This window comes from Martes martes (assembly GCF_963455335.1).
Source record: "Martes martes genome assembly, chromosome: 11".
Lineage (NCBI taxonomy): Eukaryota > Metazoa > Chordata > Mammalia > Carnivora > Mustelidae > Martes > Martes martes.
Genome location: NC_137899.1, coordinates 81,173,126 through 81,317,304, shown reverse-complemented (window position 1 = coordinate 81,317,304; position 144,179 = coordinate 81,173,126). Strand labels below are relative to the sequence as shown.

General features: G+C 37.7%; 2 protein-coding genes across 3 annotated transcripts in view; one reads left to right on the top strand and one right to left on the bottom strand.

Annotated features, from left to right (window-relative positions):
• Positions 1-55,266: 55,266 nt before the first annotated feature.
• WASL (WASP like actin nucleation promoting factor) lies at positions 55,267-120,928 on the top strand. Of its 2 annotated transcripts, XM_080817993.1 has the most exons (12): positions 55,273-55,844; positions 75,899-75,952; positions 91,835-91,969; positions 94,116-94,202; positions 95,833-95,929; positions 99,229-99,252; positions 105,954-106,122; positions 107,184-107,226; positions 108,903-109,056; positions 113,445-113,965; positions 117,846-117,954; positions 120,725-120,928. In XM_080817993.1, the coding sequence occupies exons 3-12, from the start codon at positions 91,838-91,840 to the stop codon at positions 120,784-120,786; spliced, it is 1,398 nt and encodes a 465-aa protein (XP_080674119.1). In that variant the 5' UTR covers positions 55,273-55,844; positions 75,899-75,952; positions 91,835-91,837; the 3' UTR covers positions 120,787-120,928. The 2 variants fall into 2 exon arrangements, with proteins under 2 accessions (XP_080674118.1, XP_080674119.1); XM_080817992.1 differs by lacking the exon at positions 75,899-75,952 and having other exon boundaries at positions 55,267-55,844.
• A 17,346-nt stretch (positions 120,929-138,274) lies between these two features.
• The window catches only part of LMOD2 (leiomodin 2), an 8,288-nt gene continuing 2,383 nt past the window's right edge, over positions 138,275-144,179 (bottom strand). The window contains exons 2-3 of the mRNA XM_080818906.1: positions 139,744-141,072; positions 138,275-139,218 (exon numbers count right to left, since the gene is read on the bottom strand). Of these exons, the coding sequence (XP_080675032.1) occupies positions 139,192-139,218; positions 139,744-141,072 (1,356 nt within the window). The 3' untranslated portion in view covers positions 138,275-139,191. The remainder of the gene's footprint in view (positions 139,219-139,743; positions 141,073-144,179) is intronic.

The window sequence follows — 144,179 nt, the reverse complement described above, 5'->3', positions numbered from 1 at the left end:
TCTAAGCGAAAGAAAGGAAGGAAGAAAGGAAGAAAGAAAAGTTATTATAAAACTTTCTACTTAGCCTACTAAATGGAGGATTATGAAATTGCAAAAAAAAAATTATAAAATCAAACATACAATAAAACTGATGAAATTGGGATGCCTGGGTGGCTCAGTCAGTTGAGTGTCTGCCTTCAGCTGGCTCGGGTCATGACCCCAGGGTCCTTGGATAGAGTCTCACATGGGGCTCCTTGCTTAGCAGGGAACCTGCTTCTCCCTCTGGCTGCTGCTCCCCCTGCTTGTGCTCAATCTCTCTCTCCCTCATAAATAAATAAATAAAATCTTAAAAAAAGAAAAGAAAAAATAATTTAAACTGATAATATCAATTAGATATACTTTGATTAACTTTATATATGAGTTAGTTTAAACTGCTTAGAAATAAGCAGTTTTTACATATTTTTAAATTTAACTGTAGAATTGTTAGCCATCTTCAATAAACTGATTTGTACCTTTTTTTTTGAAGATTTAATTTATTTATTCGAGAGAGATAGAGAGAGAGCACAAGTAGGCGGAGCAGCAGGGAAAGGGAGAAGCAGGCGCCCCACCGAGCAGGGAGCCCGATGCGGGGCTCCATTCCAGGACGTTGGAATCATGACCTGAGCCGAAGGCAGAAGCATAATGACGGAGGCACCCAGGCACCCCTGATTTGTACTTTTTTACTCTTTCTTCCCATGAGGGAAAAGGTCTCATATAATCATTAGATCAGGCTAATGAGTGCACTAAAATATTTCATCTATTTTTGAGAAACTATTAAGGTCCACAGACAGAAAATAGACCAAAACTCCTTTTCTGGATTAATAACTCCCAGTACTACTCTCACCTCCACTCAATTCCACTTAAATTTGAAAAGGAGTTTTAAAAATTAAGTTTTAGAACATTTTAATAGGTTTTATAATTTTTTTTTAAGTGCAGCGTTACCTGGCTGGGTCAGTCAGTGGAGAATGCAACTCTTGATCTTGGGGTTGTGAGTTAAAACCCCACACTGAGCCTAGACATTACTTAAAAAATTTTTTTTCAAGTGCCTCAGTATGGAAACCAAAATGAATCAGAAATAATATGAGTAAATGCCATAATTGATGATATTCTTATAAGACAACAAGGGATAAAGAAATAGGTGGTGGGTGAAGGAAGATTACTGAAGCCTATTTTTCAAGGAGTTTACAATCTAGTGGGTGAAATAAGCATAGAAAACAATGTGGCATAATAAAATATATTTCAAAATAACATTGACATTTAAGATGGATAAGTATTACACTAGAAAGAATTTTTTAAATACAGAGAAATTGAGTGACTACATTCTAATTAAATCCTAGCAGATGATAGACTTACTTGATTTTTTAAGTACCAAAAGAGAAGAAACTTCTATTTTTATTTTATAATGAATTCACGTACCAAAAAGTGTATTGGAGGAAAAAAATCATATTAGAATTGACGTCAAAGACAGACCTAGTTTAAAATGCAAGAGACTCATTAGTAGAAAAATATGTCTGATAAAAAGAACAAAATGAACAAAAAACATGGAGCCAAATGAATAAGTGAAAAATGATTAACAAAAATGTTAACAAAAGGACTCATAATTGCCTTTCAGTGTATTGTAATTTTTAAAAGAGCTAGAAAAATGAGCCTGCTGATAAAAGAGTAGGGAATTGAAAATATTGGCTAAAAAGGAGCTATAAAAATAAATAATTTTTTCTGTATTGCCTTTTAACAAGAAAATTAAAGGAAATGTATAATTAGGGAATAACAATGTCTTTACATAAGGCTATGAGGGAAAGGAAGAGAAAAGTACATTGAATGCGAATCAGTCAAAGGGAAAGAGTATTACTTCAACAATGCTAAAGCAGCTTGGGATGAGTCTACTGATGCATTTAGAGCCGACTGATAAATGAGGGTACCCACACTGAATTACTGTAGTAGCCTCTTACAAGTCCCTCACCTTGTTCTCTGGCTTTGTCCAGTCTAGTTGCAACACCGCAACCACAATGTCCTGTTAAAAGCTTGTCAGATCATGCCATTCTACTGCTCAAAGTTCTTAAGTGATCCCCATGTCCCTCAGAGTACGAATTAAGGCTTTACAGTATCCTAGAACATCCTATATGATTTGGTCACAGTTTCCTCTCTGACTTCCTCTCCTGTCTTTTTCCCGTAGATCTCTCTCGGTTACACCAGCATTCTTGAAGTCCCTACAACAGACCAGGCCTCCCTCAGCCTTTGCTCCAGCATCCATCAAAGGATGACCCAGGGATCTCTGTAAGTCCTCAGGATCCTTTCATGGGATCTAAATGGTCAAGAAGCTCTTTGGGCTCCTTACCATAGTTTAAGAGTACAAAAGAGTCCTGACACCAAGATATTAAGAACCATTGCTCTAGCTAATTCACTCCAGTGTGGAGTGCCTTGGCCTTAGATATCTGCCTGCTCAGCCCTACACGTTCTTCAAGTCTTTGCTTATACATCACTTCCCTGGCGAGGCCTACCCCGACCATCTCCTCCCAATCCCAGACTTCTCAGTCTCCCTTACATTTTCTCTTTTCCATGGCATTTATTGCCTTACAACACATTATATAATTTACTTAAATGTGATATTTATTGTCTATCTCTACAACTCTATAATGCAAGCTTCAAAAGAGTGAACATCATAGTCAGTTTTGTTCAATGATCTATCCTGAGCATACAAGAGTACCTGATACATAGTAGAAGTTTCCTGCATAAGTGAATGATGAAGAATTGATAAAAAAAAAGTATAGTTCTAATATACTTATTGTGATGAGCATTGTATAATGTATGGAATTGCCAAATCACTATGTTGTCTACCTGAAACTAATATATGTCAATTATATTTCAATAATAAAAATTTTAAAAATATATATTCCAAGACATTTCCAAGTAATGGCTTTACAAAATGCAGCAAAAATACATACATTCATCAAAATTTAATAAATTATTGGGGAAAAGATATCTAAAGAAAAAATAATAATAAAAGTAGCATAAAGATGGTAACTTTATCTAGTGAACCCATGGTAGAAGAAAAGAAATCTTTGAAACATCTTGTATTGGTAATTATGTGCTCCAGTCTGAGACTGACACACAGCACTGCCATCACCACTCATCACTCATTAACTAGAACTAGTCACATGGCCCCGCCCAACCTAAAAGGGACCAAAAGTACACTCCAACTATTTATGTGAAGGCAGGAACCTGAAAATATTTGACAAATAGCACTACTACATGATGAATTGTGTTTCAAATTTGGTAAATCAATTCAATAACCAAGACTAATAAAATTTCATGTGAAATTAATCCAGAATATATAATGATTTAAAAAAGCAAATAAATTCCAGTTCCATTATAAATAATAGATGGCTTAATCTTGACTTATACAACGGAAAATAGGTTATGATATATTACATTAATCATAATGAACTTTATTGATGGTTTGGACTTGGGAGCATTTCATTCATTCCTCACATCTTTTCTTCCTTCCTTGCTTCCTTGCTTCTTTGCTTTCTTTTTTCCTTCCCTCTTTCTTCTTTCAGCAAATATTTGTTGAACCCTTCTCTGTACAGCTAATGGTTATAGGTGATGGGGATACAACAGTGGATGGACAAGACCCTTGCCCTCCACAGAGTTTATGGGGGGGATACTGGCAATAAACAGATAAGCAGAATTTCAAAATCAAAATAATTATAGATGGTGATAAATATTGTAATGGAAGTAAACATTTATAAAGAATAACTGAGATAATCAGAAAAATCTTCCTAAATTGATATTTGAGAAGAGATGTATATAGACCGTGAAGGAGCTAGTTTTGCAAAGATCCAGAGAAAGAGAATTCCAGACACACGGGACATGTGCAAAAGTTCTGGCATGACTGAGAAATCGCAAGGAGTCCTGTATAGTTTGCACTGGGGAGGAAGGAGGAGAGAGGTGGGAGACAAAGTTGGAGAGCCAAGCAGAGACCGAACCATGCAGGGCTTTGTTGACGAAGACAGTAGATTTAGATTTTATTCTGAAAGTAATAAAAAGTCTGAAAGGGTTTTAAGCAGGAGATTGACAGGATTTCTTCTGTGTTTTTAAAAAATTACATTGGCTTCTGGGAGGAAAAAAAGAATGGATAGCGGAACAGTTAGGAAGTAAAATGCAGAAATCTGATTAAATTTAGATAACAGAGACAGAGAGAAAGAAATAGAGTCAACGTATTTAATAGGAAAGCCAACAAGATTTCCTGCTGGGTTGGATGTGGAGATAAAAGAAAAGGGAAAACCTAAATACTGAGGAAATCAGCTAAAAGGTGAGGCCATGTATTGACAGGGATAATACAGAGGCAGAGTAAATCAGAATGGTAGGAATCAACAATTCTTCATTTAACACATTAAATTTTATATGCTGCTTAAATATCCAAGAGATGCTGCGCTTTCTGGAAGTTTTAAGTTGACATTAATTCAACATATATTAAGCACTTATTATGAACGCTGTGCTCATTGTTTAACATACAGAGCAGGGTCATAAATTTAAATCATACTATGTTGTGTATTTTCTCCTACTCACATGTAGCAGCTTCAAACTGAAGACCAAAGTAGTTGTAGACAAAACATAGCAATTACATTTTAAGTATATATGCATTTTATGTATATGTGTGTGTATACACACACATATATGCATATATATGCATATATGTAAAAATGTATGTATACATTCATTGTGCATGTGTGTGTATAGTGTGTTTATATATACACACACTTTATTTTGTCTACAACTATTTTGGTCTTCAGTTTGAACCCCCTACTTCTGAATCAAAAAGCAAATTAACTGTTTAATTCCATTTAAATTTAACCAAATCCAACATCTTTAGAAGTATAATGTATAGAATGTATAATGTATAGAAGTATATTCTATAGAATAAAAGTGCTGTCTTTCATATGGCCTCCTTCATTCTTCTACATCTGTCATGAAGAATGGTGTCCTTTCAGGTGAGGGTACAAAAGGGGGGTTGCTCAGACAACCTCAGGGTAGCAGGGAAGAATCCAGGGTCTGGAGTACAATGTCTTTTGCTTCTTCTGGTTTGTAGTGTAACAGTCTTTATCCACCAGGATATTGCTTACCTTTGGAGGTATTTAAGGCTGAGGTTTAAGTTGGGCACAGCTGGGATGTGGCTGCTCTAGTCTCATGGCAGTGACCCCTGGGTGGCTCCGTCTCAGCTCCTGCTGTTCCAGGTCACTACTTAGGTCTGTTTGTGTTTCCTACTTGATCCGAGTCTCTTCTAAAATCCTGGCCATTAGGCCTCGTGTTCTGCTAAGGTGACTCTTTCTGGCAAGCTCTCTAGTCAGGTGCTCAATAACTTGGGGTCAGTGCATCCCACAAAGGATCAGAGACAGCCCAGACAAGCCACCTGACCACAGTTCATTTTCAGGTGACTGTGCTTGAAATGGGTGTCTGGCAGCCAGCATGCCTGCTTCCTCCCAGAATCTCACATGGTGGAAGGAGGAAAGAGTACCTCTCTATTCTCAGTGTTCTCCTCACTTAAGGAATGCTCTGCTCTAGGCCAGAGCCAAAACCCACAGAGGGAAAAGTACAGAGACATCTGCTCCCTTCGCTCTCACTCTCTTACTTTCTTCTTCTTCTCATTATTGCCCACAGTTCAAAAAGGAATGTTTTACTCCAGAGAAGGGCCGCTGGTCATCAGTCGGAGTGACACGTCTCCATAACTGGAGAACTGCTTAGCCGAGTCCATCAAGCTAACATGGCTCTTACCTGACTGCATAATTCAAATGTGTATATCGAAAGCAGAATTTTAATTTATTCTGTTTGTACTCCTCCTAGAACAAATTTTAGATTCATCTTACACAAAGGGAAGCCTCCTAAAAACCAAGATGAAAGTCATGAGCTCAGAAAAGCAAAAAAGAAAAACATACCATTAGTTTTTAAAAAAGTACTCATGATTATTATCCGATTCAATCAATCTTCACATCACATTTACAAGTTCAGTGATCTTGTTACTCCCATTTTAGAGAAGAAACTGATACTTAGGAAGATCTTTTTGCTTTTTAACGTAAAACAGAAATTATTAAATTAAATTATTGGGACTCCAACCTTTCTATCTGCAAAACTCATGTGAAAATGTCTTCTCTTGAAATTTTTGTAGTTATTACTTGTGAAGAGAGGAAAATAAAAGCCAAGGATTCCAGCACGGTATGTGATACAGATGAAGGCAAATCAACTTAAAATCTACATTCTAACAAAAGCCCCAAAAAACAAATAATCAGAAGCAGAATCAAGTAATATATTGCTTAGGAATGATGTAAGAAAGCCACAGAGCAGAAAGCAATCGGCATTGTTCTGGGCATATGCTCGAGCATTATGATCAACCCAAAATCTCGGTAGCTTAATACAACAAAAGTTTATTTTTTGTTCCCGTTGCATCTCCCATAGGAGTCGGCCAACTTTCTGCTCCACACAGAGATTCACACAGAGATGGGGCTGCGGCCATCTTGTTCACTCCACCATCCTGGGCATGCCCCTTCCTCAGTATTTTGTTAGGGGAAGAGAAAAACTTGAGAAACTCACATGGGCTCTTGACAACCTCAGCCTGCAAATAATACATTTAGGTCCACTAAGATTTCACTGGTCAGAACTAATCCTTTTTACTCATCCCATGCAAGGGGGCCAGGAAATGCAGGAGAGCAAATGGAATGTTTGTCCTGTCTCTGTCACAGCCCTAAGAACCCAATCCGCACATCCAGCACTTATCCCTTCTAATTTCAGATCTTTCATTTCCAAGGTTGCTTTTAGGCTCAGAATGACTATTATCCTTATTTTGGAGACTGCTTTACGTTTTGTGATTGGGGAAGAATATTGCAAGATCTTTGGAACTCTTTGTTAAAGACGAAGTTACAGTTCTAAGATAATCACAGGTAATCTATTTTCTTTTTAATGAAGCAGTGTTTCGGGGATGAGAGCACATGTACTCTTACCTACATTAGGAATAAGATACCGTGGAGGTAGCACGGTGGGGTCTCTGGTGATGGTGTTGGCCTTTCTTCTGGTTTAAATACACGAGAGTGACAAAAAGTCAAGCACCTTGCTTTTCAGTTACAATTGACAGGTTTCCATTTACAAAATTCCTTATTACATTACAGCATGTTGAATAAGAGAAATTTGCAAATTTAAATATGAACACGGAGTATCTAAAACCTATTGTAAGGAGTTAATGGATGTCTTTAGAAAATGTAAGGAAGTAGCACCATCTGGTGGGTAAGAAGGAAAGGAGGTGGAAAAATGACCAAATGTGTAACTGTGGCACTTTTTAAAAATTATTATTGCCATAGACATAATCAGATTTTCAGATGAAAGCTTTTGGGGAGCTTTAGAATGGAGACCTGAGGAATGAAATCCTCCTCTGAGAAAACAGGGACAAATACAAGGTGTGTGCCTTTTCATATTACCATTTCTGACTGATGGTTAGTCACGTGAAACCCAGGTCAATGAAAGCGGCCCTGGTCATGATGAGAGGGTTATTTACAACCTGAGACTATTATCATCAAAGAGCCAGGTATCTTCGTAATTTTAGACAGTTTACACATGCCAGACCGAGGCACGGAGTATAGGCCTCCAATTCATCAGTATTTATTAGTAAAGGACCAGCAGGGGGCCCTTCACACCTATTTTGTTGGCAAGTACCAGAAATTAATGTTGAGTTTTAGTAGTTTGTTGTTGTTGTTGTTGTTGTTTTGACAAAGGCAAGAGAAATCAAAGTTTTCAGCTTTTCAGTTTTGAAGTATCAAAACTGAAGTGTGGCTGACACTTTCTCACAACTTGAGGATGTTTCCTTGAGAGATTAAGTTTGGAATTCAATTTGGCCCTTTTTGAAAGGTGCACTTGATTAAATAGAGCAAGAATGTAACAAATCTGTTCTGGAGTCCTACCATGATACTTCTATCCCACATTTTCTGTGATGTTCAGGAACAAAAAGAGAATGGTAGGTTTTCTCCACAGGGAGGGAAGGGTACAAGGATAGTCACAGCAGATAGATGTTAAAACCTAGTGTAAGATGCGACCCATCCATTTATGACTGAGCCTCGTGAAGTCAGCCTCCTTTAAGGTCTCTTTTAGTTGACTTTTCCCCCATGCATATCAAACCCATATGTATTTTTTAAGATTTTATTTATTAATTTGAGAGAGAGTGAGAGCGAGTGAGCGAGAGAGAGAGCACAGAGAGAGAGAGGGAGAAGCAGGCTCTCCACTGAACAGGGAGCCAGATGTGGGGCTCCATCACAGGACCCCGGGATATAATGTGAGCCCACTCAGATGCCCCCAAACTATATGTATTTTAAAGTATCTGAGCACGTTCATCAAAAAGTTCTGGTTGGCAGGCTTCTGTGGTCAAGGGAGAAGCCATAGCCCAGGGGTTGAAAGCCCAGTCTCTTGAACCAGATTCCCTGATTATTTTTTCCCTAAGATTCTATTATCCCTTATCTATCACTTCCAATTCCCATGCCCCTTACCCTAAGTAACTACTAATTTACTTCCTATCTCTACAAAGTTGCGTATTTTGGAAATTTCATACAAATGGAATAATATAATTAGTGATCTCTATAACTGGCTTCTTTGACTTAGCATTGGGTTTTCAAAGTGCATCCATGTTATAGTATATATCAGCACTTCATACCTTTTTATGCTGAATAATTTCACGCCACATTTTGTTTATCCATTCACACCCGTCAATGGACTTCTGAATTATTTCCACCTTTTAGCTATTATGAATAATGCTCCTATAAACATGACTGCACACATTTCTATGTGGGCATGTGTTTTCATTTCTCCTGGAACAGATTTAGTAGGCCCTAGGAGTGAAATTACTACATCCTATGATAATTTTTTTTCTTTTAATTTTTTTTAAAAAATTTATTTATTTATTTGACAGAGAGTGCGAGAGAACAAAAGCAAGGGGAGTGGCAGAGGGAGACAGAGAAGCAGACTTCCTTCTGAGCAGGGAGCCTGACCCCAGGCTCCACCAGGCTTGACCCCAGGACCCTGGGATCATAACCTGAACTGAAGGCAGACATTTAACCCTCTGAGCCACCTATGTGCCCCAGATAACTCTGTCTTTAATCAAGACTACCTGATTTTTAATTCTGGCTCTGTTTCTTGCCATGTGTTTTGGGGCAAGTTATGCCTCAGTTTGTTTATCTATAAAATGGGACCAATAGTACCTCATGTGGTTTAAAGATTAAGTAAATTACAATGTGAAAGGCTCATAATATATCCATAGACATCATGGAAGTGTATTTTTAAAATCATTTTCCAGATTTTCTTTCTTAAAGATTTTGTGAGACTCCTTAAGCCATAGGAGTGAGTAACTCAGGTTTGGCCAGATCTGGACACTTCTTCCTCAACTGCCCCAGCTCTGCCAACCATTTTTTGTTTTCTCATGTCTATACCCACACCATTTCCCTGTTTGAATTGTTACCTCTTTTCTTCAGTGCCTTATAAGGATTTTAAGTAGTATTTATTCTTTGCATTGGCAAAGGTTCAAAGTTCACCTAAATACAAGCTTTATAGAGGCTTCATTCCCCTGCAATATAGTTTGCAAGCTGTTGACTTCCCGCTTTACTTATAAACTGTGGGGAAGGTTTTTATTTATTTGCTTGGCTCTTTACTCTCAACCTGAGCATCCTACCCTACGTGTCTCTGTCACCTGGTACTGGAGGAACTCATTTATTCTTCTCCATTTGCTTGATGGGGTCCAAACTGAAACAGCCCCCACCATGGTACAGTGCCTTGACTCTTCCCTGCTGGCTCTTCTATGTTCTACTAATGCTTTCTCTGATTAAGCCAGTCATGCTTAGAACCGTGTAGGCTACATGGATAGTAAGCTCCCAAGTCCTGAAATGCTCTATTTAACAGCATGACCCAGAGGACTTTGGGTCACAGATTTTTTCACTAAAGAAACAATTAGGTTGGCATAAAGATAAAATATGTTTTATAATCAACTATCCACCAAATACATCAAATCATTCTTAGCCGGAGAAGACAAAGGGGGAATTATGTTTACTAGGAGCTTACTGTGTAGCAGAAACTAGTTACTTTAAGGAATATTTTGGAGTAGGTCAAGGTTGGAGCACGACATAAGGTCCTCTGTATGCCCCTGATAGAACAGCTTCGGGTGACAGAATGTTCCAGGGGGGTTGTCACCATCACTGAATGCTCCTAAGGACGGAAACAGATGCCCAAACATACATCTCGTTTTGCATGCTCCCGGGATATCTATAGGAGAGCTCAAATCTGGTCCACATGTTATGTTCAGGCATCCAGAAATCAGTCTAGGGGAGTGGGATCCCCCAAAGGAGGCTGATCTGGAGACAGGGAACTCAGAACCTATGAGAAGATACGGAAGAACAGGCCTGAGGTGGTAGTTTGCCTGAATGTCAGAGGGAGCAGTGGCAGCTGGAGGCTTGATCTCCCCTGATATTTGCCCTCTCCCCCTAAGCTAGAATATGCTGTGAAATGAGAAGGCAGGGACCTGTGGGGCATAACTGTTGAAATATCTCTAATCATGGGACCCTAAAGGATTTTCCCTACTGTCCAGAGGGAAAGAGAAGTGTAAGATCAGCAGTCTAGGGGTAAGAGCAGAGCACATGAAAATGGAGTGACTGCAGGCACACCTCACTCATGGGGCTTCCCAGACAGAATGAACTAATGGGAAGGGCTGCCATCAAAAGACTGAATTTTCTGCTGGTCAGGCAGCTGTGGACTCATAGCCTTGAGATTCAGGATATTATTTTAAGTATCAAGTATATGTCCTGGCAGGAAACGTAAGGCTATATGGTTTATGTGCAATTAGCCTGTACAATTAATTTTAGAGAAGAAAAATGGAAGTTGGATGAGGTCATTTACCTAAGTTCACAGAGATAATGGACGACGGAGCCATGAATCAACACCAGAGCTATTTGGCCCCAAAAGCCAGGATCTCTCCCCTGTACCTTAAAGCTTCTCAATATATGAAAGATTCAGTGGAGCACAGTCAATATGCATTTAGAATATTCCAAACAATAATGATAAAAAGTAACATATATTGAGCAATTAACATATGCTAATATACACTGTTATTTGCCTATACAACTGTGTGATTTACTGAGAAATTGATCAGTATTTTTATTTCTTTCTATTGTTTCCGCTAAAGAATGATGAGAAAGATGAGACTCCACGCCCTTGAACTCTCGATTTCCCTGATCCTCAGAGTGAGAGTTTTAATAGGATTCATTTCAAAGCCCTCAGCCAATAAAGGGATTAAACTGGATGGTCCCAAAGGAGGTGAAAATAGAGGCTTTGGGAGGCTGGTCCAACCCTGGAGTTCTGAAACATGGGCAGGATTATGGATTTCTCAATTGCCTGGACTTGGTGTTCTGGAGGTAACAGTCCTTGTATGAGAACAGATGTTTGAGTCAATGTGAGAATTGGCCTCAAACGCTGTATCTTGAGCACCTTGAATAAGGTGCTTGTGGCTAGGGAACCAGCAGAGAGGAATATTGTGAATAGATGTGAGTTAGCCCAACCAAAAAAGCCATCTCTTGTGTATGGCACAGAAGCAGTGCCCAGCTACTGCTGAGCCGTTGGGGGACTGAGCTGCTACCCCCATGTGTGAAGGCTGGATACACAATGGCCCTGTATATGGCAACCACACAGAGCCAAGGGAGAAAATAGCCATCCAATGACCGAGAACCAGGCCCCCCCATTTTTCTAGGAAGATGTAAGCCCCAGGGATTTTGTAAGCTCCAATAAGGATAAGCCCAGTTGATAACTGGTATTGGACTTATTGACATTGGTAAGTGGTGACTTGGAGATGGCTTAATTTAGAAAATAAAAAACCATGGCACTTCTTGTCCCTTGACTATCACAGAACTATTCACACCTGTTATACATAGAGTAACTCACTTCCTATTCCCACAACACATTCCTGACGTTCTCTTACCATCCTCCTTTTACAGATAAAGAGATCAGACCACAGAAGCTGAGCAAGTTGCCCATGTTCACACAGCTCAACACATTACTTAACCTGAACTTAGACCTTTCAGACTTGCCAGCTTTATAAAAAGCACTGTGCCAATTTCATCTGCATGACTTGAAAACTAATTCAAGGAGTCTCTTCCGCACTGTAGAAACAGATCGTCAGGTACCTGGGTGGCTCAGTTAGTTAAGTATCTGCCTTTGGCTCAGTTTATGATCCTGGAGTCCTGGGATCGAGTCCCACTCCCTCTACCACCCCCTGCCACCTCACTCGTGCTTTCTCTTTCACTCTCTCTCTCTCAAATAAATAATGGCTTTGAAAAAATAAAATAAACAGATTGTTACCCAGCATAAAAAGAATGTGTGCGAGCATTCACTCTTACTTAAAAAAAAAAAAACAAAACTTTTTGATATTTAATTATATATAGGATATAACAAGGTTTTTTGTAAACAGCATGTCTTAGAATTTAGTTAGAGAGGGGCGCCTGGGTGGCTCAGTGGGTTAAAGCCTCTGCCTTCGGCTCAGGTCATGATTCTGGGATCGAGCCCCGAGTCGGGCTCTCTGATCAGCTGGGAGCCTGCTTCCTCCTCTCTCTCTGCCTGCCTCTCTGCCTACTTGTGATCTCTATCTGTCAAATAAATAAATAAATAAATCTTTAAAAAAAAAAAAAGAATTTAGTTAGAGAAAGAGACTATTTTGAAGGTATCTTTAAGTTTTGAGAGAGTGTTACAGATAATAAATGCTATAGGAATTTGGATTGGGACACTAGTAGATGGTGTAATAGAAAAATCATTAGACCAAAAAAATCGTTAGATAATGAGTCAAAAGACATCAGTTCTGACACCAACTGAACCACTTCTAGCTCTCTAACCCTTAAGGTTCTTAATTTCTCTGTGCTTCAGATTTGTCATTTAGAAACTGTTGATAGTAATGCTCCCTTCTTTCCTCACAGGGTTTTTAAAATTATATGTGCAAAAATGTTTATAAAACTATAATGAACTATGTAAACAAATGAGAGATACTATTCTCCCTCTTTTCTTTTCTTATTTTTTTTAAAGATTTTATTTTTTTATTTGACAGAGAAAGAAAGATCACAAGTAGGCAGAGAGGCAGGCAGAGGGCGGGGGGTGGGGGGAGCAGGCTCCCCGCTGAGCAGAGAGCCTGATGTGGGGCTCGATCCCAGGCCCCTGAGATCATGACCTGAGCTGGAGGCAGAGGCTTAACCCACTGAGCCACCCAGGTGCCCCTGTTTTCCATCTTTTCATTAGCACCATAGCTTCATGATTCCTGAGAACTGTGATAATTTATGTGTCAGTTTGACTAGGCTATTGTGCTCAACCGTTTCATCAAACATTAATCTAGATGTTGCTGTGAAGGTGGTTTTAATTTTTTTATTAAAATTTTTAGAAGATTTTTTTGTTTATTTGAGAGAGAGAGAGAGTGCAGAGAGGGAGAGGGAGAAGCAGACTCCCCTCTGAGCAGGGAGCCCAACAAGGGGCTCAATCCCAGGACCCTGAGATCATGACCTGAGCCAAAGGCAGATGCTTAACTGACTGAGCCACCCAGGCACGCCTGAGGGCAGTTTTTAGATGTGATTGTCATTTAAATCTATAGACTTTGAATAAAGCAGATTACCCTTCATAACGTGGGTAGGCCTTCCAATCAGTTGAAGACTTAGGAAAAAAACTGGAGTCCCTACCCCCCCAAAAAAGGGAATTCTGCCTCCTGACTCAAGACAGCAACATCAACTCCTGCGAGACTTGGCAGCCTACCCGACAGCCCTTCAGGTCTCATATTGCTAGCTCTTACATTTGTATGAGCCCATTTTTTGAAATACATCTCTCTCTCTGTGCAACCAATGTGAGGTATATGTGTGTGTGTGTATATATATGTGTGTGCACAGATACACATTCACACACATACACATCCTGTTGGTTCTGTTTCTCTGAAGAATGCTGACTAATGCAATAGCTGCTCTGAATAAAGGACTTACTTTGATAAGAAAAATGTGGAAAGCAATGAAAGCAACTTCAGAAGGTACTATTTTACCCTTGACATGTTTTTTATTGGTCAATTTTCGAATATAGAGGAAATATAGAGTATGTGTCATAATAATATCTTCCCTTATTCCTATGAAATATGCGCCCTTAATATACCCAAGTAGGATATAGGATGAAACAAGAATGTTTGCTATTGTCTGAGCTGTTGATCTGCCTTTGGGGACTGAGTATGTGTCTTTGCTCAAGGAATTGCCTGTATTAGAAATACCTGCCTTGGGGTGCCTGGGTGTCTCAGTTGGTTAAGCATCTGCCTTTGGCTCAGATCATGATCCTGGAGTCCTGGGATCAAGTCCCACATTGGGCTCCCTGCTCAGTGGGGAGTCTCCTTCTCCCTCTTCCTCTGGCCCTCCACCTGCTTGTGCTCACTGTCTCTCTCTCAAATAAAAGAAAGAAAGAAAGAAAGAAAGAAAGAAAGAAAGAAAGAAAGAAAGAAAGACCTGCCTTCCCACTCATTCTTTGTGCATTCTTTGTGCAAATGGGATGCAACCCATTCTTTCAAGCCCAGTTCAATGACCCTTCTGTGCCGAAATGCACAATTCCTCTAGCTGAAAGTGGTTACTACTTCCTTTGAACTCTGTTCCTCTTTTAATATTCATCACTGTAGGTCCTGAATTATAGTGACGTGTGTGTTTCTGTTGTGCCGACCTCTAGAAATGACAGTCTTCTTGAAGGTAACCGTTACTAATAAATCATAGTTTTCATCAGAGCCTGCTCTGAGGTATACCTTGCCTGAGGTATCCTGATAAATACATGCTGAATAAATAAAATTTTGTGGGTCATTTTGGTCTCTGGCCTTCAAGTCATTCTCTCCCATTTGTGCAATAAGAAGAAACTTGTTAGTATAAGAAACTTCTTCAGAGTGATTATAATGTTTTATGTATGGTGGTGGTCCAGTGGTGAGTATTTATTACGTAATATAGAAATGAACAGTAGCTGCATGGGGCTTTAGCTATGAGCTTGAAAGTTGGCCTAAAATGACATTTTAAATGAGGACATTTTATGAGCAGAGGTAATAAAATCACACAGGCTTTGAAGTATACTCTGGTGACTGTACAGTAACCAAGGTACTTCCTTGTTCTCCCATGACATATTCCTGATATTCATCAGTGATATAAATTCACTGCTAAAATTATAATGGAAGCAAAGTACAAGTGTCTGTGTACCCATCAAATATTTCACTTTCAAAGATATTTCTGTGCCCTCCATGAACAGCGTGTACTTTCCATCCAAATTGGGAACACTTTACTAACTTCACATTGTGTGAGTAGACACGGTGGCACAGAGATACAATGACTTCTTAGGGGAAAAAAGCGGAGCTGAAATCTATTTTAGATCGAAGAATTTTAAAATTCTAACTCAGTGTGTTTGGCATCCAATATTCCTTGTGCCTCTGGGGGAAAATTCATCAAAATGGTTTACAGACGGGGCGCCTGGGTGGCTCAGTAGGTTAAAGCCTCTTCCTTCAGCTCAGGTCATGATCCCAGGGTTCTGGGATGGAGCCTTGCATCGGCCTCTCTGCTCAGCAGGGTGCCTGCATCCCCCTCCTCTCTCTCTGCCTGCCTCTCTGCCTACTTATGATCTTTGTCTGTCAAATAAATAAACAAAACCGTTTTTAAAAAACGTGGTTTACAGAGACTTGTTCTTGAGTTCTGTTCAACTAGTTTTACATTTTAATGCATCTAAAATTCCTAAAACCAGAATTACTCTAGAAGATAAGAATAATAATCCAAACTTGATCCAGTATTGATTGACAACATATGGTGGCACTATGGGGAATGCTAAAGACCCATCCATGAAGAAAACATAGCCCCTACCCTCAAAAAGACCACTGTTTATGGGAGGGGGTGGACATATACACCAAATTCACTGGTAAATCTTAATCGTTGTTTATATCATTTTTAGTTTTCCCTCCTATCAATTCACCATGGTAAAATAAATGGTCTCCTTTCCTAACTTGTACCTGAAAAGGTAAGGTCTAGTCTCTCTTTATATGGCAGCTACCCCTCCCCCACCCAATAAACACAAACAGAACTGTTCAGTAAATTAAACTATTTGGGATTCAGGCCTATTGAGGAAGATTATACTGGATTATCTCAGAAGGAGAGTGGATAGAGGAATTGAATTATTGTTTGGAATTGAATTCCTGAGGTGGGTAGGGACAAGGGTCCTACTCCCAGTCAGAATCCCAGTAGGTGGCATGACCAGTGGTGAGGAATGCATGTAGGTGGCTGGTGGTTCTGTCTCTGTAGCTGTAGCCTTGCAAGCCTTGGGTCTGAGTTGAGTACGGAGGAAGGGTACTACACAAGTAACGGAGTAGCCTATCTTCCAGTAGGCCACATGCTTGAGTAATGGACATGACAACTGGACTACTAGAATGAACGAACTCAAGTAAGAATCCTTTTCTCCATGATGATGTAGAATCATGAACAACCTCAAAGAAGGGCTCTCTAGCAATTAATATTAGAGGTGTTGATGAGGGAGTTCAGGTGAGATTTATTTTGATTTTTCTTTATTTTTTTAAGGTTTTATTTATTTATCAGACAGAGAGAGAGTACAAGCAGAGGAGGGGCAGAGGGAGAAGCAAGCTCCCCACTAAGCAAGAAGCCCAACTCAGGACTCCATCCCAAGACCCTGGGATCATGACCTGAGCCAAAGGCAGACGCTCAACCGACTATGTCACCCAGGCATCCCTTGTGATGTTTTTTTTTTTTTTTAAATGTGGGACTTGAGCTCACAACCCTGAGATGAAGCCCTGAGCTGATACCAAGAGTCAGACACTTAATCAGCTGAGCCACCCAGGCACCCCTTAGTTTGATATTTTTTTTAAAATAAGGTAATACAACTTTTGTTTCTGTTTTTAAAGATTTTATTTATTTATTTGACAGAGAGAGAGACACACAGAGAGAGGGAACACAAGCAGGGCGAGGGGGAGAGAAGCAGGCTTCCCACTGAGCTGGAAGCCCGATGCAGGGCTCCATCCCAGGTCCCTGTGATCATGACCTGAGCCTAAGACAAGATGCTTAACAACTGAGCCACCCAGGCGCCCCATACAACTTTTGTTTTACCCAAGGCTCATGTAGCAAATTTATATCCCTTATGATATATATGGTTTGATAAGTACTAAAACAGAAAGTGTACTGTGTGCTTATAGGAGTAAGCAGCTGCAGCATTTTTTAAAAATTTTATCTATTTATTTGACAGTGTGAGAGAGAGAGCATAAGCAGTGGGAGCTGCAGAGGGAGAGGGAGAAGCAGGCTCCCCACTGAGCAGGGAGCCTGACATGGGGCTCAATCCCAGGACAAAGGCATATGCTTAGCCAACTGAGCCATCCAGGTGCCCCAACTACAATATTTTCTAGATTTTAAAATTTGTTTGATCACTTTAGCATTTTTCTATTGGAACATGTCATAAACTGATGCGTAACTTTAATATTCTATTTGTTTTGCTTTGATTTACTAAAAAACCCTGATATCTTAGAATCAAAAAAATATCAAAATTCTCTGTAGGGAACTGAGGGGGATAGGAAGGTATCATACAGGAATTGATTTTATTAATTGATTCAAAAGATGAGTAGTAACCAAAGTGGAGGAAAGACAACGTGTGTAGATGGAAATACGTAGAAAAGCATAGCAAGTGCAAGAAAACCTGAGTATTGGCAGCTGGATGATTTGGCACCCCTTTTAATATATAAAAACTATTTGTTGAGCATTTATTTAGAGGATAAGAAAATTATATCAATAAAAATTTAAGGGACACCTGGGTGCCTCGGATCATTAAGCATCTGCCTTTGGCTCAGGTCATGATCTCAGGGTCTTGGGATCAAGCCCTGAGTCAGGCTCTCGGTTCAGTAGGGAGTCTGCTTCTCCCTCTGTTCTGCCTCTGTGCTCACGCTCTCTCTCTCTCTCAAGTGAATAAATAAAATCTTTTAAAAAAATTGACATCGAAGCAAATTCCTTTGCTGATTGACATGTACTGGTCAGAGCATAGTCAGTGTTCTGAAAAAATGTGACCACTTAGTTGGATACATATTCATAGATTAAAATTGTAAATAAAAAGTTAATTATGTCCCCCATTAAGCAGCATCGTGACCTGCATTGTGGACTTTGGTATTGTGGCTGTTCATAACTGCTTATTTGCAAGAAAGTTCAGCAAAGATAGCTAATTCTAGCAAGGGGAGTTTTGTTTTATATTTTTATTTCCGCTCAAGGGCTTGCCTCTTTGAGCAGAAAGGAAACCAAAAATTTACATTTTGCCCAGGATGACAGGTCAAATCCTACATTATTTGGCAACAGACTTCCAGAAGTGTAATCCAGGGCTGTGCAGCACTTTCATACGCCGGCACCAGGCTGAATGTGCCCTTGCCCACGCCTTCATCTAACTCTGAGTTCAAGGAACTTTGAGGAGTTAAAATGTGTTTATGGGAGGGAGGGCAATTGAGGCAATCTAGCAAACCGCTGCTTTAGCGAGCTACTTTGGCAGCATACACGCTCTCTTTTGTTTCCCCACATCATTATAAGTTATCATCGCCTCCACTGTAAAGATTATGAAGCTGATACTGAGGAAATTAACCTATCTTAGACAAGAGTAATCTGCAACAAAGAAGATGGAGTGTGAGTCCCCAGAAGCTCAACTGATGCACTGCCCACTACCCTACGCAACAGGCACGTGGCTCTCCAATCCAAGGGAGTGATTCTTTTGTTTGTTCAAAGAAATCACTGTATTAAATTTTTCAGTAATTGTTTATTCCACAAGTATTAAAGCAAATGAAAGTAAACTATCCAGCTGGTTTAGGTTGGGAAAACACCATCTTTCCCTTTGTTACACTCAACCTAAGGGGCCTCTACACAGTTAACAGGCTCCTTGTTGCTAATGGTGGTCGCTGTGGCTCACCATCTGCCTTCTTCTAAGATGCAAAGGGTAACAAAAGGGACAACCACATAACTGGACCCAGGGACTGCTGGGGCCCCTCCCACATCCTGGAAGTCTTCTGGTTTTCAATGGAGTCGGTAGCTGTTGTGAAAACGGGAAAAATCAGATCCAAGCAGTGGTGGTTTATAAAGCTCTTTATAGAGTTAAGGTAAGCAAATTTATTTGTAGCAAAATATGCAAGGAGAGTCCTTTGGGATAAACATTCCAACACAAAGTTGCTGAAACCCTGTGGATTTTTAACCACAAAGTAATTCCCTCGTAATCAGTTTTGAATGCTGACAGGCTTGTTTTCTTCCTGGTTTCTTATTTCTGACCTCTTTAAGTCCCTTCTTTAGCAACAGTAAGAATATTCCAAAATAATTCTTTCCAAGGACTCTGTCAGCAGCTGTGAAACCTCTACACTTCTGCTTTTATTTGGCTAGTCATTAAGTGAGGTCAGTGTAGGGCTTATGTCACACTTTCTAATCGAATTAAGCAGCTTCTCAACTGGTGGAAAATGTAAGATTCTCAGTTACCAACATGTCAAGAGTTTCTAAAACCTGCTATGACATTGCTATTATGCAGTACACAGCAAGCCTGCTCAATTTCTGACTAATATGTTGACATCATTCATTTGGCAACGTTTTTAATTTTATTTTTTCATTGTGTGTGTGTGTGCTCTCTTTTAGTTTTTCTTTGCTGTTTTAATAAATAGACTGAAATTAAAGAATTTGAAAAAAAAATAAAATAAAAGCTGGACGTACTTTAAAATACCGGGACAATTACTTATGATACAGATGGGAGATTTAAAATAAATAACATTCAAACCACAGAATTAAACTCTGTTTTACAAAGAGACGCTGCAGCTGCTACATGGACACACACACGTACACACAGCAGCCAGGTACCTGGAACAGAAGTTCTTGCTAAAATAACAAGATTAGCTTATAAACGTATTATTTTGTTGAAAGAGGGTGGTCAAATGCTATTGTGCACAGTAGTGACTCAGCATACTTTATCTACCTCTTTGGTAGAACTTTAACATACCCGTGAAAGTTCCTTTTTAGGATCTTAAAGAATTGGCCCTCTAACACTCAAGTGTATACTCGCCCATGCCATAAAGTCATAGTGATGAGAATCTTAGGTGATTTCCTCAAAATCTTTAATGAGTCTTTAGCCTTCGTATTTTGTTCCCAATTATGTTTTCAAATTTCTATTTGTCCCCCCGGCATCCTTACCTACTGCCAGCAGTGTGAATCATGGATTTTTCTGGTATTGCTTGTTTGTACAAATAATCATCTTAGCCTGGAAATACTTCTATGTCTTGTGTCTGTCAGCATTTTAATTTTCTCTGCTCACATTAGCACCTCCTCAGTAAAATGCTTTTTAGTGGCGTTGGGTAGAGTTGAACAGTCACTGTGTTTTAATGGCAAATGTTGTGTCAGCCAGACTAACACCATCTTGGACAAATCCTCCATGATGACTGCTCCATGACCTGAAGCCCTCCTGAGCAGAGCGCCCCCCCCCCATTCTTTTCTTTTGTTTAACCACACCCTTAAGTACACACTTAAGACATAATGTCCTTGATCTCCTCTGGAGATATGACGGTGACACACACCTGTTCTCAAGCATTCCCCTCTAGGGTGGTCCCCCCAGCATGTACTCACTAACCTCTAGGGCTATTAAGGCAGGTCTTAGGGAGGTAGGGTTGTGGGGATCTCATCTTGTGGCCACACAGACATGCTTCTGTTCATGAGTCCCTTTAAAAAAACCATTTCTTGTCAAGCTGGACTTCTCAGCCTTTTTCTTTGATCCTATAGCTCCTTCAGGCTTTGGAAATCATTTTGCATATACCCCCCTTTCAAGGAACACCTGTGTTACAGCACCTAATGCAATCATCTGTGCTCTACTGCTAGATTAACCCCAGTAACATTTATAGAACTTTGGAAATGTGGCAAGAACTAACTAGAAATACAATTTTAAAAAAACAATCAATCAACCAAAAACAGAGAAAAGGCCCTGCATAGAGGAGTCAGATCAATCCATTTATTTATGTGCAATTTGGGGATAATGGTCATGTCTGATTCACCTTTCGATTATCATCATTAGGCCAGCACTTGATGGATAAAAGACATGATAAATATTTATTGAAGGAAATCAGAATTTCAGTGCCGAAATTCAGATTTTCTGATCATGAATAAAAGAAAAATATTTCTTTAAGCAGGTATCTGTTCATGTCACTACTATACTCTAGAAAAAGACAAAGGATTTCATTATATAAAAATTTTATATTTATGGGTATCTGGATGGCTCAGTGGGTTAAGCATCTGAGTTTCCGCTCAGGTCATGATCTCAGGGTCCTGGGATAGTCCTGCTTTCTTTGGGGTGCCTGCTTAATGGGGAGTCTGCTTGTCTCCCTCTCCTTCTGCCCCCCCAACCCCCGCTCCCCACTTGCCCACACGTGCTCTCTCTCTCTGTCTCTCTGGAATAAATCTAAAAAAAAATTTGTACTTATTTACATATGATAAAAAATAATTGCAACTATTAGTCAAAGATCTGGCTTTGAAAAACTGTAAATATGGTTAAATTATTTCAGGTGTGTTCTGTGGGATGTTAATATGTTTTACAGGAAAAAAGTCCACAATGAAGTGAATTTAGCAAACATTGATTTAAACAAAGTTAAACAACTTTCTTTCTTTATGACTTCTCAAATGCTAGTGTGTGTTATAAATTTCTTAGTGGAGGATAGATTCATTTCCCAGACATATTTGACCAAGGAATTGTTTCATTAGTGAAGATCTTACACAAGCGGTGACCATGTAATTTATTGCCTGAGCTGGGATAATTTGGAGAGCAAAAGAGAGAGCCATTAATTATGCCAGAATAATAGTTGTGAACTGGGATGATGCCAGGCAATCCAGGATATATGGTCACCCTAGTCTTATGGGATTGGTTTTGTTTTGGAATACACTTCGAAAAAAAGAAAAACTGAACTGGGGTGCTTGGGTGGCTCAGTCAGTTAAGTGTGTGACTCCTGGTTTGAGCTCAGGTCATGATCTCAGGGCCATGAGTTCAAGCCCCATTTTGGGTAGAGAGATCACTAAAAAAAAGATACGTAAACTTAAAAAAAAAGTAACTTACAGTATTGTTTTAAGTATTCAATGAATAAACTAATGCAAGGATTTAGCACAAAACCTGTCTCATATTAAGCTCATTAAATGTTGACTTTGTTAGCATACTTTTTCTATTATTGTTAATGTTATTGTATTATAAAGTTGCAGAACCAGGAATCAAATTCAAATCTATCTGATTTTAGGGTCTACACTTTTCAAGAGAGCAACACAGTCTGCATGCAAGCAACATTTAGTTTAGTGCAGCTAATTCCAAAAATACAATACTACTTAGTGAATGACAGTTGTTGAAACTTACTTTGCAAACTTCCTTGAGATGTTCAAAATGTTAAAGAAATTGATAATGAGTATTCATGTTTAAAAAACCAGCCAGGGTTAGTCGGTTCAAACCCTTCAGAAGAAAGGTATTATATAAATCCATGAAACCATGGATTATCATGAATCCATGATAATTCACATAATTTAAATAATTATGACATTTCAGGGAACTAAGCTTGATTCTCTCCTAAATCCTTACCATTGAAAAGCTTATCCAGAGATGAAACCTTTAAAAAAGACTTTTGTTTTGAAAATCTTCAAACCTACTCAAAATAGGATTTTATAATGAACCTCCATGTAGCAACCACACAACTTCAAAGGTAACAGCTCAATTTCTTTTCATCTGTACCCTCCTCACCAGCACAACCACCATTAGCGCAACCGCGGCCCACATTATCATCATTTGTATTATTTTAAAGCCAATTTCAGCCATCATGTTATTTTACCTCTCAATATTACATTACATAGCTCTAAAAGGTAAGAATTTTCTGTGGAAAACCTCAGTCCTATACTGAAGATACTGTTGTCCAAAAGATAAACTTACTCCTGGAATTTTAGTTTCAGTTCCCCCTCGTTGACACTTTCCTAAGAAGTTTCTGGAACGTAGCACCGATACCAGCATGTCATTTGGTTTTGAACAGTGGTTCTCAAGCTTTTTGTTCTCCAGGCACCTTTACACACTCAAACTTGTAGAGGATCTCATAGAGCTTTGGCTTATATGAGTTGTATTTATTGATGTTTACTATGTCAGAAATTAATAGTGAGAAACTTCAAAATATATTCATTAATTCATTTCAAAATAACAATGAAGGTTAGTTGAAATGTGGAATCGTAAGCCCGTAACTCATTAACATGAATAACATATTTGTATGGAAATAGCTTAATTCTCCAAACCATCAATGAACCAGTGAGAAGAGAGGCTTTATTCCATATTCTCACGAATCTCCTTACTGTCTGCTTGATAGAATTCATCTGGATTCTCATACCTTTTTCTGCATTTACTCTGTTGAGATATATTGTTTTGGTTGACTATGAAGTAGAGTTAATTCAGATAAGAATCATCAATATCAGGGGTGCCTGGGTGGCTCAGTGGGTTAAGCCTCTGCCTTTGGCTCAGCTCATGGTCTCAGGGTCCTGGGATCGAGCCCCACATCGGGCTCTCTGCTCAGCAGGGAGCCTGCTTCCCCCCACCCCTCTCTGTCTGCTGCTATGCATACTTGTGATCTCTCTCTCTCTCTGTCAAATAAATAAATAAGATCTTTAAAAAAAATAAAGAATCATCAATATCGGCTAAAATATGGGTGGACATTTGAAGAGGAGTAGGATATTTAGTTAAAGTATCTCCGTCCCATCGATGATGACCGCTGGTGGCGTATGAGTCGAACGCGATGAATACGTGTCTGGAACTCTGAGGTCCAACAAAAAAAATAAATAAATAAATAAATAATAAAGTATCTCCGTCCTAATTATTTATGAATTAAAATTAATTTTAGAAGTTGTAATTTTTTTGTGATTGCATGTGTAATTTTACAGTGGAGAAGCCTAGTGGACACCACATTTACCAAGCTAATATCACCCAAATGGGAAACTGACATGATCTCATGGGGTGCCTGAGATGAGAAAGTCACGGCATCACTTCTGTTGTACTCCTGTCAAAAAGGTTCACAACCTGCTTCTAATCACTTGGAAATTCACATCAAAGGGTGCAAAGGAGGCAGTACAAAACAATTGGCTCAGGCTCTTAAAAATATCGTTGTCATGAAATTTAAAAAAAAAAAAAAAGGCCAGGGAATTGTTCCAGATGAAAGGCAGCTAAAAAAGACATGGCAGGGACGCCTGGGTGGCTCAGTTGTTAAGCAGCTGCCTTCGGCTCAGGTCATGATCCCAGCGTCCTGGGATCGAGTCCCACATCGGGCTCCTTGCTTGTCGGGGAGCCTGCTTCTCCCTCTGCCTCTACCTGTGCTCGCTCGCTCTCTCCCTCCCTCTCTCTGACAAATAAAATAAAAAAAAAAAAATCTAAAAAAAAAAAAAAGATGAAAAAAAAAGACATGGCAATTAAATGCAATGCATGTTCCTGAATCAGATCCTAGATGTGGGAAGAGGGGGCAGTGAATTACATAGAGAAAATTGGTAAAATATAAATATGTATTATATAATAGATAATTGCATTGAATTATATCAAATTTCATGGATTTGATCATTGTGCTATGATTTTTCTAGAAGAATATCCTTGTTCTTAGGAAATACTAACTGAAGTATTGTGGGGGTAAAGAAGTATAATGTCTGCAACCACCTCATATGATTCATGAAAAAATTTTAAAAAATGGAGAGATTGATGATAGATATAGAGTAATAAAGCAAATGTGGCAAAATAAAAATGATGAATCTGATTGAAGGGTGTGCTATTCTTATAAGTCTTTTGAAGGAAAATTATTTCCAAATGAATAGTTAAAAATAAAAACCATAATTGGCAATTTTAGAAATTCAGCTAACATTCCTCCCACGTATACTATATTATCAAAGGCTTATAGAAATAAACACATTAACGAAGAAAAGTGCCCTAATTTCTTTCTTACAATTCCCATTTTAGAAATAATAAAGCAAGAGATGGAAAAATGAGCTCATGATGGAATTAAAATAATTCTGTTATTCATTAGCACATTTTCTGAACTGAATACTTTTTATAACAATACAAAGTTCTGTTTATAATCAAAATACACTTATCTAGGACACAATCTAAAAGTAGCACACAGATTTATGGAAATAAACAGTCTTTTTAAATCAATTTAAATCAATAAGTAGACAGGAAAAACTATCACATGCTATCAGTGCTTTAAGTACCTAGGAAAATGAAAAATAGAGACTTAGAACCTATCCTCTGAGACCTTATAATTTTATCAAGCTAAAAATTTTTGCATAAATGATTTAAAAAGCAAAATAATGAAAAAGAAAAAAGAGGGAGGCAAACCACAGAGACTATTAACTACAGAGAACAAAGTGAGGGTGGAGGGAAGGAAAGTGGGTGGGGGCTGGGGGTAAATGGGTGATGGGCATTAAGGAAGGCACTTGTATTGAGCACTGGGTATTGTATGTAAGTGATGAATCACTAAATTCTACCCCTGAAACCAATATTATACTATATGTTAATTAACTAGAATTTAAGTAAAACTTGAAACAAAAAAAAGTAATATAAATGGCATATGATATAGTGTCCAAATGTTCATTATTGGGCAGTCTTATCCAATGGAAATATAATGTAAGCCATATATGCAATTTTTAATTTTCCTGTAGCTACATTTTAAAAACTAAAAAGAAACATACGAACTCTCAGAAATCAGTGTGCATTTTACATTTATAACACATTTCAATTCAGATCAGCCACATTTCAAGTACTCAACAGACTGTTATGGCCTGTGGCTACAATTTTGCACAGAGCATGCACAGGTGATGGGAGAATTATGGGAGAATTTCTTCATAAAAATAGCATGATGGCAGTGTATGGCTTAGAAACTGCATCCATGTGACCCTTGTGTAAATTTAATCCAAATTTTCCCCAATCTCATCATCCTGGGAATACAAAGGAGTTTTTACTAATAACAGTTAATCAAATTTAATGACCTTGTTGTTTTCCTTTGCACTTCATGGGACGATGGTCTGTTACAAAATTCTACACCGCCATATTTTTTCAAAGTTTCCAGGGATGTCTTGCCAATCCCCTTACCAACCTTCCTTGAGAAACCTGTTGAAGGGACATATCATCCCTGTCAAAAGCTGTGTCTCCCAGTGCATCTCAAATCTTCAGTTGAAGGATCAGAAACGGTACCACATTCCAGTAACAACTCATTGTGCCTGTGTGGCAATGTGTCCTGCTCCAAAATGTGGAAAACGTTCCTCTCCCAAACCTTGTCTTCTCTCATGAAAATGTTCCTTCAACCTCTACCCAAAGCACCTCTCCCCAGGAGGCTCCAATTAATAAGAGGCCAGGAAGGAGACATGGTGCCCCCCGCCTGCCCCCCACCACCACCATAACATTTGTTTCTAGCTCCCAGGTGCCAGGCATAAAACTTCCTCAGACTTCCTATAGTGCGAAACAAAAATCCTCATGCCAGTCCACCCATAAAAATCAGGCTCTTCTTAGGCCTGTCCTACTAGTTTTCAAAAGATGCCCCGTTATGCCCAAGTTCTGAGAGTGGACCCAGTCCAGTGTAAAGCTGAGATTCCTGTCATAGAGGGATTAATACTCAAGTTACGGTCATTCAAATGCAGACACATATAGAAATATACCTTACTTTATGAAGCAGATGTTTTCCTGAAAGTTTTCTGTCAGTTGAAAATTTATAAATTAATTCCTACTTAAAATATATTATAGAATAGTGAGTATTAGGTGATTCAACTTCTCTAATTTTCTAGATGAATAAAATGGCCTGACCAGTATGCACCTGCGCTTGAGGTAAATGTGGTCCCCTCTATTTTTCTGTATTGCCGTGGGTTTTCCACTCCTGGTTGAGTGGCTTTCCATTATATCAGTTGCCTAGGGAAGTTTGCTATTTTAAAAATTTGTATGGAGCATGATTTTATTTTAATTTTTTTTAAGATTTTATTTATCTGAGAGAGAGAGAGAGAGAGAGCTCTTGAGAGAGCGAGCATGAGCAGGGGGAAGGGCAGAGGGAGGGGGAGAAGCAGGTTTCCTGGTGAGGCTCCCGGGTGGCTCAGTCAGTTAAATGTCTGCCTTTGACTGAGGTCACAATCCTGGGGTCCTGGGATAGAGTCCTGTGTTGGGCTCCCTGCTCAGTGGGGGATCCCTCTTCTCCCTCTCCTCCCGGCGCCCCCTCCTCCCTGCTCCTGTTCTCTCACTGCCGCTGTCTCTGTCTCTCGCAAATAAATAAATAAAATCTTCTTTAAAAATTAGTATTCTTTACACTTTTTTAAAGTAAATCTTTACACCCAACACGGACTCAAACTCACAACCCTGAGATCAAGAGTGGTGCGCTCCACTGACTGAGCCGGCCAAGCGTCCCTGTAAGTATTTTCTTAAAACGCTTGAAGGATTTGTCGGGGTGTTCTCTTATTCAATCTTTCATTCATTCAACAACTATTTATTTAGCATCTACAATGTAACAAGCACTAAGCTAGTTTCCAGGTATATGAGTAACATAGACATTTCCCTGTCTCTTACAAAAGACAAGAAGAGACATAAAAAGAAGAAGACCAGGGCGCCTGGGTGGCTCAGTGGGTTAAAGCCTCTGCCTTCGGTTGGGGTCATGGTCCCAGGATCCTGGGATTGAGCCCCGCACCGGGCCCTCTGCTTGGCGGGGAGCCTGTTTCCTTCTCTCTCTCTTCCTGCCTCTCTGCCTACTTGTGATCTCTGCCTGTCAAATAAATAAATGAAATCTTTAAAACACACACACACACACACACACACACACACACACACACACACACACACACGAAGACCGGGATACAAAGGACAACAGGAACAGATGAGAAGCAATTTCAATACTGTCTATGGTATATGGTAAAGGTACACATAGAAGAAATACCTAACCTAGAGAAAGCTACCTGGAAGTAGAGATACCAAAGCTGAGACATTAAGTATGAGTTGGAATTCGCTATGAAAGGGTAGTGAAGAAGTTGGGGAGATAAAGAACATCAAGGTGAAGAGTCAGAAGGAAAGCTCATCAGAAGACCCAAAGGTGGGGCGCCTGGGTGGCTCAGTGGGTTAAGCCTCTGCCTTCAGCTCGGGTCATGATCTCAGGGTCCTGGGATCAAGTCCTGAGTCGGGCTCTCTGCTTGGCGGGGAGCTTGCTTCCCCCTCTCTCTCTGCCTGCCTCTCTGCCTACTTGTGATCTCTCTCTGTCAAATAAATAAATTCTTAAAAAAAAAAAAAAAAAAAAAGAAGACCCAAAGGTGAAATAGCACATATTCAGGTTACTGCAGAGTTTGGGGGAGGGAAGTGTCAAAGGACTGGGAAGGTAAGATATCCATGAGCCAGATCAGGAAAAGAATGTTAAAGACTGGGACGTCATTGTAAGAGGACTGGAAGACATTGAAGGGGTTTTGAGTAGCTTGTGACAAGATCTGACTTGCACTTCAGGAAGATGCTATGACTGCAGAGTTGAATATGAATCAGAGGAAGAGCATTTCAGTAATTAGCAGTTGCAGATATCCCAATGGCAAAAGATAGACATCTGATCCACGGTGGTGGTGATGGAGACTGGTTGGAGCAGCAAGGGACAGATTTGGCAGGGAAAAGTGGCAGAATTGATGGCATTTGCTCACTTGTTGAAGGGCAATCCACTGAGTGAGCAAAGCGTAGAGGCAAGAATCTGGCTCGTGAGGCCATGTCTCATTCCCCTTGATTCTCCTCTGCCTAGCCAACTACCATGCATGTCGTCGTGCGAAATAAGTGTTTGATGAAGGGATGGATGGATTTAGATTTATTGATTGACTAAGTGAATTCATTAATAAAAAGCAGAGAACTTGAGAGGAGAGGTTAAAGCAAAGAATGAACATTGCTAAAGAAGAAAGCTCAACTTGAATAATTAAAAATTTTTATCTTGATTGAGATTTCTGTGAGCTCTGAATCACAAGCTTGAGGGATTAAGTAAAGCAAACAATAAAGATCCAACTCAAATGATGAGTGGGTTGATAGATACAAAGAACACATATACACTGGTAAAGCTGGGTTGTTGGAAGCTAATACCATCAGAGAAATGCATGCTAAGTAAAAACATTCTGTGTGATGAAATTTACCCCAAGAGCACAAAAATCCACTGTAGTTATCCTCTTTTTTTGAACTAGTATAAAAATTGAACTAGCACAAATTAATGTGAAATTTATAAACCAATAATGTAATCTCATGTAGTGATCAAGTTATATTTATTTTAATTTTCCATTAAAAAGAGGGAAAGAATTAAAAAGAATAACAAAGCAAACTTCTTATTCCTCAATACAGTTACTAAATAACTGAAATAGCAAATATCTAATATTTTTAAATGTAAAACTAGACTCAAATCTGTTAAATCACAGTTTGCATAGTTCTTTCCTATGCAAGTTACCAAACAGAAGCTCATCCAAGAAGAGCACATGGACAATTTGTTCTATTAACAGAAAAAAATTTCCTAACTGATTGTTAAATCTAAAGCAGCAAAGAATAAGTCTGAGCAAGAATCAGGAAAAAGACTAAAGACATTCAGTAGTTTCCATAGTCAAGAATAGACTTAGACCATCATAAAAATATTCTAATCTTTCTAATGACATAGAAAAGAGAAAGGCAAATCAAGAGAACCAGTGAATATTAGGAGACATCATGGTGTGTTATCAATAGTTGGCATTAATTCTTTTTCTTGGGTGTTGGATAGCCTGCCATCAAATCTAGTTTTTTTTTTAAAGATTTTATTTATTTATTTGACAGACAGAGATCACAAGTAGGCAGACAGGCAGGCAGAGAGAGAGGAGGAAGCAGGCTCCCCACTGAGCAGAGAGCCCAATGCGAGGCTCGATCCCAGGACCCCGGGATCATGACCGGAGCCGAAGGCAGAGGCCTTAACCCACTGAGCCACCCAGGCGCCCCAAATCTAGTTTTTAAACTGTAATATCAGCTATTGGCTTCTGTGGGCAATCAGCAGACAAATAGTCCTTGGGCCCTTGGATTCGCCCACCCCATGGCATTTCCTTCTGACTTCAGGCAGAAAGTAACCAAGCAATTTTCATCACGCAAAGCTTGGTTTTAAGCCACTTTTCTATAATTTTGTTCCAAAGATACTGTACTTCTGGTTTCATTTACTATTCTTTAAGTCACAATTTTTACCATGTAGTTCAAATCACTGGACTCCTGTGTTGTCCTGAATTCTTAGCTTCAGTCCTAGTGTTTTGCCTAGTTGCTCAGTCCCACTACTTCAGCCTCTGGGTTTGAAATTTTGTACCAGAAACATCATTGCATTGGTTGGAAGGCCCATTATTTGCACACCAGCCTCTCAGATGGCAACTGAGAAAGGTTCAGATGTCAGAGTATCACACGTCTGATTATGTTCTTGCCACCCACTGAGATGCCCTTGCCAACCATCGAGATGCCCCATTTTTAGATGTCAGTGCCCACTCTTGTCTGAACTCTAACTGGATGTTGCTGTTTCCATGGATTCTACCCACTAACCGCTCTGCTTCTGGTCTTAGTGACTTCTCTCCAAATCCAGGTAATTGGCATCATGTACAAGATACCCATAACAAAAATGCCAAAGTAGTATAACCACCAAAGGTTTTTAGACTGCAACTACTATACTGGCAGAAAGGTGAGACTTTATAATCTAACTCTATTACTTGAATTTATATGGAGGAAAAATACAGGATTACAAACATCGTGAATGATGAGGTAAAGAGAGTAACTTGGGTAGCCTGAAATCAAACACAATTACATGTAAGTAATGGCTGTAGAAGTATGTGTGAGAGCAGCAGCTGACAGATTCCCCTGATGTCCAGCAACATTGGTTTCTCTCCTTTTTAGAGCAAAGTAACCATGACGCATGAGGTAAAGACACAGAAGTACAAGCAATAAAGTCAATACATTCCATCAGTGACTGCTCAACAAAGTTGAGTCTCTGTGTAGATGTAATGAGGACAGACATCTTGGTCATGGAGTGGTGATAATACCATCAACTGGGCACTTTACTATCAGTCACAAGATGGATCAAAAATAAGGAGGTTCATCTCTCACTATAAAGGTCAATTTATATTTGTAAATCTGTATCTACATGTACATATATCACAGTGGTTCTCCACTAGGGCTGTTTCCCCCCAACAGGGGGATATTTGGTGATGTTTAGGCTTATCTTTGGCTGTCACAATGGAGTATGCTAGTGGCATTGAGTGGGTAGAGGACACAGATGCTGCTAAACATCGTACACAGGACATGCATAGGACAGCCCTCCAAAAAAAGAATTATCCAGTTCAGGGGCGCCTGGGTGGCTCAGTGGGTTAAGGCCTCTGCCTTCGGCTCGGGTCATGATCCCAGGGTCCTAGGATCGAGCCCCACATCGGGCTCCCTGCTCAGCAGAGAGCCTGCTTCCCCCTCTCTCTCTGCCTGTCTCTCTGCCTACTTGTGATCTCTGTCAAATAAATAAAATAAAATAAAATAAAATAAAATAAAATAAAATAAAATAAAATAAAATAAAATAATTATCCAGTTCAAAACACCAGATGCTGAGGTACAGCAACACTGATAGACAGTTCTTGAAATCTACATACAGGCAGCTCTCCTTTTGCATGGTATGGTGTTGACTGAGGTTTGATCTCAGTGAGGAGTGAGGAAACAGTTCTGACATGAACAAGAACCAGTGAACATGCAGAGCAAAGGCTGCTTTCATCTAGTTGTTGGGTGAAGTGGAACAATTCACAATATAATAGCAAGCAAGGAAAAGCATTTTTAGAAATAGACTTCTCTCCAGCCTACTCTTCTTAAGGCACACTATTTAAATTTATAATGCCTGCAGCTGAACATCTTATCTTTTTTCAAAGTCTATCTCTTGCTCACTCTCTTTTTCTATTAATGGTACTACCACTGTCTTTCTCTTCCTTCTCATTAAGCTCTTATATTCAATACATGGCCAAATCCTGTTGATTCCATTCCTATTCTGTTTCCCGCATCCATTTCCTCCTTAATATTCTCAATGCCACATTCCTAATCTGTGTCTTCCTTTTACCTTTCACAGACTACAACAATAGCTTTATGACAAGACACAGAAACCCCACCATATAATCCATTTGAAGCACATTTCACGAATAAAACCTATTTACTAATAATTTATTTTTCCTAAAACACAAACCTAATCATGTAAATTCCTAGCTCGGAAACCTCTAATATTTCTCTATTGCTTCCTGAATAGTCAAGTCCCAACGTACTTTGCGTTCATTGCTCAACACTCTTCTAAATGACTAATGGCCCTCCTGAGCAGGATTACTTCATTTCATTCTGTGATTACACCTACCCTATTCAATCTCCGAGTCTTTGCCCACATTCTTCACATAACCGGAAACCTTTTCCCTGACTCATCCTGCTACCCAGCTTTTCAAGAACTGTCCAGATTGAATATCACCTTCCTTACAAAATTGTCCCTGGTATCCTAAGGGGAACTTCTGCAGTAGGTTGTTTGGGGTGTGTGTGTGTGTGTGTGTGTGTGTGTGTGTGTGTGTGTGCGTGTTTGTGTTTTAATCTCAAACAATGATTGCTAAATACCAGTAATGATTCCTAATGGTAATGGTAATGATTCCTAAATACCAGTTCACCCGTCACACTCTTGGTGACATACTTTTTTCCTGTCTGCGATGAAGTAAGATAAATAACAAGGCAGTACATTTTTTTTTAAGATTTTATTTGTTTATTTGACAGACAGAGATCACAAGTAGGCAGAGAGGCAGGCAGAGAGAGAGGAGGAAGCAGGCTCCCCGCTGAGCAGAGAACCCGATGCGGGGCTCGATACCAGGACCCTGAGATCATGACCTGAGCCGAAGGCAGAGGCTTTAGCCCACTGAGCCACCCAGGCGCCCCAAGGCAGTACATTTTTATGAAGGTAGATTTATTTAAACATAAGTTGTCCTTTATTCTGGTATCGTGTCCATCCTAACTTTTGGCTTAAAATAACCTGTTTCTTTAATGACAATATAAAAAAAAGATTTCCTACTTGATAAATATAAAAGCCGGTAATCTTATGTTTGTCATCTCAATTTTTAAGGGCAATTTCATTGGTCTATGAAACCTAAAAATCTGCCTATCACATTTTACCTTATATTAATTAGTGTTCACATTTTTTCCTTCGAATCTCTTTCCCTTACGGTTTTGAGGTAGCTTTAATACTACGAATACTGCAATTCTTTGCAAAAGGACTGCATAAATTATGAAGTAGACAAATGTTTCCGTCTCGTAATCTTTTGCATGGAATGGTAATGGGGCGTTCATTGTGAGGAGTCACTCAGATCCTCCTCCCAGAGGACTTGTTACCCCAGTTCCTGGAAGGGCCACTGGCAGGCAGCTTTCTGCTTTCAGCCTCTACAGGGATTGCTCCAACTCTAGAGAGCTCCCTCACCCAAGATAATGCCCCTTTTGTGGTGGTTTCCTTCCAGTGACTAATTGACACCATCACGGGAATACTTTAAAGGGCCCTTTAAGCTCCAGAGGTTTTCCTGGGATGAGCCAACACAAACACTGCGTCTGTACCAGCTCTTCGACCACACCCCTCTATTACTTTAGAAACTCTCTACCTTTTTACAAGCATGTGTGCTGTGGGTAGAACTGGCCCATTTCCCCTAGGTGCCTGATCCAAACTTCACCAGTCAGAACACTGTACCCTGTTTGCCAGGTGGTAATGAGCACCTGACCCCGGGGGCAAGGAGAGCCAGACTGAAGACTCCTGCTCGGATTGTGGGGTAAGAGCACTGTAGCTTGTCTTCAAAGTGCTAAGCTGGCAGGTGATAAGTCCCGGAGCTGCAGGGAGCCAGCACATGGATAGAAGCTGCCTTGGAACTGTGGCTACATAGGATAAAGTCGAAATGTGGAGAATGAAATGCTGGGACCTACTGACATCAGTGAGCCCTAGATATCCAGCTAAGCCTTGAGAAGTCTATCTTAGTCTTTTCAGTTATGACAACCAATAAACCCAATCTTTTTTTTCTTTCCTTTTTCTTTCTTTTTTTTTTTTTTTTGCATGAACTTATTATACTCAGAATTCTACCACCTGTAGTTGAGTCCCCTTTTAGCAAGTTATCTTGAGGCATCCAAAGATTTATACAGTAAAGTTATTAAGTTGAAAATCAGAACCAAAATAAATCATTCCTAAAAGTCAACACAGTTCACTGTTTTTCCAACGGATGATAATTATATTATGGATTGTACGTGAGATGATTTTAGCATGATGTGTATAATAACTTTTTATTTTAATAGCTTAATATTTATTTTAATATGAATTAAAAATATAGCTAGCACATCAAATCCAAGCATTCTTTTAAAATACTTTTGTTAAAGCCAAAAAAAAAATTTGATTGGAGTGGAAATATAAATTCTTGTGGGAGGGTGAGGAGATGGCAAACATCAGAACGTATGTATATGTTGGAAATTTTGAAGACACTGATAGTTCATGTGACTGAGTATCAAATTTTCCTCTGCGTGTCATACTAGGCTGAGGTGGGGCAGGTGGGGCTTTTGGGGGATGGGGTAGAAATGCATTATTTTACAGCTGTTATCAGAAAAGAGCAGTCTGTCAGCACTTCTGGAGAGCCTATTCCCTGCAACGAAATTCCAAAAGAAATTTCTCAGTAAGCACTTTTATAGAGAGTCTATTAGCTCATATTACTTAAGAAAAATATCCCAAGCAATAATTTTATACTCAGTATAAAAGTGAATTTTTTTCTTACAATAATCTTCTATTGAAGTCAAGAGTTTTTAAGCTATAACTCAGTGCATTTGAAAGTATAACTCAGTGCGTTCTGATCCCACAAGAGGTTTAAGTTAATGTGGTACAACTGTGTGGCCTTCCAGGGATCTAATTTAGTACAAAAATAAAAGTTAGGTCACCTAGGGGTTTCCATGGGGAGCATTTCCATAGAAAACTTTTCTAAATCTCACATTTCTTACTGGGCTTGAGAGTAGCTGAATAGTGAAAAATTATGGTTTATGCTGCCTGAGGTGGTTTTGGAGTACTGATGTTCTGTATTTCTAATTAAGGACAGACTCATATGCTTTGGAAATCAAGAGAACAGAAGGCAACTATTATTGATGACAAAAAGAGAAGTCTTTTTGTAATACAAAGAGTTCTGTAGCAACTACAATTAGGAACCTTTTCATAATGGGAAAGATATCAACATAATGTCCTTCAGAACAGAATATAAGTTATTAGTAATCCAAATTTAGTAGACGCTGTGAATCAGGAACTATAGAACAGAAGCTAGAGAGTGGGAACCTTAAGAAATTATTTATTGAAAAAAGAGTAAGTAACGTCCTAGAACAATAGCAACGGGCACAGGAGAGATATATCGGGAGTTGGCCTTGGAAAGCATATCTTCGGAAGGAAATTGAAAAAGCTAAAGGAAGAGTGGAATGATAAAAAGTGAAACCTGACCTAGCAGGAGAGAGTGAGAGAACATATCCAGAGACGAAACCTCCTTGGGACAATGTTTTGTTACACTAAGGAAGCAGGAAGGGCATATTGTTGGCTTCACTCATAGCCTTGGTTTAAATAAATATGAAAACTGAGATAAAGACCTGCACTGTTTTGGTAGCGCAGTAGCTGAAGAAATGCTGACTACAGAAAGAGGAACTGCAAAAGCAGTTGTTTCTTTAAGTCTTAGTTTTTGTTCATTTCAATAGTGAAAAGTTACGTTTTCTTCTACATACATAAGTATTTGCCATCTAATGGACTAAGTGTGAAAAAGACAAACCTTTTCATTAGCAGAGGCTGCTTTTGAGAAATGTATGAAAACTAAGAAGGGAATTAAGAGCAAAATATTAGAGAAAGAGACTGTAAATCCCTTTTTACCGTGTTTCCCATAGAAATAACAGATACCCAATACTGTCATAGGTGAAGAGCAGTGATTTCTCCAACTAATGCTTTAAACCCTTTATGTTTTAAACCCTTGACTTGCAAAAGTGCCCAAGATACTGCATCCCTGATTGTAATTGTAATTGTAAACTGTCAATTTCTGTCTTTACCCATACCGACCTGGTCTCTGTTCCCTAGCCCTGCCCCGACTTGCTTAGAAAACAAGAAGATTGTTCTGTATAGGCAACATCAGTACTTGCCCATCATCTTTATTCACCTTCAGAATGACAATTCATTTTCTTTATTTATCACTTGTAGCTTTGTTAATTCAAAAGAAGATGAAAAAAATTTCCTTGAGAAATTGACAAGTTTTTTGATTAATAAACATCTTGAATGATGAATAAGGTGTTCAGAATTATTAGCTTCTAAGTCTTTGATGCTGTATTTTTTTTTGCAGTAGAAATATATTCAGACAAATTATTTAAATATAATATATGATTTCTGGTCAATCCAGTACTATTATTGAATGTGTTTTTGTCATTAAGAGTCATTGCCCCTTTCAAAAGATTTGTTTATGCATTTGTTATGCATCAGGAATGTCAATGGAAAGGAAGTAAGATTGGAGGGCGCCTGAGTGGCTCAGTGGGTTAAGCCTCTGCCTTTGGCTCAGGTCATGATCCCAGGGTCCTGGGATCGAGTCCCACATCGTGCTCTCTGCTCAGTGGGGAGCCTGCTTCCCCCTCTCTCTCTCTCCCTGACTGTCTCTCTGTCTACTTGTGATCTCTAACTGTCAAATAAATAAATAAAATCTTTTAAAAAAAAGAAAAAAGAAAAGAAAGTAAGATTGGAGATGCCGGTACCTGGGCAAAGATCTTCCAGTAAGTATAGGAACATTTTGAAGGAACCTACCTGACTGCAGAGAGTGGCATTAGTATTTGTATTCAGATGGGTGAGAACAGAAATCTTAGTCATGATTCAGACATTTAACACTGGGAGGGCCAAGATTATTTAAAAGAAAAGGAGATAGAGAACTACAAGGAATCTGGAGTCTTAGAACTCTGAAAGGTCCTCCTTTTGTTTCTCTCTTCCTTGCTTTCTTTCCTCTCCTCCCTTTTATGTTTCTTTAAATGTTAATCAACAAATACTTATGGAGAATCCTTGCCAGGCAGTAGGGGGATCATGTGTAAGAAAAATCTACGTACGCATGTAAAGTTACAGGATCCGTGTCTTTAGAATCACATGAGGAATCAGGTAAGTATGAACACGTTTAACTCATTCTAAGCTGTAGTGGAATTATATGCAAGTTGCAATGTGGGCACAGAGGAGAAAGGGGCACCTCCCCTGGGAAATTTGGTAAAGGCTTCGCCGAAGTGGTAAATACTTGACCTGGCTGTTGAAGGAAAGCTTGCGACACAGACAAACAAGGGAACGGGAGAGAGGACATTCCAAGCGGAGGGAATAAGATGTAAGAAATGTGGCCCGTTTAGGCAACTGTAAGTCCTGGTGGGGCGTTAAGTATGAGGGGTGAGGAAGGGGAAGCCACCAGAGCACAAGGCTGAACCGGTCAGAAGGGACAGGTAGTGAAGGGCTTATACATCCAAGAAGGAACTAAATCTTACCCTGTAAGCAATGAGGAACCTCTGAAGAATTTCTAGTAGGGAGGGTTACATGATGAGCGTCTCATCTGCTTGCTGGCAATATGTGCAGGATGAAATTGGGGGCAGGGCAGTAAGAGTAAAAACAGGGAGACTATGAAGGCAGTCAAGGATGGCCTGATTTGGGGCATGGGCAGAAGAGATGTAAGAGGTGATGGATAGAGATCTTAAAGGAGGTAAAACTGACATGATATGGTGACTGGAGCTTAATTTATTTATTTATTTTTAAAGATTTTATTTATTTGACAGACAGAGACAGTAAGAGAGGGAATACAAGCAGGGGGCGCGCGAGAGAGAAAAGCAGGCTTACCGCTGAGCAGGGAGCCTGATGTAGGGCCCAATCCCAGGACTCTGGGATCATGGCCTGAGCCAAAGGCAGACACTTAAGGACTGAGCCACTCAGGCACCTTTGGTGACTGGAGTTTAGAGGACAGGGGCAGTGTGAGGGATGGGAGAACCCAATGGTTTTGAAGTTTCTGATTGGGAGAGAGTATATGGCAGTGCTCTTCACTAAGGTAGGTAACACCTGAAGAAGAAAGATTGGAAACAAAGATTTTAAGTTCAGATTTGTGCGTGATGACTTGGAGGAGCTTATCAGTTGAAGATAAAGATCTGGGGCTCAGCAGAGAAGTCTGGAGGGATATGTGGGGATCACAAAGATGACAGTAAAAAGCCATGGACATTAATAGTGTCCCTGTTAAGGGTGTAGGCTATTGTCAAAATAAGCAGCTTTCAATCAGATTTTTCTCTCACTGATTTGTGCAAGTGGTCTAAATCTGAAAAGAGATGTTAAAGATATTTCCTATAAGCCAAAAAAGAATTGCATGAGAATATATCTAATACGGTTTATCCAATAAGGTGTATGACATGTAGTAAGTACTCAATGAATGCTTGCTTATGTTATTCTGACAAATAGGATTAACAAATTAGAATTAATCTAGTCACGAGGTCTTGTTAGGACTCCTGCTATATTCAAGGCCAAAGAAAAGAAGCCAAATGATAGCACTCTGGGTGGATCAATATTTTTAAGATGCAGAGCCCACAGAGAAAACAGAGTGAGTGATCAGACCAGTGGGAGAGATAGATAATGTATCGACTGGCGGTACAACGCCTGCAAAGAAAAAAAAATGTCAAATTCTACCAATATGTCACATAACTAATGAATTTGGGGGGAATTTAGTAGTTAATAAGTCACTCGTGAACTTAAGACACCGGAATGTGAGGGGTGGAAACAAGCTCACATTGCTTGATGAGTGAAAGAGAAAGGGAAAAAATGGGGACAGTGAATGGACATGACTCTTTTTAGAAGCTTGACCGTGAAAAGGAGAAATACAAGATAGTAACTAAATCAGAGTATTTTTAATTTTAGTTTGAGAGATATTTGAGCATATTTATATATAGATTAGAGAAAGCCAATGAAGAAGAAAATACTTAAAATATAGGAAAGAAGGTGAATCATCCATGGAGCAAGTTTACAGAGAAGCGTAGAATACAGCAGGTAGAAGGCTTTAGGAAGGGCAAAATGCTCTGCTTCCGTAAACATGGAGATAGATGCCAGACACGATGCGTACTGAGTTACCTTTGCTGTCATTTGAAGGATAGAATCTGAGCTGTCTATATTATAAAAAAAGACCTAAAAATGTATAACATCCTTAGGTCAATGATTCTTAAAGGTTTTTTTTTTGTTTGTTTTTGTTTTTACTTATTTATTTGACAGTGAGAGATCACAAGTAGGTGGAGAGACAGGCAGAGAGAGAGGGGAAAGCAGGCTCCCCAGCTAGCAAAGAGCCGATGTTGGGCTCGATCCCAGGCCCCTGGGATCATGACCCGAGCCGAAGGCAGAGGCTTTAACCCACTGAGCCACTCAGGCACCCCAGGTCAATGATTCTTAAAAGAAATTTACAGTAAAATAGCCAGGGAGTTTCTTTTTTCTTTTCTTTTTTTTTTTTTTTTTGAGTAATTTTAATCGTTATCCCTATCTCATTGCAAAGTATTTAAGATACTCTGATCCACAAGTCATTAGTTCAGCAACCGTGGATAAAATTATGAACTTCACTTCTGGCGATCTCAGTTCTATAGTCCTATCAGTCCAAGAGAGATGTGGTTTTTGTTTTTTTTTTTTTTTTCCCCAGAATTATCACAGAATGTCTCTGAGTATCAGGCTGTGCTCTGAGGCAAGAAATTATAGACAAGAGCTTATCATTCTCACTGGTTCATTTATTCAGTGCTGTTTCACAGTTACTGAATTCTTCATACCTTTATCATTTGATGGCAAAAAAAAAAAAAAACCTTAATTACCTATTAAGGGTTAACAAACTTTCTGTGCATGGCCAGATAGTAAATATTTGAGACTTTGTGGGTTATACATGTTTCTGTTGCAACTACTCACTTTTGCTATTGTAACATGAAAGTAGTCATAGCCAATATTTAAAGAATGAGCAAGGCTATGTTCCAATAAAGCTTTATTTATAAAAACAGGCAGCAGGCTAGATTGAGCCCTGGCTAGTTTGCTGACCCCTGCCCTAGAGCTTTCTGGAATCCCAATAAATTTTAGGTTGTAATAACCATAGGCAATAATGTAATAATGTTTCATTGCTACTTTCTCAACTTAGAATGTGAATGACAGTTTCACTGCCTCTTGCCCCTCGCAGCCAGATAACCAATTCCAAATAACCCACCTTCCCTAATGATATATTACCTGCAACCAGCTTTATGGTAGAAATGTTAGAATCACCTAGGGTTTCCAGTTCCAGCAACAGAAACCGACCCTGAATGACTAAAGCAAAGGGGAATTTATTGGAAGGATATTGTGAGGCTCGCAGATCAGCTCATTTCTCAAGCACAGGTCAGACCTCCTGGACCATGTTCCCATTCCACTTGATATTGTGTTAGTTCACTGCATAAAACAACATCACACTGAAACTGACCTGTAGATCAGGAGGTTACGAGTATCCTAGGTGCCTCGGCCAGATAAATGATTGTGATGGGGAAATGAATACCACCAAATACAGAAGTCTGATACCATAGGGACGTTTCAGGAGGGCATGTAAAAATATCTTCTTCAAAATGAAGGGCACATTGCCATTCCTAACATGTCTTTCCAGTAAAAAAAGGAGGGTTGGTGGACATCTTTGGATGGTTATGTCAGCAGATACAATTGAGTGCCTTATTTCAATTTATGTATCCAGTGTTTGCAAACTGCTATTTTGAAGTGGAGCCAAGAGTAAAAGAGGGCTTTCCAGTAAGTTCAGCCTGAGGTAAGATGGTCTGCCAATCATCTCTTATGGCCCAGTAAATCCAGTGATGCTTGGAGAGCCTGGGGAAGATTGGGATGTTGTGTGAAACTTCATTAAAACAGGAAGTTGTGACAGGGTCACACATTCTCCTTTTGTGTATCAGAACATTATAATGTGCATGCGTGTAGATACCATCATTATGTATGAACTGAATCAACACACCAAGTCAGTTTTGATGCTTATTAGAGCTTTCCTCTTTCAGTGGTCCGAAGTCTCAGTCTAACTGAATATAACATAAACAGAACAGTAGCTTCAGTATGAAGAGTATCCAGATGAACAAAAAAAGTATCAGTATTCCACTGTGCATATCTTCCTATCTTAAAGAAGAAAAGGAAATATGAGAAAAGAAATATGTACCTTAATTTTTAAACTACTTATTTAAATTAGTTAAAATGTTAGCTTAGGCAAGGATCTTTTAGTCCCAGGCAATAAAACCTCCGCCATCCCTGGAATAAGGCAAAAAAGAGGAATTTATATAGGATTTTTGAATTTATGGAGTATTCCTTAGTATCTAAGAGCAGGAAGTCATACTGGGTCTCAACTAGGAACTGGGCCACTAGCAGGGATGCAGGCTGCTCTTCCTTGGATCTCCCTCTTGGGGGGTAGGGGGTTCACACGAACTCCCATCTTTGCTTCACTCTTATTTCTCCCCGCAAAATGCTTTCTCTTCTTTCATGCACACAGAAAATGGCCACCGCACATTCCTTGCATTTATACGTCCTTAGTTGATGTAATTAGCATGCACTAACATCTAGCACATAGGATTCCCAGATCTCAGGAAATACATGTGATTGGCCCAGCCGAGATTAGGTGCTCAGCCCTGATCCAATTTTCTATGGGAGGGTCTTAGACCTTAGATTTGACTTTCTAAGCTGCAAGGTCACAAAATAAAACATGGCTACCACTACTTGGCAGTGTGGACATGAGCTTTTGTTAAAGAACAGGTATCTATTATAGGAAAATAGGGAAGAGTAAAGGTACTATGTGGAATCTGATTATTGTTTCCACTGGTGCTAGGAATGCTGAAAAACCAAATAGGGGACAGTAGAAACAGAGATTAGCAGAAAGAGAAAGTCACTAGAATTTTGAGTCTGGAAGGACAAAGGGAGAAGGAAGAACCAGAGGTACTTAGCAGTAGCTGGATCTTCAGCTGGCCCAGTCCGTGGAAGCTCTCTACTCTCAAAGAGGCCATCTCAGAAAAACAAAATACAAAACAAAACAATACAAAACAGAACAAAGTTTCCTGACTTCTCTCTTTCTCCTGTCCTCCAGTCCTTAAAGTGCCTCTCGTTAACTGAACCTAGTTGGAAATCAGCTGATATGGAAGCTGGGAATTGTACCCTTGTAGGAGTTACCCCTTTACAATACAGAACAGAACAGAGGAAGAGTAAGAAATTGGTTTGATAGCAAATTCTCAAGGACAGGTATGATACTATTTGCAAAAATAAACTTAGAAGGTTGTATGTAGCCTTCTAAGTTCCCAGTTCCGGCATCTCCTTCAGAGATAGCAGGATATAAATATAAATATAAATATATATATATATATATATATATATATATAAAATTTTTTTTTCCCAAATTCATTTTGTCTTGACTGGACTTCTTTCACTCAGAGTTTCTGCTCTTTACTAGCTTTTAAATCACTTACCAATCATCAGACTCCACATGTTATCTTTACTCCGGGTTAGATTCATTCTGTCTTAAATACTTCATTTATGATAGCTTAGGTGGACCTTGACTGATATGAGCATCTCTATGGGTATTTTTTTAATTGTTCTTATTTGAGAGAGAGAGAGAGCACGAGTGGGGTGTGGGGAGGAGCAGAGGGAGAGGGAGAAGCAGGCTCCCCACTGAGCAGAGAGCCAAACGTAGGCTCAATACCGGGACCCAAAGATCATGACCTGACCCCAAAGTAGATGCTTAACCACTGAGCCACCCAGGCTCCCCTCTGCGGGTTTTTGATTTCTCCGATGTTTCTCTGAAGTCTCATAGGACTCCAGAGTCAGAGCCAAAGGCAAGAGTCTAAACCCAAACAAAATATAAGCCCCCAGATGCTTTAGAGACTAAGAAATTATTGTTTTTCACTGGTAACAATTGAAATCAAGATTAAGTGATAACCAAACAGAGAAAAACAATTATTGGGCTTTGATGAAAGGAAAATTTGTATCCAGCTTCATTTTTTCCTTAAACTTTTGTCAGTATTACTTTCCTGGCCCTGCTGAGCAGTAGGTACTGAAGCCTTCACTTGTAGCTTGTGCTTCAAGGGCTGTCACTAGTCTACTCAGTGCTTTTGTAGGAATTGGCGAAAAGTGTCTCCTCTGGGTGCCAGGGCTATAGAGCATAAACTAGGCTACAGAGCGTAAACTTGGCTATACAGCGTAAACTAGGTTTCAGCTCATAGAAATCTAGAAATTATTATTCAGGATGCTGTGAATGCAAAGGAAAAATCCTGGATTCAGAAACCTTCCTGGAAGAGCTATTCTGTTGGTGTACCTCCCCCATCCCCTTGACCAGTCCAGGCACCCAGCTCCTAGTGTTGAAAGTGTTGTCAGCTAAGGATGCACAGCTGCTCCCCTTCTCCAGAGACTTGCCATTGCCTTTGGCTAATGGGGGTCACCATCCAAACTGCTCCCTCCTCCCAAAGCCAGCGGCTGAGAGTGTAATATGTGACACACAAAAGGGTGATTCTCAAGGATTCAAGGTGACATTTCTGTGTAGTCATTTCTGCTTCAGAGCCTCATCTTCTGGATCAGATTAAGGCCAGACCTCATCTGAGATGTCACTCTCGTGGCTCTCTCTCCTCCCCACTTGCGGCGTCCTTCATTCTGTTTTGAGTGCTTCCTGAACAACAGTCCCTCCAGAAATCACGTGTGCCTGAATCCCTATCTCAGGCTCTGTTTCTAGGGAACCCAGTCTAATACAAATACTAATTATTATTTTTTTTTTAACCTCTAGAGAAGGACAAATAGATTCTGGAGAAAAGAGTACTGACTTAAACAGTAAGAAGTAATTAGTAATCTAATATTAAGGTTTAAGGATTCAATCTTAAAACAAGTGGCAAATTTGTACTTATAGATGAAATGACAAAATATTTTTCTTGGATAAGAATCTTAAGAATGAAGAAAACAGAGCAAGGAAGTGTTTTAAAACTTGATCTGTGCACTATAGGGTTTTCAGGTTACACATGTTTTTATGTATAAAGTACATATAAATATGGCTGAGTAGTTTGATTAACATTCTTGAAAATCTTTTTTGTGGGAGGTGCCTACACCTTACTTCTATTTAGTAGTAATAGCTACCATTTACTGAGCAACAATTAAAGGTCAGGTTTGTAGCAGGTGCTGTTATATACGTAATTTCAATTTTACTCCTTACAACAATCCCATAGGATAGTATTATCTCCATTTTACAGATGAGAAAAATGAGGTACAGTGAAGTTAATTTGACCACTGCAGAGCTGGTTTTCAATAGAGGTCTAACTGACTGCTATAATATCTACCTTATTTTCATTATATTATGCTGCCTCTCAATGGAATTTTTAGATACATTTAATCAACAGCTGTTGCTGTGTAGCAAACCAAATATATTCACCTACTCTCTTATACTTTTTTGCTTTTTTCATTTTTAGGCACTGATGAACGAGGAGTTTGAACTACATAATTGTTAAGGTCCCTTCCACCTCTAACACAAGGATTTGAGCTTAATGATTTCCAAACAAGGAATAAGGAATTTATTTTAATATAACCATTAACTCTGGATAAAGTCTTGAGTGTTCAATGTTTTTCTCATCTATTAAAAAAAAACTAATAATATTAACTCCCAGCCATGGGAAATTGAGAAGCATGACTGATTTAGCAATTACCAAGTTTTGTATAATCTAGTTTTGAATATAAATGATACATATTAGAGTGACATTTCCATGAAACCATAGTCACCAATTACCCATTCCTTTCTGCTGCGGCAATTAGAAGTAGGATTTTTATGCTCAGGGGATAGAAATTCTTACCAGCCCCTCTTGCAATAGAGGTAGGCTTATCATTAGACATATATTCATTTTTATACCAGCAAAGGGCATTTGTAATAATGCAAAAAATAGCATTGCTTATATTCTCTTATGCACTGCCTTTTTATCCATTACTTTTAAAAATGCTAGATGTCTTTCCAATTCAAAAATATAGGATTGATTATTTTTAAGCTGTAAAAAAACTTAGCAATCATTAATTCATTCCTTTCATTTCAGAAATCAGAAATGGAAGCATAAAGAAGTTGAGTGACTTTACTACGATATATCAGAACTGAGATTAGAATAGCTAATCCATTTGCCCTAGCAGCTATTTTGCCAGATGTGAACAGTGAAGATGTTGTGCGTACAGATACTATACTATCTAGGCCTTACACTGACAAGAATACACCCTAACGTTTTTTTTTTAATTAAAAAATTAAGTTTTTATTTGAATTCCAGTTAACATGCAACGTAGTGTTAGTTTCAGGTGTACAATGTAGTGATTCAGCCCTTCCACGCATCACCAGGCACTTATCACCACTAGTGCCCTTCTTAATCCCCATCCCTTTTTTTTATATAATTTTTAAAAATTTTTTATAAACATATAATGTATTATTAGCCCCAGGGGTACAGGTCTGTGAATCGCCAAGTTTACACACTTCATAGCATTCACCATAGCACATACCCTCCCCAATGTCCATAACCCAACACCCTCTCCCTACCCCCCTCCCCCTGGCAACCCTCAGTTTGTTTTCTGAGATTAAGAGTCTCTTACAGTTTGTCTCCCTCCCCATCCCATCCAGTTTCATTTATTCTTTTCCTACCCCCCAGACCCCCCCCCCCCACGTTACATCTCCACTTCCTCATATGAGGGAGATCATATGATAGTTGTCTTTCTTAGATTGACTTATTTTGCTAAGCATAATACCCTCTAGTTCCATCCACATCGTCGCAAATGGCAAGATTTCATTTCTTTTGATGGCTGCATAGTATTCCATTGTTATATATATATATATATATATATATATATATATATATCACATCTTCTTTATCCATTCATCTGTTGATGGACATCTAGGTTCTTTCCATAGTTTGGCTATTTGGCTATTGTGGACATTGCTGCTATAAACAATCGTACACCCTAATGGTCTTTATAGTTCCCTCCCAAAAAAGGAATGGGATTCAGATATGGTGGCCTAGTTCAGAAGAAATGTGGGATCTGTTGTTAAGAGATTTTGATAATAGCTTTTAGCATGAATCATTTGCCAGAATAGTAAATCAAGGCCCGACCTCATCTGGGGAAGCTACTCTGAAAGCAAGTCCAGTACCCAGGCATATTAAAAACTGGAGTAAGAGCAAGGATCAGGACAAGAAGTCAGTAGACTAGCAATCCCTAGGGGCTGGGTGAGACAGACTAGTTCTCAAAATGTGGTTCCCCCAACCAAGGGCAATGGAATTACCTGGAAACTTTTAAGAAATTCCCATTTTTAAAAAAATTTTTAAAAATATTTTATTTATTTATTTGACAGAGGGAGAGGGACAGGGAGAGAGGGAACACAAGCAGGGAGTGAGAGAGGAAGAAGTAGGTATCCTGCTAAGCAGGGAGCCCAATGCAGGGCTCGATCCCAGGACCCTGGGATCATGACCTGAGCCAAAGGTAAACACTTAACAACTGAGCCACCCAGGTGCCCCAAGAAATTCCCATTCTTGAATTAGAAACTGAATCAGAAACAGTGGGGACAGAACTCATGAGTGTATATTTTAAAAAGCCTTCCTGATGATTATGCTGAGCTGATTTTCAAGAGGACATCTAGGGGCTTAAATTTACTACTACCAACAACTACCTTCACCCTGTTGCATATAAGATATATAGCATTCTACACACCATATCTGAAGTGATTTCATGCTCTGGACTTGAATTCATTTGCTGGGTCACCTGTAGTGAGAGCCATCCATGTCTGTTGCTCTAAGTTATAACCCTTCTCCCTGCTGCCACTAGGCTTTTTACAGATTTCTGTGCATTGTATTTTCTTTCCAGATACTCTTTGAATATTATGTGATTAGTACTGTGTGGAAGAGTTTGGACAAACCAGTAAGTTTTCTTGTCTTGATTTTAGAGCATGTATAACCATCTTTGTACCTTATGAGAAATATTCATGTACTGTTCCTGGAATCAGAGGTGATCATTTGATCTAGGAATATACATTTAATTCGGTATAGGTTCAAATTAAGAATAAGGAAATATAAGGGGCGCCTGGGTGGCTCAGTGGGTTAAAGCCTCTGCCTTCGGCTCAGGTCATGATCTCAGAGTCCTGGGATCGAGCCCCGCATTGGGCTCTCTGCTCTGGTGGGGAGCCTGCTTCCCCCTCTCTCTCTGCCTGCCTATGTGCCTACTTGTGATCTCTCTCTCTCTGTCAAATAAATAAATAAAATGTTTAGGAAAAAAAAAAGAATAAGGAAATATTAAAAAAAAGAATAAAGAAATATCAAGATGAATAAGACAGAGCTTTCAGGCTAATAATGGAAGAAACAGACATTTACAAACTAATTATATTTACCAAATAGAAAATTTGTATGTCACTGGCTTTGACAGCATATTATGATATATTAAAATGACACACAACAGTTTTCTTTAATGGACTGGCAAAGCAGCTATTTGTAGACAAATGACATCAAAGTGTATAATCTTATAGTTCCAATCCATTCAGCCATTACTAACTTTCCAAGAACAAACCTAGTTGACCTGGGTCAGGGGGGAGGGGTAACATTGTTAATTCTTATTTTTTTTTTTTAAAGATTTTATTTATTTATTTGAGAGAGAGACAGTGAGAGAGAGCATGAGAAAGGAGAAGGTCAGAGGGAGAAGCAGACTCCCCGTTGAGCTGGGAGCCGGATGTGGGACTCAAGCCCGGTACTCCAGGATCATGACCGGAGCCGAAGGCAGTTGCTCAACCAACTGAGCCACCCAGGTGCCGCTGCTTATTCTTATTAAAGGCAAAGGAAAAAAAAAGGGGGGGGATGAAAAGGACTGCTTACTTCCTAGAGACAATTTTACAATTTTTTATGTGTGTGATATGCATGTACTATATACAAATGCTGTCACCTTCATAAAACTGGAAAGCAAATACTAGTTAAATTTAATACTTAATATTATTGTTTTGTCTTTAAAAAGATCCCCTCTCTAGTCATCCAGTGTTCTAAAGTTCTGTCGATTGCCATCTTCTCTCCAACTGAATCAACTTGCTGCTGAGTGCCTACAAATATTCTTCCTAGGTTCAGGGAATTTCTGACCTTACGAATCTGCAGATCCCTAAAGTTGAACCTGAAATCTCAGGCCCTCTTGCAGCAAGGGCACAGGTACGTGACTTTTCTCTAAACAGACAAATCCATGGGCAACTGTGATTTCAAAGCTCAAAGAAGTGGGTGGCAAAGGAATCCATTCTGGCAAAGGTGCAGCTTTCTTTAAAGAAAGAAAGAAAAGAAATATACGGCTTTTAGAAACCTAGAAGAGATTCTGGCTTCTTGTTCCCAATATCAGCAGTGGATTTATGGTGTCTGTCTCCAGAGATGATGATAGGTGAGAGTTCACTGGAACAATTCCAGAGTGAAACTTACATGTAGTTTCTAGTTGTGTAAAGAATACATCAGGATGTTTAACGTTTGACCAACAGACATTCTGGAAAGAGGAGAAAAACTGAGTGGAGAAAATGATGAGAAAGTAACCTAACAAAAATTTCAAGTACCAAAGAACATGAGTTTTTAGGTGGAAAAAGCCTTTGGAATACCCAGTACAATGACTGAATATATATAAAAAATGCCACTATGATACATTATCAAATTGCAGAATTCCAGGAGCAAAGAGAAGATCCTAAGCACTTCTAGAAATAATAAAAAGTCACACAAAGGATCAGAATCAGAATCGTAGCACCACATTTCAACAGCAATGTTGAAAATTAGAAATCAATGGAGTAACACCCTCAGATTCTGAAGAAAACTGATTTTCATTCTGAAATCTATCTACCCTGTTAAACTATCAGCCAGGGATTAGAATAAGACAGAATCTGATATGCAAGGTGTCAAAAATTTAACTTTCTACAGTTTTTTTTTTTTTCCTTAGGGAAGTCACTAATGGATATATACTACCAAAATGAGGGAATAAACCAACTTAGATAACACAGGATCCAGAAACAGAGGGCCCAAGAATAAGAGGGTTGAAGGGAAATCCCAGATAACAACCATGTAGTCAAGAGAGCTATAGACTAGGTTAACAAAGGATGGGGGAGTACTCAGGGAGAGAGGTCTCTGATTTAAAAATAAACAAACAACAATGTAAGTATATCAAATAGATTTCTGATTCATGTGATTACCTGGAAAATAGTATGGGGAGGGATTTTATAGTTATTAAAGAATATGGAAGAAATGCAAAAATTAAACAAAAGAAAATTTGAGGAAATCATTGAGGGGAAAAAAAAACCAACAAAGTTAAAGTAGTATAAGGATGTAAATATAATCATAGTGCAACACTTGACTCATTAGAGACTAACACACATCTTTCTGTGTGATAATGCCTTAAACACAATTGTGCTGTAACTATGTGGGAAGGGAGAGAAAAGTGGGAATGGTAGTTTAAGAGAGAAATCCTTGCCATTTGTAATAGGAAGTTAATAAATAATACTTTAAATTGATCAGTTAGTATATAGCAGTTTAGCCTATTATTTATAAATACATATGTAAAAACCAGAAGAAACAATGAGGATGTCTCTGGGGAGAGTAAGTGAGAACAAAGAAGGAAGCATGAAGATTCTGTTTTTGTTGTTATAAACTTTGTAGTATTTTTTAAATTATGTGCATATATCACTTTTATAAAACTAAATATTGATTTTATAAAGTTATATGCATCTTGAAATATATTCAAATACCAAATCATTATGTCGTTTACCTGAAACTAATATAATGTTACCTGTCAATTATATCTCAATTTTAAAAAAGCCTAGATTTCAACTCTGAAATGGAAAAATAACTACGAATTACTAAGCCTGAAGTAGAAAAGAGCAATAAAAACACAAAAATTATTGAAATAGAAAATCAAATAAACCTGATCAATATAACAACAACAACATATTAGATGATAGGGATGACCATATCCTTCACCCTGATACTTTTAGTGAGGTAATGGGGATCTGTGGCGTCTTCAAATGATCACAAGTATCCAAGATGCCTACCAATTCAATCAAGGTAGACTGACATGGAGCACATTATAACAAAGGAAGCGATGTTTTTCCCCCCTCTCACCTGAAATAATTAAACTGAGAGCCATTGAATATTCATTAACATGAAAGAGCAACAGCAGAGAAAACCAGTAAGCAGCACCCTGGGAACTATTACACACTTAGCTGTTTAAATAATTTCTTCAAAAAGGTACTGAGGTGGGAAACAAAGGCAGAAGAAAAATTGTTAAATTTCCTTACTACCTACAGCCCATTGACACGTCCTTGAAACAGGCGGACTGACATTCCTCTAGGGACTCAACTGCCCCCTCAATGTTAATAATCCTTTGCTAAGGGCAAAAGGCAATCCTAGCCTGACCGCCCACCCGCACCCCACCCCCAACCGAAATCCTGTAAGTTTACTTTAATGTATAAAAATTCCTTTGGGAACTTCCTTTATCTGTAAACCCACCAAGATATGTGTTGGCAATCATCTCCCAAGCATATGGCCCACCGGTATCCATCTGAAGGATCTCATGACTAAGGTTTTATTAGATAGTAATAAATGACCTTTTGCCAACAATAGCCAGCTAGCCCCCTCAAGATCCTGAAAACTTTGCTTCCAAATTCCTTTGAGACTTATGCTATCCCTAACCCCCTCCCAACTTGAAAGTATATAATGGGCCACCCCTCATGACCCCAGTGCAGCTCTTTCTGCCCACGGGTCTTGTCCCCATGCTTTAATAAAATCACCTTTTTGCACCAAAGATGTCTCAAGAATTCTTTCTTGGCTGTCGGCTTCAATCCCTAATGTCATCTTTCTTACATCAGGTATATTTTAGGCATCTGGAGATTATGCCATATAGTGGTAGTGACTCTCACTATAATTCACTAGTATGAGTAAGAGTTCAGTTTTCTACTAACATCAATAAGAAATTAGAACAAATTATAAATAAGCTATCTATTTCTTTAAAAGTAAGCCCCAAAGAGGCCTATACTCAAAAGAAATTTAAAAGGAAGAGGAAAGGGCACCTGGGTGGCTCAGTTGGTTAGCATCTGACTCTTGATTTTGGCTCAGGTCATGATCTCAGGGTTGTGAGATTGAGCCCCCTATTGTGCTATGTGCTGGGTGTGAAGCCTGCTTAAGATTCTCTCTCTCCCTCTGCCCCTCCCCCTCTCTCCTCTCTAAAAAAAATAAAAATAAAAGGAAGAGGGAAGGGAAAATAGTTTGCTAGCTTTTTAAGATTTTAGTTGATGAAAAACAAAACATTCAGCATTTAATGAGAGAAAGTACTAGGACAAATTCTCTTGCACACTGCTGTGTGCAACATTTACATAAACATGCATAGAGTCATTTTACAATGTGAACATTTTAAACCCAAGGCACTTGGAGGTTGGTTGGTAGAAGTCACATTCATCACCCCTGCAGTATCCTGGTTCACTGTTGTTCTGTCTCTGTAACTCAGTTCTGCCAAGTAAAGCAGCTACTCAGTACCGGTAATTATGGCTACAATGGCTGCTGAATGCAATTGATCCTGTGTGCGGCTACCTCCACATTCCTCTACAATGATGGGTGTCACTACATTTTAAATTATTAACATTAGCAATGGGAACAGGGTGTTTCAAAGGACTTGTAATAGTATACAAACAATGATATCTGTGAGAAGAAAAGTGGATTAACAAAGGAGAAATTTGCAAAATATAATAATGGCAGGGAATCCATCTGAAATTATGCCCTCATTTCCATAAATAAGCTACCCTAATGTCTTCTGTTAAAATAAGGACTTTACCTTAAAGGATCATAGCAAAGAAAGAAGAAAATAGAAGTAGTTAGAATACATTCTGAGTCATGGAAAGTCAAATGGAAGAAATTCAATTTAAGAATTTCCTTATTCTTAATTATTTTCAGACATTTTAATACAGCATATGCATTTTATACCCACATGAAGATAAAATCCTTACGGTCTTCTTAACCTAGCTTATAAATTTCAAGATACTTAGTGGAAGGGAAACAGAATCCTTCTTATTTCCTGGGCCAAATCCAATCTCTCAAACTGGGTAAAAAGAATTTGAGATAAGAAAATAACTTGCCAAAGAAAACAGAGAGAAAGATGTCTCGTGTTCTGCCAAATAGAGGATATGCTATCAAGAATAAAAGAAGAGACTTGCTAGAACTTTGAAACAAACCAAGCTGCTACTGCTTGGTCTCAGGATGAACATGGAAAAATAAAATCCTTGGATGCAGGCTAAGAAGGGAAAACCCCAAATATTGCTTGTTCACATGCTCATAAGAGTAAGGAAGTCATATTTCCAATGTAATGTTCACGGTAACATTTTCCACATTTTAAGAATAGGGAGTTGGACAAAGGCCAAAGAAGAGCAAAAATAAGAATGAAGGGGTAGAAAATAAAAACGAAGATTGCAATTTTGTGGACAAAATAACCATATTTCAAATTTTGAGTCAAAGGTAAAGAAATGATTTGGGCCATCATCATTTCTAAACAAAGAACAGGGGCAAACAGTCAGAAAATTGCACCTAGAAGTAGATGACATTTAATATTTCCTGAGAGGAAAAAAAAAAGCAATTAAAACAGTACATAGTCCAGGCTAACAGGAGGTTGTGAAATGATTGGAACCTAGTAGTTAACTCATAGCTGATGTCCCTTCAACTAGCTTTCCATGCTGCTTGCCTTTTCCCATAGCCCTCTTTCATGGCTCTCTCTCTGATCTTCAGAATAATTGGGTGGTCTATAAGCTTTTAAAAGCTGACCTTCTGCATAAAAATTGCTGTCTTTCAGTTTTTATTAATGAGTAAAATTAACATTAGGAAATACAATATTATAAAATATTACTTAATATTTAAAGATAATATTAGAAACAAATATGAGTCTGTCTCTAGATTTATAGTTTTTAAAAAGTTTGTAATTTTGGCATAGTGGGACATATATAGTCCATGTGACATACTATATAGCCTTAGTCGAAATTCTGCTAACAAAGAAATAATTCACCACTATATATTTGGAGAAGTACAGAGTTCTAAATGCAAAAAACAGTTTTTGAAGCATCACATTTAGATAGCATGAAGGTAAGAATACACATTTCAACTCAACTTTTGATCCTTAGCTAAGGGAAGGGAAGCTGACCACAGGCAAAGGGAAGACAGGAAGACCATAGGCAAGGATGGTCAATAATGAACAAATAATATTTGAGTAACCACTATGTGTCAGATATTTTACATATATTTTCTTGGTAAATTTTACAACTTTGAAGTAGGTTTAATTATCTCTATAGTACACCTTTGTTAAGTAAAAATTATTTTCATTTTATAGATCAAGACTCAGGCAACTTGTCCAAGGTCCATAAGGTTGTATATATATACATGGCAGAACAAGAACTCCACGTAGGCCTATCTAAAGTGTGTATTTGTTACTACCCTGGTTCACAGGCTTGACACTATTAGGACTCTGATTTCTATGATTTCTCAAAAATTTGTACTGCTTTCTGCTGTCACTGTGGTTTTAATTTAAAGGAACCGCACTTTTAAGAGGCAAACTGATGTAATGTCTGTTAGCTTTGTAATTCAGAGGCAACTGCAAGTTTACATTTCTGCCTTTCTAAACCTAATTATTTTATAAAAAGTCAGCTTGCTTTTCTTGAATCACTTTCCCCCCTAACACTACTAATCAAGTTTAATTTTGAGATGTCCATATTTTATAAGAGAACTCCCAGGACTACATGATCTCATTTTCCTTTCTAGGTATCTTAGCTAGTTTCGTAAGGGCAGCTTTAATTTTGAATTTTTATATTTTCAAAGTTCATTTATCATGGCTTATCAGTTTCTTTAGTACATAGGAGACTTGCATTGGAAGCTAAAGTGATGTTAAAATCAAATGGTTTTACCAAATTTTATCTGCTGTAACATGGGGGTCAGGTTTAATATATGGCAATTCCTTTGTTTATTGAAATTGAATAATTACCAAACATAATGGTAAAGATTATACAACAAATGATGTTTAAAGTGGAGATGTCAGGGGCACCTGGGTGGCTCAGATGGTTAAATGCCCTCAGCTCAGGTCATGATCCTGGGGTCTTGGGATTGAGCCCCCCATCCAGCTCCTGGCACAGTGGGGAGCCTGCTTCTCCCTCTCCCCCTAATCATTTTCTCTCTCTCCCCGGTATCTCTTTCTCAAATGAATAAATAAAATCGTAAAAAAAAAAAGAAAAAAAAAGAAGTGGTTAAATCAGATAGTTATTGCTGCAGGGGTATTCTTTACGTTTCGATAAGTGCAAAACCTCGTTTAACATTTGTTTAGTATTTAATTTACTGAACAAAGAACGTTATCCTAAGTAACTATCAATATTCTGAGGCATACAAATTTAACAAAAATTCTTGAGATTTTCTTCTAAGGATTAAATCAGACTACCTATTTTCCTGTGTGACATCCCCGAATGGGCGCATTCCTTTTGGATAAGAAGACAAGAGTGTTTGGGGTTTGAGAGAAAGAAAAAGATGGGAAGGGGGGGGGGGGGACATATTTTCCAATTCACAAGACAGGGAAAAATGTGTTCAGGGCACGTCAGAGAAGAGAAATTGAATTTAAATGTTCCAAATACATTTATCCCACGCAACACTCCAGGCAAGCGGTAGAATTTTTTATTTTTTTTAAAGCGCGTTTGGTTTTTGTTAACATCCATCAGCAAGATCTCTCTTTCACAATACTGGGAGAGGCCTGTTTGTTCCTCTCCCACTGTTGAAGTTTGGACAAAGTTTGAGAAACCCCAGGCACCTGCGGCTCTGACCGAAACCGACGAGGAGCAGAGGGAGCGCGTCCCCTCTTTCCAGTCTTCCGTCTCCAGATTCCAGATCTTTTTGACCTGCGATGTGAACGTCCGGCTGCCGCGCCCCCAAAATAAGAACTATCCTGGGGAGGGGGACCTGGGTCTTCCCCGACGCTTCGCCAAGGTGTGCGTCCGCGGCCCAGGGGCGGGCGGCCCCTCTTCCCTGCGGGCGGCTGTCGCCGGGCCCGAGCACCACAGAAGCGAGGCCAGAGGCCGGGACCGGTACGCGTGATCACAGCTCCGCGTCCCACCTCGCAGCCCGCGCCCCGCCGGAAGGGGGCGGGGCCTCGGGCCGGCGCGGCGAGGCCGGCCGCGGCGTGGGGTGGGGTGGGCTCCTCAGGGGCCCGGCCCGCAGCCGCGCGTTTCCGGCGCGCTCCCCCGCGTCCTGCGCCCTGTGGTCTCGTCCGCCCCCGCTGCCATGTTGGATTGTGCGGCCGCCACCGCCGCCGCTGCTGCAGCCGAAGAAGGTTTGGAGGAGGAGTTGGGAGTTTAGCGCAGTCGCCCGAGAACGAAGACAACGGCCATCCGGCCGGAGCCTAGCCGGGCGGGAGCCGGGAGCTTCCCTTTCTCTGCGCGGCCCGTCGTTGGCTCCTCCTTCCCGTGGCCTCCTCCTCCCCGCGCCGGAGGAGCTGCGAGATGCTGCGCCTCTGATTCCCCTCCTCCTACCCCTGTCACCCAGAGGGGAAAGAGCGTTCGCCTACTCGCCGGAGACGGCCCTGGACTCGCAACCCCGCCAGCGAAACCATGAGCTCCGGCCAGCAGCAGCCGCCGCCACCGCGGAGGGTCACCAATGTGGGGTCCTTGCTGCTCACCCCGCAGGAGAATGAGTCTCTCTTCACCTTCCTCGGCAAGAAATGTGTGGTCAGTGGCCGAGACCCGCGTCGCCATCCCCTCCCCGACGTTACCTCACGGGCCCGGGCTTGAGGGCCGGGAAGTGGGAGTGGGGAAGGAGGCGGGAGCGGCGCGGGGAGGGTCCGGCTGCCGGCCAGGCCTCCAGCCAGCCGGCTCCCTGGGTACGGGCAGTGCGGGCCGGGGCCGCCGGACACCTCCTCCCGAAGCTGCCCGTGAGCAGGGAAGTGTCACCTCCGCAGGCCTGTCCTGGAACCCTGCCTGGCCGGGCCCAGGTCTGCGTCCTTGCTGCCGGTTCAAACTTTGCTTTCAGGCCACAAGGGGATTTTATTCTTGCACGAGCTGCTCGATCTTAAAAACCGGGCCTCTGTACTGGCCCTCACTTCACCTCCTACTGCTTGATTTGGGGGTACCTTCTTTCACAATGGCTGAGGTTCAGGAGTGGGTAGGTCAAGGAATGAAGCCCGGATATGAATGAAGAGGACCAGATTGGGGTATTTGATCCCCCTTTAGGGTCCCAGGAGGGAATGAAGTCGAGTGCATCGGTTCAGAATGAGGGCAGGAAATGCTACTGATCCCCGTTTGCAGAGAACCAGCGTTTATTTCTCCAGCAGTCTCGCCCAGGCCTGGTTTCTGCTCTCCTCCCCACTGATTTTTTTCTTTTTTTTTCCCCATTGGTGGGAGGAGGTGCTGCTCTCCCCACAACCATGCGCAGGGGAACCGCAGTCTCTAGTAGTTCTTGGCCTTTGGGGGCCTGAGAGTGATTCTTAGGTTGGTGCTGTGCGGCCTGTTCCAACCCCAGATGGCCGGTTGGGAGCAAGCAGTTCTGCTGTGGGAAGGGGAATGTGTGTTGTTGACGGAAGCATTCATTACATTGGCTGCTGGCACTTCTGGGGGTGGGGAGGTTCTGCTCTGTGGTGTAGGCCTTGTCAGGCTGCATCTTACTGCGGTGGCTGGGTTGAACTGTGGTTGAGTTTGTTCAAACGCTATTTGGGTCCCTTTCTCCCTTCTTTGCGTGTTAGCACCTGCACAGTATGTGCCGCGGCGATCCAAGAAACCCCTACTGAAATGTCCACAGAGCAATACCATTTTACAACTTTTCTTAGTAGTGTTAAATATGTCAAGCTAGGCTACGTCTGCTTGTTTAAGAAGTTAAGATTAGACAATTTCTGGAAAGTTACCTTATGGGTTAATTGTTAACTTCATAGGAGTCAACCTTTTGTATCCTCTTGGAGATTGAATCATTACATTTAATTCAGATGTGTTTCATATTTTGCTGATTAGAAGAATGAAATAAGAAGACTGGTTTAAAATCAATATTTTGGGAAGTGACTTTAAGGATAATCAAGTCCCCCCCCCCACTGCTTTTAAGCAAATGAGAAAACTGAGCCAGTGAACTCTAAGTCACACAGCAGTTTAGTAATGTAACACAACTAGAAAACCAGGACTCCAAATGCCTAGTCTGTTGTACTTTCCACTACATCATGTTGTTTTAGAAGGGTTTTTCTCTTACTTGTTATTGATTTATTTCAAAAAGTGGTGCAGAAGGAATAATCACTTCTTTTTTTTTTCCATCAGGACTTGATACAGTTGGAGTGTGAGATTCTTAAAGCAGCACTAACTTTTTGTATATTTTCAGTTTAGGAAAATCTCCAGCTCTTTAAATGGTACATTATCTGCAAATGAAAAAAAATTAAAATTTCACTGGTTTATTTTCATTTGCTATGTAATCTGTGTCAGAAAGGAAGTAGTTGTATTATGTTTTACATACCAAACACATTAACTTTAGGCAGGAAGGACATTACATTTAAACACGAGTACACTGACTAATTGCTCTGTGCTTACCTGTAATGTTTACTGGTTTCAAAAAAAAGATGTGAAAGAATACTGTCATTGAGATAGTCTTGCTTTCTGGTTAGCATAAGTGGATTGCAGAATGAGCCATCAGTATTCAGTGCTCAGTACCTTTATGTCATCTATTATTCATCACCTTTACCTTTTGAATTTGTCATTTAAAACCACACTCTAGTGGTATGAAATTATTGTGAAGATTAACTTTTAATATTTGAAGTCTCCAGTTACTTGAGTAAAGTAAGACTTAATTTTTTGAATGATTTTTTTCTTCTTTGCTGACTATGCAGTTTTTTTTTAGTTTAAAATAATAGTGAAATAGATTATCTCATTTAAAAAAAAATCAGCAATAACGTTTACAAGTCAGACCAGATTTGTTAAGGAAGAAGTGTATTCAGAGCCATATCTAAGAGTTCAAGGAATGAAACATAAGTAGTTATAGTGCCAGTTCTGGAGGAGCTGCATTCCTTCTTTGACTCAACAAATATATATTGAGTAACTAAGTGCTGAGGTCAAAATCAGGGTAGATGCCTGCCCTCAAGGAGCTTCACTGTCTCAAAAGGGAAACAAGTAAGTAAACTGATGAGTAAGTCAGTACTTCAGAATGATGTGTAAGATGCTGCATGTCACAGTGCAGAATGTCTTGGCTTGTAGTCAGCACACCAGAGTTCAAACTCATTTGGTCACTTAGGACAAGTTTTGTTCTTGTTTTGTTCTTTTTTTTTTTTTTTTTAGTTCCTGTGGTAGAATTGATTTTCTTATTTCTAAAATAGGGATACTGTCTGATGGGATGATTTTGCGGATTAGGAGGACCATATGTAAATATATGGATGGTTTGTTTTTTGTTTTTTGTTTTTGTTTTTGTTTTTTGCAAAAGTTTAGGAGTTTAAAAGAGGATGAATTAAAGTTTTCTAGGATGGGTGATACCTGACTATTTAAGATTAGTATATGCTCCCAGATTGATGAGAGAAACGAAACATCTTGAAAAGTTGGAGGCCTACTAGTAGTTTGTTACGGAGCAAGGAGGATTTCTGCTTGGTTCTCAAATTTAGGTATGCATTAGAAACATTGTGGAGATTACAAATATTGCTAGCTGGAATTCCTAGATAATATTCAGTGAGTCTGAGGTGGAACTTTGGGCATTTCTATTTTTGGCAGGCTTAACAGGAGACTTTAACATATATGAAATTTACTGTTTTCTGATAGGGTAATCCTGAACCACATTTGAAATGTTTGTTTCCCTTTACTCTTGGGTGTGTATTTTCTGAGTTAAGTTTAAATTTAAAAAAAGATTTTTTTGTTTTGTTTTGTCTTGTTTGTTTTAGTATAGACTGTCTCTAATAAGGTACCAGTGTGTATTTCATAGATGTAAGGGAGAGATACAATTGATGAAGTATTGCACTGGTTAGTACACAAGATCAGGTATGACTGTTAGAAAGTTGGGGGGAAAGTTGAAGGTGCTATAGAAGGTGGATTGAGGGTTGTAAGAGTGGAGACAAAGGAGATCAGGTTAAGTATTTAACAGTAGTGTACATGAGATATGAGGGCCTAAATTAAGGCACTGCTGGTGGGAATTCCAGGACAATTAAAAAGTCTTTTAGTAGGATTTCATTCCACTTAGATTTAGTGGGTGAGGGAAGAGAATTAGGTTAAAGACAGGTATAACCACCAGCGGAAAAAGTATGCAGAAACATGCATACTTAACTAAGTGGAAATATGCCTTGTATTAGACTCTAGGTTGGTGATTGGTTTAATGGAAGAGGTGAATCTTAAATCTATTTTGCCACAGTTTTTTTTTTTTTTTTTTTTTTTTTTTTTAAGATTTTATTTATTTATTTGACAGATAGAGATCGCAAGTAGGCAGAGAGGCAGGCAGAGAGAGAGGAGGAAGCAGGCTCCCCGCTGAGCAGAGAGCCCAATGCGGGGCTCGATCCCAGGACCCCGGGACCATGACCCGAGCCGGAGGCAGAGGCCTTAACCCACTGAGCCACCCAGGTGCCCCTATTTTGCCACAGTTTTAAAGAATAGATTTTGTGGGACGCCTGGGTGGCTCAGTTGGTTAAGCCGCTGCCTTCGGCTCAGGTCATGATCCCAGAACCCTGGGATCGAGTCCCACATCAGGTTCCTTGCTTAGCAGGGAGCCGCTTCTCTCGCTGCCTCTGCCTGCCTCTCTGCCTGCTTGTGTGTACTCTCTCTCTGATAAATAAATAAATAAAATCTTTTAAAAAAAGAATAGATTTTGTGAAAGATGAGGTTTCACTTAAAGTTATATTTAATAAGTCAGTATATGTTAAGTACTTTTACTTAAATAGTTCTGATGCAGTTCATTAGCTGGGTTATTTTCTTAGAACAATTAAGAAGAGTTAAAAAACAAGATTATCAAAAAAACCCATCAAGATTATCAGGTCTTGGGGTGCCTGGCTGGCTCAGTCGGTTAAGCCTCTGCCTTCTGCTTAGGACCTGGGATGTACTCTACCTCAGGCTCCCTGCTCAGCGGGGGACCTCCTGCTCCCTCTCCTCCCCATTTGTGCGCTCACACTATCTCTGTGCAAGATATTATTAATAAGTAAATAAAATCTGTAAAAAAAAAAAAAAAGACTGTCAGGTCTTATTTTGTAGTTAGTTCTGTTGTACTGTGATTTAACTTACTTTCTGTAGAGTATATGCCATCTTGCCAAGTAAGTTTAATATATGTAGTCCTGAAAAAGAAATTCAGGATTGGGAAAAGTAAAACCTCATACTAGCTCCCTACAACCATCTTTGGTCCAAATGGGTTGAGGTTAGTAATGTTGACTGCTGCTTGTTTCTGCCATGCTAACCTGGTTTATTTCAAGATTTAGTGGTGCTTAAGAAACCATTTTTATTAACCATCTTTAATCTTCATTTCTTTTGATTCCTCAGTACTTGTTTTAACTTGCTTATATTCTTTTGTTAGTTTTTTGGTTTGTTTTCTCACCCTGTATGTAATTCTGGGAGATTAGACCTTATGCCTATGTAGTTTTCTATAATTTTTATAACATCTAGTGTACAGATCACTGAACACTTATTAATTAATTGTATTTGCTAACTCTTTTATTCCTTAGGAGCTCATTTAGTATTTCTCATTGCTCAGTCAGGTTGTTAAAATCTTCAGTTTCTAATGCAGGTTGTATTTGGACTTAAATCTTCCTTTATTAGAACAGAATGGTTGGGCGCCTGGGTGGCTCAGTGGGTTAAGCCTCTGCCTTCGGCTCAGGTCATGATCTCAGGGTCCTGGGATTGAGTCCTACATCGGGCTCTCTGCTTGGCAGGGAGCCCGCTTTCTCCTCTCTCTCTCTGCCTGCCTCTCTGCCTACTTGTGATCTCTCTGTCAAATAAATAAATAAAATCTTTAAAAACAAAACAAAACAAAACAGAATCTTCTAAGTCAGATAAGATACTAAATACAGGTGGTAATAGTAGTTGTCCCAACAGTTACTTTGTTTCTGTTTTAAATTCTTAAATAGGTTTATTGGAAGAGGTGCCTAGTTAGATCATTGTTTTGATGAAGGCCTGAATTAAGGCAGCACTGGTGGGAAGTTAGGGCTGAGAATGTATTTTGCCTTGAGTAGTATTGGAAGAGAAAGAAGGTTAATATTTATGGGATTTGGAATATACAAGGCAGAGAAGGCAACCTTGTCTAGTATGGAGGGAAAAGGTGATTATAAAAGTGTGTGTCATATGGGATAAACTATAAGTATAGGAGGAGATTTAGAAGAATCTAGCAGATTTGGGTTATAAATCCTATTTCTTGTAATTCTTAGCTTATTGTCAAATTTCTTAGCCAATTTGAACCTTAATGTCTAGATTTGTAAAATGGGCTTACTCAAGGATTTCAGAGAGTAATGCTATAATGTATGTATAGCACTTGGAGTACCTGCCACTTCTAAAGTGTTCTGGCTGTTTGGAGAAGCATGTGAAAGAAGGTAAAGAAGAGTTTTAAAAAGTTTTTGTTTAAGTGTTAGATTCAACAGTTATAGTAAACTGACTTGGTCATTTTATTTTTTATTTATTTATTTATTTATTTAATTTTATTTATTTGTTTGACAGACAGATTACAAGTAGGGAGAGGCAGGCAGAGAGAGAGAGAGGAGGAGGCAGGCTCCCCGCTGAGCAGGGAGCCCGATGTAGGGCTCGATCCCAGGACCCTGGGACCATGACCCGAGCCAAAGGCAGAGGCTTTAACCCACTGAGCCACCCAGGCGCCCCTATTTTATTTTATTTTTATTATTTATTTATTTTATTACTATTTTTTAATATTTTTATTTATGTTTTGACAGAGAGACAGCGAGAGAGGGAACACAAGTAGGAGGAACGGAAGAGGGAGACACAGTGTTCCTGCTGAGAGCAGGGAGCCCAATGTAGGGCTCTGTCCCAGGACCCTGGGATCATGACCTGAGCTGAAGGTGGACAGTTAACCACTGAGCCACCCAGGCATGCTTGGCTTGGTCATTTTAGAGACTAATTCAAAGTTGAGGTATAAAAGAGTGAATAGAGGTTATTAATTGAAAGCTGATCTGTCTGGGAGTCTATAGAACCCAGGATAGCGGTCACTTTCACTAAAGGTTTTGGAAGCAAAACAAGTTCATACATTCTTGTCCACTGTAATATATATTGTTAACTGTAACTGTAACTCTTAGTGTTGTATGAGTGAACAGTCTGGTACTTTTAAGTGGTTATGTATTAGTAATTAGAAGACTTTTGGTGTATTTAACTTTTCATAAATACATGTAAGAGAAATATATCCTGTTTTTATTTGTTACGTCTATTATATCTATATCAGCATTCTTAATAGTGGAGGATTAATGACTATAATATCAATATAGGAGTGTGAAATTAATTAGACATTAGTTTCACTTTGGAGTTAATGTTTTGTGGAGGAATTATGACCCTTTTTAAAAGAGATCAAATAGGGGCGCCTGGGTGGCTCAGTGGGTTAAGCCGCTGCCTTCGGCTCAGGTCATGATCTCAGGGTCCTGGGATCGAGTCCCGCATCGGGCTCTCTGCTCAGCAGGGAGCCTGCTTCCCTCTCTCCCTCTCTCTCTGCCTGCCTCTCTGTCTACTGTGATCTCTCTCTGTCAAATAAATCAATAAAATCTTAAAAAAAAAAAAGAGATCAAATAATTGCGTTTAGAGTAGTATTGAAGAGGGAAATCTAGAAAAGCCACCTCTGGAAAATGGAATCAAATGAAAGATTTGTAGTGACTTAATAGTTCAATTACTGTGGGTTTCTGTTAGTTTCCTTGGTTTCTCAGTTTCCTTGGCCCCTTGGTTCCTCTGCCATAGTGATTTTTTAAACTTATTTTTAACTTGATCTGAAGATTACTATAGAAATCTGTCTTTGTGAAAGGGGTGCTCATTGAACACCAAATAAATTCAAACAAAAGGGAAATATGAGAGATACCTAGGAATATAAAATGCTATTAAAAATGATATGCAATCAAAATTATCATAAGCTAAACATACAGTAGTCTTTGGACACTGAAATGTTTTTCAAGTTTCATTTTCAAGTTAAATTTTATATTAGATTTGGAGAAGCTAAATCTAGTATTTTTAATTATTAAGATAGAGGTGAAATTGTTTATTTATCATGTCTTTGGTTCCAGAATAAAACATTTTAAGTGATACTGTTCCTCCACTGTGATGAATACTTCTGTTGCCGTAAAATATTAGAGGATCCTTAAATGCCTAAGAAATTTTCATTATAGTAAAGGAGTTGATTGGTTTGTATGTAATTCATAAAGCTAGTTAGAAACCCAGATGATTTCCTCTGTTTTTATTAATGAAATGTCATCATGATCAAGTACCGAGGACTTACTGAGAACATAACATCCTCTCAGTATCTTAGAATACATGAAAGGAGTAAGGAAGATTTAGTCCTTATGCCTTAGCTGGGGAAGACAAAAATCATGCACAAAAAGATATGTTTTACAAGCCAGCACATACTAAAGATTTAAATAATAAAGAGGAAGGTTAGATTACCATGGGTTTTGGTACATCATTGTGGGGCTTGAACATGAGGACTTTAAAGGTCCTTAAATTGTCAGGAACAAGGAGGCAGCTGAGTTCAAGTTGAGGGAAATACGTAAGTTCAGACTACAACATTTGCAAGAGTATTAGGACATATTAAATAGACTGGCTTGGCTAGAATGGTGTTTGCTTGAGAACACAACGAATGATAAGTATGAAGGATAAATTGAGGCCGGATTTTGAAGGACCTTGACCTTCAGACTTATATGTTGAGCTTCAGTTCTTAAGTAGTAAGAGGTCAAAAAGATCTTTGATTCAAAAAGTAGCAAGCTGGAAGGATCTAGAGATGGCGAAAACTAGAAATTACATTCATAACGGAAATAATTCAGTAATGGTTTAAAGTTTAGTAAACATTCTCATATTCATTATCTCAGCTGACCTGGCTTGGCTAAGGAACCTGAATTGTAGCAGCATCTGGAACAAAAGAAGGGTTATGAGGTATAGTAAATCCATGGTCTTTATGCACATGGCAGACACCACCTATCACTCATAACATTTTTTCCTACTATGTCCACATGTGGTTTCTGAATACTTAGCATATCCCTACAGGCAGCCACTACCGATCAGTCCACGTTCACAAAGATGAAATCTAGTTGCCGTGCCATGGCTGTGTAATAAAAATATTTTGAAGAAAAAAATGGCAATGTTTAGTTGGCTGTGTGAATTCCAGATGACAACAGAAACTCCTGATAGTAATGGCTAGATAGTAGAGACTGTAGGAGTAGAGCTTTTGGATTCCTTTGCAGTGTTGATTATTGAGGCCTTGGGAGTGAATACAGTCTATGAAGGTGTCAGTGCAGGTCAGGATTACAGAGAGAAGTAGTCTAACCCATATTTGACTTGGCCAGTATTTGAGAAGGGTGGATTTCAGTGAGGAGTTGGAGGGAGAGAAAGATGTTCTCTAATTTATCTGAAAAATGGTATTATACATGCTGTTCTGAAACTTAATTTTTTCATTTTATTAATATATCTTTCATATATTTCCATCTTTATTTATATCTGTTGCATAGTTTTTATTACTACATCCTCTGTTTTTTTGAGTTTCTTATAACTTATTGTAACTATTGATAGGTGTATTAGTTTTCTGGGGCTACCATAACAAAGTATCACAAACTAGTTAGCTTAAAAGGCAAATTTATTCTTGCTTACTTTGGAGGCTAGCAGTCAGAAATCAGGGTGTTAGCAGAGTTGGTTCCTTCTGGAGGCACTGAGAGAATTTGTCTCATGCCTCTCTCCTAGCTTCTGGCATTGCTGGCAATCCTTGAATTCACCCTCTGACCCTCCCCTTCTTGTTCTCTCTCTCTCTCTCATTCTCTCTTTCAAATTAATAAATAAAATAAAATAAAATACTTACAGATATTTTAATACATACTGCTGGATTGTCTTCCAAAGCAGTTGTTTCTAAACTCCATATATTCTTACCAATAGTAGTATTTCAAAATCATTTCCATCTTGACAGTTCTACTGCCCCCCCCCAAAAAAAAAATCGTGTTTGATTTGTAGTTTTTAGTGAAGTTAAATATTTTTTCATGTCTGGTTATTGATACTTCTTCTGTGAATTATTCTTCTCTTTAGACCAGTTTTTCTGTTGGGTTTTTTTTTTTTTCCCCCCTTAGTTATTTGAAGAACTCTTTAGGGATAGTTATTGTATATTACGGTATTTTTTTTTTTTTTTGGCAATTTGTCATTTATCTTTTGACTGAAGTATATTTGGTGTTTCTGTTCATTGCACAGGATTTGAAGTTTTGTACAGTTAGGTATAATAATCTTTCTGTTATTTCAAGCTTTCATTTAATACTGCCCTAGCTTAGAATTGCAAAAATATTTACTCAATTTTCTTACCTTTGTGGTTATATTTTGAACATCTTATCTTCGATCTTTCTGGAAATGACTTTGGAAAATGAGTATAGAAGAAATCCAGCTTTATATTTTTACAAATGGCTAGTTGTCCCAATACCATTTATTGAACAATTTTTTCTTTCATCTATTTGAAATGCAACCTTTATTATTTACTAAATTTCCAGATGTACTTACATGTATTTTTGCATTCTCTTCTATTTATTTATTTCTTTGCCTGTTACAGAAATTTTAATGAATGTAACTTTATAATGATGGTAGAGTTTGATTATCATTAAGCCCCTCATTACTCTCCTTTTCAGTATCTTCTGGCTCTTTTTATGTGCCTATGCTTTGTATTTTTTTTAAGACTTACCTACCATCTCTGTCCCTCACCAGAAAATATTTCCTTTGATTTGGAATAGCATTGAATTTGTAGATTAAGTTAGGAAGAACTGACATATTATGGCTTCCCTTTGGAAACCAAGTCTTTTATTTACTATTTAGTTCTTATTTCATTCTGTAGTTTTATGATTTTCTTATCATATGTATTAGCCATTTAAAGTTGTTTTAGAGTGTAAAAGTAATGTCCACTTATACTCGTTGTTTAAAACATACACATACACAATGCACTATACAGCATCAAAAGTTAAAATACTGTTTTACCCCTCTAAGCCTCCAGTACAGTTAGGCTTCATATAACACTCTCCTTAATGGTTTGATGTGACTGTTGCCCCCTTTTTTTTTCACTTTTATGTGCATTCAGTGCTATAAATTTCTCTCTAAGCGCTGTTTTTGCTTCATGCCACAAATTTTGGTAAGTTATATTTTCATTTAACTCCACGTTATTTTTTAAATTTCTCAAGACCTGGGGCACCTGGGTGCCTCAGTTGTTTAAGCATCTGCCTTTGGCTCAGGTTGGGATTGAGCCCTGTGTAGGGCTCCCTGCTCAGTGGGGAGTCTGCTTCTCCCTCTCCCTCTGCCCCTTCCCACCATTTGTGTGCACGCTCTCTCTCTCTCCCCACTCTCTCACTTTCAAACAAATAAATAAATAATTTTTAAAAATTAATTTCTCAAAACCTTTTAAAATCCTGTGTTATTTAGCAATATGTTTAACTCCAAATATTTTTAAAATTTCTTTTATTGATATCTACATTGTTGTCTGCTTTGCATGATTTCTGTTATTTTATTTTTTAATTTTTGTTTTTTAAAAGATTTTATTCACTATTGAGAGAGAGATCCTGATTGGAGAGGGGGGAGCAGGGAGGGAGAAGCAGACTCCCTGCTCAGCAGGGAGCCATACATGGGCCCAGCCCCAGAACCTGGGGATCATGGCCTGAGCCAAAGGCAGATGCTTAACTGACTGAGCCACCCAGGTACTCCTCTCTTCTTTTAAATTTAAGTTGTGTTTTATGGCCCAGAATTGTCTCTCGCTCGGTGATTATTCCATGTGGACCTGAGAGGAATGTATATTTTGCTGTTAAATGAAGTATTCTATAAATGTGAACTAGATCCAGCTTACCAGCGAATAATAGTGTTGAGTCCTCACTGATTTTCTGCCTATTAGATCTGTCAGTTATTGATTGAATACTGTTGGAGTCTCCAGCTTAAATAGTGGATTCATCTGTTTTTTCTTGCAGTTCTGTCAGCTTTTGCCTCATGTATTTTAATGCTCTGTTGTTAAATGCAGACATAAGTATTATTATATCTTCCTGAGAATTGGTTTTCTTATCATTATGTAATGTCCCTCTTTATTCCCGATAATCTTCCTTGCTCTAAAGCATGCTTTTTTTTTTTTTTCCTTCCCAATTTGTCAGAGAGAGAGAGAGAGTACAAGCAGGGGAGCACCAGGCAGAGGGAGAGGAAGAAGCAGGCTTCCTGCTGAGCAAGGAGCCCAATGTTGGACTCGATCCTGATGACCTGAGTGGGAGGCAGATGCTTAACTGACTGAGCCACCCAAGTGTCCCACTCTAAAGCATGCTTTGCCCAAAATTAATATAGCTACTCCAGCTTTCTTTCATGTAGTGTTGGCATAGTGTATTTTTCTCTTTGCTTTTAATTATCTGTGTCTTTATAATTATTTTTTTTTTGTAAACAACATACCTTTGGCTCTCCTTTTTAATCCACTCTGACAGTCACTTTCTCTCTTTTTTTTTTTTTTTAAAGATTTTATTTATTTTATTTGGCAAACAGAGATCACAAGTAGGCAGAGGCAGGCACAGAGAGAGGAAGGGAAGCAGGCTCCCTGCCGAGCAGAGAGCCTGATGCGGGGCTCCATCCCAGGATCCTTGGATCATGACCCCAGCGGAAGGCAGAGGCTTTAACCCATGAGCCACCCAGGTGCCCCAGTCACTCTCTTTTAATTAGTATGTTTAGACCACTTACATTTAAAGTGATTACTGATGTAATTGGATTAAGGTCTCCTATATTGTTATTTTCTATTTGTTGCCCTTGTTCTTTGTTTCTTTTTTTCCTCTTCTGCTCTTTTTCTCCTTTGTCTTTTAAAAGGTAATTATTTATTTATTTTAGAGAGAGAGGGAGCATGTGCACATGTGAGTGGGGGGAGGGATATAGGGAGAGAGAATCTGAAGCAGACTCTGGGCTCAGCTCAGAGCCCAGTGTGGGGCTTGATGCTAGGAGTGACAGATTGTGCCCTGAGCTGAAACCAGGAGTTGGGGGCTTAACTGACTGAGCTACCCAGGTGCCCCAAGCTTTGTTTGGTTTTAATTGAGCATTTTATATGATTCCATTTTCTTTCTTCTCAATTGTATTTCTTTTTTTTTTTTTTTAAAGATTTTATTTATTTATTTGACAGAGAGAGATCACAAGTAGGCAGAGAGTCAGGCAGAGAGAGAGGAGGAAACAGGCTCCCCGCTAAGCAGAGAGCCTGATGCGGGGCTCGATCGCAGGACCCTGAGATCATGACCTGAGCCGAAGGCAGAGGCTTTAAACCACTGAGCCACCCAGGCGCCCCTCAATTGTGTTTCTTAAAAGAAATTTTTTTAGTGGCTCCCCTATACCCTGCAATATACATTTATAGTCAGTCTAAGTCCAGTATCAAATAACAGTATTGCCTCATGGCTAGTATAAGTACCTTATGACAGAGTACTCCCAATTCTTCCATGTCATCCCTTATAACATTACTTTCATTCATTTCACTGATCTATAAACCATAATCACTAAATACATTATTGCTGTTATGTGTTAGAGCAATTAAAAATAAGAAAAATAAAAGATTTTATTTAACCTTCATTTGTTCTTTCTCTAATCCTTTCTTCTTACAAGTATATTCACGTTTCTGACATTTCACTTACTTCCCTCTAAAGAATTTTTAATACTTATTGTAGGTAGGCTTCTTGTCTAGTGGGAACAAATTCAGTTTCTGTTTGTCTTAAAAAGTACTTATCCACTTTTGAGGCTAATTTTGCTGAATACAGAATTGTAGATTGGTGGGTTTTTCTTTTAGCACTTTAAATATTTTACACCACTCTCTTGTATGTATGGCTTCTGAGACATTTGATGCAGTTCTTACTTCTGATAGGAGGAAAATCTTCTCCTTCTCCTTTTCATTAAAAATACAGTGTTTATCATAGAGATTAAGACCTTCACTGTCTGAGAATGTACCTGGTAGCCACTAACCACATGTGACTATTGAGCACTTGAAGTATTATTATTAGTTCAAATTGATATGTACAGTAACTGTGATATACACACTAGATTTCTAAGACTTAGTACAAAAAAGAATGTAAAATATTTCACTAAGATTTTAATATTGAGATGCCTGGCTAGCTCAGTCAGAAGAGTATGTGATTTTTTATTTCGGGTCATGAGTTCGAGCCCCATGTTGGGTATAGAGATTGCTTAAATAAATAAACTTTTTTTTTTTTAAAAGATTTTATTTATTCATTTGACAGAGAGCACAAGCAGGGGGAGTGGCAGGCAGAGGTCGAGAGAAAAGCAGACTCCCTGCTGAGCAGAGAGCTTGATGTGGGACTTGATCCCAGGACTCTGAGATCATGACCTGAGTTGAAGGCAGACACTTAATCCACTGAGCCACCCAGGCATCCCTTAAATAAATAAACTTTTTAAAAAAAGATTTTAATATTGGTTACATGCTGAAATGACAGTTTAAGAAATATTTTCAGTTAAATTTGTTAAAATTAATATCATCTACTCTTTATTTACATATTGGCTACTAGAAAATTTGAAATTGCTTATGTGATTCACTTATTGTGTCTACTGGGGAGTGCATACTTCAGCAGTTCACTAGGTGGTAATCATAAAAATGGAAAATCATCTACAAACCCTGTCACCCAGAAATAACTCTTGTTAATATTTTTGTGTATATCCTTCTAGGTTTTGTTTTTCATGAATTACTGAATGATAAATAAAAAGGTGTACTTATTCTCAGCAAACACCCCCAGACAAATGTAGATATTAATTTTTTATTAACATTGTTTCATGTCAGTAAGTATACTGTTTTCAGTGGAGGGACACGTTAAAGAAGATTGACCAACTTCCTAGAATAGATAGTTAATTTTCTCTTTTCTTTTTTTTATTTCTGCTAGTATTCTCCCTAATATTTGTGTGTATACATATATTTCATCTGTCTTGATCTGTTGTTTTACTGTGATAATTTCAAAGAAATAGAGTTGCTTAAAGGGATAAGCATACTTAAAATTTGACTTTATATTGCCAAATTACGCTGTCCTTGTGCCTTTTATTACAATAATCTAGTGTATTCTTTGTAGTTCTTGAAAGTGCCCAGTTGCTATGTAAGCCTACCTATGGGACCATTAATACTAAGTAACATTAAACAAATATAAATAGCAATATTTTTTTTAAATTTAATTCCATAAAAATGTTCTGATTTCTTAAATGTGATTTTCCTGAGTCCTGGATATGATTTTTCTTAAGTATTAGAGATTTTTCAGTTTTAAAGTGAAAGTGAAGGAATTGACAGTAAAGTATGGAAAGAGTCCAAATATCTTTCAGCTGATAAATGGATAAAGAAGAAATGGTATGTAGATACACGATGGAATATTACTCAGCTATCAAAAAAGAATGAAATCATGCCATTTGCAATTACATGGATGAAACTAGAGTATATTATGCTAAGTGAAGTAAGTCAGAGAAAGACAAATATCATAAGATTTCACTCATGTTGAATTTAAGAAACAAAGCAAATGAACATAGGGGAAGGAAAGGAAAAATAAAATAAGATAAAAGTAGAGAGGGACCAAACCATAAGAGACTCTTTAACTGTAGAGAACAAACTGAGGGTCAGTGGTAGGAGGTTGGGGGGATGGGGTAAATGGGTGACGGGCATTAAGGTGGGCACTTGTCAGGAGCACTGGTGTTACATGATGGATCACTGAAACTAATACTATACTATATATTAATCAATTTGAATTGAATTAAAATCTTGGGGAAAGATCAAATAAAAATAAAATGAAAGTGGATGAATGAGAAAATAAGTATAACAAAGTTTTATGTATCTCCCTTATAAAGTAGGATTTTATGGGTTTTTCTTGAATAAAGCAAGAAAGTTGTGTTAATATTTATTGTTAAAACTTTCCCCTTATTTTGTCTAGTCACCTTGCAAACAACTCTGTGTCAAACATAGAAGTAATTTGGTAGTTTGTTTTTAAAACTCATCATGGTAAGGTATTTTTCACTTTTAAAACAATTGAGGTATGATTTACATAACAATAAAACACAGATTTATATACTTAAATTTTTATATACCTAAATACTAAAATTGATGAATTTTGACATGTGATTCACTTGTGTAACCAGCACCCCCCTAAAAAACAAAGATTAAGAATATCTCTTAAGGGGCATCTGGGTGGCTCAGTAGGTTAAAGCCTCTGCCTTCGGCTCAGGTCATGATCTCAGGGTCCTGGGAACAAGCCCTGCATCCCCGCATTGGTCTCTCTGCTCAGCGGGGAGCCTGCTTCCCCTTCTTTCTCCTGCCTCTCTGCCTACTTTTGATCTCTGTCTGTCAAATAAATAAATAAAATCTTAAAAAAAAAAAAGAGTATCTCTTAATACCTTACAAAGTTTTCTATGTCTCTGTCCAACCAATTACTTTCTAATTCTTACCTTTCCTTCACTCCCTATCCCTAGCAATCACTTTTTGATTTCTGTCACAATGGCTTAGGTTTTGTCTGTTTGACTTCTTTCACTCAGCATGTTTTTGAGATTCATTTGTGTTATTGCATAGGTATTTGTTTTTATTGGTAGGTGGTGTTCCATTGAGGAATATATCATAGTTTACTTATGCATTCTCCTATAGATGGATATTTAAGTTATTTCCCATTTGGGACAGTTATAAATAAGGTTTCTGTGAATGTTCTTGTACAAGTTTTTTATGTCATGCATGTTTTTATTTCTTTGTGGTAAATATCTAGGAGAATAATCACATTGTTGTAGAAAGATATATATTTATCTTTTATAACAGTCTTTCAGATAGTTCTCTAAGTGGCTAGTGCCATTTTACACTTTGACCAAGAGTGTATGGGACTTCTAATTATTCCCTGTCTTTGTCAACACTTGGTATGGTCAGTCTTTTTGATTTTGGCCATCCTAGTAGGTGTGAAATAGTGTCTCAGAGTGTTTTTTATTTGCATTTCCCTGACAGTTAATGATGTTGAGTAACTTTCATGTATTTATTGTCCATTTATGTATCTTTGTTTTTTAATGTAGCTTTTCAACTCTTACTCATATATTTAGTGTTTAATAATGACTTGGGAGTGCTTTATATATTCTGGACACAAGGCCATTTATGTACCTCAAATATTTTCTGTGGTTTGCCTCATTATTTTCTAAGTAATGTCTATTGATGGCTTGGATTTTTTAGTTTTGATGAGGTAATTTACCTTTTTTTTTTTTTTTCCGGAAAATGCTTTTTGTGTTCTAAGAAGTCTTAGCCTATGCCAAGGTTACAATGATAGTTAAATGCTTCTTCTAGAAGTTTGTGGTTCTGACTTTTTATGTTTAGATTTCATTTCTAATTTTTTTAATCTCCAATTAATTGTTGTATATGGACTGCAGAATGGGTAGAATGAGATGATCATTTGCTATTTTTTTCTTTAGAGTTTCATTTTTTTCCATATAGTTACTCATTTAATAATTGTAATTCATAAAAAAAAATCATCATGACCAAGTGGGGCCATCAATGTACTTTACCTCATTAACAAAATAGAAAAAAGAATCATATAGATCATCTCAATAGATGCAGAAGAAACAGCTGACAAAATTGAATACTATTCATGATAAAAGTTCTCATAAAACTGAGCATAAACAGCAACCTCCTAAATTTGAAAAAGGACATCTGTGACAAAAGCATACTTTCCCGCACCAATATCAAGAACAAGGATAGAATGTCTTTTCTTACCACTAATATTCAAGATTGTATTAGAAATCTAAGCTAGGTAAATAAGGCAGGAATAATAAAAGGCATAAAGATAGGGAGGAAAAGAAATAAAACTTCCTTTATTCATAGAAGACATGGTTGTATGCATAAAAATATTACAGAATCTAAAAAATAATACAGAATCTGTAAAAAAAAAAAAAGGCTACTGGAACTAATAATTGAATTTAGTAGGGTTAACTGGTTTCAGGATGCAAGGTCAATGTACTACGTACTTGTATATGTTAACAATTAGAAAATAAAAATTTTAACAACATTTACAATAGCATATAAAAAATACCTAGAAATAAATGAATACTGAGATATGTTCATAGGTTGGAAAACTCAGTATTGTTACAAAACGCATTCTCCCCAAATTGATCAATAGATTTAACACAGTCCCAACCAAAATCCTAGAAGGAAAGAGTTGAAACACTTTTTTTTAAAATTTAGATGGAAATTCAGAGGATCTAGAATAGCCAAAACAATCGGGAAAAAAGAAAAATGTTCGTCCAGCATACCTGACTTTTAAGATTTTGATAAAGCTACAATAATCAAATCATTGTTACATTGACATTATGAAAAAGGTTCCAAGTCAATTCAGTGATGACGGATAAGACTTGACTCTCTCTTCTGTTAATGGAGGTTGAAATGGAAGCAAATTCCTGTGGTTTGTGAATATTAGAAATAGGGATGCATTAATTGGGGTTTTCACCATGTCATATTGATGTTTATGACTAATGGAAATGCCAAGAACTGTTGTCATTCTTCTAAAAATAATATAAATACTACAGATTAGCAATTTCTACCTTCCTGAAAAAGTATTTAAAATAATTTTGGTAATGTAGCAATAACTAATATGATTCTAAGAAAGACACCCCTTTCAATTTAGTTGAGCTAATGAATGAGTGCAAATGCATATAAAATACTGTGCTGGGGCTAAGTATTTAATTGGAGAATACCTGGCCCTTGTTTTCAGAGGATGAATGGTGTACTGGTGAAGTGGACCCTGTGTAGGGACCTATCACAAGTCATTCAGTGATCTGTGCTTCATTGGATATATAAATGAAACATGGGAATATGCAGAGGGAGAAGTGTTTGAGGAAATCAGGGAAAAACTAGATCAAGAGTGTGATATTTGATCTAGGTATATGGAATTTGAATATATATATTTGAATAGATAATATTACAGCAGAGTAAACAGACATCATAAGTTAAGATGAGTTGCTATCTGATATATATTGGGTTAATAGTAGGAGACGAAGGTAAAGTTGTTAATTGCCTCAGGTTAAGAAAGCTTGAATCCTTGCCAAACAGTTGGAACTTATTCTTGTCAGATAGGAACCTATTATGTTTTTTGAGCATGAATCTATACATTAAAAGATAATTGACGGGGTGCCTCAGTGGTTGAGTCAGTTAAGAGTCTGCTTTCGGCTCAGGTCATCATCTCAGGGTCCTGGGATCAAGCTCCACATTGGACTCCCTGCAAGGAATCTTCTTCTTCCTCTCCCTCTGTGTGTGCTCTTGCTCTCCCTCTCTCTCTCTCTCTCAAGTAAATAAAATCTTAAAAAGAAAAAAAAAAAGAAAAAAAAACATTTAAAAAATAATTGACAAGAATGTATGGAAAATATTCAAATAAAGGCAGAGTGTCCTCTTAGGCTATTAAAATACTCAATAAGGCCAAAGGAAGGTATAAATTTCAGATCCCCATTTATACAGTTGTGCATATACATACATATAGTGGAAAAAGTGTCCTTTCTCATTGATTTCCATTAAGAACTCAGAGGTATGAGAATGTACTGAATATAAAAAATTACTTTAACAATTTGATCGTTAGTTAAGGTTCTTTGGTATGAGTAACAGAAACTAGTTCTGGCTGGCTTAAGCAAAAAGGAATTTATTGGCTATCAGAGGATCCCTTGGAATCCAGCACAGAATTGAACAATAAAACTCCAGGAACAGCAGAAGTTCTGAGAACAATAGCAGGAGTTGGTGTAACTTCTCTCAATTCCACTTATCTCTTCCTTCAACCCTCAGTCCTGTGACTCAGTTTATAATTCTAAATTTTGGGAAGAGAATCTCTGTTGAGTTTCAGCACAGGTGCTTGTCTCTGGAGAGAGGCAGTGGGTTTCTAATATCAGAAATATTCAGGATGGGGACAGGCAGTCCCTGCTTAAGATAGGTTTACCATGTGTGTAAATGTTAGTGAAAATTCTGTTGAGATGTGGTACTTGGTTATTTATTTGGTGTGTCACTGATCTAAACCTGTTTTAGATGCCATCCTTAAACTGGGGGTGCATAGGCGGCTCAGTTGTTTGGGTGTCAGGCTCTTGATTTTGGCTCAGGTCATGATTTCAGGGTGCTGGGATCAAACTCCGTGTTGGGCTTTGCGCACAGTGCAGAATCTGCTTATCCCTGTCTGTCTGCTGCTTCCCCAGCTCAAATGAGCACTCTCGCTTACTCTCTCTCTCAAATAAATAAATAAAATCTTAAAAAAAAATTTACTGTAACTCAGGTGCTTTTTTAGTTATAATTCTGATCCTAGATTTGCAGACTGTAAAGGTGTCAGGGTGTCTTTCACATTTTTGCAAGCTTAGGGTTCTTCTGTTTCTCCTTATTTTAATTGACCAACTTGCTAAAAACAGGAAATATTAGTCCTCTAATTACTAGTTTCTATAAGCTAGTAGTAGAGCTTTAAAATGATCTGATTGGAAATAATCTGATAATAGCAGTGTCATAATAATTAACATTCAGTAAGTACATACAATGACCTGCAATTTTCTAAGTACTTTCTGTATTATTTTATTTAATTTTAATCACCCTATGATGAAGAAATTGTTCAGAGCACTTTACATGTATTAACTGATTTATTCTGTAACACAAAATGAAGTTAGTAATATTATCCCCCATTTTACAGATCAGGAAATGGATATGGAAGAGAAGTGCATAATCACCTAAAATCACTTAGCAAGTAAGTGGTGGGATCTATCCGAGTGTATGCTTTAGTCTTCACATTTTTCTTCCCTAGGACATCTCTGATTCTCTACCCTCACCTTGTCCCCAGTGAGAATTCAAGGTTTGCTTTTCAGCCTTCCCAGAGCATGTGATTTCTGCTTTCATTTGGGTACATTACAGGTGGTACATTTTTATTTGGTAGCATACTTTGTTATTTTTTTAAACATATCTCCCTAACTAGGGTATTAACTCATCAAAGACAGAGACCATCTCTTAATTGTTTTTCTATTTTCAGCAAGTAATAAATATTAATTAAATTGAATTTAATTATAATAAATTTCAGTTAAATTGAATTTAATGTCCTGTTCAAACTTAGTCTCTAAGTTAGCCAGGCATTTTGTGAATAAACGATTTTATTAATTCTTTTTATTATGAATATTCCTTGTTTAATGATCCCAACTCTGTTCTATTCTTGATCTTATAAATTCCATGTCTTACTTTAAGAAAGTATTTATATAAAATCTCTTCCTTAGGTTTTTCCAGAGCAGTACTGTCCAATGAAATTTTTTTTTTTAGGGGCACCTGGGTGGCTCAGTGGGTTAAGCCTCTGCCTTCAGCTCAGATCATGATCCTGTGGAATTGAGCCCCGCATTGGGCTCTCTGCTCAGCAGGGAGCCTCCTCCCCCCCCCCCCCCCGCCTCTCTGCCTACTTTGATCTGTCTGCCAAATAAATAAATAAATAATCTTTAAAAAAATGTTAAAAAAAACTTTTTTTTAATATGGGCATATTCTGTACCATTTATTAAGTGGTTACCGATGGCTGCTGAGCGTTTGAAATGTGGCTAGAGTATGACCAAGGACCTGAGTTTGCAACTTGAAATAGCTACATGTGGCTGTTGACCTCCTTATTAGTGCAGCTCCAAAGAGCAGAAAGGAATCTAGAACCTAATAGCACCCTTGCACCTCCTGCCTAGCCACCAGATAAGGCACTCACCTGGAGAGGACTAACACTGTAAAATCTGTTCGGCTCAAAGTTAATTAGTTTCTAAATAACTTAAGCATTAAAAAAGTAAAACATTCAAGTTATTAAATATTTACATGGGATCCAGGCCACCCATTCCATTTAGAGAGAAAATCATTAGCTTGTGGTTTTTGCCTTTATAGCAGCACTTAGTGTAATACTAGAGAGTAGAATTGTATAAAATCCTAACATTTTTCCCTGCCCCCCAAGTTTATAGTTTATTAATAGTAAAGATGTTTTAAAAGAAAAAATAACATCTTCCTTTTATTTTAATATAGTCTGCCTCTGACTCCTGGTAATGGCAGTCAAACATCTAGTTAGGCATGTTCATTCAGTTTCAGTAATGGTAACTGGAGTTAGAAATATTGGTTCATGCATTTTGAGTAAAAAATGCCTTTTGAAACTAGCAATATTGAGCTTTCTGAGAAAGTATATAAAACCTAGTTTTTTGTTTTGTTTTGTTTTAAGGTGCCCCCAAACCCAGTTTATTAAATAAATGATTATTCAAATTATTGAGTAGATTATTATTAATGTTTTTGCATTATAATTTTAAGTCTGAAATTGTTAATAAATATAAATTTTTTAATTGAAGGATAATTGAAATACAATTTCATATTAGTTTCAGCATACAGCATAGTAACTCAGTATTTATATACATTGCAAAGGGATCACCATAATAAGTCTGGTTACATAAAGTATAAATCTTAAAAACAACTTTAGAAGGTTTTTGTCTTTCCTTTTTTTTCTTTTCTAATTCTTATTCATAATGTATGAGAGAGTCTCAAATGTTGAATTTAAAGTCTTTAGCTAGGTTGTATGTTGAATTTAAACTGTTGGTTTACTCTCAGATTAACCTTCTCTTTGCATGTCTTTCCCCCCAATTGATTGTACATATGAAAGTCAAGCAAATTAAATGTGTATATGTATATAATATATAATGTGTACAAAAGTGCATGTATATATGCACATACACATATATATGTATGTATATATAATATGTACACACATCCTTGTGACAATAAAAGTTGGGATAGGGACAGCTGGGTGGCTTGGTTGTTAAGCGTCTGCCTTTGGCTCGGGTCATGATCCCAGGGTCCTGGGATCAAGCTCCACCTCGGGCTCCTTGCTCTATAGGAAGCCTGCTTCTCCCTCTCCCACTCCCCCTGCTTGTGTTCCCTCTTTCACTGTGTCTCTCTCTGTCAAATAATAAATAAAATCTTTAAAAAAAATAAAATAAAATAAAAGTTGGGATAATCATGAGTTGCTGCATACAGAATAACAAATAGGGGAAACAAAGCCAATTGAATTTTATTTAAACTTGTTTCTCCTGATTAATCATCTTTAAGAGTTCAGAAGACTCAGGGAAAGTTTGTGAAAGAAATCATAGACTTTGGCCTTCATTACAGTCATAGGCTATCTCTTTATAGTAGCCAAAGTTTGCTTTTTTATTACTTTATGCCTTCAGAGCTATAGTATATTATGTTAGTATAGTATGTTATTTTTTAGCAGTGTTCACTTTTAAGTTTTAAGGGGAAGACTTTTTAAAAAGCTACTAGAAATTCTCCTGAATTACAGTTCTCAAAGATCTTTTTACCATCCCTGGACTTATACCATGATATGACTTGAACAGGTCTTTTTCTTTCTTTTTTGTGTTTGCAAATCAGTATTTAGTTTTTTGAAAGGCTAAAAGAGTCACATGGTTTAAAATCAAAATCTGTGAAAGTAAAAGTTTCTTTTCCATCCGATCTTGCATTTGCCCATCCTTTCTTCCCTTGCAAAACACCTGTACATACACAAAACAGCTAGCAACTGTGTCCCTTTCCAGTTTTATGCATACTAAGGCAAATATTGAATCTTGTGCCTGCTGTTGTACACAAATGTTAACATACTGTACCTTCCATTTTATAGCTTGCTTTCTTCTCACGTACCAATATTGCTTGAGAATTTTTGTCATTTCTTAGAGCCTCTTCATTCTTTTTTTTTTTAGCAGCTGTATAGTATTTCATTGTATAGCTGAATTTAATGAATTGAGTGGTTATTTTTCTTGATGACCTAGAAAATTCCAGTTGCTTGAATAATTTTGGATAATATTAAGGTTCTGAATATCTGAATTAACAAATGTAAGATTTGAAGTATTCCAGTGATTTTGATGGGAGGCTTTCTAAATGTGTTACTCTTTTAGCATGGTTTAGTAAAATAGACCAAACACATTATTAAACTTATTTTAACTTCTGTATGATAAATCAGGTCATCTATATGAACAGTTTGGGTTCCATATATTTTATTATGCTATGTTTCCTTGCTCCAAAGGAAATGCATCATTATTGTAGGATACGAATTGTCATATCATGCTTTATCTTATGAATTTATTCATTTTGCCTATGGTTAAGACAACTTTATTAGGGTTATTGCCAGTTAGTTATAGCTCTTCTTTCACAGTGTATATTATCTTTGTTTATGTAATTTCTCATTCCTGTTAATTATTAGATACTTTTATCTCAGTATTTTGTAGATCTGTTACTGTTTTATATAAGCAAGATTGTTTGAGTAATGCTTGCCTATATTTTCTGAGTATGTGGGTTCAATTGCAGAGGATTTATGGTAGATCTGCTGTCCAGTAGCACTCAACTAGACCTCCTTTCAGAGAATTATTATTAGTACCTATGTATGCTCGTGGGAAAACTCTTGTATTAGGTACATCAGAGATCATAATTTTTCCTATTCCAAGTGTGTGTTTATTTATTTATTTATGTTGAAGTATAGTTGACATACAATCTTATATTAGTTTCAGGTGTACAACATATGCTCACCACCAAAAGTGTAGTTACCATCTATCACCATACAACGTTATTACAATATTATTGACTATATTCCCTGTTTCTTTTTTAATGAGCTTTGTTTCTCAACATGTTTGCTTCTTACAGACTTTTAAATTCTGTATTTCATTTTATTCTTTAGCATTTCCTGTCCACTTAAAAATGTTTAATCTGACCATTGGTGTAGTTTGAGAGGATTAACTACTTAAGCAGTCAACTGACTTTTGATGAGAATCTTTTTGGTAAGGCCCAGTGAAAGGAAAAACTGCTTATTACTTCTTCTGAGGTTTTGTGTGTGTGTGTGTTTTTTTTTTTTTAAGATTTTATTTATTTATTTATTTGATAGAGAGAGATCACAAGTAGGCAGAGAGGCAGACAGAAAGAAAGGCAGGCAGAGAAGCAGGCTCCCTGCCAAGCAGAGAGCCCAATACAGGGCTCAATCCAGGACCCTGAGATTGAGCCCAGCGTGGGGCTTGATCCCAGAACCCTGAGATCATGACCCGAGCCGAAGGCAGAGGCTTAACCCACCGGGCCACCGAGGCGCCCTTCTTCTGAGTTTTGATGACTGAAGCTAACTAAAGTGTCTTGTTAGGCAAACCCATGTTGCTTATTCTAATAAATAGTGGGATATTAACAGTTGGTTAAGTTTTAACACTTTTTGAGGAAGTCAGGGAAGGGATATGGTAGATGACATCTGAAGTGAGGTTTGAAAGGTGAACAGAATTAGCCAGGTAAATGGAGGGTCAGAGAGGGTGTTTTGGAGAGCACAGAATTGAAATGGAAGATCAGGGGGTGAGAGTGGGTAATGATTTAGAGAAAGACAGTCTCATGTCTCATGTGTCTTCTGTATACCATGTGATAGAGAAGAATGAGGCTGCACGAGGAGAATGAGGCTGCACATGGATTTCTTTCTGCAATTGCTAACAAATTATTTCCTCCATCATTTTGTTAAAGTTCTGCAGTGTTCAGATGACATGTAAATGTTACCTATTTCATTTTACCAGACGGAGAAGGAATCCATAAGTCAGGTCAAATGAAGATAATCAAAATAAATTCTTGCTGAAAAAGAGATGACCTGAGAGGTTGGGTTGTTGGAGCACATCTTTATGAAAGTGAAGATGTTATTACCATTAAACGGATAAAAGTATGCTGCAGTTAGTGGGGAAGTTTGCATCTCTAGTTTTGTAGCATCATAGTTACAGTAACTAGCCCTGTGCTTATCACATAGCACATGTTCATGTTCAATAGATACTTAAATGAATGACTAAAAATTTAAATACCTATGAGTAGGAATAGCTAGGAAAACAGGTTTAGGTTCAGTATTACTTTCCTGAGTTGCTCAACAATAAGAATTTTTTCCCCGCCTCAAGTTGTGAACTCTGCATTACAGCAAGCATTCAAGCAAATGTTATTTAATCATCTGTTAAGAATATTATATGAAGGATTTTTACTTTGGATAGAAGGTTGACTACAAGACTTGCAGCCCATCCATATACACACATACATACCCATTGGCCTTTCACACGTTTTTTAATTGAGTGGTTTTTTGAAGTTGCTTGGCCACAGTTTTCTTATGTGAGTAAGGTCATTGTATGTTAAAAAGTTACTACACTAACTTTAGTTAAGCAAAATGAATATCTTGACTTAGATAATTCATTTTTCTTTAGGTACAGAGTTCTCATCCTGTAATTGATGGATCATTTTCTTACCCCAGATAAGGCTGATCCGGGTTTTGTGGCCTGAAATGTAGACAATTTGGAGGGACTCTTTGAAAAAGGAATCCAAAATTAAATATAAAAACAAATAGTTATTTAGTATGAGAAAAGATCCCCCACAAAAAAAATACCGTAACCATCACAAAATCCAGAACAATAACTTACTATTATAACTTATTTATTTATTTTTTTAAAAGATTTTATTTATTTATTTGACAGACAGAGATCACAAGTAGGCAGAGAGGCAGGCAGAGAGAGAGGGAGGAGGAAGCAGGCTCCCTGCCGAGCAGAGAGCCCGATGCGGGGCTCGATCCCAGGACCCTAGGATCATGACCTGAGCCGAAGGCAGAGGGTTTAACCCACTGAGCCACCCAGGCGCCCCAACTTATTTCTGTTATTATTAATTGACTGATACACCTTGATACTTTTTCCTTCTACTTTGGCTGCATATTCATTGAACATCTCTTTACTTGACAACAATTTATATTTCTTATAGAGGGAACCTTTCCTTTTGTACACGGCTTTGCAAACTATAGCCTGCATACTAAATCTAGCGTGCTTGTGTTTGTAAATGATGTTTTGTTGGAACATATGCATCTCCAAATTATCTATGGCTGCTTTTGCAAACACATAGTGGCAGAGGTAAAAGATCAAATACCCCTTGAAGCCTAAAATATTAATCGTCTGGCACTTTACATTGAAAGAAGCTTTCTCTAGTATGTTTGCTCAAAATGTTGATAGTTGTGAAGCTGAAAGAAATTTCCTAAAACCAATTACTGGTAATAATACACCTTTAATTTCCTTTAGTTTGTTTAGAGGGTGCTTCTTGGCTGGGGAAAACTCTAGCTCTTTGATCTCAGTTGGCTGGACCACTCCCCAATCCCTAGAAGTGTCTGTGAAGTTAGGCCTTAGCATGCCACCCTCAGCAGAGCTAGACAGCACTCATTCAGACCTTTTCCTTGGGGTTAAAGATTGGGTCTGGATGCATACTGTGGTCCAAGAGGGGACAGGTTATTTGCTGGGGCTGGGCAGGTGTTGAGATAGTACATCCTTGGTGGAAGTACCAGGATCACCTACAAGGGTAGCTAGAGAGGGAGTCCCTAAGCAGGAAGCTGGGGTTGCTGCTACCTCATGTGCTCCCCAAAGGAGAATGAGCCAAACCTTGTAAGGGGCTCTTCCAAGTAAAGGACCCTGAAGCCTAAACTAAGCGACTTCATCATTGACTTCATAAATCTACCTATGTCCCCAGGACATGTAACTTACATCTGTTTGAAGTTTTTCTTTTCATAAAGATCCTTTCTTCTCATGCACTAGGGGAATCCTCTGTTTTCCACCACGACTAACTCCCCCTACACTCCCCCAAAATAAGGTAAACCAAATGGAATCAGTAGAGGAATAAAATTATATTAAGGATATATAGTTCTTTGAGAATCATTTAGATGGGATAGAGCAAAAATAAATTAGGAACTGAGATGAATCAGTGAGTAGTGTATGGTAAATATAAAATGAGCATCTGATTGTGAAATTTGTCCAGAGCTGACCAAGATGACTTTTGGCAAATAAATTGACCTTTTCTGTAAAATGAGGGGATTGGATTATACTCTGGATAAATTTATGGTGAAATGATATTGGGTTCGGGAACAGTGAAATCCTATCAATGACCCAAAGTACCTTACCTTTCCACCTTCCCTTCCCAAACTGTTATTTGGACAGGAAAGTGGTAGCATAACAAAATATATATTTTTATAATAAATAAATATGTATGTTTTATAATAAACATAAATATATAATATACTTATGTTTTTACATATGAAATATATATACCACTAATTAATATGTAATATATATTTTATGAGACATAATATACTGTATATGTAATTTACTCTCTGTATTTTATAATTTTATAATACATTTTATACACTTAACACACATATTGGTACCAGGGCTTGGGTTTCAGCTGGTAAATGTTAGCCTTATCAGCTGAGGTGGTAATCCTAGGGAACTTCTTTCCCACCTCCACGTTCATTCCCTAAAAATTGAAATCCACACTTCACGTTTTACCATAGATTTTACTGACCTTGTAAGAGAGAGGCAGACAAAGGGAAGAGGAGACAGAAGAGGGAAGAAGAAAAACTTTAAGCAGGCTTGCTTACCCTGCCGGGAAGGGAGAGGCAGAGGAGAGCAAGCCAACACCTGTTTGCTGCCCTTTTAACACAGTGTCCTCACCTATTCGCAAACATATTTCAGTCTGTAATGAGATCATTTTGACTCTCACCTTTGTCTATATATGGTTATCCTTCAAGTAGAAAATTAAGAGTACAGTAAACCTTGCCATTTGTGGTTTGTAGTATCTATAATTTTGATTGTAGGTAATGCTAAAGGTCTTTGCCACATAATTTACAGTTTTTTGATGTATGAATTTAAATCACAGGCACCATATGAGACTGATGTGTGGCTATGAATGGTTTAGTGAGTGAGCCTAGTCTCTTGTTCAGTACATATTTTTTAGTAAGGCTTTTGGATATAAAGTGCTTTGTGTCATGATCCTGGAGTCCCAGATCGAGTCCCACGTCGGGGGGGGGGGTCTGCTTCTCCCTCTGACCTTATCCTTCTCATGCACACGTGTGCGCGCACTCTCTCTCTCTCTCAAATAAATAAATAAAATCCAAAATAAAATAAAATAAAAATTATCCCAAAAAAGAAAATGCATTTGATAGTGAGAGTGAGCTCTAGAACTTTTATGATTCGTAGATTTTGGTGACTTTACTGGTAATTTTAAACACATGTTCAATACGAATGAATGGGAGGAAGGAGCTAGCACCATCTATTACAGGTTATTATTATATTAAAAATAATATGTGTATTGCCTCAAACAAACCACCTAAAAATGTTGTGACTTAAAGCAGTATCGATTTATTTTTTTATGATTCTGTGCCTTGGCGGGGTGGCTACTTTGTCACCTGTGCTCACTCATGCAGTGGCATTCAGCTGGCAGGTCTAACGGGAACTGGGCTCAGCAAAGTCAAGTAGTAGGACAGGGGCCTTGCTCTCCATATGCCCTTTTACCCCAGGATTTTAGGGCAGCAGTTCCAAGAGGGTAAGCCACGTCGCACAAGTATTTTTCAAGCTTCTACTTAATCTGCAGAGGTCCTGTTGGTCAAAGCAAGTGATACGGACAAACCCAGGGTCAGTGGGGGATGCGGGTATACCAGAACTGGGATATTAAGAGGCATCAAAAGACATTATAGAAACGATAAACCACTGTACCACATCTCCAGATTAGGTTTCCAAACTACAGGTGGCCGTCTATCTCTCTAAACCACAGAGGTGAGCTGTTTTTGATATTACTTTAATAAGAAGTCTGTAACTTCATTCCCTGCCACTCTTCTCTTTCTCAGCTCCCAAACCCCCTTAGCACTTTCCCATGGTAGGATCTTTGTTGCTAAGTCTGCATAGAATGCTGTTTCCTCTCCTCTTCCCTTCACCCCTTTGCTCACCTGACTAGTTCAGTTTTATCCTTTAGGTAAATTGTCACTTTGGGGAAACCTTTCCGTGCTGGGTAAGTTTTACATTTTTCCTGCATACTGAATTTTTCCTTTATAGCATTGTAACAGTTACTAATGTCTGTGTGCCCATTAGAGCACATTTCATGAGGACCATGCCTGTGTAATAAATTTTTTTACTCAACCTCACTTTCATTCCCACCCACCCCCATTTATCACAGTTCCATGTACTCAGTAGGTATTCAGAAAACATTTGGTAAATGAGTATGCCTAACAGTTGTTTTCTTAAACAGCTACTAAGGCCTTAAAAGACTATTTCTGCTTGATCCGTAAGACAGCAGCTGTTCTCACGTGACTCCACTTTTTTCAATGCTGAGATTCTGTTACTGCTTTCTTTTTCTTCTTCTACTCCTGCAACTTTCCTTTTTTATTTATTTTTATTTTTTTAAGGATTTTATTTATTTATTTGACAGAAAGAGATCACGAGTAGGCAGAGAGGCAGGCAGAGAGAGAGGAAAGGAAGCAGGCTCCCTGCTGAGCAGAGAGCCCCGTGCAGGGCTCAATCCCAGGACTCTGAGATCATGACCTGAGCTGAAGGCAGAGGCTTTAACCTACTAAGCCACCCAGGCATCCCCAGCTTTGCTTTTTTAAAAATCACTGTTTCTTGTGGAGTCTTCCATCTTTGATGCGTTCTTTTTTAATCTTTACCTTTTTCTATTGTTTTTTCTTTCTTTTTCTGGTTCACATTGTGGAAATTACTAGGTGATAAAATCTTTCCTTTCCAGAGTAAATTATTTGTGTTTTCTTTTCCTGGATAATTTTCTCTGGTATTCATCAATCAGGACTCCTGCTTCTGTTTTTTAAATTGCTAGATTCTGTATAGGGTTTTTTAGGTGGCCATGTAACTGAGGTGTTTTTATACTTTAATTATTTAGAAAATGGGTCCTTGAGATCACTGCATGGTTAAAGTAATTATAAGAATTCATCCAGATTCCTTGTTTAAATAATTTTTTAATTTTTAATTGAAGTATAATGAAATTATTTTTCTTACTTTTGTAATTCCTTTTATATAAAAGCTTCATATTAAAATTTCATATTCATGATACTAATGGGACATTTCACATGAATATATCATCAGAGTATTTAGGAACATATTTAAAATAGCTTTATGTAGTAAGAAAACTTGGGATGGATTTTCCTGGATTAGTTTTTAGGAACTTGGGTACACACACACACACTCACATACACACACACACACACACATACGTAAAAGCTAGAGGAGTATTTTGCCTATTAATCTAGGATATTGTGACCACAGAAAAGACTTAGTTATTCAATCATGTGATTTTCCCCCCCACACTCTGTTTATTTTGGATATTAATTGAATATATATCTTTAAAAATTATTTCCTTTGACAACATTGTGTATTTATTGGATTATTAAAATAATAATAGTTGTAGACAATTATTCACTATTAAGTCCCTTTAGTACTTATAGGCAGTTGGTTGTCAAGAATCTATAAGACATAGTATTTTCCAGTCTTTTCCCTGTTATTAACTGATTCTGTAATAAAAGAAACATCTATTTTCCGTATCTAAAATTCTTGCTCTGACCTGTTACATACCATGGTTGTTCTGATAATGTGAAAAGAATTTAAACTATAGGGGCGCCTGGGTGACTCGAGCCCCCCATCAGGCTCCCTGCTCAGCAGGAAGCCTGCTTCTCTCTCTCCCACTCCCCTGCTTGTGTTCCCTCTCTCACTGTGTCTCTCTCTGTCCAATAAATGAATAAAATCTTTAAAAAAAAATTTAAACTATAGAAGTGGCAGATATTTGTGATTTAAGTCTTACTCAGGATGAAGTTTCTTTTAACAAAGTTGGTGTCAGTATAGAAGGAATTTGAAGAAGTGGTAGTTGTCTTGGTTTTGGATCAGTGTAGGTGGTGCTTTGTATATGGACAGACAGCAGTTGCTCTGAGAAGAGAATCACCTTCCCAAAACTATTACATGGCCGTGGAAGGAGGCTGAGTCTTAAACTTTTATGAATCATTTGGGCTTTAAAATTTTTTTAATTTCAAAATAATTTCATACTTACAGAAAAGTTGCAAATATAGTACAAAGAATTCCTGCGTATCTTTCATCCAGATTTGTCAAGCATTTATAACATTTTACCAAGGTTTCTTCTTTCTGTGTATATACACATAATTTTCAGGATCACTTGAGAGTAAGTTGCCAATATGATGCCCCTTTATAATAATACTTCAAGATGCATTTCCTTTAAAAATTTTATTTATTTATGTGTGAGGGAGAAAGAGTGTATATGAGCAAGCAGAGGGGAGGGGCAGTGGGAGAGGGAGAGAGAAACTTTAACAGACTTCCCACTGAGCACAGAGCCTGATGCCAGGCTCTGCCTGCCAGGCTGCATCTCACGAACCTGAGATCAGGACCTGAGCTGAAACCAAGAGTTGGATGCTCAACCAACTCAACTGGGCCACCCAGACGTCCCTACAATGTGGATCCTAAAATCAAGGGCATTATCATAGTATTGTTATCAAAATCAGAATATGTAATTTTTAATTTAGTAAATGTTTGCTTGGAGCAAAGTATAGGTGAAAAAGTATAGTCTAGAAACTATACTTTCTATACTATGATATAGAAACTAGGTGCTTAAGAGAATTACAGTCTACTTAATGGGTAATAAATCAACATAGAAAATTATTCTGTTTTAGAATAAGGTCTGTGAGGTAATAAGATTTACACAAGGTATTCAAAAAGTTACTCTAAAAAAAAAAAGTTACTCTAGAAAGAAAGCAGAGTCACTTAACATAGGAAATCAGGGAAGTCATTCCTGACAGTGCAGAGTAAGCCTGAGAGGTAATATTAATGCCCTGTTGAAGGACAGTGGGAGGGATTTACATCCCACAATTCATCCTTTTATCTTATTTCCACCCTTGACAAAGTTCTGAGGATGAATGTGATATGGCAGTAACTTTGTACTGAAATATCAGGGATGTGTAAGATAGGATAGGTTCTTTTTTCTATAAAGTTCGTATAGTACTTTTTTCCTTTAATTAACAAATTTTAACCCTAACATTATTAGGCTTAGATTTCCCTTCCTTGGCCCTTGGCCCTCAGTTATTTTTTAATAGTACCTTCTCAGTTATGAAAGACAAGAAGTAATGGAGTTGATTAGCTGTAATTACTTTAAAGGAATGGAAGGAATGTTTTTAAAGACTTAATTAAGCCGCTGTCAACCTAGAGCTTAAGGGATAGTCACTGTTTTTATATTTCTAGCATTTATATATTAACTTTTATGTGTATAAGCTATTCTTGCATTCACTATAATTTTCCTAAATTAATCAGAAAGGGCTTTGTATATTTTTCAGACTTTGCTAGTTTAAGATAAAAGGGAGTGAAAGATACACACTTAGACTGACATATGATTGTAGCAAAATTTTGAAAACCCAGTAACTGAAAATAGCTTATGGTTAGGTGATTTCTTCAGTATTAAAATTTTATAAATTGTTTTAGAATAAGGTTTATAGTGCCAACCACATTTATGGGGAATGTTATTGAACTGTTTCGCAGGTCTTTATTTCTTAAGCATATGTTAAAAGAATTTGTTTTAAATTTATATAAATATTTAGATGTGGATTTTTAGTTTTTGTTACTTTTTTTCTTAAGCTCACATATACATTCAGTATTTTACATGTTAATATTTGGTCATTTGCAAGGGAATTTCCATAATGGAATTTCAGACTCTATTTGATAATATGTTGTTTCTTTTGCAAGCTGTCACTTCTTGTTTTTTCAGTTTAAAAAAAAAGTAAAGGATTAAAAAAAATTTATTTATTTGAGAGAGAGCATACATGGGCTTACATGCATGAGTAAGGTAGGGGAGGGGTAGGGGGAGAGGGGGACCAGCAGACTCCCTGCAGACTGGGAAACAGACACAGGTTCTATCTGATGATCCCTTAGATCATGACCTGAGCCGAAATCAAGATTTGGATGCCCTACCAAGTGAGCCACCCAGGTGCCCCTAAAAGGACTTTTTGATGTTTTTTTTTTCTTGGTATCTAGTTTCCTAGTTGTTTTTCTTTTTAGAAATGAATACATTTTGACAGCATCATACTAAAAGAGGTGTAATTTATATGAATTTGACTTAGAAAATGAATTAACTCCTCCAGTTTTGAATCCTTCAGCCTACTCTTTATACCTTTGGATAATATATGCAAAGTCCTTTTTTTTTTTTTTTTCTTTTTTAAGGTTTTAGTGTTAGAGTTTGGGGTCAGGGAGCGCAAGCAAATGATGATAGGTATTACAACTGCAGAAGAACAAAATATGTTTTGAGCAGGCCAAAGGCTTACTCAGCAGTCTTCAATATCCCTTTTTAAGCCCAGTATCCTACTATATACATTTTTTATGTTTCTAAGCAATCTTCATAATTTTTTAAATGGCTCTTGTGGAAATTTTCCTGCTGCTTTGTGTCCTATTCATGACTCTGAAATTCAAAGATGAGTTTGGTCTACAAAAAGTTAAAAACGTGGAGAAGTGTTACTTAGGAAAGTTTTTATACATAGAATTTTGGTCCCCAAAAGTACACTGATCTTATATTTTTGACTTTATTATTATAAAAGACCTACATATATATATTAGCTCTTTGGAATCCTCTTATTAAAGGAGGGCATTCCCCAGCCATAGTTAAGGAACCCTTAACTTAGAGATAACAGCTTTATCTCTAAATCTTAATGTAGTCTATTTTTTTAACAATGCCCACTATTCATTGAACTGCCCACTATTCATTGTACTATTCTTATTTAAATTATCCATCGTCTGGTTATTTAAATTCCTTTTCTAATGCATTTATAGAGATATGTCATTTCATATTCATATTATAAATAATAAATTTTTGTTGTATTTGAAATTATTTCCTTGATTTGTGGTTTTGGAGTGAAAGCACTAGATTTAGGCCAGAAAACATGATTATTATTTTCAGAGGATTTGTAACTGCTGTGTATCACTCTTAATGGAAACTAAAATCGAATAGTTACATCCAAGATTATAACACACACACAAAAAACTTTAGAAGTAAACTAGAGTTTCCATATTCTCATGATGCTGTCATGAGGGAGGTGGCAACATGGTAAAACTTAATGTGCTGTGTTCCTTGCTTGTAGCAATTAGCTTTTCTCTTATACATCTAAAAGGGTACTAGTTAGGTATATCCTTGGGAAAATTAGTACAATAATAACTGATAATTCTTTATATCTTCAGTATAGCTCTCAAGCATGGCCATGTGCAAGTCACTTAATATCTTTTTTCCCTCAGTTTTGCCCTCTTTAAAAAAGATGATATTAGACGGGTGCCTGGGTGGCTCAGTTGGTTAAGCACCTGCCTTTGGCTCAGGTCATGATCCCAGCGTCCTGGGATTGAGCTTGCATTGGGCTCCCTGCTGAGTGGGGAGCCTGTTTCTCCCTCTCCCTCTGCCTGTCGCTCCCTTGCTTGTGTTCTTTCTCTCTCTTTGTTAAATAAATAAATTCTTCAAAAAAAATTTTAAAAAGATGATATTAGAATCTGCCTTCTAGGATAATGATATGTTCAGAATGTCTAGCACTATAATTAGTACCTTCAAATCTTGCTTTCAAGTTTGATTTAGTACCATACTAAAGTAATTAACTGCTATATGGATGTCAGCCTTTACTAACACTACTACTTCATTACTTAAGTGTTCACAGTATTGGAAAGTGGTATAGTAGTCCTCCCTCACGCATGGTTTTGCTCTCCACAGTTTCAGTTACGCACGGTCAGTCAACTGCTGTTTGGAAGCAGATGATCCTCCTTCTGACATATTGTCGGAAGGTCAGTAGTAGCCTAACACTATGTTATAATGCCTACTCCATTCACCTCACTTCATCCGCTCACATAGGTGTGTTTTATCGTCTAACATCATCACAAGAAGGATGAGTATAGTACAATAAGATATTTTGAGAGAGATCCCACATTCACATGACTTTTATTACAATAGTTATAACAGTTGTTTTACTTTTTGTTATTTTTAATCTCTTTGCCTAATTTATAAATTAAACTTCATCATAGATATGTAGGAAGAAACATAGTATATATGGGATTTGTACTGTCTGCAGTTTCAGGCATCCACTGGGGAGTCTTGGAATGTACGCCCGATGGATAAAGGGGAACTACAGGATCTGAAGTCATAAATTGCCTGCATTGGAACTCTGCCACTTTGCTGTGTGATTTGAGGCAGATTATTTATTCCTTTAACGTTGGGTTTTGCAAGCATTAAATGAGATTATAATAGTAATACATTTAAATGGAGTTGTATTTAAAAGTACCTAATACAATTTTTTTTTTTAATTTATTTATTTGACAGAAATCACAAGTAGGCAGAGAGGCAGGCGGGGCGGGAGCAGGGAGCAGGTTCCCTGCTGAGCAGAGAGCCCGATGTGGGGCTCAATCTCAGGACCCTGGGATCATAACCTGAGCCGAAGACAGAGGCTTTTAACCTACTGAGCCACCCAGGTGCCCCCCTAATACAATTTTTGTCACATTCTAAGCATCAGTAAATGTTTGCTTTCTGTAGTTATGTTTAGTGCAGTTATTGTATTGTTTACTACTGTTTGAGAAATTACTTCAAAAAGTAATGGCTTAAAATAACAACAAATGTTTATCATCTCCTTGTTTCTGTGGGACAGGGAATCAGGAGCGGCCTAGCTGGGTGGTTCTGGTTGGATGTCTCTTATGAAGTTTCAGTGAAGATGTCAGAGGTGCTGTGGTCATCTGAATGTTATTTTGAACCTAATGGTTATACATTTTATATTTTCCAGACTATGTCTTCAGCAGTGGTACAGTTATATGCAGCAGATCGTAACTGTATGTGGTCAAAGAAGTGCAGCGGTGTCGCTTGTCTTGTTAAGGACAATCCACAGAGATCTTATTTTTTAAGAATATTTGATATTAAGGTGAGTTTTATTTCCACTTTAAACTGTAGGTAAATAGGTTTTTTAACCTCAGTTATAATTATTTATATATTTAAATATATTGTTATGTATATAATTTTTGTTCATCTTGTGTGTATTTTTTAAATTATACTTAATATTTGAAGAGTGAGGCTTGCTTTTAGAAAATGAAGCATGGGCATTGCAACCAAACAGGAATAGGTTGTAAGCCAGAACATGAATAGTTCCCTGTTTTATCTTTCTACAGCCACTACACATTAAAGGATTTTTCGTTTTTGTTTTTGCTTTTAATACCTTTACATCTTGGGCTTTCTCTGTATTCTCTCTTTTTCTACTGGTACTCCTTTATTCCAAGCATATATAATCCTTTCAGGGAACTATAAAAGTATATTTTAGTTTAGTATATACTGTTAATTACTTCAGTCTAGGTTTAAAGCATGATACACTACCTATAATAATGTATTTGCAACTTATACCTATGTTGAGACAACAGTAACAATGTTCAGTTTTTCACAGCTTTGTACCTCACACATTCAAACACAAATCCACATTGTTCTAGATTGGATGCCCATTCTCAGGGATTCACCCTCTTACAGTTACTGTAGAAGTAATTACCTTTGTGCAGAGATGAAGTCTCCATTTATCTTTTGAAACCTTTTCTGTAGGGGACCCCCGGGTGGCTCAGTCTGTTAAGCGTCTGCCTTTAGCTCAGGTCATGATCCCAGTTTCCTGGGATCAAGTCCCTCATTGGGCTCCTTGCTCAGCAGGGAACCTGCTTCTCCCTCTGCCTGCCTCTTTCTCTCTCTAACAAATAAATAAATTAAAAAAAAAAAAAAAAAACCTTTTCTATAGGTAGGCTTTTATAATATCTGTATGTGGCAATAAGTATAATGGAATAATTACCAAAAAATTTTTTTTGAACTCTCCTGGATGATACTTAAGGATAGATAGATTGTAATTAAACTGTTTTACTTCTCTGGGCCTTGGCTTATTTATTTGTAAAAGGGGAGAACCATTTGGGTCTATTGCAAAGTGTTTCCCTGAGATTAAATAAGATTTAAGTTACTGTACTTTATAACTTTGTGCTTCTTAACATCTACTTCTCCATACCACAAGATGTGGCATACTTCCGTGAGCAGTGGCTTACTGTGGCAGTGATTCTGGGGGATAGGGAACACATGCAGAGTTTGAAAGAAGCTGTTTAGTTGTTGTTGTTGTTGTTTTTTTTTTTTTTGTTAACATACTTCTCATCACCAGTGAGAAGCACTATTCAGAAATCAAGTGCACATAAAGCTTCACTGAGAAGAAAGGAATTGCATTGTATGTGTATATAGTGTTTTCTAAATATTTTTAAGTCATGGTCTTGGTAGAACCTTGCTTTTGAAATAGGACAATACTTAAATTTCCCTAACCATTTACTTCTAATTTTAGATAACCATTGCTGAATACTTTCACTTAGCCACCTTTGGTAGTAGGTTAATTATATTTCTTCTACTGTAGCCGTAGATAAGACAATCCAGTCATCTGTGATTCTCTTAACCATACTTTAACCTTGGTGCACTTTAATTATCAGTCTCTTTCTGCACATGATTGACACTAACTACCCTTAACCAGTATTTAATTAGAGGGCCACTATGTAAAAGTTAGGAATTCAAAAATTGTTAATGAATAGTACAGAGAGGGTATATTTGACCCTCCCAGCATCTACAAAATTGAGGAAAAGAGCATGAAATGTTCCTGTAATATTTGATGGCACACAGTCTATTACTGACGGAACTATGCATTGATAATCAGTGCATGTACAACGGTATTCTAGTCCTTCTGTCTAACATTGATGATCTAGTAATTGTTCTAGGTTAGTATTTGACTGAGTAACTATATTTGGGAATACAAGGCTAATGAGATAGTGTCTTAACATACTGACTTAAACTCATTTGATATGTAGTTTTTTGAAAGAAAAATCCAAAATTTACTCTTTTGTTAAGAAATTACTGATTAAATTATATGTTATTTATGTTTTATACATGTGTGTTTTCTGTGCATGTATAAGCTATTGTTAATGTAAATAATTCCCTGAATATGAGTCATCTATCTTGTTTTATTCCTGGAGATTATCTTTTTGGTAACTCTTATTTTAACCTTTTTCTAGGATGGGAAACTATTGTGGGAACAAGAGCTATACAATAACTTTGTATATAATAGTCCTAGAGGATATTTTCATACCTTTGCTGGAGATGTAAGTCATATTTTTTTATTGCCCTGTTTAATGTAATTTTTTTTGTTTGTTCATCTGGTTCTTGTTTTCTTTAAGACTTTATTTATTTATTTGACAGAGAGAGAGAGACAGTGAGAGAGGAAACACAGGTAGGGAGAGCGGGAGAGGGAGAACAGGCCTCCCACTCCACAGGCTCCCAGGGAGCCCGATGTGGAGCTCGATCCCATAATTGTTTTAATACTTGTTTGTGGAAGCATTCATGAGCTTTCCGTGTAAACACTGTATAAAGTAAAAATAATTATTTTACCCTTAAAAGGGTAAAATTATTTTACCCTTTAAAATTATTTTACCCATAGGGGCACCTGGGTGGCTCAGTCAGTTAAGCATCTGCCTTCTGCTCAGATCATGATCCTGGAGTCCTGGGATCGAGCCCTGCATCAGGCTCCCTTTGGGAAGCCTTTTCTCCCTCTCTCACTCCCCCTGCTTTGTGTTCTCTCTCACTGTCTCTCTTTCTCTGTCAAATAAATAAATAAAATCTTAAAAAAAAAAAAAAAAAAGCTTTTTCACAGTATAGCTGAATAGAAGAAATGGCTTAGATTTTAAAGGGCCAAAAAAAAAAAAAAAAAAGTTTCCAAAGAGTACTATAAATATAATTTGCTGTGTAGAAAAGAAATTTGTTTTTTTTTGTCATCTTTGTCTTTAGACAGCTTTATCTTTCTGGGATTTAGTGTTCTTATGTATAAAATTGAAGTCTTAATTGCCCGCTAATCCATGGTATGTGTTAAATATTGATGTTATATTGCCATTCAAATTATTTTGTGAAAGAATAGTTCGTGGCCTAGAAGAGTGCTAAAATACAATAAATGCGTGTAGGGGGAGAATAGAATATAAAAAAATTTATTGCATATGCTTGAGGAAGATGTTAGAAGGATTTCCATACCATATGCTGACAGGGATTGTCTGAGTGATGAGGTTATAGGTGATTTTAAGTTTCTTTATTTTCATATTTTTATTTCCTAAATTTTATATAATGAGGAAAAAAGGTTAGATTAGATGATACATCATTTCAAAAAAATTTTCTTCTCTAGCTGTTATTTTTCACATTTTTCTTAATAAAATATAAATATATGTACATATATAAAAGTGTGCATAAAATGCCATTATTAATAATGTCAGTCTTTTCATATTTTTAACACTTTATCTGAATTAGGGTTATAATATAAATAATACCTACAGTTGAGCTGTAAAATAAAAACATAACCTAGTAAAGATAGAACAGACCTGCATTTGACCAACTTTTCCAGTGTTTGCTTTTTCTAAAATCTGTATTAGTTTGTAGAGTTCTGTTGAGAGATCAAATTCAATTTGCTATTTTTGCTGTCGTTGTTGAGGATGGAGTATTCCATTTAATATTGGAATGTCCATTATGAGAGGCAACTTATCTATTAGTAGTCTTTTACTTTGCCTTCTCCATGCTTTCAGTATTCTTAAGTTATTCAGATAAAATTAAAACTAAGCTTAAACTAAGCTCTTGTCTGCTAGTAAACTCAGCTTTCCTTCTTCAGAAATGTACTTTGTTGGTTATCGATTTTTTCATTAAAGCTAGATTCATGTTTTCTGTTCTTTACCTTTTTAAATAAAAATATTTCAGACTTGTCAAGTTGCTCTTAATTTTGCCAATGAAGAAGAAGCAAAAAAATTCCGGAAAGCAGTTACAGACTTGTTGGGCCGGCGACAAAGGAAATCTGGTAAACTTTCTTCTTTTTTTTTAAACAGGAGCTGGCTCATGGGACAGAACAGGCCCACACCTGTTTTTATAAATAAAGTTTTAGTGAGACAAAGCTACGCTCATTGGTTTACATTTTGTCTGTTGCCACAACAACAGTTGGGTAGTTACAACAAAGACTGTATGGTACACAAAGCCTAAAATATTTATTCTCTGGCCCCTTACCAAAAAAAAAAAATTCACTAATACTTACCTAAGAACTATTTTTATTAAGAACTATTTTTTTTCAGATTTACTGAAGAATTCATTCTGATAACCTGTCTTGTTGATAACATGCCATATATACTGACTCTTAAACTTGCATTTTTATGGCATTGTTCTTAACTTACATTCTTAGCATATTTAATACTTTGTGACAAAGACTTTTTAGGCAAGCCTAGAAGCAAATAAGCAAAATTGCAAACAAAATCTGTAAACATTGTTTTGTCTCTATTTTGTCCCTAATGTTGTCTATCATAAATCCATAAGGAACTTAGTTTAATGTATGAGACTATAATGCATATAAAATAATTAGAGAATGCTCTAGTCTAGTATAGAATTTTAAATTTATTGATATAGAAATACTTGACAACAGTGTACTAGGCCTTTCTGTTGTCAAGTGGGAGAAGGGTGATTAGGAAAGGTGAACCTCTCTAAAACCATCATCTTAAGAGATCAGTTTTCAGAGAAAGAACATATGGGAGTTGTGATCACCAAATAGATCCCCTTCAAATTAGCCATGCTGTATAATCCTTGGAAAGTTTTTCTGTACATCTAGGGGTACATGTTAGCACAGTTTTGAAGATCAGTGTATTCCAGGTTGTGCTTTACCACTAAGAGGGACTAAGCCTTGAAAAAATAAGACAATGGATCCAGAAAACAGGAATGTAAAATCATGTATTCCATTTTGTACATCTTTACTGTTATTTTAATGGTTTTCAAGAGGGAGGTGAGGTAAAATGAAATGAAAATAAAATGAACTAACTTGTTGCCTCACAACAACAGTTGTTGCCTTCTTATTATACCTAAACTGTAATGAATAAATAGAATTATTAGGGACCTATTTTTTGTTACTTCTTTTTGGGACCAAGGACGTTTACTACTTGATTTCTTGCAGGAAAGGATTTAAAGGTACAAGAATAATTTATGGTTCTGTGACATAATCAGGTGCTAGGCCAGGGGCTCTTTGGGGATCCTTATAGTCAACATATGTGACATTTCCAAATCAAGTAAAAAATATTTCTTAAAATATAGACTAATTGACTTTGAAATAGGAAGTTCCCTACAGGCATCTTTCAGCTGGTATAGGAATTTTGTTTTATGTAGTTCCTAAACTTTTAAGCATGGTGTTTCAGAAGCAGAAAGGTCATCTTAGGGAGGCAGCTGATAGATCCCTGGGTAGGGATCTGTTCTACTTCTGCTAAGTCAAACTCCAGCCTCGCCTCTCTTTAACTTAGATGCATGGAGTCTGACTTTTGGAGCAATAAAAAGTTAGTCTGTTTCCTTTTCCTCCCAGTAGCCATTTAATATTGGAAGCCATCTATCATGTTCTCATGCTTTTACTTCTTTACCTTAACCGGTTTCAGTTTCTTACTCCTCTCATGATGTACTTTATAGATGCATCATCCCAAATACTGTACTCTGAAGCCACTGTATATTTTTATATCTTCTTCAGAAGGTCCAGATTTGAAGAAATGATCCAGCTTCAAATATAGTAGTCATATTTGAACACAGTACTCCACAAGTAGTTTTACTAGTTGGTACTAAAATACCTCTTGATTTGATTAAAACACTGTTCTGCAAATGTTTCTAGCAGATACCTCATACCAGCAGCTCCCATTCTTCTTTGTTCTCATATGAATGGCTCTCAAGCCCGGTTAGCATCTTATTTGTAAATTACTTTTTAGAACTTATCCTCTGCACTTTATATTTATGTCAGTGTATTTCCATATCTGTGTTATCAGTTTAAGTATTTCCTCTCTGGTTGCAGAGATAACATCACCTGGGAAATGGGAGATTGACATTCATTGACATAGATAGGACTTGCTTATGTCCAGTGTTTCAGGAAGTTACTTCATCAGACCACCAGATGGAGTAATAAATTGGTATTTCCTATTGCCAGGATTTTTGACTTGTCCCCCAGTTAAATCCTATTAATTTTAGTTTATGGCTGTTTATAAACTGATTATTATGTCATTATTTATGGGTATTTCTCTTATAATTTGGGGCAATTTTGTATTAGAAAATTGGAAATTACATTTGTTTAAAATTCTTCAACCACTTTTGAATTTCTTAAAGCCAAAATGATATCAAACTTCATATGTAAGAGTCTTGAGTACAAAGGATTGATAGTTCTCCTGGTTTTACTCCTTTCTGATCTTCTGTAGCTTTTTATTATTTTTGGTCTGCTTTAGTGATCAGATGTTTCTGAGTATTCTCATTACTCTTGTGCTTTCATTGTGTCCCATAGCTTTGAAAACTGTCCATACACTGATGCCTCCCAAAGTTTTATCCTCATTGTTGACCTTTCCCCCAACCTTCAAACTTGTTTACTTCAATTGAGCATCATGATAACCTTCAAACTTAACTTGTCTGAGCAGAACATCTGATCTATGTTCCCTAACCCCAGTTAGACCCATTCCTACTCTTCCCCACGTATTCCCCAACTTGGTAAAAGGCTCCACTCTGGCGCACCATGGTCTCTTATAAATCCTATCAGTGAGTCTGTTGTCTCTTCAGAAACATATCCTGGATCTGTTTCTCATCACCTCTGCTACCCCTCTAATCGAAGCCCCCATTTATCTGTCATCTGGACTACCATAACTCCCTCACTAGTCTCCCTGCTGCCACTCAGTGCCCCCTATGATCTCTTTTCCACATAGTAGCCGAAGTTATTTTTTAAAAACATTAGATTATGTTGGCCCTATTAAACCCTATAAGAGCTTCCTATCATATATAGAATACAATCTGTATTTCTTACCATGGTCTGTGGGACCCTATATGATCCAGTCCCTGGGTCTCCTTCTGACTGCCTCCTTTTACTCTTCTGTTGGCTCATTCTAGTCCACGCTTCATGATGTTCCTTCATGCTATTCCCTCCTCAGGGCCTTTAAATATGTTGTTCCCTCTTATTTTATTCAGATGTCAGTTCCTCAGAGAAACCTTTTTTAGCCACTTATACATTGACTTAAGAATAAGACAGAGTTTGGGTGGATTAACTCTTTATGTTGATTTTTGTATTGCATATATCTGATAATATTATTTTGATTTATTTTCTAACAGAGAAAAGACGAGACCCCCCAAATGGTAAGCTCTTTGATACGAATTATTGATCTAGAAGATTTTAGGTTGTTTAATCCTTTTAGAAACACGTATCATACATTAATACTTAATATTTAATATCTGTGATCAAATACTGTAATTTATTGTGTCATTTTAAAATAACAAAGATGAGTCTTAGAAATGTACTATTTTTTGGCTTTTTTATAGGATAAAGGAGGATTATGTAGGGTGAAGATCACTATTACTTATATCTTCATTCTATATTGACAATTAAGTTTATAAACTGTATTACTTAATATCTTCCTTAAAGGTAGTAAATTTTGTGTAGCATTCTTGTTCATTTCTTTCTTTAAGATTTGTGTTTCCTATTTCCAAGTACTATTTCACACTGGTAATATGAAACTAGCCCCTGTGAGAATGAGCACTGACTTTAATGGAGTGCATAGAACTAATAGTAGCTTTATATTACCCTCCTTAATTTCATGATGAGCACTTGAAGTATTGAGAATTCTTTAAAAAAAAAAAAAGTATACCAGAAAAGTATGTGTGTGTGTGTGTGTGTGTATATATATATATATATATATATGTAAGAGTATATATTCCAAAATAAAATGGAATTCCAAAATAAAAAGGACAAAGTCCCAGATCTTTAGGACAGAGATTTGCATCTTGGACTCTGTAAAAACTCCTTGAAATATAGTGTGCTAAATTCTTAAGTGTATATATTTTCTCTGGGGACAGAGGATGCAGAGATTGCATCACATTTAAATTGGGTCGCTGACCCTGTGGAGGTATGGAACTATTGCTCCAGGAACCTTCATTATAATGGAGGGTATGGCCTTTTTTTTTTTTTTTTTTTTTTAAAGCATCTCACATCCTCTCATCAGAATTTAGATAGCTTATTCTGGGAAACAAATAGTATATGATAGCTGTTGGGGATTGTTAGGGTTTGTTTCTTTTAAACAGATATATTGCTTCCTGATTTGTCCTTAAATTTTTTTTCCTGATACAAAAACATGAACCAAATACTGCTGTAGTAAATTTTGGATTATTTACCTTCTTATAATTTAAAAAAAAAAAATAACTACGTTCAGTAAGGCTTACCCTCTGCCAAGTAATGTATACTTTGGCTTTCTTTGTCTTTTAAGTGGAAATTTTAATACTTATTTTATAGAACTGCTGTGGAGATTAAATGAAGTAATCAGAGTACTTAGTATAGCACTTACTAAAACCTAGCTATCATGATGAAGACAATAACAACAATAATTACAGCAGCTACTATTTAATGATCATTTACTACCAGCCAGGCACTGTCCAAGAGTCTTATGAAGTGGCTGCTATTATCCCCATTTTATAGAAGAGCAAACAGGGACACAGATGGGTATCTTGCTCAGGGTCACAGATCTAGTAAGTGGTACAGAAGGTTTCAGTCTCAAGCAGTCTTAACTCCACAGCCTGGCCCCTTAATCACTGTGCTACGTCCATAAGATTTTGAAGGAGAAACTGAGACCTAGACAGGGTAAATAATATGCTTTAAGTTACGCCACTGTTAACGTGGTAGAGGCAAAGGAAGCAGAAGCAATTGACTCAGAAGTCATTCATCAGTGAACTCTTACCGAACTCATTCATCAGTGTTAGAATTTTCTCCCTGTTGCATGCTCAATATTTTAATCCCTTTGAATTTATTATTCTGCATTCTGTAAGCATGTCTTGAGTACCAGTGGGGAAGGCTTCCTGGAAGTGGCATCTTTGAGAAAAGTAACCTGAGATATTAAAGTATAGATGTTGCAGTTAAAGTTAACAGTATAAATATTTTATGGAGTTTTCAAAATTTTAATCTTTTCAGTACATATAAAATGTATTTCTGAAGAGGTACCTAATTCGTGAATACAAGGAATTTGGATATTCTTTTTTTGTTTTGTTTTTTAAGATTTTATTTATTTATTTATGTGTTTATTTAAGAGAGAGCTCTGAGTGGGAGGAGGAGCAGAGAGCAGAGGGGGAGGAAGAGGGACAAGTAGATTCTGTACTGAGATTATGACCTGAGCCCAGACGAAGAATCTAACACTTAAATTGACTGAGCCACGCAGGCACCCCATGAATTTGGATATTTTTTATGTGACAGTGGTGTCTTGCAATTTTATTACTCCTGGTAGGAGAGGTACTCATAATAAGAGTTTTTTTTCTCTGTGATAGCTCTTGTTTTAAATATTTAGTTCTCTAGTTTTAACCCTTTCGGTGCAGTGATCCCAAACGTCTTTTCATTAAATGAGAGTTTAAAAAGTATCATGAAAAGGCAAAAATATATGACATGTATTGCCAGAATTTGTATATTTTCTTTAAAAATATACATATAATATGGTATTAACATATTGCATACACAGTAAAGGATAAAATAATTATTAAAAGAAGTTTTAATATTTTTTTCCTGCAGTACAGTCACTCCCCACTATGTGGAGACCACTGTTTTGAAGGCAGCATATTACTTTTTTGCATTTGGTACACTACTACCAGGTGCACTGGACACCTTATCCACCTTGCTGTGTCCCTGCAGGTGCTTTGTCTTAAATCCCCATATGGATTATCAGTTTAGTAGACATTTTCAAATTGTAACTATTGAAAAGACACTCTATGTAGAAGTAACATATATTCCTGAAATGCAATTCAGTGTCTTCCTCACTAACTCCTAATCCATACATCTTTCTTTTTTCTTTATCGGTCAGTCTCACCTTTTAGCTTAGACGCTTTCCAATGATTTGTTCTCAGCTTCATGACTGCTTGACATCAGAGGCCTCTGGGCCACCTGTTTCTCAACTATTTTACCTTGGTGAGAGTTCTCTGCTTTTTATGTAATTAAGGGGAAGACTTTAGTTTGTTCTTTTAGTTTTAAAATTAACTAGAAATGCTGTTCAGTGAAAATATTAAAAAGCCTTTTCTGTGACAGTTGTCTTTAATCAGAAAATGGTAATTTGTCATTTGACTAGTTTTTGTTTATTTTAAAAGAAGGGAAACAATCCCCTTAGTGTATGTTCTTAGGATGAGTATAATTTTATAAATGGAATACTTAATTTTTACTAGAAGTGATTTAGGCGTATCTCCATTACCAGATCTTCCATAAACTTCATTTAAAAATGACTGTGCCTTATACTGGTTGTCACTTTTGGAAAAAATATTTAATTGGGCTTTTTTACAACACCGTTTTAAACTAATTTCCAAACACCTTCAAACTCTAAAGTAAATGACTATTATCAACAGAGATAACCAAGTACCTAATCTCATGATTATGTAGGAATTTTTTTTCCCTAAATTTTGAAAGTTACTAGTAAATATTTATTGAATGATAAACTGTTAAACTATATAAATTGAGAGAACTAATTGGTAAGGAAATAATATATGACAACATTGGTAAAGTTAGCATTATCAGTCACCTTGTGGTTTGACATTAGTGTAAAAAGTACAGTAGTAGTTAATGGATTAGGAATCAAGAAAGCAGAGTTCACCTTTGCTTTTTGTCCCTAATTTTGTGACTTTAGACAGGTCACCTGACACTTCTCATCTTTAGTTTTCATCTATAAGATGAAAAGTGTGGGAAAACTCTAATATCCTAGCTAACGCAGGTAATACTAATTTTCTGTTTATCTCTATAATTTGAATTTCCCTGTATAGACTTAATTAAATAATGTTTTAACCAGTACTAAAGAAATTCTTGTGTAATGACACTAAATAGCTAATTCAAAGGCTTTATAAACTGCTTGGCAGTAACAGTATATCCTCACCTCCTTTTGGGGAAGAGGGAGGAGGGGAAACCCAGTCTCACTACAGTATGAATTAAACTTTGTTATTCATTCCACATACCACTTGTATTTTGTTCCTGTCTTCTTCATTCTTAAACTTTCTTCAGAGATGGCTGAATTACTTTCTTTAGTGAGATATGGATCAGGCTTATAAGAATCTTAACTTTATTAAATTTCCCAGGAAAGAATTTGTTAACTTGGATAATTAAAACTATTAAGCTTCACTTTACCCAACTGTATTACCATTTAAAATATCCATGGTATAATAATAACTTTCATATAACCTAAAGCAGCAGAATATTTTCATTTTTGTTTTTTTCTAAAAACTAATAATTTGTTATTTTTTTTTATGGTGAATCTGGTTGCTCCTTTATAGTTGCTCTTTGAACACCTATTTCAGGAGGGGTGGTAAGGTACAAGGAGAGTGATACTCCTAAATCAGTCTTAAGTTAATCCTTAAATTCTATTAAGTATAAAGAAAAGAGTAAGTAGTGATTTGTGGCATCTTACCATGGATGGTGTTGCTGATACTGATTTTTAAAAGTTATAAATGAAAGAGGGAAGGCAGAAAAGGAAGGATGAGAAGTAGAAACAGATCAGTAGATAAGCCTTTGAATATAACACAGATTTGACCCTCTAACACTTGGATTCCAGGTATTCTCAATAAGTCCTTTACTTTGTGAAACTACAGTAAACACTGAAATCTGATATGTGAGCAAATTTGAAAATCCTGGTCTTTATCTACTATTTCATCAGCCTTCTGTATTGCATAACTAACTTTTAATTTTTAATCCGGTTATTTTTATTATTCCTTGACACTGAATCAGCTTGTTTTAATGGTCTTACCCATATTATTCACTAGGTTCCATTTTTTTCAGATAACAATTTCTTTATTTCTTGCCAATGTGAGCAACTTCCCTTAGAAATTTATATGAAAAAATTTTATATGAAATACAAATAGAACTTTTAGATGCTTACATGTAAGTAGACTTTGATTATGAAGGGAAAAGAGCTGAATTTTGGTGATACTAAAAATACAAATCTTTCCAAATTGTTTACTCGTCCGATAAGGTGTTAGATGGCTTTTGTAAATTATTTTAGCTCTATTTCATCTTGAATAGTAGAGTTGAAAGAGAGAACATGGGTTATATATAATTTACCCATTTAGATAAACATTGTTCTTTCAGGTAACTTTAATGAATAGGCTACATTTGAGGTTTTAGTGCAGTTGAAGAAATACAGTCAAATTGACATTTAGTTATCACCTAATTTACGTTAGCCTGTGATTTCTTGGGATTTCTGTATTCCATTGTATTGGGGTATTCATGGCAAAGATTTATGACAGTGGAAAGATATAAAACAAGAAGGGAGAGACGCAAGGGGTTAGGTCTGAGGGAAATTACATACAACTTTGCCATAGTCTTCTCCCATTGGAGTCACAGGGAATGCACATAATTCCTTTGATAAGTTGTTAAAACACATGGTAAATGTTGTCTAAAGGAGAAACTCACTAGGCACTCAGTGCCCAGAGTTTATTGGGGGCTACTCAAATAGGCCTCGTATGTCTAGCACATACCAAGGTACTAGACTCCCAGAAGGAAAGCAGGTGTTTAGCATAAGCACATTGTTAGCACAAATAGTTGAGGCACAATGGGCCCATCTTATCAGGGAATGATAAAAACCCTCTTGGAATCCCCGTTTCCAGATGCCAGCTCAGAGCTAACCTTACAAGCAGCCCTTTCTAAGGATGGCAGTTTTGGGCCTGCTATGTTAACTGTTTCTCTGCGCAGTAGTGGTTGCATTTTATACAGCATTTGAAAGTTATCACTAATGTACTCATCTCATAGGAATTTAGTCTAATAAGAGGTTTTGTCAGAGAACCCTATATTAAAATGGACTCTCTGAGGAACATGTGATGCCATTTAGTTAAATTTATAAGAATTTTTAAATTGAATACATTGCATTTAGACTCATGCTTTTAAAGCCAAGAATATTTTTGTGAATTATAAAACAGGGTTTTGTTTTTATTTAAAGATTTTATTTATTTATTTGATAGAGATCACAAGTAGGCAGAGAGGCAGACAGAGAGAGGGAAGCAGGCTCCCCGCTGAGCAGAGAGCTTGATGTGGGGCTCCATCCCAGAACCCTGGGATCATGACCTGAACCAAAGGCAGAGGCTTTAACCCACTGAGCCACCCAGGCGCCCCTAAAACAGGTTTTGTGTATTATATTTAAGGTCACTCCTAAAGGTGCTGTTGATAATATCTGAAGATGCCAGAGATAGTTTCACTGTTGATTATTATAGAAGATGAATGTTTTGAGAATTTTTCCATCTTATTTTTGAGCCCTGTACTTCCAGTAGTCGAAGTGTATGTATACTGATAGAGAAAACATTATTGAATTTACATACGGTATTTTGAAAATAATAATAGTAATAATTGTATAAGTACTTTTTTCCCTCATGGACTAATAAAGTTGAAACAAAGAAGTAAGACTAGATTTTTTTGTCAGATTTTTTTTTTTTAAAGTATATGCTCTTTTTAATTTTTGTTATTCTCATTATGTCATATATAGCACTTTACCAACAGGTAATGGGTTGTGTGTGTGAGGCTATTATAATCAAAATTTAAGGGATTAGACCAATTAAATTTCAATTTTTACTGAAAATTTTTTTTCATGAGATTTAATGTTAAAAAAATACAAGTTCTCTTTGAAGTAACATCTATGCTGATGTGCTTAAGAATTTATTATATGCTTTTGGAATTTTGGCAGTACTTTATCCATTATTTATAAAAAATTAACATGCAACTTTAAAATTTAAATAATTTGTATTAGTGAAGCGGTTCTACTTCAGAGAAAGATATTTAAATTATAAATTATAAATGTAATAATTGTTATCTTAAATGATATCCCTTTCATATTGTTTTGCAGGTCCTAATCTACCCATGGCAACAGTTGATATAAAAAATCCGGAAATCACAACCAATAGATTTTATGGTCCACAGGTCAACAACATCTCCCATACCAAAGAAAAGAAAAAAGGAAAAGCTAAAAAGAAGAGATTAACCAAGGCAGATATCGGAACACCAAGCAATTTCCAGTAAGAGTTCTTTTGTTTTTCTTATCTTTCAATGAACTTACTCCTGCTCTTGATTTTTACCTTGTTAGGAAATTTTGTTTTCTTCTACATTTATCATTTGCATACTTTTTTCTCTATAGATTTTGTTGGAATTGTTTTTGTGTGTGTGTGTGTGTGTGTTTAAGGCTGTTGCTCAGTAGACTTTCTGTGAATCTTAGAGTTTATTTACCTTTCTATTCATCAGGAAAGAAAAACTAGATTAAGTTGTTTCTTTAATTGTTGGAGATGATTTCTCACTTTTTCCCTATAAATGGTATTTGGAAATTGCCTAGAGGCACTGTCTTATTCCATTTGGGCTGCTGTAACAGGAATACTATAGACTGAGTGGCTTTTAAACAATAGAGATTTATTTCTACAGTTCTGGAAATTGGGAAGAAGCAGGCAAAATTTGGTGTCTGGCGAGGTTCCACTGCCTGGTTAACAGCTGTCTTCTAGCTGTCTTTCTCACATGTTGGAAGAGGGCAAGAGAAATCTCTGGGACCTTTTTATAAAGGGTACTAATCCTGTTTTTGAGGGATCCACCCTCAAAACCTAATCACCTCCCCAAATACTTACCTCCAGATATCATCATACTGGGTATTAGGTCTCAACATAGGAATTTTGGGGAGACACAAACATTTAGTCTATAGTAGGCATCAAACCTTTGGTATTTATTTGACATATTTTAAGCATTTTCATATACATATACATCATTTCATTAGCTCATTACAAAATTCCTATCCTCTCATATATATATATACATATATGTATATAATGCTTGTATTCTTCTGCTAGTTTGACAGTTGAGGAAATGGATACTCAGAAAGATTTTGCAAAAATATTAAAACTCAGTTTAACTGAGGCCAGTCCTGGCCTCCTGACCCCTCACACAGTTTTTCCCTGAATATGGGTATGTCTGTGAGAATTATTAGCTCAGGCCCAAAATTTATTGGTTGGATTGGATTTCATATATGTTATGTTTTAAATGCTCTTTATCTATTTTCTGTTTTTTATTTATACATATTTTTGGTCTACTTCTTTAGGCACATTGGACATGTTGGTTGGGATCCGAATACTGGCTTTGATGTAAGTGTCTTTTCTTTCTTTTTTTTTTTTTTTAAGATTTTATTTATTTATTGGACAGACAGAGATCACAAGTAGGCAGAGAGGCAGGCAGAGAGAGAGAGAGAGGAGGAAGCAGGCGCCCTGCTGAGCAGAGAGCCCGACGTGGGACTCGATCCCAGGACCCTGGGATCATGACCTGAGCCGAAAGCAGAGGCTTTAACCCACTGAGCCACCCAGGTTCCCAGATGTAAGTGTCTTTTCAAGCCATAAATATTATTGCTGTAAATATGTGGTAATGCGGGGCACTTGGGCGGCTCAGCCAGTTAAGTGTCTGCTTTCAGCTTAGGGCATGATCCCGGGGTCCTGGGATCGAGCCCCACATCGGGCTCCCTGCTCAGCGGGAACGCTGCTTCTCCCTCTCACACTCCCTTGCTTGTGTTCTCTCTCTCTCTCTATCAAATAAATAAATACAATCTTTAAAAATAAATAAATAAATATGTGGTAATGTGTGGCCTGTGTGTAGATTTTTATTATTCATTTTTGTGAATTCTAGCATTTATTTGAATGTGTTTATGTATATACACCACTGAGGTTGGAAACCTCAGTATTGTTCTGTTATTTATGGCTATGTCTGTAAGGCAAAGGTTTCATACTCCTTGAATTGATATACTGTAATACTGGGGGTGCCTGCGTGGTTCAGTCTGACTCTTGATTTCAACTCAGGTCATGATCCCAGGGTTGTGAGATTGAACCCTGCGTCAGAACTACGCTCGAGTCTGCTTGAGATTCTTTCTCCCTCTCCCTCTGTTCCTCCCCTGCTAGCACACACTCTCTCTCTCTGTGTCTCTCTCAAATAGATAAATATATAAATAAAATCTTACATACTATAATATAAAATTCTTGTGTGTTGACAGCCAAGAGAAGAAAATTATTTCTGCTAACTGATCATTTTAGGGGAATGTATGCCAAAACACTGGAAAGTAATAGTACTGAAAAGTATTATAATCAAATTCTGAATATCCAGTTTTTAAATTAGCTAGATCTTTTCATTCCATTCTTTTTGGCATTTTTGTCATTATTTATTTTTAGCCCTATGAGCAAGTAAGTGAAACTGCTAGCAAAAATAAGTGTTTTTAACATTTTATCTGTTTTGGTTGCTTAAGTAATATGTATTTCACATTTAACAGATAATCAGGGTTTAGAAAAATTATTTTGAAGAGAAATATTTATGATTGGGGTCAGAAATTTTTTTGTTATTGACTACAGTGTTAACTCCACAACATTTATTGAACGCTTCCTTGTTTTGGGCTCTGTCCAGGACGCTGAGGTTTACAAGGAGGTGCTTCAGATTTTCAAATTGACAGAGTTTCCTCGTTTCTTTGTGATTATATCTAAATTTAGTAATAGGTGAATAAGTTGGAAATGTCTGAATCATGAATGGGTTAGTAAAGCTCTAATGGAGATGCCTTCTTTTTGAAGAGAGAACAAAAAAAAATGTTATTCTTTTTTCTTATCTTTTCTATTTCTTTTAAATAAGAAAGTTTCATTGGCTTATAAATAATCTAACCATGTTAAAAAGTGTATAAATTTAAAATAATTTCATAATGGGCACAGGTGAGAACTAAATTTGAATTTGATTATGCTTATTTTTAGAAATTGGGATAAATTTTACAGTTAACAGTTACTTTATGTTATAGCTGAATAATTTGGATCCAGAATTGAAGAATCTTTTCGATATGTGTGGAATCTCAGAGGCACAACTGAAAGACCGAGAAACATCAAAAGTTATATATGACTTCATTGAAAAAACAGGAGGTGTAGAAGCTGTTAAAAATGAACTACGAAGGCAAGGTAACTTTTTTTTTTCTACTCAAGCATTCTAATCTTTTTTTCCTTGTCAATCTTTTGAGGTTTTGAGGTTTCCTTGTGAATCTTTTGTAGCTGGAAACAGCTACACACATTCATATGAACTTTCCATAAACAGAATATTTGAATTTATAGATTAAGTAGCTTGGCCTGGCTGCTTTGCATTATTTTGATATAACTTAATAATTTGATAAGGTTTTTCTTATTAAAAAGTCTTCTTTGCCACCTTATTCATTTGGGCTTGCTTCTTCCTAGTTTTTGTGTACTCCAGTTAAAGCATTCTTCTGAGGAATTTAACTGTCATTTTAAATTTGATATTTGACTTATCTGTATTTTTTTCACTACTGATATTCATTCAGTCTTTCATTCATTCATATATTCGTAAACATTATTATGTCTGCACTCATTTCCACTGAGGATATTTAGATGTAAATAAGCAGTTTCTGTCCTCAGAAATCTTACAGTCTAGTGTGGAAACATATACTTAAAAAGTATACAGTCAATAATTGCTATTGTAGAAACACAGTGTTAGTTTTAATGAAACTAGTATGCTAATTTCTTTTTTGGAAAAAAATTATATTTCCAGATTCTATGGATTTTTGATAAAAACATCTTGGGCATAGCACCATTTTTGTTTTTAAATGCTCCCAGACTAATTCACATTTACTAGTATTATGTTCCTTGACTCTCTTTTTGTCCACTGTTACCACACACTTTGGCTTTACTCTATGTCGCCTGCCATCTCTCTGAGCTTTCTGAATTTATAAGTTTATGAATCACTCTTGACATTTACTCGGCCATCCATGCATCTGCCTTCACACCTGAATTCCTTTGACTAAGAGCTGACTATACTAATTTGATTGGGTTTAGTTTTTAAAATTTATTGTGATTGCTCTTAATTCTAGCTGCTTTTAAAGCATCAAATTAGGCAAAGTCTTTCCTCAATTGAATTACCGAAAACAAAACAATATACAGGCATTTAAAAAACATGCTTTGGGAACAAGTTTAAATTCTTGTCATACTCAAGAACCTAACTCCCAGTGTGGAATCTTTTAGACACCAAAGAATGATTTTATAGAAGGTAAATTTGTTCAAAGGAAGAATAAAAGGACTAATGACTTACTAAGGAAATGTTTTCCAGGGAGAACATATATGTGTTCAAAAGTATAAAAAAATTAGAGCAGTTTATGAAGTTGTCTTAAAAATATATTTTGTTAAAAAAAAATATATATATATATAAAATCTACTTAATCTAATCTCTTGAAATTTGTTTTTCAAAATTATATAATCAGGTTTTTAAAAGTAGTAGACTTGTGATTTCCAACATATTTTTTGTGTGTCTATGCTATTGTTCAAAGGCCATTAACTCAATAATCTGTGTAGGTCCACCACAATGGAGTGGTATGTATGTGGGATGTCATTTGACCCAGTGCTTTAATTTATGCATGCTTTGATACGTTTATTGTCAAAGAAGCTAGAGTTCATTTATCCTGCTTCCAGATCTAGCATTAGTAAGATTATTTGCCCTCTACTCAAACTAATTTATTTCTGTATGAGTCTGAGCTCATATTTCATCTGTACTTTAGATGATTCTAATGAAATTCTGTGGATATTTTAAAAACACCTCTTACCCACAGCACCACTGTTTTTATTGTTGCTTATTATACTTATTCCTAATGATTGCTTTTCACACTTGGTGTTATTTTAGTAACCTATATAAAATATACAATATTATATATATTTTATATATATATATAAAAATTAGGTCAGGGTACTTAATATAAATACACAGCTCTATAAATGCCTACTCTGGGAGTTGTCAGTATTCCCATAAATTTAATATAATTTAATATAAATACACACACAGCTCTATAAATGCCTACTCTGGGAGTTGTCATTATTCCCATAAATTTAAATTTGTCTTGAATAGTATTTTTCTGTTGCTTTATTTTGATGAGAGTGCATGAGAGCAGTTCTTTAATGTTTCCTGAATTCTGTAATACTATATTCCTTTAAGTATTATATTTCTATTGCTTTATATTTTTTGCTTATAATACCTATAAATGTCAAGTACCTAGAGATTAGTTATCTATTACTCAATGTTGATCTGCAATAATAATAATTCTTAAGTATATGAGCTTTTTTTGTAGTATAATCTCAAGACGAGTTTCTGTAAATGCCAGTTTTTCTTCCTTTTTAACTAAACTTTGATAGTAAGAAGTTTTATTTGTTGTGACTTTTGTCATACTTTTGACTTTATTTCTTTTTTAAAACTCTAAGAACTGTTGTCATTCTGATTCTGGTATTTGAGTTTTGCAAGTCTCTAGACCATCAGATTTTCTCTTGATGGGTGTGGTATCTGCTTAACAGGCATATTTGTGCATGGAAACATTCTAACTCCCAGTGTGCCCTTTCCTCTCCTTTTTTAATTCTTTCACATTTTTACGTTGGGATATGGCATGTTTTTTACATACTTACTTTTATGTAGAAATAATACGGACTATAAAAAAATAGAAAGTTGGTAATAGAGATTTTCCTCATAAAAATATAGAGACATTTCCAGTCACTTTTCAAGATCGTAGAAATGCTGATCTGCTGTACCTAAACTGGATGCAGTTAATAATTTACTCACAATCAATTAAGGCTTCCCTTTCCCCTTGGCAATGATTTAACTGTTCCAATGAATAATAGCTAGAGTACAAATTACTCCAATAAAGATACTTACCTACAAGTCGGAAAGAACTTTTATTCTCTCTACTGAAGAAGTGCATCATTTTACATATAAAAAATTGTGGATTCAGAGTGCTCAGTGAGACCATGAGAAATGATTTACTAGTACTTTTTATAGTAGGATGAGGTGGGTATTTTCCTCTTGATTAACAAACAAGTAAATCATAACTCTTTGAAATATAAACCTCAGAGTGATTAAAATTGCTGGAACGATTTGATGTACTGTCTCTATTCTCTGTGATAGCTGACATATAAGTGGGGTAACTCTACCGTTTGCAGATATATGTTATTTTCACTTTTAAAAGTTTGAATGCAAGGAGACAATACCCTATGAGTATTGGTCTTTCTGCATATTTTATTTAATATTTATATATGGTGGCCTATTTCCCATGATCATCCCAAATTGGAAGATTCCATTTTATCTCCTTTGAAATGAGGGTTCCCCCTTCATCCCCGGTATCATTGTATTGTTGAACATCAAAAGGTGCTTGTTATTTGTAGTTAGGGTTGGCATTAGTATTTTATAAGATTGTAGAACTATCCATCAATAAGATAGTTTATATCAGTAAATACAAATAGTTTTTATGAATTCTAGGATTTCTCTACTTCTAAAAATAGTGAATTTTTCTCTCCAGTCTCTAAATAAATGGAGAAGTGATGAAGTTCGTTATTATGTAAATTTGTTTATACTGTTGGTAAAATCATGCCTTCAGAAATGTAATAAATGTGTAATTTGAATTTGTTTCTTTGTTATATCTTACACTTAAGTAGAAAAAGAATGTGAATATCATTAATACCAAAATAGTTTTAATATTTTATTAATAACTTCAGATTTTCAGTATGTAGAAATTCTCAGTTAATTTAACTGAGCCACCCAGGTGCCCCAAGAAATTCTCAGTTAATTTATTAATAGTTAGTTGTGTCTTCTGAATAAGTAGTTGAATATTTCACCTGAGCAACCATCCCTTACTGCCGTCACTAGAATTATTGACCATCTTAGAGAAATATGGAATATTACATATATTATTATATATTATAGCATACATGTTTTGATATATTCTATATTTTTTAGAAAGTAAAGACATTATAAAATATAAATGTAAGGTGGCAAAGGTTTAAATTTTAAAAGAAAAAGTATTCAATTTGGGTTTAGCTCAGATGAACTTGAGTAAACGGGGATAGGTTATGCTACACCAGCTATATAATTCTGAATGTAAATTAATTTTATAAAGTAACTAAATAAACTCAATTCTTTAAAGAGGGAAGGTATCCATTAATTTTTATTAAAATATTAAATAATGCTAATTGACCAAAGTGTTTAATTCTGTTGTGGTATTTTTGTTATTATATAAGAAAGTGTGTATTCCCTTACCTTCAGAAGTGATGCTGATTCCTAAAAACTAAATTCAACAGCGTAGCTAATATTTTTCAAGAAACAGTGAGAAGGTGATCTTCAGTTGAGTGTTCCCAAATAGAATGATAAGATATCATCTGTGCTTGCATACCTTTGTAAAATAAAATAACAAAGATGAGGCCTTTTTTTTTCTCGTGTCATTCTTTTTAATGTCTGTCTAAGTAAGTTTGCTCTCAGTATGATGTTTGTGGGGGAAAAGCATGCTGTCTTTCTTCTGTTTTTATTTCAGCACCACCTCCTCCACCACCATCCAGGGGAGGGCCGCCTCCTCCTCCCCCACCTCCACATAGCTCAGGCCCTCCGCCCCCTCCTGCCAGGGGGAGAGGCGCTCCTCCTCCGCCGCCATCAAGAGCTCCCACAGCTGCACCTCCACCACCGCCTCCATCCAGGCCAGGTGTAGGAGTCCCTCCACCGCCACCAAATAGGATGTATCCGCCTCCACCTCCAGCCCTTCCCTCCTCAGCACCGGCAGGGCCTCCGCCACCACCTCCACCTCTGTCGTTGGCGGGGTCCACGGCGCCACCCCCGCCACCGCCACCTCCACCTCCACCAGGGCCGCCGCCTCCCCCTGGCCTCCCTTCTGATGGTGACCATCAAATCCCAACTCCTGCAGGAAACAAAGCAGCTCTTTTAGATCAGATTAGAGAGGGTGCTCAGCTCAAAAAAGTGGAACAAAACAGTCGACCGGTATCCTGCTCTGGAAGGGATGCACTTTTAGACCAGATACGACAGGGTATTCAGCTGAAATCTGTAAGTAAGCCATTCTTTTCGGTTTAGACTATCTGTCGTAATGGAATTTTAAAGTAATTTATAAGACAACTTGGAAAGTCTTTATTTCACTTTTTGCACTTTCTTTTGGTATTCATATTTTTAACCCTTTTTTCTGTTTTTAGATACTGTAAAACACACACATTTATACCTATCCCAGTGTAACCCATACTTCTGTAATCTAAATATCACCCCAGAAAGTTCCCTCATGCCTCTTTCCAGTTAGTCCCCCTCTCAGAAAAATCACTAATCTGATTTCTGTCACTGTAGATTAGTTTTGCCTCTTCTAGAACTTCATGTAAGTGGAATATTACAACACGTTGGCTGTTGTTCTAGACTTCACCTCTGAATAAAATTTACTTTAAATTTAAAGAAAAATCTTCAAACTATGGAGAAGTAACCCTACTTATAACCATTTATAATCACCTTGGTAAGTTCAAGCCATTACCTTTATGAAAACTAAACTGTATTCTAAAGTTCCTGTGTTCTGAAATTTACATTAGTAGAGAATCTGACTCTGCAGAAAATGGAGTTTTTTGGTTTTTTTTAAAGATTTTATTTATTTGAGAGAGTGAGAGAGAGCATGAGAGGGGAGAAGGTCAGAGGGAGAAGCAGACTCCCCATGGAGCTGGAAGCCCAATGTGGGCCTTGATCCCAGGACTCCAGAATAATGACCTGAGCTGGAGGTAGTTGCTTAACCAACTGAGCCACCCAGGTGCCGGATAATGGAAAGAGTTCTAATAGAATTTTGGATAGTGGTGATAGATAATTTTGGAATCTCTTTAATGGATGAAGCAGAAGTTGGTGACTTTTTTTTTCTTTTAAAGGACCACATAGTAAATATTTTAGGCTCACAGGCTATGTGGTCTCTGTCCCAAAAACTCAGTTCTTCTGTTGTGCCACAAAAGCAGCAGTACTGATGATGCATAATTGAATGGGCATGATTGTGTTCTATAAAGCTTTATTGAGGGACACTGAAATTTGATTTTCGTATAATTCTTATATGTCACACATATTTTTCTTTTGATTTTCTTCCAGCCATTTAAAAATGTAAAACTCATTTTTCACTTTAAAAGGTTCTACATAAATAAGACACACTAGATTTGGCCCATGGGCAATAGTTTGCTGACCCCTTTTCTAGAACCTAAACTGCTTGCATTTACGTACTTCCTTCTGATAGCACATGTAGTCTGTCAGTTCCAAAGGGGAACATTTGCTCTGTAGGGCTTCAGATGGGTAATGGATGGTAGATTTTTCTACGCAGTAAATAAAGATGAAAGAAGGGGATTTTAATTGAAAATTATTTTGTGACATAGGGAATTAGGGTAACTTTCTAAATCTCCAAAGCTTTGGCTAGGAAGAGAATGATGGATAGGGAACACAGCTAACTGAATGAAAACATCTAAACATTGGCATAGCACAGATTTTAAAAACTCTCATCTTTAATATGTATCCAGAACTTTTTCTTGCTACATGATCAACCTGTGAACAGTCGTCTCTGCTCCCTCTCCCCCTTTAGCTTATGCTAAAGGTTTCTCAGGAGCAGTTAAAGAATTTTAAACAGTTGTTAGTGGGAAGAATTAGTGTCAAAATGACCACAACTGAGGTGAATAACAGGTTTTAATGGAGTCATTTTCAAGCTTGTAGCTTAGAATCTGTGCCATCTCTGTGTCACTCATTCCCACATCTGCCACTCTTACTTTTTGTTTCTCTTTCATATTTCCTTTCTTCCACAATCAACTTTTGATTCTTTCTCAGTTGCTGATACTAATAAGGTATTATTTTTAATGAATTAAATTGTGTCCTCTTTTCTTAATTTAAAAAGTTGCTGAATTAAATACCCTGTTTATTTTCCCCATCATTACATCTTCCCATCCCATCCCAACTCTCTCCCGGCCCAAAAAACCTTGTTAACTGATCTCTGCATTTCTTTTAGAGAGAAAAATGTGTACCATTATAAGTGTAGGCCATCCTTACCCTAAATAATCACTTAAAAAAAAAATTAACTACAGAGTACTATCCTAGAGTGCATAAATCAGTGAATTATTAGCATGTTATATGTGTGATCTGAGTCCGTAATTTTACTTCTTTTTTAAGAAACCTTTCTGTGGAAAAAAAAGAAGAAAAGAAACCTTTCTGTGGTTGAAATTTCTCTGTTTTTTTAAACAATCTATATAAATCATTTATTCAGTGATGAAAATGACTAACATAAGATCACAGATTTACTTTAAAGAACTGGCAGTAAGGGTATAAGTATTCACTTACATATATTTTGAATTCCGTGTTCATAGTACCTCAGACAGCAGCATGTCCAAGTCAGTGCTTTAGAAAACATGTTTACGGCAGTTTCGTGCTGCTGCCGTGCTCCTGTGGTGTTACCTGCCTCGTTTTACCAGATTGCTTAAAGGGAGTCTGTTTCTCCTTATTGCTGCTACACTTCTTTGAGAGCCTCATGCTGACATTCAAAGCTCTGAAACTATTTCTGTTGTCTTTTTCATTTATGGTATTTCTATACCAGTAATAGTTAACATCTGGTCTCCAAAAACCTAAATACCAATGAATGAGTCAGTATCTTATGGGGAATTACTTTGAATATTTTTAAAAGAAAAAGATCTGTAAGTCCAGAAAGACAAGTAGTATTAGAAGAAGAGTTGTTAAGACCAAAGGAGGAAGTTTGCCCTAACAAAGTAATTTCTGGGGGGAAATGACTTAGAAATAAAGCAGCTGTATGATTTCATTTTTAATTATACCAGTATTCTACCTTTACATAGGTAATATAATTCCACAGACAAAATTAACAAAATCAGTATTTTGTATAAATGACTGCTCATTTTAGCCAAAGTACACTTAGGGAGGTACTTTCTAAATTTTTTTTCCCCTGAATCTCTACAGATTTCCTGTATTCTCTCTTTTTTAATGAGAGTTTGGAATCAGAGTATTTTGCATAGAAATTAGATTTTAATGAGACCCCTTGAGGTTGATTTTTTTTCCCCCCCTTGAATGTAGTTTATACTAGATAGAAGTACTTCAGTTAGGGATAGTTGGTTGCCTTGTAAGGTAGGTACATTTTGAAAGCTGCCTAACTAATATCTTTGCAGAGAAATATGCTATAAGAATGAAGGTTCATTTTGAGTTAAAATTATATATAATGTATAATTATATATATAGTATGTAAAGTTATAAAGCTTGTTTGTAAAGCTGAGTTTTTCTAGGAGAGCAGAAGTCTCTTCAGTTGCTCTTAGGTATCTTAAGTGTCCTTTTCACTTAACACCTCCAGGAATCTGGATATTACTTAAGTTTTGTTAAAATAATGTTCCTTGATAATAGTTTCAAAGTTTCATCAGCTAAGGCATTGTGTACTAGAATGAAAATGGACAGAAGTAATCCATCTGCCTGGGCAAGTATTTAAGGAAAGGTTTGTTTTTCTAAATATGGAAATGCGTTGATGGCTTTATATATTAGGGAGTATATGAATAATTTTAAGGCAGCCATTTCTTCTTAGTTAAACTTGTCCTGGGCTCGTGTGCTCTTTTTTTTTTTTTTCCTTTCCCTTTTTTTTTTTTTTTTAAAGATTTTATTTATTTATTTGACAGATCATAAGTAGGCAGAGAGGGAGGCAGGCAGAGAGAGAGAGGAGGAAGCAGGCTCACTGCTGAGCAGAGAGCCCAATGCGGGGCTCGATCCCAGGACCCTGAGATCATGACCTGAGCCGAAGGCAGCGGCTTTAACCCACTGAGCCACCCAGGCGCCCTCCCTTTCCTTTTTTTTAATAGGAAGTGATTCTAAAAAAGTAAGACTTTCTGGAGACAAAAATTTTTTACTAAAAATTTATTTCTAAATTTTGCTGACTTTCTTTTCCAAGGTATCTGATGGCCAAGAGTCTACACCACCAACACCTGCACCCACTTCAGGAATTGTGGGTGCATTAATGGAGGTGATGCAGAAAAGGAGCAAAGCCATTCATTCTTCAGGTATATTTACATGTACATATGTATATTTAATTTTAATATTTGAAGTTCTATTTTCTTTTGATTTTATGATAGTCTTTGCTAGCTTTTCCTCTGCTGTTGAGTAACACCGATGTGAATTTTAGGGCCAAAATTTAAAAGTTACTGCCACTGTGACTAGTCTGTCTGAAGCTTAATGGATTCTAGGACACCATAGCCATAACCATAAATTAGAAGAACAGCTTCAGAAAAATAGCAATTTGATTTCCTGTACTGAAAATACTGATAGAATGCCTGGCAAATCTCTAAATGAGGCTTGAGATTCTGGATCGCATTCCTGTGACATGAGAAATTCAGGTTTCTGAATTTGTGATTCAGAATTTGTGAGAATCAGGGCTGAGAAATTGGATTTTCTGGGATTTGCTAAAGAATCTTGAAGTTTTCTGTGTCCTCCTTTTTGTGATTTCCTGAAAGGTTTATGTGAAAAAACTAGTCCCTATTCTGAGGCCATTATTAAAAGTGGCCACCATATAAGTGGGTATTACTTTCAAAAGAGAAAAAGCAGTGGGTCCTGCTGATACAATGCTTGAGGTTTACTAAAGCTTCCCAGCATGGTGTACCAGAATCAGATGTTTATTCTTTTTGAATCTATTATTTACTCTCTATGGACCTCAGTTTTCTTACTTGCTATGTGAAGAGAATTCATGAATCATGATTGATATGAAGAATAAATAAAATAATATGTAACTAACCAGCAGATTACCTGGCACATAGTAAGTACTCAAGAAATGTCATTTTTCTTCTGTTTCTCTGTGAGGATGTGGCTATCTAGGACCTATTACCAGTATTTATTTTCCTTAAATAGACATATCTATTCTCATACTGTGTGATAAAGAGAAAATAGGCTGTTTCATTCTGCAGATATTTATTGTGGAACAATAATTTTAAAAAAAATGCCTGCCTCCATGGAGCATGCATTCTGGTGAAAGACAAACAGTAAACAAACTATGTTAGCAAAATATATAATATGTTAAGTGGTGATATGTACTAAGGACAAAAATTAAGCAGAAAAGGGAGATACAGGGACTTACAGGATGTGGGAGGGAAGTTCATTTTGAAATAAGATAAGGCCTAACTGAGGTGACATTTGAAAAAAGACCAGAAGGAGTTCAGGAAGTAAACCATATAGAAGATGGGGGGAAATGTGTTCATTTGGGTGGAAAGAACAGCAAGTGCAAAGTCCCTGAGGTTGAGGAACACCAGTGAGGCCAGTATGGCTGAGTAAGGAAGGGAGGGGAAAGAATAGTAAGGTAATGAAGTAGGAGAGATAGTAGGAGGCCAGTGGTTAAGACTCTGGAGGCCATGAATATGATGGGAAGCCATGGAAGGTCCCTAGCAGAGGAATGGCAAGGATCCAAGCAAGAGATAGCAAATGTTTGAATCAGATTGGTAGCACCACTGAGCTGGGGATTGGATACTAGGTATATTTTGACTGGAGATCCTTGAGTTTGCTGATGGATTGGGAGTGAGGTTTGGAAAAAAGAAAGGAGTGAAGGATGACTCCCAGGACTTTTGACTTGAGCATGAAAGGGGTAAAATTTTCATTAACAGAGTAGGATAAGATTTAGGAGGAGCAGGTTTGAGAGGAAAGATCAGAAGTTTGGTTTTTGTAAATATTAAATTTGAAATACTTACTAAAAATTCAAATGTAGATGTTATGCATTTGGTTATGAGCCTGGAGTTGAGGGGCGGGGTCTGGAATGTTAAAAGAAATTTGCATGTCGTTAAAATAGGCGTGGTATTTAAAGTTACAGAATGGGATGGCATCATGAAGGAAGTGGATGTAAATAGAGAAGAGAAGGTGTAATAAGGTCTGAAGGCTGGAGAGTGCAGTATCTCAGAAGCCACATGAAGCATTTGAAGTAGGATGGACTGACGATCTGGGTTAGATCTGTGTGATCAGTCAAGAAAGTGGGAAAAGGGGGGCGCCTGGGTGGCTCAGTGGGTTAAAGCCTCTGCCTTCGGCTCAGGTCATGATCTCAGGGTCCTGGGATCGAGCCCCACATCGGGCTCTCTGCTCAGCAGGGAGCCTGCTTCCTACTCTCTCTCTCTGCCTGCCTCTCTGCCTACTTGTGATTTCTCTCTGTCGAATAAATAAATAAAATCTTTAAAAAAAAAAAAAAAAGAAAAAAAAGAAAGTGGGAAAAGGAAATTGAGCTTTAGCTTTAGGAACAGTAGGTCATTGGTGACCTGGAAAGAGCAATGTCATTGGGTTCAGAAGAGAATAGGAGGGTAGGAAGGGGGGCTAGGTATTTGGTCTGTCTGCTCTGTTTCCTTAGTGGCTCAGTGTCCTCAGTGTCAATGAGTTTCCTGCTTATCACTGGAGTTGTACCTGGAATTGGTAGTAGAACAATCTGTCAGGTGTATTTTTTACAACTTTTCTTTAAAAATAGTCATTAAAGGGGCCTCTCTTGGATTTGAGATATGTGAAAATTGAGAGACAAACCCAAATGTTTGTTTACATATAAACAAACTCTGGTTGAAATTCTCTACATAGATACTAAGGAACTAGAACCCAAGTCTTCTGACTCCTGGTCTAATCTTCAACTGACCATTATACTCTTTAGATATATTTTATTTGATTGATTTTAAATTGTCCTCGTAACCAGATTTCTCCAGAATCGAATGGGTTTGTTTCAGAAGTTAAGTAATTGGAGAAGTCATCCAAGAATCATGTAATGTTATTTTATTTATACATATATTTTGAATGTTTGCCTTGATGATTTTCTTTTAGATGAAGATGAGGATGAAGATGACGAAGAAGATTTTGAGGATGATGATGAATGGGAAGACTGATCTATATATTATATATATATATATTTTTAAGGTGAAATACTAAACACTACTTTCTGTCTATGGATTCTGTAAAATTATCATGTAAATGTTCTACCAATTTGCTGTATATTTTTGTTGCCTTTTTTGCTTTTTTTTAATTAATCTGTGCAATACCTCATTTAATCTGTAAAGGTTTGTCAAAATCCTCTATAAAGCTACTCCCTGTTATTGTGTGCAAGTTTACACCAGGATGCTCACTTAATTTGTGAATATTTTTCATTCCATCAACAAGGGAGTTTAAATATTATATGTGAGACTGACAAAAACCTTAATGTAATTTAGTTATAATGCCAGAAGGAAAACACTATTTTCATACCCTACTTTTTCTGTACCTAAATTTTCTTATTAAAATCTAGTATAGCACTACATTCTTTTTTAAGTGATACAGACCTTAGTTTATTTAGCCCCTTCATTTTGAACACCATGCTACATGAATGTTGAAGCTGACACATTGCACAGTTCTCTAGACATCACTACACTGATGCAGTTTCTCAAGTTGTAGCAATATGCTCTGCATAATGTCACTACAGACACACTAGTTGGGAAAATTAGTAACACACCTCTTAAAACAATATTGCCTGTTCTTGGACAGAAGTGGTATTTGGAGGCTGGAATCACAAGGAGACCTTGCATACCTGTACTTGACTGAGATTATTTTTATGCTATAGCAAATGTGGCAGGCTCTTTTTAGCAAAAATTTAAAAATATTTTTGGTATTACTCTTAAATAGTTGTTTAAGTTTTTGCAGTTCGGGGGATTTTAGGGGTAATATTCTACATAAACTGAAGGAGGCTATACATTATGGTTACTTCAGTATCTGGTTAAATGCACTATAAAAATCAGAACATTTCTAAAAATGATGTGGAATTATTTTTATTGCGTAGTCTGTATGGATTGAGGTATTCAGAAATATCTGCCATACAAATCGAATCTAGCTGGCAAAGGTAAACACTGTAATGCTGAACCAATTACGCTATTTAAAATTTTTTTATATAATTTCTCAAGGTTTTTGTCAAATGTCAGGTGAAGTGTTACATTTTTCTTAAAAGATTGGTGGCCCCAGTGTTACATTTCTTGAACTACATAACTGAATGATAGATTCTTTTTTTTTTTTTAATAAAACTTTACAACCTGCACATTTGTTATGTATACTAAATGATGTGTTAAAATTAGGGTTTCCTTGCCTCTCTACAGTACACTAATCTGCCTAAAGGTGGTTGTTTTCATATTTATAGTGCTAATTACCATACCTACCTACTTTAAATTTTAGGTAGAAAAACGATCTGATTTAAATACAGACACGTATTTTTCTCACATTGAGTCATATGCAGAATGTAGTTCCAAATGTATTTCAGTACTATAATCACAATATCCAACTAAAAATTAAGCTCTCTAGAATTGTACCGACCAAAATCTAGTATTGGCATGATCTTGACAGGCTGGACCTGCAAGATACGGCTTGAATTTTAACCAGTTATCACATAATCTCTAGTGATCATGCATCTAGTTATCATAAGAAATAATTTAAAAGGTTTTGTTGCTGAAAGCAGTAAGTGGTGCAGTAAGATAGTTAAGTTATTCAAAGAATGTTACCTTTCTTGCAAGAGTAATTTAAACACAAGGGAAAGAGTCTAGACTTTTTGTTTCTTGCAAAAACAGTGCCCTCTGCTGCTAGAAACCTTTTTCTGCTTACTCTCATTTTTATCGTGGCTTGCGCTCAGTGACACTGAGTCTGGTGTGGATGAGGCTGGACAGCTATTAACCAATAGAGTTAGGAATTTGTGCAAATGGTAAATAGAAAATTATAATTATTTTAAGTAATATTAAACATCCTTCTTTTTTTTCATTTTGACATTATAAAAAACATTTTAAATATCCTAGAAATGTCTTTAAGGTAATGCCAACTTAAGATCTCTCTTAACTTTTGGCCAAGGAATTCAGGGTTTTCCAGCTAACTTCGGTGTGATAAGTATTATCAGGAGCTGCTCTGAGTAAAAGGATATCAATTCTTTGAGTTGGAAACAATTTTAAACAAAATTTGCCAAAGGTAATTGAGTTTATTCTTCTTGAAGAAAAAAAAAGGCTTTCTGTTATTGTTATTGCACAAAGTCTAAATTACTATTGGTTGAAACACAGCAGCTGTGGAGTTCAGTCCAGGCATGAAGACTAAACCCACTGTAGATGTAAAGGTTGCATGTTTCAGTCCTCCACCACCTTGCACTGTGGGCAGCACTATACGTGTGCGTTGTCTGAAAGCCTCCCATATATACTGCAGCTAAATGATTGTCTGATAGCCTTCGCATTTAACAAACTAGCATGAGGCTTTTTATATGCTATGTGATAGACAATTTCAGCTAGCCACATATTGTATGTGTGAGATTCATAAAGACTTTTCAATCATTCATTTCCATTTATCAACTGAAATTTTGTTTAGTATGTGAATTTTTTTGAAATGTATAGTGATAGGATGTTGCACTGGTGGCAATTCATCATGGAGCATAATAAAATTAATTTGACCCAAATAGGCTAAAATACTGTGTTTTTCTTTATTGTGGAGAGATTAAAATGGATAAAAACAATTTTTTTTACTACAGATTGTAGTAAAGGGTACAGAGCAGTGAATGATGATGGTTGAAGTTCTCAGCAGACTGCATGCCCTGAGAGAGTGTGCCATTAAATAAACAGGGTGAGCAGAAAGAATGTTACACCCTGTTCTGCTGGGAAATGTGACAGCTGCTCAGCAGCTCCCTGGAAGCCACAGAACATTCACATTGCAAGGTCAAACTGGAGCTCTTGGCATTTCAGAAACATTGAGGTTCCCTAAAATCAGAATGATACTGAAGTTTACTGGTCATTTCAGTAAAGCCAGATATAGGAGTTCATGTGGGACTTAAATAGTTCTTAATCAATGGTATCAAAGACGGTTCTTTAAACAGGAACCTCCGTTTTGATAAATAGAATTTTCTGTGCTGCTGACTTTGGCACAAGTGGGTGTCTGAAGATTAAACTGAGTTATGGAATCTAGTGTGTAGGATGCTACAAAATGCCTTCTAAGAGCTTTAGCCAAATTTAAACATTTCAATAATATGTTCCATTAAAAAATTGTTTCTGTTGTACAGATGTGAACACTTAAGAATGTATTAACCAAACTTAGAAAAAAAATTTTTTTGTGATACAAATGCCTCAGAATTGCTCTTGTCACATTGTATTTATCTAATCGAAGGAGAAATTCCTGAAATAACTTACTGTCCTTCAGAAATGGAGTTCTTAAAGGACAAGTGTAGACATAAGGTCTATTTATATACAATAGAAAATTCTTTATGGAAAAGAAAAGACAAATTTTGCTTTGCACACTTATTTTATTGACATTTTTACATCTTACCTCCAAAATACAGCATTCTCTTATAATCTCTTGGTCTTTCATTGATGGATTTTTTTTTTAACCTTTGCTTTTTAGTGAAGCCACTGGGAAAGGTGTAGTATATAGGCTGTTATGAATATGATGGGGAACATACTTTGCAGTTAGTGCTAAGACTGTCTACATGTGATACATGTATCCTCCATTACATGAAGGAGTCTGTTGAAAATTTTGGCTTTATAAGAAAATGTGTACATAAATTAACCATAGCTTTTTTTTAAATCTACATCAGTGGTCATCCTAACTATTGATGCAGTATTTAATTTTACACAAGTCCAGTGTAAATTTAAACTGGTCTGTACCACCATCAGAACTGACAAATCAAGATGTGAATAGCACACAATTATTTTGAGTAAAATTTAATAGATAGTAGCTTATAGTTGGGTGGTTTTTAGGTTTGGTATTTGTGTATTGGGGAATTTCTAGTAAATTTGAAGTCCCTTAATTTTTTTTAGCAACCACAAAATATTTTTATACTTACTTTAGTAAAGGTTTTCTTTAAATTTTCTATTCAAGAGGAAATTCTATTTTAACAGTATTAAGTTACATTATGGAACTGGAAGTTCCAGATGTCATATTGACATCACTTTCTGTCTTGGACTGATGGGCATGTCTTGACCTAAATTCAGTTTTATCTTGGTTGTGGCTAGATGTGTGAGGATTTTCATCCAAGCCCAAGTCTAAGAATTTTTAAACATCAATATCACCATATTTAAACAATTGTTTATTAAGACTAAATAGGTGGTAGACATTAAAATATAATTGCAATAAGGTAGATCCTCTCCCTCTTTACATCTAAAATGCTTATTTCACAGCTGAAAGACCGCTGCAGATCATCAGGTTCCATCAAGACAACTCTCATCGGAGTGGTAGAGGGGCTCACCTGAGTTCTGTTAGAAGGAGCTAAGACTAGAATTCAGCCTTGACTACTAGTTCAGTTGCGTCTTTCTATGCACCATAATGCTGTTTTATCCTTGTTTTCTGTATTTTTCATAAATTACCAATAAATTGCTGACTTAACTTGGCTTCTGAAAGATTTATGGCTATAAATTTCACTCTTTCTCACTTGTCATCTGGGTGTTGATAGAAGCCACCAGCATCCTGTTCTCATCTCTGCCTGGGAGAGCTGGCTTGCTTTGAGGACCCGGCCTCTGACTCTGAAGCATGTGATCATATTTTGGCTCAGTGACGGCGGACACCCTACATTGTCCAAGCAGTCGGTCATCACAGGACACTCTTGTCATTTAGTGCTGGGTTAAAATAAAATTGAGCTTTATAATCTACATCCACATTATTTTTGTTAGTTTCCTATAGATATAAAGAGCATTGCCTTTATTTAGATGTAAGTATTTTGTAAGCCCTTAACACTCAACTTGCCTGACAGAAAATCATTTTGAGAATGTATTAATCTTTCTGTATAATTTTCAGTCAACAGCTGCACTGTCAATTTAAAGACCGGGAGTTCTTCCAGGAGGACAAGGACAAACCAAACACTTTAAATCCAACTTCCTGGTTTTCTTATTAGTGAGAGAGGGGAGATTCTAATTTAGTGGCTTGTATTTCATCCTTACTGGAAAAGATGCAGGAAAATAAAGCTCGTATTCCAGTGTTGGTGGTGTTGAAAGAAAGAAATTAAGTGAAAGGAGAAGGCATCGTCAGGTCCAGTTAACTACAGGGAAACAAAGCTGTTCATAATGTCTCAATTCTGTAGTGATCTGTTAAGAGAACTCTGGTTAGTTCCTTACATCAGCTTTTGAGCCTAAAAAGAAACAACTTTTATTTATTTATTTTTTTTTTAGTTAGGGTGGGAGTCTAAGGAGATAGAGAATAGAAAGGAGAATTTGTGTTTGCAAGCAGATTTTTGTCTTAAGATTGGGATTGGGAGAATATTCAGAAAGTAAAATTTAAATATGTTAAAATCCCCGTTTTGAAGGGTGATGACTAGTTGAGAAGAAGCTGATGAAATCAGGTTTTGGTTTATGTTTTGCTTACTAAGCAAGGATGTAGGGGTACTTGGGTGGCTCAGTTGGTTAAGCATCGGACCCTTGATTTTGGCTCACATCATGATTTCAGGGTCGTGGAATGGAGCCCTGCCTCGGGCTCTCAGCATGGAGTCTGCTTGAGATTCTCTCTCTCTCTCTCTCTCTCTCTTTCCCTCTGCCCCTTCCCCTCATGTGTCCTCTTTCTCGCTCTCTCTCTTCCTAAAATAAAATCTTTCTTAAAAATTTTAAAAATTCTAAAAAAAAAAGGTTATAAATGTAGAGAGGCCAGCTTCTTTATTGTATAGTCGACTAAAAATCTATACCAGTCCTTTCAGATTTTTTTGAACTTTGCTGTGGATATTTGACAAATGTTGTGATGTGTTTAACATGAACAGTTAAGTAATTATGAGGGAATCTGATTTAGTAAGCATAGTCCTAGCACTGCAACCATTTTCTTCCCAAGCCATGGGTAAATGGAACATATTATGATTCTGTTTAAGTGACCTTGCTTTGTCCCTGATTGAATGCTTGGATGCTGTTGAACATGTTTGTAAGGATCTGCTGCCTAAAAATGCCTAGAAAGTTTGAGTTGATTCTGAGCCAAATGATTGTTTGGGTCCACATAGCCACTATGCCTGGGTCAGTCTGATGTGGTTTATGCCTTGAGACTGTGTGCGGAGAGCTCTGTGAGTCCTTGAGCCAGCTCAGCATCCTCCTGTTACTTTCCACTTACATTACTTGGTTTTCCAGAGCAATAGAAAACCTGGTTTGATGGGAAGTCATTGTATTATTTTTTATAGATGCTTCTTCCTTTCCCAATGCTTTTAAGTATTAAGCCAAGCATCATGCCTCTGAGAAGACGGGCAGGGAGAAACAAGTACGTTGTGCATTTGAGTTCAGTCTTGACTCTGTTGAGCTTGCTTCTCTAATCATTATGGACAGTTGAATTCAAATGGGATTTGGTGGGTCATTGGAAAAGATAGGATAACTTGTAGGGGGGAAACGTGTTTGTATTCTTTCTACCGCATGGCCGGTTAACACTCAGAGGTAGCATTTTCTTTGTATCTGGGTCTTGGTTTGTGATGTGTGGTCAGTTAGAATTGCAGTAATAACTCCACACACAAAACAGCTTGACATAATAAAGCAAGTATCTTTCAACACTTGGAAGCCATTGCTCTATCTTCATGTTGACAAGATATGCCACAAAATTGAGGATAGAGATGGGCAGTGTGAAAACTATGAAGGAATTTTTTCAGAGTTTTTCCCAAAAAAGCTTTCAAATATATAAGTTTTTTTAAATATTACTAGGAACTGGTGACTAAAGCAAGAAGGAACAGAAATGTAAGGAAATGTTCTCCTGTATCAAGCTCCCGAGGCTTCAAAAATTCCAACTTCTTATTTTCGGACCAACTAGGTGAGTGCACTTAGATGTGGGTGTTATTATCCTAATGTCTGTACTTAACCAAACTACTTAAAATGAATTACTGTTACTGTAAATTGGAGGTAGGCCCCAGAAAAAAACAAATCTGTTGTCCTGTACTAACATATCTCTAGATCTGGAAAACAGAAATTCATGTGGCCACATAATGCCAAGACCCACTGAGGAGTCAGGCTCCCACCTCCCCTGCCAGCTTGGTAACAGGTAGTTTATTAAATCACCTTGTTGTAGCTTGAATAGAAGTTTGAACAGAAGGTGTCCTCATGACCCATCATGAAAGAATGGCTGAAAGGCATGCATCGGTGAAACAGGAAAGGAGGCTAGAAAAAACCCTGACACTGAATGCTGGTAATACTCTTGTGTGGCTGCCTGTGTGAGCCCCTTCCAAGCCTGTCTCAAAATACAAGCTCTGCTCTAGCAGGTCACTGGAGATGTGGCCTTAGAGCCACTTATGTTATTTAAGAAACTGTCTTTGTGTTAGGGGGCATGAGCAGGAACATTTGCGTATATTGATGTATTCAGAGTGTAGTCTCAGAACCACCCTGACCTGCGGAAATTAGAAACAACTTGCACAGGTACGAGGAGGAGGACTTAGTGCATAAGTGCACAAGCACTTGACTGGCTCCATTTAGATTGAGAAAGAGCATTTGAGTCATAGGTCATGATTCTTAAAAAGTTTACATTAATGCACTCAGCCTCTAATGAAAAAATCGGGGGGGGAACAAAAAAATAAGGAAAAGATTTTATATTTGTAATCATTACCCACAAGACTGGCAGTGGATCAAAAGGTGAAAACTTAGGCTAGTTTCAAGATTTGCCAACTACTGGCTGCTGAAAACAGGAGTGTTAATACCAGTCTACTGAATAATTTATAAATATGGCAAAAGTTTAAGTCGCTGATGTAATCTAGGAAATATACATATATCCTTTAAGAGTTATCAATGCTAAGTCAGGATTTCTGCATGGCTGGTTTTTCTCTTAAAATTGGGGAAGAGGAGCAACCATTACGCATGGCACTTTGGGCATGCAGGCTCTCAATATCCAACATACTGTTCATTGAAAAGTGGGTGCTGGCAACATGTAGACTGTAATCTATTTCTTAAAATAATGGGCCTGAATTAATGTGACCTTGACAATGCTATTAACTGACTTACCAGAGCTGTTCCGGCAAATCTTTTGGAGAAACAAAAGTGATGCTGTGTAAAGTTCAAAATATGGAAAATTTTTTCTCAAGTCGTTTGGTTTCCAGACTTAAATTCCAATTGGCGATTTTTCACAGCATCTCCCCCAAAGATAGAAACTATTGCACCATGTTGAATAGGAAATCAGAAGAAACAACAGGTTTCAGAAAATTATGGGGATTGCTTTCCTGTCTAAGTTACTGTTTCTCTTGAAAGCATTGTCCTCTTAAATCACTCGCCAGGATTACTTTCTCTTAATATGGTAGCAGTAACTTCCCTTGTGCTTACCCCTCCTAGAAATTGTCTAATACCATTTTTTGTTGTATGGTTCCTGTCATTGCCTTATACTTCCTTCCCCCAACACAGAAATAAACAGTAATTGTCAGGTAATTAAGAGGGCTGGGAATATAAAATGCTCAGGAGAGGATCGGGTTCGTATATGTATTCTTGAAACTTGTGATTTGATACTGGGAAGTAGCACAGTGAAGATCCCATGGACTTCATGTAAGTAATAGGAAGAAATATTGGCAATACATTTACCAACCTGCACGAGTGTTTTTGGGTTTGTTTTGGTTTGTTTTTTTTTTCTTTCACTTTTTTTAAAATTAAGTTTTAATTTAAATTATAGTATAGCTACAAGTGTTTTTCTAATAAACACTTTTCCCAGAGGGCACAGTCAGTACCTTCCCAATTAATTTGCAATTCCCAGTGTCCTTTGCTCTCTGACTTCCTTGGGGAGACGCTCCCAACCCTGTCTCCCTTCTGCAGGGGGATCTGTAATGTGGACACTCAGCCAGTTTCAGACTGGGCTACTTTCTGATAATAATGATGAAGCCATTTAAGGGGTCTTCAAAGCCCCATGGCCATGCATACTACATGACCATTTATTTTTCCTTTGAGGAAAGTAGTATTTGAAAGTATCCATTTTAATACTAGCCAGTATTTATTAGAGCACTTATTAACATGCAGTTGGACACTGCATGAAATATTTTACATGAGAAACTTGTCACAATTTTTCAGCCAAGGCAAATAAAACAGGTTAAACAATTTGCACAAAGTTAAATAGCTGATATCTGACAGAGCTGAGCTTCAGACTTAGGTCTGTCTTAATACAGAGGATGTGCCTTTAACCACTACAGTTCCCTGCCTCCCAGGTGCATTAAGTCATCAGTGATAGTCTGGGTAAAAAATAAAAATACTACTCCAGGGGCACCTGGGTGGCTCAGTGGGTTAAGGCCTCTGCCTTCAGCTCAGGTTATGATCCCAGGGTCCTGGGATCGAGCCCCACGTCGAGTTCTCTGATCAGCAGGGAGCCTGCTTCCTCCTCTCTCTCTCTCTGCCTGCCTCTCTGCCTACTTGTGATCTCTGTCTGTCAAATAAATAAAATGAAGTCTTAAAAAAAAAAAATACTACTCCAACAGCTTTACTTCAAATGTAGAAGGCTTGGGATTGTTCTGCTTATGCACGTGCAGGGGCCCAAAGGGAAATGCTGTCATTCTCTGTTTTCCAGAAAAAAAAAAAAAAGTTCAACAGAAAGGAAAATAAGTTATAATCATGCAGCTGAACCAGCAGCCACTGAAGCAAGCCAGGGCCCCAGGCAAGTTGCGAGTTTAGTACAGGCTCATGTTTTGGGAGTATTCAGTGAATAGAATATAGTATTTTTATAATTTGTCTTTGGTTTGCTCATCCCCAACTCCCACTCCCCTCTCCATCAGCATTAAAGTTTTTTTCCCCCATTTGAAATATTAGATTAGGTAACTAACATGTTTGAGTAATCCCAAATGTGTAATAAATGACACAAGAATTTATTTGGAATTACCTCAGAGTCCTCTCTCTAAACTCGAAGTAATCTCTGCCAGTGTGTCTCCTTTCCTTAAGCATTTTCCATTTATTTCATATTTTTATCCCCCCAATGGGGACTTTTAATTTATGAATATCATATGTGGAGACAAAATTGGATTTGTTTTGCCTTTTTTTTTTTTTGCTTATGTTAAAAAAATTCACATTTCTTTAAAACCAACATTTACCACTAATAACCTCTGAGGTAAAAGCATAATTATCCATCCTAACAAAGATTCCTGTTCAACTTCCTATGAGTGTCTCTGAAGAGTCACAAAAAAATTCTTGGCAGCATTTAGAGAAAAATAAATGAGGGTGTTAGTATTACCTTGCTCTTCCTGAATGTGGTATTTTCAGCTTTCTGCCGGTCTCCTGGGTAGGCTCCACAACTCCCAGCTGGTACCATGTGGGCAAAAAGTAAAGCTGGAGAAGACTAAAGTATAACTTCTAAAAAGACAATCATAAATATATATAAAATACATGTATTTTTCCCTCTGACTCCTCCTTCCAAAGTCCAAAAACTATTTCCAAAAAAGTGTCCTTTAATTTTCCCACTTTTGCTGAAGAGTTTGTAAAGAGTTCCTCTGAGCCACCATTTGTTGGATTATGTTCACATGGATGCACTGGTTTTTAATCTGGGGTGCTGCCCCCCCCACACTACCCTCCCCACTGGCTTGAAAAGGAATTAATACAGGATAGGTTCAGGGAGGTCAACTTGCAAACTGTGAACTGAGCCTGACTTTTGATCACCTGTTTCTGTGTTTTTGTGACAGTGGTCACTCAGATGGGTCACCTGAGATTCCATTCAGGAAGAGAGAAAGTTTAACAGTTTGTGCTAGTGTCAACACTAGTTTGACCACAGATTGGTATGTTTTTCCATTACATGTCTAATTTTTAAAAATTCAAAATATATAACCCCACGAAAGTTGTGTTGTTAGGAATCTATTCAGTTTGTAATAAAGTTTATATAGCGAATTACACAATGTTTCAATCTGGAACAAGTGATTAGTTGTCTGAAAATTAGCGCAGCATAGCTAATATACAAATAGATTATGTATCCAAGTAAAAACTTCCACTTTAGAGTGCAAATTTGTCCTAAGGGTTTTAAAGATCAGACTGATTTTCCCTTAGGATCATCATTTAGAGAACAGGACTTTGATTTTCCGGTTGTCAGTCTCTGACTTGCTCAAATGCTGTCCTGACCATAGCTTGCGTAGCCACTCCTGAAGATCGCCTGGCCACTGCTCCCAGCCCACACCCAGAAAAAGTGTGGAGGTTCTGAGGGAGGAGGCACAGCAAGAGTGGATGCTAATATTCTTAGAACTCTGGCCCTACTGTGTACACAAAGGAAATGGTAATATTGGGTGCTCATTGGATCCCCTTAGCCTCCATGTGTAGGACCTGGGACCAATCTTGCCTCTAGAACTTCATTTCTCAACCATGGTCCTTTTTGATCCCAGACTACTGTTGGCACTCCATGAGGACTGATGAGAAGATACTGTCATGTTGTCTCTTCATTGTTGTTGAGTAGCTAATACATCTGTCTATTAAAATACATGTATTGAGTGCTTGGTGTTTATTGGGCATAAAGATAAGATACAGTCCCTAAGCTCCTGGATATATAGTCCAGTAAAGATAGTGGGGAGACTAAGACATGTACGCAAATAGTATATAATGCAAGGCAAAATGTATCTTGAGACTATGGAAAACTGATTATAACAAGGGCAGATATTGAAGGAGGAAGATGAGTTCAGTTTTCAGTACATTGTGTCTGAATGTGAATGGGTACATTCAGAATCGTGGGGGCATTCATTTGTGCTGGATTCGGGGGACCTGTGGTATGAGTAGTAGTTAACGATAGCGCTTTGGATGAGTTCATCTGGGAGAATGTGAAGAACAGAGGCTCTTTTGAAGGATACTCTTGTCCACATCAACTTGGGTCAATAAGCTACTTGTCTTTCAAGGCCTCTTTGGAAGGAGGAATTAGGTGCTAACCAGATAAAGAGAGTGAAGGGAACTCCAGGCAGGTAAGACGGGGTGTGAAATGCTGTGTGTCAAGAGGGGGCACCGCTTGTCCAGTGAGCTGCAGGTCGCTCAGTCCGGCTTAAGCACAGGGTACATGGGGCAAGAGGTGGAAACTGAGGCAGAAAGATAATCAGGGCCATGTTTGCCATGCTAAACGATTTGAACTTTATTCTGGAGAATATGGGCTACCCCTGAAGAATTTCAAGCAGGTGATTGCTGTGATGAGAATTGTGTTTTGGAAAGACTATCCCTCTAGCATATTAAAGACAAGTTGGGGGGAGTGAGAATGGAAGTGGAGAAGCCAGTTGGAAAGAAACGAGCTCAGAAGCAACAGTCCAGCTAATAGACTGTGAGGGACTCTATGAGGGTTTTTTTGTGGTGTTCAAGGAGAGTGTATACCATCTTCCAGAGGGGAAGAAGTTCTATTCAGAGCTATAAGTCTAGGGGTTGCTCCTGTTACATAAAAGTCCCCTGAGCATCTGCCCTACACTAATGAATTTGGGGGTGCAAATGTAGACAGGAACTGCACCTTGGGAGGGGGCCAGAGACAGCTGAATTAGTGCCTAACCGAGTGAAACAGATCTGGAATTCCCAAGGGTAACATATGAGGACAGTGGTGATGTAGAAGCATGAAGGGAGAGGAAGGAAGTGATACACTAGCAAGAAAGCACAGACAAGGAAGTGGGATGAAATAGCCAAGCTGGAGGGCGGGGGGAGGGAAGGATCTCTGAGGGTTAGTGAGGCAGAGGACTTCTCACAACAATAACATCTCGTGTTTGATTGGAAGTTGTTTGTGTTGCTGTAATGTCAACCCTCCTTTGTTTCCCAAATTTTCGTGCAATGTTGAGGCTGTGGAAATGGAGAAAGAGAGCTAATTGCCACAGGTCAATAGAATTTGAAACAGGGCCATTAAATCATAGGTTTTTAAGGTACGGGCTTGGAACCAGGGACCCAGAGACAATTAGGAGCAGGAATTCTCCTCCATCCCAGGAATTCTCAGAAATCTTACAGAAGACCATGGCCTGTCACGGAGATGGAGTGAGATTTCCAGTTGACTTTATCTAGAACATACACACAGTTTCCCCCACTATCCTAGTGTTCCCATAAAAACTTCCACACGCAGAAATGGCTTAAAGCAAAGTAGCAATGATTTAATTTATATGGAAAAACTTGCAAATATTCCCAGACCCCAAAAATCACCCCTGTTAGACTTTTCTGTTAAACATGTAATGTTAAACATGTATGTCTCTCCTCCTGAGAGATGTACAGAATAAATTGAGATAAAGCACAGATGCTCACAGACATGTTTCAAAGCTATGGAGGCTTGATGCTGAGATCCCAAGGCAGGTCCTGGGGAGGGGAGTTGGGGAGCCCTCTCACTGCTTGAGGTGCGTGCTACCTCTGTAATGACCCGCTGCAAAACAAACACTGAACGTTATTCTCACTTTTTTGTAAAGGTGAAAATCCTTTTTGGATTCCTTTTAGTCAGTGAAAATAGGTACTAGTATATGTCTTCCATAAAACTGAAGTGGCATAATGCAAACTTTACAAAATCAGGAGATATATATATAGATATGCACACACATATGTCATTTTTGCTTGACATAAAAAATATATATATAAATTTATATGTACGTATATAATATAACTTTTTCTCATGTCAGGTAAAAATGATTACATGTGTATATGTGTGAGTATAAAATACAACTTCTATTTCTCATGTCAAGTAAAAATGACATACCGGGAGGGTGTGCCCTCTTTATTCTGAGATTTGGGGACACTGCTCTCCAACCCTGTATCTTTGAATGCCACTCATGCCGTGTGACCCCCAAACCCTTATTTGCAGCAGGAATCCCACCCCCATCATTCTAGACCCACCCACACATTCAAATGGACAGGCACCTCAGACACAATGTATTTAAAACCAAAGTCATCTTCTTCCTCCAACACCTGCTCCTATCCCACTTTTGGCACCACTATCCACCCAGATGGCCCAGCCAGGAACACAGGTGTCAACATAGACTCCTCTCTTTCATTGCCTCCTGCCCCCTACACCTACCCAGTTACTAAATTCTGTGGAGTAGGTACTTTCTGAGTCTCTGCTCTGTCTGTTCAGACCCCTTTACACTTACGCAGTGTTCACAGTTCAAATATGTATTCACTACCTTCTTAAATGATTATAATGGTCTCCCGTCTGGTCTTCCTTCCACCAGCCTGGCCCTCACAGAATCCATCCTTCTCTTGGTTACACAGGTCATATTTTTAAAACCCATATAAACATCATGTCACTCCTCCTCTTGAAATTCTTTGATGCTCCCAGGACTTTCATTAATTAAGTCCACATTCCTTAGCTTGCACTAAATTGTTCAGGTTGGGTTTCTGTAAGCGCAATTCATCCCAGCCTTTTTGATTCAGAAGCAGAAAATTGCATGAACTTTTTGAAAGCATCTTACTAATACATGCCTCTGTGGTTCAGATAGGCATATAATTTGGCTGTGAGAAAGTTGGTAAACATGACAATTTGGTTGAAACCTAATTTCCAGTTTTGGTGTACCACAATGATGGCTCACAACTCTTGTCTATCTGGGAAATGGCTTTATAGTGGTCATTCATCAATCAGTTTTTCTAAGGGCTTTCTGGAAGAGTTTCAAGTCAGAATAACTCAAAGGGATGGTTTACACAAACAATATATCCAACATCAGAGGACTAATCAAAATAACCTAAATAACCAACAGTATATTGAACTTTCTTACATAAAATATGATAGGTTGTATAATGGTATATATGCTATCTTCCCTTTTTTGTAGAAAACATAGTAATATGTATATTTAAGTATGCATTAAGAAGAATGAATCTAAAGGATATACATTAAAGGGTCATTAGTGGTTTGTCTGTGTGGGTAGGAATATGGGAATTCATTAGGTTCTTTTGCTTCCTATATATTCTGATTTTTCTTAATGATCACATACTGTTTTTATAAAAAGGAAGCCCATAGAGAAAATATAAGTGGTAATTTTAATTCACCAAAATTATCAATACTGGAAAAAACTGAACTATTAACTTTTTACTTTGGTAAAAGTAAACAGAATTACATTAAACCCTATGATTTTCAACTATTTTCTATATTGCCCTGTTCCTCAAACTTAAATATCCTCCCTTATTCCCTAGCCCCATCATTTGACTGGCTAAAAAAATCATGTGTTACTATCCCTGAGACGCCTTTCTTTTCTTGCCTTCTTTTTTAGAGAGAGAGAGAGAGACAGAGAAGGAGAGAGAGAGAGGTGGGGGAAGGGCAGAGAGAATCCCAAGCAGGCTCCACACCCAGTGTGGAGCCAGAAAAGGGGCTCAATCTCACAACCCTGAGATCATGACCTGAGCCAAAAATCAAGTCAGATGCTTAATCCACTGAGCCACCCAGTCACCCCCCCCCAGCTTTCCTTGACCCCTATCTGTTTTTGGTCAAGGGTCTTTGGTAAACTATGACTCCCAAGTCAAATCCATCCAACAGCCTGTGAACTAAGAGCATTTACATTTTAAATGGCTGAAAAAATCGAAAGAGGAAAGTTACATAAAATTCAAATTTGAACATCTATAAAGTTCATTAGAACACACACATGCTCTCTCAGTTACATATTGCCTATGGCTGTTTTTGCCCTGCAGGGGCAAAGTCTAATTGTTTCGGCAGAGACCAAACAGCCTTTACAGAAAAAGTTTGCTAACCCTAACTTTAGATGATGAGGCTTCTTCAGTGCCCACATACGACCTTAAATCTTTCTCTAAGTCAGTTCTTACCACATATTCAGGAAGGGATGGTTTTCTCAGGATTCCCACTGCTCTGGGGTGGAAGGCACTCTCTAGTTTAACTTGGTCTCCCCAGCAAAGAGCAGAGGGTCTAGTACACGGGAGGCACTTGGTAAGTGAATGTGTGATGTTTGAAGGCTGGTGGAAGCTCCTTCAGTGAGAATGTCAGTTACAGGACAGGGATTGTATCTCCTTCATTGACTGTGTATCCTCAGCATCCAGAAAAGTGCCTTGAACCCAGCAGGCACTTAGAAATCTGTCTTTGTGGAAGTTGTCAAGAGCACTAATGTTGTACCATATTTCTGAGTTCTGTAATTCTTAGGTCAATTCTTAGTCTTTTAGACCACACTATTTGATGATTAATGAAAATAAGACTCCACCTTTCAAACCTCAGAGAAACCAAGAAAAGATAGTGTAAACTCTGACATGAAAGGAAGTGGTTAGGAGGTCTTTTCAAGAACCTACGGATTTGCCGTCCTCCTCGATACAGCTCAGTCTGGGCCTTGCAGCCTGTTAGTGCCTCTTCCTTTCCCTCGCTTGGAGCAACTACCTCAGGGCAGGTATTAAATCAACATCCTGCTGACACTGAGTTATAAATGCCTGGGGCAGCCGGGCTCCTGACCCGCCGTGAGACTCAGCATCCTGGCCTCGTTTCAAAGCCGGATGATGTGTACTTGAAGAGATTAATGTGCAAGTATAAATCACAGCCTAAACACTTCATCTGCTCTTGGACGCTCTTCTCCCAGTGAGCTGAAAGCTCTTTATAAAGGATGAACTAATTAGTTTCCATACAAACTCTATGAGTTTGCAGGCAGGATGAACTCATCCCTGTCCTGTGCTGAGTAGAGTCATAGCCCCTCGAATGTTTACAGCACGTTACACTCGAATGTTCTAAAATAACCTTCTAGCAGTGTCTTTCCTGAGTGATAAATGTACCTAATCAGTCTCTGATCACATCATACCTGTCTTATGATGGGCTTCATAATATTTTGTTGTGTTTTGCGCCTTTCAACAATGGGGGTGGGGAGGGCAGGGGGAAATACACCTGAGACAATACAGATAGTTCAGCAAGTATTAGTCACTCCCAACATGGAGGCAGGGCACTGACTTAGCTCAAGGCCTCTGGCCCCCTGCTTCTGAGATTATATAGATGGTGCTCACCGAGTAAGAGAACAATAGAAACAGACTAAAAGAAACAGACCCAAGAACTACTGGACAAATTTCCTAGTGAAACATAATCCTCTTGATTGGAGATAATCCAAAGCTTTGTACGTAGAGCAAACAATCATTGAATGGGTAGCCCAGAGAGCTTGCCAGAACCACTGTTAGACTCTGCAGGATACAGAGGAAACATTGCTAATCATAGTTAATACAAAAGACTTTAGAAGAGATTTATAGCTTTCATAAATTGGAGTGGAGCACTGGAGTGGGATGAAGGTAATCTCGGAAATGTCTTTCTCTTATTTGAATTCAGACCTTCCTTAAGTGAGAGGGAGGTGGGATCGCATAGTACTTGGGGATTAGAAATACATGTGCCTTCGTCCTAGGATGTGTGCTAAGGAGGTCCGCGTCACCATTTGTGTAGGGCACAAAGAGGTTGATGCCCACTGGACTAAGGTTCATCTAAGGAGAGTTCAAAGGGAGACGAGAGTGATGAATCTTTAGTATCAGCCACAAGATAGCTCTGAATTTAGGGCTTATTTTCCAGAATTCCCCCAACACTATTTCCTCTACCAAGAAGCTTTCCTTCATTTTTTTTTTTTTTCCCAGAAATTGTTGTAAATATCGGGTTGACTCCTCGGTACCTATCAGCCTTTTGGGAATGTTGGAGTGTCAGCTGACATCCTGGGTCTAAAGTCAATGCACCCACTATGATAACGGCCACTTTGGGGACTTCTCTAGAGCTTTTATCTCACTACCAAGAAGATTTTAAGAAAATTTTTGATTTCAGGCCCCTGGGAGGCTCAGTCAGTTGAGCATCTGCTTTCAGCTCAGGTCATGATCCCAGAGTCCTGGGATGGAGTCCCACATTGGGCTCCCTTCTCAGTGGGGAGTCTGCTCCTCCCTCTCCCCCTGCCCCTCCCCACTGTTCTACTTGATCTCTCTCTCTCAAATAAATAAAATCTTTAAAAAATTAGAAAAAAAAGAAAATTTTTGATTTCAGAATTTTTAGAGCTCTGAATTTTCTTGGACATGAAAAAACAAAGAAAGGAAAATGCTAAGGACTCAAGCCCTTTTTGGGTTAGAATGTCATATTTTTAATATTGGCAATGTTACATACATACCTGACAGATGTATCAACTCACACACACAAGAATTGGTTTGTTTTTAAAAAAACCAAAAAACTTCAATCCAAATTTATTGGGATTACAAAAATAACAGCACATTTCATTAACTCATGACAGCTCAGAGTTAGCAACACTTCCAGAGATATAAGAGCATCTTTAAATAACCTGCTTCTTGCCAGTACAAATCTCATAACATAAAAAAAGTAGTTTATTTTCATATTTACAGAAGAAACATGCCGATTGTTTCCTAAAATTCTTTTTGGAATCAATGGGTGAGGTTATTTTTAAAGTCAGGAAACATTTCAAATTGAAGAAGGCATTTTAGAAACATCTCACAATGCATCTTATTTAATACCACTGAGTGATTCTGCATCCTCTTCTTAAGATCATGTGTTTATCGCAGAGCTTCTGGAACTTCCACCTATAAAAATAGGGGATTTTCTTTCAATAAAACAACACAAATGATACAGGGAAAAATATCTGTAGGGTATGTATGTCACTAGCAATATTCTCCGAGTCAAACTCACGTATAGATTATTGCTGTGTGCTAGTCAATATTCAAATTTTATATTATAAATGAGGTTGTAAATCACTTGCAACTCTGGGGTAAAAATTTTGACAAGTGACAAATCTTTTTTGGAGTGTAAATTGTATTCCCAATTTTCATATTAAGCAAATCAGGATTTTTAAAAGTTGGAGCATCTTAAAATAGTCCTGGTCCTTCCAGAACTGGGATGCTAAGAAGGTGGTCTAGGCACACTTCTCAAATGGAAATGTGCTCGCTGGTGACCTGCTCCTGGTGTTCCAAATCTGGAGGCTTGCTCTTGCATACTAAAATATTTAAACATGAGTAAACACTTTCAGAGGTGACTTCAGTGCCATTGTGCAATGAAGGCTCACTCACGTACTATATCTGTGCCCCCAAATCTGCTCTTGGGTTACTTACCCGCCGTAGCTGTTTTATACTGCTTCCCCGAATGGCTTCCATGAGATTGTCATGAGCTGATCTGAGTGGGGTAGAAGGTCGGGAACCCTCTTCCATTTTCTTCTCTTGCACTGACCTCAGGGAATTTTTAATTTCCTTTAGGATGTTGTTTGGTTGTTTCTTAACCTTTTTCCCTTTTTTCTTTTTCTGTCCATTTTGTAATGCCCGCTGGGCACTCTCCTGTTGTTTGATGACTTCTGCAATGTTTCGGGTGATTAGTTTTTTCTCTGGGAGCGGAGGAGGTGGTGGTGGAGGAGGAGCTGGCAGCCTCTGCGGGGGCAGCGGAGGGGGTGGTGGCGGAGGAGGGGGGGGCGGAGCCACAGGAGACGGAGGACAGCTCCTCACAGTTTGGACTTTCTTGGGGAGTTTGGGGGATGACCAGGGAGAGTGCCTGGGAGATGCATAAGGTGAAGAGCCAGGTGTTCCTCTTTGCCACACTTTGGTCCTAAGATTGGCTCCTCCATCATAGCCCTCTTGCTGTTTTTGCTCCTGCATCCGCTTCTGCCTCTGTTTATCCATATTTCTCGTCAGGAGGCTCGTCATGCTCATTCTTGGTCCTGGGAGCTCAAAATGGTAGCCCAGCCTCAGCAGCGTGGTGTTCTCCCTGAGCAGCTTGACGATCTCCATCTCCACCTGGCTGCCCATGATGTGCCTCTGGTTGTGGAAGCGCAGCTCTGTGAGCACCGTGTTCTGCTGCAGAGCCCTCATGATGGCCAGGATCCCCTTGCCCGTGATGAAGTTGGACTCCACGTTGATGTTGGTGATGTGCTGGTTGACTTTGAGCATTTCCGCAATGGCCATGGCCGCACTGTCATCTGCGCGCGTGTTGGCAAGACTGAAAGTCTTCACCACCGTGTTGCCCTTGAGGGCCTCAGCGAAGCGGGCAAGGGTCTGCGATGTGATGTTCTCGATGTTGTTCAAGTTGACCTCTGTGGTGTCAGGGTCGTTGTTCCTAATCTTTTCCAAGGCATCCTCGATCACCGTAGGGTTTCCGCAAGGGTGAATGGCGGTGGGCGACTCAGTGTTCCTTCCACTGTGGCCATTGGTCAAATTTATGTTTTCTATTTGACTTTTAAATGTCTTTGGCCTAGAGTTATCAGAATCAATGCTATCATAATTTACAGCTCCATTAATGCCTTTTTCATTTTCAGTTGTTCCTTCCTCCTCCTCCTCCTCCTCTTCCTCCTCCTCCTCTTCCTCCTCTTCTGTATAAACCTCCTCAGAAACCTCACTGTTAGTTTCAGTGAAGATGAGCTCTTCCTCACTCTCCTCTTTATCTTCCTCAGCAACCTGAAGAGCACGGTATCATCATTAAGTTGGTCATTTTTAAGCACATTTTTGTTAAATTTACAAAAGTAACGCATGGTTTTGCGATATATGAAATCATTACGTTGTATATCTAAAACCAAAATAAGGTTATATATCAATTATATCTTGGTAAATAAAAAAGGGAACTAACACGTGGCAAATAATATGAAAGAGAAAAGTTCATCTCCTGCTTCTGACCTTTCTAGTTGGGCTAACCAGGGTTTACATGTCATTGCATAACTTCCAACAGTTCTTTTTTAAAACAAACATTTCTTTCGTTTTCTGCAGAATAAATATCCAGAATTCTATTTGTTATATTAAAATTTACTGTCATTTTGCCAGTTTGAACAAATGAGTTGTAACTTCAGCTTTGGAAACCCTTGCTGTATTTTTCATTCTCTTAACTACTTGTTCTGAACTATTTGACTCCCTGTCTACTTAGAATTGAACAAATTCAACCCTCCCTCCTGGACTCATTCCTCTATCCTTATTTCGCCATCTCAAATAAAGAAATGACAATAAAAATATACAACATGTTAATGGATTCCCTTTTTTAACGTTCAAAAACTTTTCCTCAAATTTGCCTCCAGTAGCAGCTGCAACAGCCACCAGGTATTCTATGCCCCGGCTTGTGTACCTGTAGGCAAAGGCAGGGCGTCCTCCGTTTTTCCAACATTAAACTACCTCTAGGGTAGAGCCCAGCACAGGGTCTTAGAGACCCCACACCACCTGACACCAGCGGCTGTCCCTGTTTGCCGTGGGGAAGGGAAGCCGACTGTTCATGGCCGCAGCGGGTCAAAACCTAGCTCCACAGAAAAACATTCAGGTCACCCTTTGCTGCAAATCAGCTTGAAATCTCAGGCTAGTGCAGGGTTAAATGAGACGGCCTGCTGAAGAAACGGGGTGGGAGAGATAACCGCCCCCGGCACTAACTAGATTCTAACCATATGTGAAACAGCAGAGAACACTAGAAAATCTTAGAGCAAGCCATTGCCCTTGCCTGATGGTCTTAAATTATTTACCATGTATCAATTATGAAAGACTTTCAGACGAACACAAACTCAATTCTATCTTTGTCTTTCCAGTTTATGAGACTTTATACTAAGAAGCTGAGTGACCCCTTCCTTCTTTTTTCTCACTGTCTTTTCTGATTAAAAAAAAAAAAAAATTCTGGAAATTGCTGACAGAGTCCAATTTCCCCTAAATCAATCTTTTTAGTCCTTCCTTTTGTCTCCTCTAAAGCCCCAGTCCCTCCCTTGTCCCCAAAGCCTTAGTTATTCCCTCCACATTGGCAACTTTTTTTTTTCTTTTACCCCTAGGGCTCCTGCTGCCTGAGGCATGTGGAATGAGCTTTGGAAAACACTGCCTGTCTCCAGGTTTGTTTGCCCAGTTGCTACCACAAGATAGCCTCCAATTATCCACTTGTTTGGAGTGGCAGGCACCAAGTGATGGCCTGGGGAAGGGGTCAGCCACTCCCGGGATGGTTGTCTGGTCTTTATTTACTTCCTTCTTAAGGAGCAGGAGGAAGGGGGATGCTGTGTGCATGTGTGTGCATGTGTGTTTGTGTGAAGTTTTAGCTGTTTCAGTATTTGGAGGAAAAGGAGCTGTCTCAAAGACTAAGGTATACTGCTTTTCGTGCCACCATTAAACTGTATCCCCTTTGGTTTTTAAAAGACCTTTAGGCTCTATCTTCAAGAGATGTTTTCCCCTCAAAATGTGTCTGAGAGACAAAATCTGAAACCCTTATCGGTCATGTAACATCTACATGACACTCCTTCCAGGAAGCCTTCTTTGACCCCCCCCCCAATATTATCCCCTTATATTATTCTTGCCATATATGGCATTGTAGCACCCCCAGTAAAGTACCTATTTTAATTACTTGTTTGTCATTTTTCCTAAAAGACTGTTAGGTGGGTGAGGACAGGGATCATATCTGGTTTGTTCACCCAGCACAGTGCTTAGCACGTAGCAGGGGCTTGGCAAAGACTTGTTGACTGAATGGATCTAAACTGACACTGACTACCAGCCGCTGAAGATGGGAACAGGCCTGGGCTGGGCGGGTGACTGTCCTGGTTGCTTGGGGCTGAGGGGTTTCCCAGGATGCAGGATTTTTAGTTCTTAAGCTTAGATAGTCCCAGACAATCTGAGATGGTTAGCTGCCCTAGGTGGGGGACATCTAGGAGAAGGACAATAAAAGGGAGCAGAGTCTGGAGAGGGAGGTAAGAGGTCTGCTATGTGCCACTGCTCTGGAGTTCACCTTGATCCTTGTGAGAATGGGGATGGGAAGGTGGGGTGGGGTGAGGCCTGAGGGGTGAGTCTAGAGAAGGCAAATGTTGGCACTCTTCGGGAATAAATAAGGCAACAGGAAGGGGCCAACCATGTCTCCTGATCACCTCCCTGGCATCATTACACAAGCAAGGAGGCAAGAGGTGTGGTTTTTGGTTGGTTCTGGATCTACCCCTGAAGAGCTGGTTGACTTTAGTCAAGTCAGTAAAGCTCTGAGAGGTCTCAGAGAAACTACGGTATTAGCTGAGTGGTCCTCAACTGTAGTGCGTGTCATCATCACTTGGGCGGCTTGTGAGACCACAGAATGCTGGGCCGCACTCCCAGGAGGTCTGGGGAAGCCCCAGAATGAGCACTTCTGAGAAATTCCCAGGTAAGCTGAAGCGTTGGGCACCCACATTTTGAGAATGGTAGTCTTGGCACCAGCAGACCTTGGTTTGAATGTCTGCTCTCCTTATAAGCTGTTCACTTCAGCTGCATTTCTTAACCTCTCCTGGTCTCAGTTCTCGTGCAGAAGGTGAGAAGTCAATGAAATAATGTGAGTGAGCTTATTGGCCCCTATGCCTGACACCCAGCGGATACTCAAGTTAGGGGAGCTATAGACCCTCTGGTCTCCAGGGCCCCTTGGAGCTTAAGGCAGCATAATTTGTGTGGACTCAAGTGGGCAGAGGCTGTCATTCAACAAGCACCGAACATGAATTTCATAAGCCTTTACAGAGCCGATAGCCTGATAACAAAGCCCCCCTTTTCCTTCTGGTCTGTTCTGCACTACTCAGTTACACGCCCCTCTCACCCCCACCCACCTG

Excerpts from the sequence above, each read along its gene's own strand:
- WASL (XM_080817992.1), top strand. The coding sequence starts at position 55,728 with ATGAGCTCCGGCCAGCAGCAGCCGCCGCCACCGCGGAGGGTCACCAAT. Across the intron at positions 95,930-99,228 it reads CCGGCGACAAAGGAAATCTG|AGAAAAGACGAGACCCCCCA; the intron begins GTAAACTTTCTT and ends ATTTTCTAACAG. Across the intron at positions 113,966-117,845 it reads AGGGTATTCAGCTGAAATCT|GTATCTGATGGCCAAGAGTC; the intron begins GTAAGTAAGCCA and ends TTCTTTTCCAAG.